At 38.0% G+C, this 126,203-nt stretch overlaps 33 protein-coding genes across 44 annotated transcripts; 12 read left to right on the top strand and 21 right to left on the bottom strand.

The window, feature by feature from the left end:
• Window positions 1-5,715: 5,715 nt before the first annotated feature.
• LOC18994396 (probable voltage-gated potassium channel subunit beta) lies at window positions 5,716-8,005 on the top strand. The gene is made up of 5 exons (XM_006418038.2): window positions 5,716-6,190; window positions 6,731-6,926; window positions 7,045-7,188; window positions 7,294-7,458; window positions 7,578-8,005. Exons 1-5 carry the CDS (start codon window positions 5,823-5,825, stop codon window positions 7,689-7,691), a joined length of 987 nt encoding a protein of 328 aa, XP_006418101.1. The 5' UTR covers window positions 5,716-5,822; the 3' UTR covers window positions 7,692-8,005.
• Window positions 8,006-9,329: 1,324 nt separating this feature from the next.
• Window positions 9,330-13,420, top strand: LOC18994395. The gene is made up of 8 exons (XM_006418037.2): window positions 9,330-11,328; window positions 11,409-11,729; window positions 11,827-12,066; window positions 12,167-12,330; window positions 12,411-12,558; window positions 12,637-12,759; window positions 12,845-12,932; window positions 13,053-13,420. The coding sequence occupies exons 1-8, from the start codon at window positions 9,448-9,450 to the stop codon at window positions 13,226-13,228; spliced, it is 3,141 nt and encodes a 1,046-aa protein (XP_006418100.1). The 5' UTR covers window positions 9,330-9,447; the 3' UTR covers window positions 13,229-13,420.
• Window positions 13,421-14,658: 1,238 nt separating this feature from the next.
• Window positions 14,659-17,636, bottom strand: LOC18994394 (nucleolar GTP-binding protein 1). The gene is made up of 3 exons (XM_024152048.1): window positions 17,509-17,636; window positions 15,043-17,087; window positions 14,659-14,859 (listed from the first exon to the last, which is right to left on the bottom strand). The coding sequence occupies exon 2, from the start codon at window positions 17,070-17,072 to the stop codon at window positions 15,057-15,059; it is 2,016 nt and encodes a 671-aa protein (XP_024007816.1). The 5' UTR covers window positions 17,073-17,087; window positions 17,509-17,636; the 3' UTR covers window positions 14,659-14,859; window positions 15,043-15,056.
• Window positions 17,637-17,843: 207 nt separating this feature from the next.
• On the top strand, window positions 17,844-20,747 carry LOC112084070 (3-ketoacyl-CoA thiolase 1, peroxisomal). The gene is made up of 14 exons (XM_024152594.1): window positions 17,844-17,975; window positions 18,244-18,320; window positions 18,442-18,526; window positions 18,619-18,745; window positions 18,829-18,927; window positions 19,008-19,075; window positions 19,165-19,272; window positions 19,359-19,436; window positions 19,534-19,666; window positions 19,749-19,845; window positions 19,915-20,038; window positions 20,136-20,244; window positions 20,310-20,393; window positions 20,485-20,747. The coding sequence occupies exons 1-14, from the start codon at window positions 17,886-17,888 to the stop codon at window positions 20,568-20,570; spliced, it is 1,365 nt and encodes a 454-aa protein (XP_024008362.1). The 5' UTR covers window positions 17,844-17,885; the 3' UTR covers window positions 20,571-20,747.
• Window positions 20,748-20,764: 17 nt separating this feature from the next.
• Window positions 20,765-27,352, bottom strand: LOC18994393 (chromosome transmission fidelity protein 18 homolog). Its single transcript, XM_006418035.2, has 23 exons — window positions 26,953-27,352; window positions 26,738-26,871; window positions 26,324-26,385; window positions 25,980-26,117; window positions 25,588-25,860; window positions 25,401-25,487; window positions 25,040-25,141; window positions 24,869-24,934; window positions 24,419-24,579; window positions 24,182-24,226; window positions 23,800-23,873; window positions 23,575-23,642; window positions 23,151-23,219; window positions 22,968-23,065; window positions 22,789-22,870; window positions 22,608-22,686; window positions 22,447-22,534; window positions 22,213-22,366; window positions 21,912-22,103; window positions 21,763-21,822; window positions 21,410-21,654; window positions 21,186-21,285; window positions 20,765-21,018 (listed from the first exon to the last, which is right to left on the bottom strand). The coding sequence occupies exons 1-23, from the start codon at window positions 27,345-27,347 to the stop codon at window positions 20,965-20,967; spliced, it is 2,826 nt and encodes a 941-aa protein (XP_006418098.1). The 5' UTR covers window positions 27,348-27,352; the 3' UTR covers window positions 20,765-20,964.
• Window positions 27,353-27,831: 479 nt separating this feature from the next.
• LOC18994392 (vesicle-associated membrane protein 721) lies at window positions 27,832-29,918 on the bottom strand. Its single transcript, XM_006418034.2, has 5 exons — window positions 29,604-29,918; window positions 28,890-29,031; window positions 28,684-28,804; window positions 28,420-28,482; window positions 27,832-28,259 (listed from the first exon to the last, which is right to left on the bottom strand). Exons 1-5 carry the CDS (start codon window positions 29,791-29,793, stop codon window positions 28,116-28,118), a joined length of 660 nt encoding a protein of 219 aa, XP_006418097.1. The 5' UTR covers window positions 29,794-29,918; the 3' UTR covers window positions 27,832-28,115.
• A 1,284-nt stretch (window positions 29,919-31,202) lies between these two features.
• LOC18994391 (putative vesicle-associated membrane protein 726) lies at window positions 31,203-32,857 on the top strand. Of its 3 annotated transcripts, none has more exons than XM_024152849.1 (5): window positions 31,203-31,391; window positions 31,950-32,091; window positions 32,183-32,303; window positions 32,419-32,481; window positions 32,586-32,857. In XM_024152849.1, the coding sequence occupies exons 1-5, from the start codon at window positions 31,316-31,318 to the stop codon at window positions 32,730-32,732; spliced, it is 549 nt and encodes a 182-aa protein (XP_024008617.1). In that variant the 5' UTR covers window positions 31,203-31,315; the 3' UTR covers window positions 32,733-32,857. The 3 variants fall into 3 exon arrangements, with proteins under 3 accessions (XP_024008617.1, XP_006418096.1, XP_024008616.1); XM_006418033.2 differs by having other exon boundaries at window positions 31,203-31,505; XM_024152848.1 differs by having other exon boundaries at window positions 31,203-31,550.
• Window positions 32,858-33,002: 145 nt separating this feature from the next.
• Window positions 33,003-34,545, bottom strand: LOC18994390 (protein SULFUR DEFICIENCY-INDUCED 2). The gene is made up of 4 exons (XM_024152896.1): window positions 34,291-34,545; window positions 33,955-34,167; window positions 33,706-33,861; window positions 33,003-33,601 (listed from the first exon to the last, which is right to left on the bottom strand). The coding sequence occupies exons 1-4, from the start codon at window positions 34,399-34,401 to the stop codon at window positions 33,173-33,175; spliced, it is 909 nt and encodes a 302-aa protein (XP_024008664.1). The 5' UTR covers window positions 34,402-34,545; the 3' UTR covers window positions 33,003-33,172.
• Window positions 34,546-36,599: 2,054 nt separating this feature from the next.
• Window positions 36,600-37,553, top strand: LOC112084091. Its single transcript, XM_024152897.1, has 2 exons — window positions 36,600-37,168; window positions 37,402-37,553. The coding sequence occupies exon 1, from the start codon at window positions 36,943-36,945 to the stop codon at window positions 37,111-37,113; it is 171 nt and encodes a 56-aa protein (XP_024008665.1). The 5' UTR covers window positions 36,600-36,942; the 3' UTR covers window positions 37,114-37,168; window positions 37,402-37,553.
• Window positions 37,554-37,878: 325 nt separating this feature from the next.
• Window positions 37,879-40,978, bottom strand: LOC18994389 (ankyrin repeat domain-containing protein 13C). The gene is made up of 2 exons (XM_006418031.2): window positions 38,622-40,978; window positions 37,879-38,538 (listed from the first exon to the last, which is right to left on the bottom strand). Exons 1-2 carry the CDS (start codon window positions 40,233-40,235, stop codon window positions 38,170-38,172), a joined length of 1,983 nt encoding a protein of 660 aa, XP_006418094.1. The 5' UTR covers window positions 40,236-40,978; the 3' UTR covers window positions 37,879-38,169.
• Window positions 40,979-42,225: 1,247 nt separating this feature from the next.
• On the top strand, window positions 42,226-45,593 carry LOC18994388. Of its 3 annotated transcripts, none has more exons than XM_006418030.2 (9): window positions 42,226-42,316; window positions 42,777-43,523; window positions 43,635-44,082; window positions 44,172-44,270; window positions 44,454-44,654; window positions 44,744-44,832; window positions 44,908-45,007; window positions 45,117-45,215; window positions 45,320-45,593. In XM_006418030.2, the coding sequence occupies exons 1-9, from the start codon at window positions 42,252-42,254 to the stop codon at window positions 45,380-45,382; spliced, it is 1,911 nt and encodes a 636-aa protein (XP_006418093.2). In that variant the 5' UTR covers window positions 42,226-42,251; the 3' UTR covers window positions 45,383-45,593. The 3 variants fall into 3 exon arrangements, 2 of the variants coding, with proteins under 2 accessions (XP_006418093.2, XP_024008193.1); XM_024152425.1 differs by having other exon boundaries at window positions 42,312-42,385; XR_002897993.1 differs by lacking the exon at window positions 45,320-45,593 and having other exon boundaries at window positions 44,744-44,837.
• LOC112084056 (glycine-rich protein 23) lies at window positions 45,563-46,360 on the bottom strand. Its single transcript, XM_024152426.1, has one exon. It carries the CDS (start codon window positions 46,327-46,329, stop codon window positions 45,802-45,804), a length of 528 nt encoding a protein of 175 aa, XP_024008194.1. The 5' UTR covers window positions 46,330-46,360; the 3' UTR covers window positions 45,563-45,801.
• A 1,463-nt stretch (window positions 46,361-47,823) lies between these two features.
• Window positions 47,824-52,932, top strand: LOC18994387 (26S proteasome non-ATPase regulatory subunit 1 homolog B). The gene is made up of 13 exons (XM_006418029.2): window positions 47,824-48,067; window positions 48,399-48,468; window positions 48,656-48,761; window positions 49,045-49,153; window positions 49,234-49,402; window positions 49,615-50,075; window positions 50,182-50,317; window positions 50,412-50,660; window positions 50,767-50,987; window positions 51,086-51,344; window positions 51,476-51,708; window positions 51,785-52,289; window positions 52,453-52,932. The coding sequence occupies exons 1-13, from the start codon at window positions 47,922-47,924 to the stop codon at window positions 52,807-52,809; spliced, it is 3,021 nt and encodes a 1,006-aa protein (XP_006418092.1). The 5' UTR covers window positions 47,824-47,921; the 3' UTR covers window positions 52,810-52,932.
• A 2,043-nt stretch (window positions 52,933-54,975) lies between these two features.
• On the bottom strand, window positions 54,976-57,735 carry LOC18994386 (TBC domain-containing protein C1952.17c). Its single transcript, XM_006418028.2, has 9 exons — window positions 57,276-57,735; window positions 57,064-57,156; window positions 56,858-56,962; window positions 56,605-56,757; window positions 56,429-56,527; window positions 56,215-56,343; window positions 55,698-55,877; window positions 55,426-55,542; window positions 54,976-55,283 (listed from the first exon to the last, which is right to left on the bottom strand). Exons 1-9 carry the CDS (start codon window positions 57,588-57,590, stop codon window positions 55,119-55,121), a joined length of 1,356 nt encoding a protein of 451 aa, XP_006418091.1. The 5' UTR covers window positions 57,591-57,735; the 3' UTR covers window positions 54,976-55,118.
• A 574-nt stretch (window positions 57,736-58,309) lies between these two features.
• On the bottom strand, window positions 58,310-60,503 carry LOC18994385 (pentatricopeptide repeat-containing protein At1g04840). The gene is made up of 2 exons (XM_006418027.2): window positions 59,339-60,503; window positions 58,310-59,248 (listed from the first exon to the last, which is right to left on the bottom strand). The coding sequence occupies exons 1-2, from the start codon at window positions 60,501-60,503 to the stop codon at window positions 58,416-58,418; spliced, it is 1,998 nt and encodes a 665-aa protein (XP_006418090.1). The 3' UTR covers window positions 58,310-58,415.
• Window positions 60,504-60,650: 147 nt separating this feature from the next.
• Window positions 60,651-64,274, bottom strand: LOC18994384 (eukaryotic translation initiation factor 5B). Its single transcript, XM_006418026.2, has 12 exons — window positions 63,972-64,274; window positions 63,471-63,621; window positions 63,295-63,390; window positions 62,798-62,874; window positions 62,470-62,549; window positions 62,166-62,226; window positions 61,869-61,936; window positions 61,691-61,772; window positions 61,515-61,598; window positions 61,329-61,406; window positions 61,096-61,215; window positions 60,651-60,968 (listed from the first exon to the last, which is right to left on the bottom strand). Exons 1-12 carry the CDS (start codon window positions 64,137-64,139, stop codon window positions 60,792-60,794), a joined length of 1,242 nt encoding a protein of 413 aa, XP_006418089.1. The 5' UTR covers window positions 64,140-64,274; the 3' UTR covers window positions 60,651-60,791.
• Window positions 64,275-64,490: 216 nt separating this feature from the next.
• LOC18994383 (ubiquitin carboxyl-terminal hydrolase 2) lies at window positions 64,491-68,345 on the bottom strand. Its single transcript, XM_006418025.2, has 3 exons — window positions 68,143-68,345; window positions 65,010-67,612; window positions 64,491-64,907 (listed from the first exon to the last, which is right to left on the bottom strand). The coding sequence occupies exons 2-3, from the start codon at window positions 67,604-67,606 to the stop codon at window positions 64,670-64,672; spliced, it is 2,835 nt and encodes a 944-aa protein (XP_006418088.1). The 5' UTR covers window positions 67,607-67,612; window positions 68,143-68,345; the 3' UTR covers window positions 64,491-64,669.
• Window positions 68,346-68,598: 253 nt separating this feature from the next.
• On the top strand, window positions 68,599-69,460 carry LOC18994382. Its single transcript, XM_006418024.2, has 3 exons — window positions 68,599-68,617; window positions 68,743-68,952; window positions 69,102-69,460. The coding sequence occupies exons 1-3, from the start codon at window positions 68,599-68,601 to the stop codon at window positions 69,458-69,460; spliced, it is 588 nt and encodes a 195-aa protein (XP_006418087.2).
• A 603-nt stretch (window positions 69,461-70,063) lies between these two features.
• On the bottom strand, window positions 70,064-72,948 carry LOC18994381 (high mobility group B protein 15). Its single transcript, XM_006418023.2, has 7 exons — window positions 72,892-72,948; window positions 71,865-72,018; window positions 71,644-71,722; window positions 71,351-71,507; window positions 71,153-71,275; window positions 70,635-71,038; window positions 70,064-70,531 (listed from the first exon to the last, which is right to left on the bottom strand). The coding sequence occupies exons 1-7, from the start codon at window positions 72,902-72,904 to the stop codon at window positions 70,106-70,108; spliced, it is 1,356 nt and encodes a 451-aa protein (XP_006418086.2). The 5' UTR covers window positions 72,905-72,948; the 3' UTR covers window positions 70,064-70,105.
• A 2,052-nt stretch (window positions 72,949-75,000) lies between these two features.
• Window positions 75,001-76,456, bottom strand: LOC18994380 (myosin-binding protein 2). Its single transcript, XM_024151938.1, has 3 exons — window positions 76,333-76,456; window positions 75,153-76,126; window positions 75,001-75,063 (listed from the first exon to the last, which is right to left on the bottom strand). Exons 1-3 carry the CDS (start codon window positions 76,454-76,456, stop codon window positions 75,001-75,003), a joined length of 1,161 nt encoding a protein of 386 aa, XP_024007706.1.
• Window positions 76,457-77,828: 1,372 nt separating this feature from the next.
• LOC18994379 lies at window positions 77,829-81,556 on the top strand. Its single transcript, XM_006418021.2, has 13 exons — window positions 77,829-77,989; window positions 78,340-78,451; window positions 78,702-78,784; window positions 78,880-78,945; window positions 79,261-79,361; window positions 79,509-79,627; window positions 79,932-79,972; window positions 80,073-80,161; window positions 80,239-80,398; window positions 80,470-80,586; window positions 80,838-80,882; window positions 80,987-81,118; window positions 81,236-81,556. The coding sequence occupies exons 1-13, from the start codon at window positions 77,846-77,848 to the stop codon at window positions 81,368-81,370; spliced, it is 1,344 nt and encodes a 447-aa protein (XP_006418084.1). The 5' UTR covers window positions 77,829-77,845; the 3' UTR covers window positions 81,371-81,556.
• Window positions 81,557-82,062: 506 nt separating this feature from the next.
• LOC18994378 (40S ribosomal protein S27-2) lies at window positions 82,063-83,601 on the bottom strand. The gene is made up of 4 exons (XM_006418020.2): window positions 83,470-83,601; window positions 82,933-83,034; window positions 82,462-82,490; window positions 82,063-82,374 (listed from the first exon to the last, which is right to left on the bottom strand). The coding sequence occupies exons 1-4, from the start codon at window positions 83,470-83,472 to the stop codon at window positions 82,254-82,256; spliced, it is 255 nt and encodes an 84-aa protein (XP_006418083.1). The 5' UTR covers window positions 83,473-83,601; the 3' UTR covers window positions 82,063-82,253.
• Window positions 83,602-83,887: 286 nt separating this feature from the next.
• On the bottom strand, window positions 83,888-87,146 carry LOC18994377 (O-fucosyltransferase 1). The gene is made up of 9 exons (XM_006418019.2): window positions 87,028-87,146; window positions 86,718-86,877; window positions 86,389-86,467; window positions 86,206-86,276; window positions 85,907-85,995; window positions 85,512-85,635; window positions 85,136-85,419; window positions 84,846-84,975; window positions 83,888-84,696 (listed from the first exon to the last, which is right to left on the bottom strand). Exons 1-9 carry the CDS (start codon window positions 87,033-87,035, stop codon window positions 84,082-84,084), a joined length of 1,560 nt encoding a protein of 519 aa, XP_006418082.1. The 5' UTR covers window positions 87,036-87,146; the 3' UTR covers window positions 83,888-84,081.
• Window positions 87,147-87,474: 328 nt separating this feature from the next.
• LOC18994376 (probable sucrose-phosphate synthase 3) lies at window positions 87,475-91,902 on the bottom strand. Its single transcript, XM_006418018.2, has 11 exons — window positions 91,406-91,902; window positions 91,086-91,318; window positions 90,942-91,005; window positions 90,171-90,872; window positions 89,953-90,087; window positions 89,734-89,865; window positions 89,399-89,629; window positions 89,233-89,295; window positions 88,208-89,146; window positions 88,003-88,130; window positions 87,475-87,924 (listed from the first exon to the last, which is right to left on the bottom strand). Exons 1-11 carry the CDS (start codon window positions 91,700-91,702, stop codon window positions 87,648-87,650), a joined length of 3,201 nt encoding a protein of 1,066 aa, XP_006418081.1. The 5' UTR covers window positions 91,703-91,902; the 3' UTR covers window positions 87,475-87,647.
• A 371-nt stretch (window positions 91,903-92,273) lies between these two features.
• Window positions 92,274-94,880, bottom strand: LOC18994375 (lysine-rich arabinogalactan protein 19). Of its 2 annotated transcripts, none has more exons than XM_006418017.2 (7): window positions 94,282-94,880; window positions 93,699-93,751; window positions 93,541-93,583; window positions 93,349-93,426; window positions 92,997-93,107; window positions 92,790-92,869; window positions 92,274-92,605 (listed from the first exon to the last, which is right to left on the bottom strand). In XM_006418017.2, the coding sequence occupies exons 1-7, from the start codon at window positions 94,834-94,836 to the stop codon at window positions 92,509-92,511; spliced, it is 1,017 nt and encodes a 338-aa protein (XP_006418080.2). In that variant the 5' UTR covers window positions 94,837-94,880; the 3' UTR covers window positions 92,274-92,508. The 2 variants fall into 2 exon arrangements, with proteins under 2 accessions (XP_006418080.2, XP_024008577.1); XM_024152809.1 differs by having other exon boundaries at window positions 93,541-93,580.
• Window positions 94,881-95,046: 166 nt separating this feature from the next.
• On the top strand, window positions 95,047-96,963 carry LOC112084067 (protein TIC 20-I, chloroplastic). The gene is made up of 3 exons (XM_024152546.1): window positions 95,047-95,178; window positions 95,806-96,012; window positions 96,197-96,963. Exons 2-3 carry the CDS (start codon window positions 95,823-95,825, stop codon window positions 96,832-96,834), a joined length of 828 nt encoding a protein of 275 aa, XP_024008314.1. The 5' UTR covers window positions 95,047-95,178; window positions 95,806-95,822; the 3' UTR covers window positions 96,835-96,963.
• Window positions 96,964-97,202: 239 nt separating this feature from the next.
• LOC18994373 (box C/D snoRNA protein 1) lies at window positions 97,203-99,215 on the top strand. Of its 3 annotated transcripts, none has more exons than XM_024152545.1 (6): window positions 97,203-97,442; window positions 97,649-97,880; window positions 98,020-98,088; window positions 98,198-98,330; window positions 98,431-98,887; window positions 98,996-99,215. In XM_024152545.1, exons 1-6 carry the CDS (start codon window positions 97,256-97,258, stop codon window positions 99,013-99,015), a joined length of 1,098 nt encoding a protein of 365 aa, XP_024008313.1. In that variant the 5' UTR covers window positions 97,203-97,255; the 3' UTR covers window positions 99,016-99,215. The 3 variants fall into 3 exon arrangements, with proteins under 3 accessions (XP_024008313.1, XP_024008312.1, XP_024008311.1); XM_024152544.1 differs by having other exon boundaries at window positions 98,966-99,215; XM_024152543.1 differs by having other exon boundaries at window positions 98,431-99,215.
• Window positions 99,216-99,475: 260 nt separating this feature from the next.
• LOC18994372 (transcription initiation factor TFIID subunit 6) lies at window positions 99,476-103,863 on the bottom strand. The gene is made up of 13 exons (XM_006418014.2): window positions 103,650-103,863; window positions 103,263-103,430; window positions 103,018-103,104; window positions 102,698-102,799; window positions 102,495-102,603; window positions 102,118-102,218; window positions 101,905-102,042; window positions 101,718-101,813; window positions 101,263-101,387; window positions 100,812-100,944; window positions 100,340-100,465; window positions 100,103-100,214; window positions 99,476-100,006 (listed from the first exon to the last, which is right to left on the bottom strand). Exons 2-13 carry the CDS (start codon window positions 103,386-103,388, stop codon window positions 99,624-99,626), a joined length of 1,638 nt encoding a protein of 545 aa, XP_006418077.1. The 5' UTR covers window positions 103,389-103,430; window positions 103,650-103,863; the 3' UTR covers window positions 99,476-99,623.
• A 527-nt stretch (window positions 103,864-104,390) lies between these two features.
• On the bottom strand, window positions 104,391-107,732 carry LOC18994371. 2 transcript variants are annotated; one of them, XM_006418013.2, is made up of 11 exons: window positions 107,556-107,732; window positions 106,990-107,123; window positions 106,796-106,877; window positions 106,619-106,686; window positions 106,370-106,471; window positions 106,191-106,280; window positions 105,667-105,741; window positions 105,472-105,504; window positions 105,285-105,362; window positions 105,131-105,187; window positions 104,391-104,834 (listed from the first exon to the last, which is right to left on the bottom strand). In XM_006418013.2, the coding sequence occupies exons 1-11, from the start codon at window positions 107,608-107,610 to the stop codon at window positions 104,643-104,645; spliced, it is 966 nt and encodes a 321-aa protein (XP_006418076.1). In that variant the 5' UTR covers window positions 107,611-107,732; the 3' UTR covers window positions 104,391-104,642. The 2 variants fall into 2 exon arrangements, with proteins under 2 accessions (XP_006418076.1, XP_024009005.1); XM_024153237.1 differs by lacking the exon at window positions 104,391-104,834 and adding an exon at window positions 104,857-105,043.
• Window positions 107,733-107,967: 235 nt separating this feature from the next.
• On the top strand, window positions 107,968-110,572 carry LOC18994370 (putative BPI/LBP family protein At1g04970). Of its 2 annotated transcripts, none has more exons than XM_006418012.2 (6): window positions 107,968-108,465; window positions 108,836-108,975; window positions 109,080-109,431; window positions 109,677-109,925; window positions 110,011-110,136; window positions 110,222-110,572. In XM_006418012.2, the coding sequence occupies exons 1-6, from the start codon at window positions 108,061-108,063 to the stop codon at window positions 110,453-110,455; spliced, it is 1,506 nt and encodes a 501-aa protein (XP_006418075.1). In that variant the 5' UTR covers window positions 107,968-108,060; the 3' UTR covers window positions 110,456-110,572. The 2 variants fall into 2 exon arrangements, with proteins under 2 accessions (XP_006418075.1, XP_024008742.1); XM_024152974.1 differs by having other exon boundaries at window positions 108,111-108,465; window positions 108,798-108,975.
• Window positions 110,573-113,686: 3,114 nt separating this feature from the next.
• LOC18994369 (protein disulfide-isomerase like 2-2) lies at window positions 113,687-116,633 on the bottom strand. Its single transcript, XM_006418011.2, has 9 exons — window positions 116,473-116,633; window positions 116,040-116,198; window positions 115,836-115,949; window positions 115,557-115,732; window positions 115,358-115,457; window positions 114,939-115,115; window positions 114,694-114,839; window positions 114,149-114,295; window positions 113,687-114,032 (listed from the first exon to the last, which is right to left on the bottom strand). Exons 1-9 carry the CDS (start codon window positions 116,602-116,604, stop codon window positions 113,879-113,881), a joined length of 1,305 nt encoding a protein of 434 aa, XP_006418074.1. The 5' UTR covers window positions 116,605-116,633; the 3' UTR covers window positions 113,687-113,878.
• Window positions 116,634-117,118: 485 nt separating this feature from the next.
• On the bottom strand, window positions 117,119-119,190 carry LOC18994368. 2 transcript variants are annotated; one of them, XR_002897952.1, is made up of 6 exons: window positions 118,889-119,190; window positions 118,656-118,728; window positions 118,091-118,155; window positions 117,726-117,835; window positions 117,259-117,635; window positions 117,119-117,219 (listed from the first exon to the last, which is right to left on the bottom strand). XR_002897952.1 is itself a non-coding variant. In XM_006418010.2 (5 exons), the coding sequence occupies exons 1-5, from the start codon at window positions 119,003-119,005 to the stop codon at window positions 117,413-117,415; spliced, it is 588 nt and encodes a 195-aa protein (XP_006418073.1). In that variant the 5' UTR covers window positions 119,006-119,190; the 3' UTR covers window positions 117,119-117,412. The 2 variants fall into 2 exon arrangements, 1 of the variants encoding a protein (XP_006418073.1); XM_006418010.2 differs by having other exon boundaries at window positions 117,119-117,635.
• A 208-nt stretch (window positions 119,191-119,398) lies between these two features.
• Window positions 119,399-122,320, bottom strand: LOC18994367 (zinc finger CCCH domain-containing protein 3). 2 transcript variants are annotated; one of them, XM_006418009.2, is made up of 8 exons: window positions 122,041-122,320; window positions 121,876-121,932; window positions 121,431-121,594; window positions 121,270-121,326; window positions 120,851-120,967; window positions 120,495-120,764; window positions 120,164-120,409; window positions 119,638-119,991 (listed from the first exon to the last, which is right to left on the bottom strand). In XM_006418009.2, exons 3-8 carry the CDS (start codon window positions 121,578-121,580, stop codon window positions 119,680-119,682), a joined length of 1,152 nt encoding a protein of 383 aa, XP_006418072.1. In that variant the 5' UTR covers window positions 121,581-121,594; window positions 121,876-121,932; window positions 122,041-122,320; the 3' UTR covers window positions 119,638-119,679. The 2 variants fall into 2 exon arrangements, with proteins under 2 accessions (XP_024009087.1, XP_006418072.1); XM_024153319.1 differs by having other exon boundaries at window positions 119,399-119,991; window positions 121,876-122,320.
• Window positions 122,321-126,203: the final 3,883 nt, after the last annotated feature.

Raw genomic sequence — 126,203 nt, 5'->3', positions numbered from 1 at the left:
TGTCATAGTTTCCTGCTGAATTAGCGGGTATTGGAGTAAATACGACATATAGTCATATACTACTATTATATATAGTATTTAAATCGAATTTATTTTTTCCGTGAAAGTATCCATTGATTTTCGGAGGCGTTAATCACGGCTTAGAAAAGAAAGAAAAAAAACAACTCACGAAGTAGAACTTAAAGAATACGCGTTGAGTCGTTGACTATCCAAAGAAGAATTTTTCAAACTGTTCTCACTATTAGTTGTAAATTGGGTATGCCCAATAAATTTGGTCAAATCGATTAAAGCAGAACGGAAATTGCATTGCGAAAACGAAGTAATAGCAAACTGAAAAACAAACCGAGTAAATCATATTCGAAACCAGACCAAACCGAGAAAATAAACATGATACTAAAATTTTTAATGATCGATAAGATTAATTTTAGAAAATTTGATGTATTAAGTAGAGTGAAATAGTGATAGTTAACCATTAGTTCGATTAAAAAAATTCAAAAAAAGCATTTCATCGAGTGTAAATAGTTATATACGCTATAGTTTTAAAAAGGCTTAAACATTAACTTATATTCCCTCCGTTTTACAACGAGTGTCGTTCTGACATTTTTCATACAACTTAAGAAATAAGATAAAATGTCTCTTATACCCTTAATTTGCAGAAAATGATTTTTTGAATCATAATTATAATTAATTTTCTGAATTTATTGAGTTTAAAAATGGTATTTTATGTTAAAAATTACATTGGAATTCTAAAACGACATTCTTTTTGAAAAAAAAAAAAGTGTCAGAACGGCACTCTTTGTGAAACGGAGGGAGTAATGATTTTGCTCGTGATATTAAGTTTTCTTAGTTGGGTTATAAATTTAAATAAATCTCAATATTTACCTTTAGAGAGCACAAATATAATGTTCCCATGCAACAACCCATACTACTCTCATCATAATGTCAAGGTTTTGTTTTTCACGCTTTTCCTAAATACATTTGTACTAATTTACCCTCGATCCCAACCTTACTAACGTAGACTAACCGGACGTATTAATCCCAATCCTATTTTAGCCAAAAACTATGAAGAGTATTGTAAGTAACGTTACAAACTGCGACTGCCCTCATCATCCATGGACATGGGTCCACGTCTTCCAGCTCACTCTAACAGTCTAATTCCATGCGTTCCATTTTTCTTCGATGGTAAAATTATTTACTTCTTATTAAGAATACAATTTGTTGACATGATAAATATTATAAATAGCCAAGGAATATAGACTCAACAAATGTTATACTAGTAACAACTTTTTGACTACATAAAATTAAGAAACTTTGTTTTCCAATACATTTTAACAATATCGCGTGACTTTGTTAAACCGGTACGTTCGTTTTCTATGAGTGAATACCATGATAGATGAATAAGTCGTTATATACATAACTTTCGAAATGACAATAGTAACGTCCTTCTGTTTCTTTTATATCAAATTTGTATAATTTTCATTTTCTTATGTATATTTCTATATTTCTATATCAGATATATATATATATATATATATATATATGATGTGTACCATGTGTGTTCATCATGGGAGAGGTTGGATTGGTGGTAACTGGTAATTATTGAAACTTTTTTTGTTACACTTTTATTGATCAAATTACTTTTTCAAAAGTGCAAAAAGCTATAATAAAGAGAAGATCTTGTTGGTGCGAAATGTTTGGTTACGCCAAAATTCGCGGGTCAAATTGGTTCCCAATCACTTCTATTTTACTTATCGTTTTTCTCTCTTTTTCTTTAATCTATTTTATTTTATTTTTCCTTTTCTTCACATAAGTGAAAAACAGCAGGAAAATCATTATTCGGAAATGTAATTATTTCTGTAATTAAACATTCTTTTTTTTTTTTCTTATAAGTTGCCAAATCAACGTTGGAACAAAATCGAAAGTTCATAAATAAAAAATAATAATAATCCAATTCCAACGCAATGCTATACTACATGGTTGATTTTATATCTATCCGATATCGTGAAAAATATTATGTAATTCTTTTCGTGTTCCGAAAAATACTTAAGTAATCTACTAAAACAGTAAAACATCACTTGTCATTAACCATTAGCGGCAAATTTCTATCATATATTGTTTCTATCTTTACTCTGCCGAAATCTATAAAGTCAATAAACCAATGGAAGAAGTTAAACCGGTCGGTTAAACAAAAAAGGTCGGTTAAACAAAAAAGGTCGATAACCAATGTCTCTTTCTTTGAAGTGGACGATTAGTGCTCATGCATATATAGTTTTTCACTTTTTATTTTCGAATGCTGAGGATGGTTTGTCCACATTACAACTGTATCATTATAAATTGCATTAAAATTGGTCGATGCGTCACCACCTGGTCCACCCATAGTTAAACTTACATTATACTTGTATGTTAACAAAAAAAGTAATATATCCGTGTTTGATTTTTGTCATTAACCATTTAGTCGGCTAAACGAAGTTTAATTTGTATTCAAGAAAGTCAGGGAAGATTTTTTTTTTATAAAAAAAAGAAAGTCAGGGAAGATGTCTTAAATTTAGAGCAAATTAATAACTATTGCTAAAAAAAAATGAAAATGTACGAACGATAATGTAGAAAATAATTGTCTAAACGAATAACCGTCGTTACCATTAACTCATTTCCGACATCTGTATTGCATGTAAATGTTTCAGTTAATTGACTTGATTCAAAACACCGAGACGTCATCTTCATGATTCAATACCATAATTGTATATAACTGTAGTAAATTTATATATACATTTCGGGTACCCATACAAATAGATATAATGGATAATTCGAATTGTTTGTTGCTAACTTACTATATTAGCCGGAGCACCGACACTCTCAAACGTTACAAAATTATCGAATAATTGGAACTTGGATCCTTCCACTCGACACTATACGTCGTCGTTTTGTGCTATGAAGAGACGTCGATTTTTTGTTTTCCTTCTTCTGTGATCTTATGTTTTTGTTTTGTTATAGAGTAAATGACAAAATTTGTATACAATATAAAGAAAACAAAGATTTATATCCCTCTCGATCGGACGTACTCCGGAAAGGCTTTTCCGTGATCGTCATATATATAAAATATCTAACGTACGTGTCATTGCAACGTTAAGTGTGATAGAGACGTATCAAATTATTTAAATTGTTCTAACTCTGCGGTGTCATTATATTACGAAGCGAAAAAAAAAAATTGCATGTGTTTAGCTAAGAGTTTAAGACAATGTAATTGACTAGAGAGACTATATCATCTTATGGAGCTCATCATCTTTTTTGGTTCTAATATTACATATATATGGATTTTGCAGTGATTAGAAATCAGCATCATGGTCTACTAATTAAGTATTTGCTCGGTTATGGCTCATCTCAAGCGCTAATATATCTGCATGTAAATCCATCGGTATTTGCTAGCTGTCCTCTGTAAAATTTAGTCGAAGACAAGTACACTATTTCATCAGTACGTTTTTTTATATAAAAAAAACTGCGAAAAATATTAATACAAAATGTTAGAGAAGACAAAGAATCACATGAACGTTCACTGTGCCTCTCTAATCAAATGAAAGCTGGAGAGTTTCATTCAACCCCCACAAATTTGTTGAGAAAATATAATTAGGCAATTAGACAAACATATTGCGTTGATGGGGTAGACATGTCAATTGGAGATGCAACAATCAGATGCGGCGTAGGTGTACGTGTTCCCTATTCAAGTGGGAATGGGATCCATCTCTAATCCCACATCCTCACCGTTGCAAACTTGTTAAAACAACTTCTTAATGCACATTTAATGCTTAATAGGTCACAAATCAACCCTTTGTTTTTTACTTTCAATTTTAGCCTTACAAAATAATGTATGCAAACAGGAATAAACTTGATTATTTTAGACACATGCACATTCTATAATTTCTCTAACTTTCTTTGTCAACTTTTATACGCCGACGTACGTCCATGGCATGACAAAAAAAGAAACCACACGAGACATTGGAACTATTCACGAGTATCACATTTTTTCACAATAATTTAATTGCGTTAGATAATAGACGAAGAATATGTTTCAAGTCTTAGTTAGATATAAATTACATTTATATATAGAAAAATAAGCATAAGCATACAAAGGACTAACTTATCCAAATACATGCTAAAACAACGTTGAACAAAATGGAAAGCAATACTAATATATAGACTATACTACATCTACATGGTTATACCTGTCTATATATCGTGGCGAATATAATGAAATCTTTTGATTGTGTTCCGCAAAGTATCAAATCCATCTATCTTAAACAGTAAAACATCATTTGTAATAAGATAATCTCAAAATATCAAATAATAATGTTATATTACCACACAAATGATTAGTGTTGGGGTACATGGAAAAAAGGGTCACAAAAGCTAAAATTAAGACTTGATAACGTACGAAGAAAAGAATATAGAGAAAATCAAGGGAAAATGTCAAACCTTGTTTTGGGAGATTTTGGCGAATTCGTTAATCTTTGTCTTCTTTTTTTTTTTTCTTGGTGATGATGACCAATAGAACTAGATTTTTTGTTTAGATGGTAACGAAGCAAAACCCCACACCCACATGCCATCAAATGCAATATGTTTCCCCAACCCCATTCATTACCAAATAAAACTAATTTCATAAGCTCTACCTAATATCTACTCATAACTACAAATTTGATTCTCATTCATTAATATTAAATCTTGTATTTTGTTGTTGTAACATTCCCTAAAGTTACTAATACAAGTGGATCTCTTTCATGTTGATTGTAATAGCTATATATACTACTTTGGTAACATAGTAAAATAGCGATATAATAAACCTCTATAAAATAATTTTGTAGAATACAAGAAGTGCAATTGGTGAGTACTATATTCTTTCTACTTTTTTTAAAAAAAGTTATAGAATTTTTTAAAAGTCAAAATTGTGATTAAAATGTCGTTCAATAATTTAACTAACTGGTGATAAATGTATATAACCAAAACATCATTTCAAGATTTGACGGTTCTCAGCCCAAATCATGAAATTTTGAAATAAGATGTTCATAATATACAGAGTGTCATCACGTGAATGACGACGAGTACCTCAAAATCAGATAATAACAGGCCTTAAAAAGGCCTATATAGAAACAAAGCCCAAGCATAAAACTTGTAAAACAAAAAAGCATTTTTTTTCTTTCGGTGTGAACGTGAAGTAGCGAAATAATATTCCCAAGTGGAGTGACGGAGCATTCCACGTGACAGTGACTTGCTTTTATTCTATACGGCAAAGCTCTCCCAATACGGCACAACTTCTCCAGCTAATGAGCCACTTTTTTCAAAGAAAAGGACACGTATTTGCATTTGATTGGTGGACATATGGAGATTAGACTAAAGTCACTCACATGGGATTCTTTTGGCCCCATTACTAATCTTCTCATTTTTGACCTTTTTTAAAATCCCGTTTTCATTAAAAAGTACGAGATCACAACTACCTTTAATTTGTTCTTGTCTGCAGTACGATTTCAAGCACATACAAATTGAGACTAAACCGGGGCAGCCTTAGACCGGAAACAACCATTCCGATACATTCGATTTGGTACAAGCCCTATATCTGCTTCGAATTTTGGTATTTGAAACATATTGGAAATCTTGAGAACCGGAAAAATTATACCGAACCGGTAGCTTATCTTATTTTGTTTACTGATAAAGAGAGTACTCAATGATCTGATCTTCGCTGATTGCAACATCTCAGACATATACCTTTTGCAAGAGAGAGAGAGAGAGAGAGAGAGAGAAGTAGATCAAGAGGTCTTGTCTGGATTTCGAACAAAATGCAGTACAAGAATTTGGGGAAATCGGGATTGAAGGTGAGTACGCTCTCATTCGGAGCGTGGGTTACGTTTGGGAACCAGCTCGATGTGAAAGAAGCCAAGTCGATTCTTCAGTGTTGTCGCGATCACGGAGTCAATTTCTTCGACAACGCCGAGGTTTACGCAAATGGTCGAGCCGAGGAGATCATGGGTCAAGCTATTCGTGAGCTCGGTTGGCGCCGATCCGACATCGTCGTCTCCACCAAGATCTTCTGGGGTGGTCCTGGTCCCAACGATAAAGGTTTGTCGAGGAAGCATATCGTTGAAGGAACCAAATCTTCTCTCAAACGTCTCGATATGGACTACGTTGATGTCCTCTATTGCCACAGGTGAAAGTATTTTTTTTTTTTTAATGATTCTTCTTCGAAGATCTAGGATTTTAATTCGCTATGATTTGACTCTGTTAGGTTCTCTGAAAAATGAATAAAGGTTTTTTTTTTTTGTATATCTGAAATTTGTTCTGTACTATGTTGTCTGCTCATTTAATTTTCGAGATTTCAAGTGATGTGTTTAGTTGAATTTTCAAGCATGTGCTTTTGTTTTTAGTACGGAAATACGGATCCAGGGTTAGATTTTTTATGTTTCAGTTTAAGTTTCTTACAAATTGGAAAACGGTTTGCTGTTTGAGAGGTTATTATCTTGGAAACTCCAAGTTGGAATCAACTTTGGCTTTCATTTGATCTCTCGACTCGTTGGTGCTGATTATCCGGATCTACATTTTGCTATCTTTGTGATAGAAGTTTGATGATCTTGACGGGAACAAAATTTTCCGAAAGTGGGCATCTTTGCATTGATCTTAATGCCACTAGCTTCTTTTGAAGTATATGAAAATTGTTTTCCTTTGTGTGTTTGGTCATTGTCTGTCCCAGGCCGGATTCTTCAACTCCTATCGAGGAAACAGTCAGGGCGATGAACTATGTGATTGATAAGGGCTGGGCATTCTACTGGGGAACAAGTGAATGGTCAGCTCAACAAATCACTGAGGCATGGGGAGCTGCAGATAGGTTGGATTTGGTCGGTCCAATCGTTGAACAGCCTGAATACAACATGTTCGCTAGGCACAAGGTTTGTAAATCTAACACTCTTTCGTATTCAGTTTACTTTCATCTTTGTGTCTCGTCTTTTTTAAGTTGTTATCTCATGTTATGTAGTTTACTTTAACTTAAGCTATTACGTTCTGTAGGTTGAGTCAGAGTTTCTTCCTCTCTACACCAACCATGGCATAGGTCTCACTACTTGGAGCCCACTTGCATCGGGTGTGCTTACTGGTAAATACAACAAAGGAGCTATTCCCTCGGACAGCCGATTTGCATTGGAGAACTACAAAGTATTCCTTTTTCCTCCTTTTCTTTTTGTGTCCTTGGTCATACAAAGTTATGTCCTCTCTTCTGCTTCTGCATCTAATATGCTACTGGTTTAAATTCTCTTGCAGAACCTTGCCAATAGATCACTTGTGGATGACGTGCTGAGGAAAGTTAGCGGTCTCAAACCGATTGCAGATGAGCTAGGTGTAACCTTGGCTCAGCTTGCAATTGCATGGTGTGCTTCAAATCCTAATGTGTCATCTGTTATCACCGGTGCCACGAGGGAGTCACAGGTTAGTCACATTCTCTTATAAGCCTCAGCGGTTCTCGATAGGAACTTTGGGAATATCAGTCTAAATTTTCAATCCAAGATTTGAAGTAAGAAATATTTTTTTTGGGGGTACCTACACAGATTCAAGAAAACATGAAGGCTGTTGATGTTATCCCATTGTTAACACCACATGTTCTGGACAAGATCGAGCAAGTGATACAGAGCAAACCTAAACGTCCTGAGTCATACCGGTAAAACCAAATCCCTTGATCCCTCTTCCCTAAAAGATTGTTGCAAGAAAGAATAAATCATTTGGAGGAGCTCTGTGATGTTTGTTCTTGGATGTTGTATTGTGTTGGCTTTGTTTTGTTCTCACGCATATTAAGACTCGAGGCAGAGAGAGTAATGTGTTTTTTAGTTTTGTTGTTTCATCTTTTAAAACGGTCTTATTGTTGTTAGTGAAACTTATAATTTGGTTCTTGTAGTTGCAATGTCATGAGGTCAGTAGTATGTTGAAAAGCTCATCAAACGGTTGGTTAAGATTAAAGCTTAAGTGGTAGTTATTTTTATTGTTAGTTGTATAATTTTTTTGATTATTTTGGCCTATTTCTTCCAAAATTAGAATCGGAGTTAATAATTATGGAACGTATAGAGTAAAATGTTGTTATTTATCTATTTAAATAAAGTCCAAGGGGGATGGATGACATGTTACAATATATTTGTACAAGTTTTATTTAACAAAAACAGAGGAAATGACGAGATAATTAAAAGATTTGATGAAAGTATTTAATGTTGAACGTGCACATCATAACGTCTGCACCATGTTTTAATGTTTAATCAACTTTTTGGCACTTGTTTATTTTTAACATGCACATAATTTCCCACATAGAGATCGTATACAGTTTTCATTTTCTTTTTGGATACGATTCTCTTACTTTAGATTTCAAAAACTTATTTTGGATTTTTCTGTTTTATTTAGTTACAAAACTAAGAGAGATCAGTAAAAAAAGTTTTCTAGAAATGTCTAAAAAAAGTAAGAAATAGAAAAAAACGTTCCCCCAAAAGCTTCACATGCAATTTATGAATTTACTATTTGAAAAAACTAAAATAAATCCGGATTTATAATTATTAATAGATAGATGGATTGATTTGAGAGTACAAGTGAAACGAATAAAATCAAAACCAATTTGTTTTAAAGTTTATTATAATCTTACAAATAAAGAATAAAAGAGAGATCTTCGAGACAGAGAGTTAGTTTTTGGAGTTTGTCCCACCCGCGTTTATTTTGAGAGCGCTTCTCTGCGTCTCTCTCTCTCTCTCGCAAATCAAAAACCTCAACTTTCGAAAAACTCCAATCCTCTTTCCTCCTTTTTTTGTTCTCAATCCAGGAACATTCTTCTCTTTTACCCAAAATCTCATCTTTGATTGTTAGCGTTCTCCTCCATTGTTACTCTCATTCTCTTTCGTTCGTCTTTGGCCATTTCCCCAGGTAATTAAATTCATCTCAAGCTTCAATTTTTGCAATTTGTTTTCAACACATTTGTTCTTATCTATGATCTGGATGATAATTACGTATATACTAAGTCTACTGTGTATATGATTGATTTGTGTGACCAACATTTGCAGAGAATAAAAAAAAATTAATTATAATGAAGAAATCTTAGCTTCTAATTGTTGTTGTTGTTTTGCAGGGGGGATCTCATTTTTTTTAACGTTCGAATGAGGATGATTCTCTAATCTCTGTTTGATTCGATATGATCTTGTAGCAATATTACCCTGAAGGTGTTCATTGGAGGTTTGATGATGGGAAAATTGGTTGTGGGTATGAATCTCCATAACCTGTTCGCTATAATCCTTCAAAGAGCGTAAAAGAATAAGAAATATAACGGGGAGGAAGAAGAATACGACTTAGTATCTTTGAACAAGAGATTGTGCAGAAGAAAGACTAAGCCTTTTGGTCTTTATTCTCTCTTTTCTGTTTTTTTTTTTTTTTTTTTGTGTTCTTGAGGACATGAGAATGGAGTTTCCTGGCCGCTCCAGTCAGCATTTAGGTAGGGATAGGTTCAATGGGGAAACCGGTTGTGGTAATAACACGCGTGAAGACAATATCTGTGTTCAGACAGGAGAGGAATTTTCAAATGAATTCTTGAGGGATTTTGGTGCTCAACGAAGAGCACAGGTTGTTAATAGAAATGTTGAGGCTAATCCTAATAATCGACATCTTGTTTATGAGGATTTCAACAGAATTCTTGGGCTTCAAAGAGTTGATTCCAACATCTCAGAAGGTTTTAATCCCTCGAATGGAGGAGGATACTTAGCTGAAGCAAATATTGCAGACTCACCTCGGATGGCTGCAACATCAGATGTTTATTTGCCGGAAGTATTGAAGCTTCTTTGTAGTTTCGGGGGAAGGATCTTACAGCGACCTGGTGATGGGAAGCTTAGGTACATTGGAGGGGAGACTCGGATTATCTCAATACGAAAACATGTTCGGTTAAACGAACTGATGCAAAAGACTTATGCTTTGTGCAACCATCCGCACACAATCAAGTATCAGTTACCAGGAGAAGATCTTGATGCACTAATATCTGTTTGCTCAGATGAGGATCTTCTTCATATGATTGAGGAGTATCAAGAAGCTGAAACAAAGGCTGGATCTCAGAGGATAAGGGTCTTTCTTGTATCTTCAACAGAGTCATCAGAGAGTCCTAAAATTTTCAATGAAAGGAATATGAACATAAACCGAAACACAAACACACACCAGCAGACGGATATCGATCATTATCATTATGTTTCAGCTCTTAATGGTGTTGTGGATGTGAGTCCTCACAAGAGTTCCAGCGGGCAAAGCGGGACAAGTCAGACAACACAGTTTGGGAATGCTTCAGAGTTCAGCCCTACATTTCATTTTCGAGACTCGCCTACTTCTGTTCATACATGGGAAAACAAAGACTGCAACAGTCCAACCTTCATGAATCCATATGTGAACGCTAATGCTGTTCATTTTATGCCCAAAATGCAGATGACGACTAACTCATTTGGTCAACAGTCTCCTCCATCATCTCCTTTTTCAGTTCACAAGAGAGCAAATACCGACATTCCCTACTTGGTTGATCAAAATGGTTTCTTTGACAACAACAATCGCCCTTACTTGGTTACTCCAAACTTCTCACCGCAAGATAGGTTCCTGTTTGAGACTAATACACAAATGCAGAAGCATCCAGAGATGAATCTTCATGACCGGAGGCCAAGTGGAGATATTTACCGCCATGGTCAAGCTTATAACGGGCCAGAGAAAGTGACGCTTAAGAAAAACGCTCTTTCTGATCCACAGCTGCATGATGAGAGCCAAATCAACAATGGGTTAGAAGCATTCACCAGACAACCATGGAAAATATTGAGAAATAAGTTGCATGTTGTGGCTATGTCAAAGTGGGAAGATACTGACGATATCTATTTCAAGAATCCAGAAGGCAGGAGGAGTAAGGAGCTTGAGCTCAACACAGAAGTTGGTAATAAGTGGATGGATGGTGATCATAGTCCCGGTTCTTTTGATCAGGCATCAAAGAAACATGATGTTAGTAACAATACTAGTTATTACAGTCCTAATTATCAACCGGTTGCTCAGGTTACTTCAACTGATTCACAAGATTCAGGAAGCTCAGTGTTCTCTTTATCAGTCAATACTAACGAAAATCATCTTGATGGGTCGAGGGAAAAATTGAATGGTTTCCAGCAAGACATGTCACTAGATATTCTCATCAGAAGCCATACTTCAGCTAAAGGTCAACTGTGTAATACAACCAAGTCAAGCGATCAAGAAGATTACTCCTCACCCAACCAAAATTTCCCAGTGGACTTTATGAGACAGGAGCCTATGATTCCGAGATGTGTAAGCATGGTTTACCTTATTCCTTGTGTAAAGCTTGCATTTATTATAATTTTATCTAATTTTCCATAAACTATGTGCAGGATCTGGAGACAAATAATGATGATACAGAAATTCAGAAGCCTCTTCCTAAAGAAGAGAGTTTTCACTATTGCGGATTGCCACTTAGGAAGGTGGGAAGTAGAGATGCTGCTTTTATGCACACACAGGAATCGGATGATTTCTTTAGAAACAATCTGCTTGCTCCACAGTTGATAGTTGAGGATGTGACGAACGAAGTAACCTTAGATGCTCTCTTATCAGCTACTATTGTCCCTCATGTACATAATGAGTCAGATGATGATCACAAATCTTACACAAGGGAGGACAAGATTACAAAAGCTGGTCCTGAATCAGCAATGGAGGTACGCAATCTATTTTTCCTATTAGATTGGAAGTTCTGGCTTTTCCTGGTGTGTGTCAGTTTAAGGTTTATCTCTCTGGTCTGTTTTTATATTGCAGGAAAAGTACAAGAAGAGCAGAAACACCGATGAATCATTCAGCGAAGCTGCGATGGTTGAGATTGAAGCTGGAATCTATGGCTTACAGATAATTAAGAACACGGATCTTGAAGACTTGCACGAGCTAGGATCAGGTACATTTGGAACGGTTTACTATGGGAAGTGGAGAGGAACTGATGTTGCTATCAAGAGGATAAAGAATAGCTGTTTCTCTGGTGGATCATCAGAGCAAGCAAGACAGGTTTAGCTCTTCTGTGGAAGTCTTTATATTTCTAATCCAAAACCACAATTGCTTTAACGAAAATGTCTTAATGAAATGCTTTTTTTCTTTTTTGAAACAGACTAAAGATTTCTGGAGAGAAGCTCGGATATTGGCGAACCTTCACCATCCAAATGTGGTGGCCTTTTATGGAGTTGTACCAGATGGACCTGGTGGAACAATGGCAACAGTTACTGAGTATATGGTGAACGGATCTTTGAGACATGTATTGCAGAGGAAAGACAGGTACATTATCTGTCAAATATATGTAAGACCTATCCGATTTATGACATCATTAGTCTACTGATGCAAATTTATTTGCACAGATCGCTTGACAGGCGCAAGAAGCTGATGATAACTCTAGATGCTGCATTTGGGATGGAGTATTTACATATGAAGAATATAGTTCATTTTGATCTTAAATGCGATAACTTGCTTGTAAACTTGAGGGATCCACAACGACCCATTTGCAAGGTAAACCTTTTCCCCAAAATCGGGTCATTCCAAGCCATATTGTAGTTTGTTTTCATCTTGACACTGTTTTATATACAGGTTGGTGATTTTGGATTGTCGAGAATAAAACGAAACACGCTTGTGTCTGGTGGGGTAAGAGGAACCCTTCCATGGATGGCACCAGAGCTGCTAAATGGGAGCAGCAACCGCGTCTCAGAGAAAGTACGTCGTTGAGTCCAAAACCAAAACTCGAGTCTTCATCACTGTAACTTCAGAACAAAGCTTTAACCTTCACATGTTTTTGCAGGTGGATGTTTTCTCATTTGGTATCACGATGTGGGAGATTTTGACAGGCGAAGAACCCTATGCAAATCTGCATTGCGGTGCCATCATTGGTATGTGTCTAATTAACAGAAACAATTCTACAGTATTTGAACAAAAAAAGATAGAACTTGGATTGCGTTCAGGCTTGGTTTTGATATATATAATTTTGATATGTTTTGTTTGATAAAAAGGTGGAATTGTGAACAATACGTTGAGACCTCCGATACCGGAACGGTGTGAAGCAGAGTGGAGAAAGTTGATGGAGCAATGCTGGTCGTTCCATCCCGGAGTACGACCATCGTTTACGGAGATTGCTGATCGGCTTCGGTCAATGACTGTTGCCTTGCAACCCAAGCGACGAACCTGAAAGCTACTCTCTCCAATGAACTTGAAAGTCTTGATTTTTTTTTTTTTTGGCGGTTGAGTTTTAAAATTATAAAAAAGAAAAGAGAACAATATAGATTTATGACGGTGCGGAGTTTGTAAAATTAGTATTGAGGTATTTACCGGTCAGGTAAAGTTGTATACAAGAAAAGTTAAAAGTCTATTGTGTAAATTAAACACAATTTTTTTCAATCTATTCTATTAAAAAAGAAGCACATTTAGTACTCGCATCCAAACACTCTCAAAGTTTATTTTATAATATTATATTATATTTTTATATTTAATTTCCGAAAATTAGTTATTAATTTAAATATTTTTAGTTTTTCTAAAATCTAGGTCATCTTTAATTTAAATTTCAAATTATTAAAAATTCAATTAAATTTAGTTACAAAAATTTGCATTCAATTTAATTTAAATTCAAAAAATTCAAAAAGATTATAACTAAATTTTATTACAAAAATTTAGATAATAATTTTAATACTTTAGAATTTCTTAAATACAGAAAAAATTAATTTTAAATTTTAAATTTAAATAATATTTTTATAAAAATGCATAGTAAATAAATATTTTATCGTATTTTATCATAAACAATCTGTCTAAAATATCAAATATTTGAGATTAATAAATATTTATATTATACAATAATATGATCAAGCTGATTAGAGTTATATGTATATATATTTAAGGTCCATGAGTTAATTTATTAAAACATGTAAGATATTAAGATGATTTGAGATAATTAAATTAACAGGTTAACCCGTTTATATATATATACATTTTTTTAATAGCACAAATAGTAAATAAATATCTTATTATATTTTTTCATAATCAATTGGTCCAAATATTTCATATTAGTAAATATTTATAGAGTTATACAATTATAATTATAAAGGTTAGTTTGTCAAAACATGTAAAATATTAAAAATGATTTAAAACAACTAAACGGATGGATTAGCAAATTCATAGATATATAGATAGTTTATGTGTAAATCTAAATTCACATAATAACAAGTTTATAATTAACATTAGATCAATGTATACTTAATTAACGTATACTCTTATTCTATTAATATACAAATTTTACTGTTTAAAATTAAAATATAATAACAATTTTTTGATTTAAAAAAATAAATAACAAAAATAAATTATATTTAAATAAAAAAGATAAATACAACTTATATTAGAAATAAAAAATAAAAATTTTCGTGCGTCGTTAAAATCTAGTGGTAAGTAAAATTGAAGCATGACGACAAAAAAAAAAAATTGAAGCTTGGATAACAAGGTAAACAGAATTTGGACTCGAGACAGAATAACAGATCATTCACTGTGTTTACCAAAGACCAAATAAAAAAAACTGACGTTTTGGTTTTCAACTACCTACCATCCTCGGAAACAATCAAAAGAATCCAAAAATTAATCAAAATGAATCCACTAAAACGTTTGCTTAAACGATTCTTAGTCCTCGAAATACAGTCGCAGAAGAAGCTACAACTTTTCATATAATGTCTGAAGGAAAAACACAAAAGATGCATAACATAATAATAGTAAACAAAAAGTAACGCAAAGTTCCAAAACTTGAGAAATATTCTTCAATCGATCCATCATCTATTTTCCCTGTTATAAGAAAACAAAAAAAAATATTAATGTCGAGGTTGCAGACAAATGTCAATCTCAACACAGTTGCCATTCTAACGTATTTTCATTTCAAGACGATAAAATTTCATATTCGTAACAGAACAAAACAAGTAAACGATTGTTGTGCAAAAGGGACAGAGATAATGGAATTTGTTAAGTTACCTTGTTTGGTTTCATCAACGCCTATCCGTCTTTCCTTTCCCTCTCTTCCCAGAGAACAAGTGTTTCGGTCTCAGAGTCGGTATAACTCTATCAGCTTCACCTTTACGTGCATTCTTGTCTCTCTTTTTGTGAGACTTATTGCTAATCTTAATGGCTGATTTCTTCTGAGTAGAGTCTTTAAATCCTTCACCAGGCACAACTTCATGTGCAGGTGGCCTTGACATTGATCTTGATATCGACATAGATCTCGATCTTGATCTCCCACGCAGCTTCTTGTTCGCCTGTTGCTCATCATCCACATCCATTGCATCACTACCAGCACCTTCTGATCGATCCCTCTTTCTCCCTCTGGACTTGCTTCTTGCACGGTCCACTGCAGAAGACGGATCAAGCCCCAGAGCTGATAGTTCCCTACCCATTCTTTTAGTTGTATACTTCTTGTCCTTGTCAAACTTCCTTGGAACGGTTGATCTGTTTTGTGCAACAGTCTTCTTGAGCCTATGCTCTCGGATCAGCACAGCTTTCCTCTTTCTAATGGCAGCAAGATGCTGCTTCTGCTCCTCTGAAAGTTCTTCACCATCAATCTCGAAATCACTTTCTTCAACGTCAGCCTGCCTTAATTCTTCTTCACGTTCCAACTCCTCAAGCCTCAACAAAATGTCTGGATCAATGAAATCAGCAACATTATGACCATCAAGAATCTCAGGCATAATGTCCTCCTTCCATTCATCATCATGCAAGATGTAGTGCTTCTTTAAACTAGCAGAATAAACTCCAGCTCCACCATTTTCTTCTTCCAAATCTTTCTCGGTCTTTCGCTTCTCCATCTCAGCAGCTTCCTTAGCTCTAGCCTCCAGAACCACCTGAGGTATGCAAGGGGGCCTTTCTATGTTATCTCGAGGCTTCGGCATCGCCACATGGAACCTGTTCAAGTGGTCGTTGATCTTTTTGGATTTCATCTTTGCCTCAACCCTCTGATCTAACAGCCTCTCACAGGCAGCATTCTTCACAGCCATCACACCCTCTTCCGTCAGAGTACTCATCTTCAAAAGCACTGCTTCTTCACTTGCTCCCATGGCAGTCTTCATAGCTTCAGCTTTCATCTCTTCAACCAGTTTCCGATCTTCTTCAGATATGTTTTCCATGGGCATCAAATCGGTCTTGTTGCAGACAATCACCAAAGGTTTGTTCATAAACAGGGACTTTATGCTGTGGAAAAGAGCAGCCTGCTGAGCAATAGTGTAACCACAAGAACCTGAAATGTCCAGAAAGAAGAGAACAGCAGCTCGAAGGTGGGCCAATGCTGTGATACTGCACATTTCAATGATGTTACGGTCTTCAAATGGCCTGTCCAAAATCCCCGGGGTGTCAATGACTTGATACCTCAAATACTTGTAATCGGTATGACCAACAAAGAGCGACTTTGTGGTGAAAGCATAAGGCTGGACATCAACATCAGCTCTGGTAACTTTGTTCATGAAAGAACTCTTGCCCACATTAGGGTATCCACAAATCAAGACAGTGCGAGTGTTTGGATCAATGGAAGGAAGCCTCGCCATGTGCTGCCGGATCTGCTCCAGATAAGCCAAACTAGGAGTGATTCTCTTCAAAACAGTGCACATACGACCAAGAGCAGCCACTTTCAGACACTTGCACCGGTACAAGGAATCACCATACTTGAGTAGCTTCACATAATCTTTAGCGATTTTGCTGATCAAGTTCCTCGCGGTATTCACTTGGCCTAGAGCGAGCTTGTAATGATCCTTATTGTATAGCACGTGAAGAAGATCACCATAGAAAGGATGGATCTGATCAAGGCGAGGAAACTCTTCGATGATTGTAGAGAGCTTTTCATGGAAGTTTGTCTGCGTGTACTTAACCTTCCTCATGTAGAACTGACGCAGACGGTTAATCTTGTAACCCTTGTGGACAACAGTTGGTGTCTGACGCTGAGTCCGTGAAAGGATGATGTCAACAAACTCCTTCCCATTGGGAACAACAGTTATCTTCTTGAAATTATATTGCACCATTTTTGCTAAATAAATCTGCACAAACCATACAAAATCCCGATGAAAATAGTATCATAATACAACAACTCTTACGTTAAGGAGAGATTAAGAAGCAAACAAAAGAATATGAATTTCAGTAAACCTCTCACCAGCTTAATCATAAAGCAGTAAAAGCTACAAGCTTTGATTAGATTATGAGACACTAATCAATCTCTCATGTCTCTTTCTTTGTATTTATATCAAAGAAATCCCATCGAAGGAAAACAAACTAACGAAGCAGCAATTCAAAAATTTCAAAAACGTTTTGATCGAAAGCAAATACCCATCGATAGAAACAGCAATCTAATGAAGATTGAAACCAAAAACCCAAAAGAAACAACAACAAAAAGGTAGGGTATACAAAAGCAGAGACTTAATTCTACAACCTTAAGGGGCCGAAGAATATTTAGAGACTTACGTCGGAAAGGAAACGAATCGATGAACGGAGTTGGAGAGTAGAAAGGCTTCCTATAAGACGGCGTCTGTGTCGGTTGAGCAGAAAATCGAGCCGTCGAAGAAATGACGGTCGACTGTGTTTTCTGTAAGAGACCTAGAAGGAGAATCTAAATATACAGCAGATATCCTAAAACCCTAAGCACAAACGACGCTGTTTTGAGCATGAGAAAACCAGATGGTTTTACTCCAGATGATCCTTAACCGGACTAAACCGGTCTACAATTTTAACAACTTTATTTTCTTGGCATTTTTCTCTCATTTGCATATAACAGTTTTTGCCAGATTCTTTAAATCTCGTTTTCAACAAATTTTTGTTTGACTTGTAATAATTAGCGAACAATGGAAAAAGCGATGGAGAGACAAAGGGTACTGCTTCACCATCTTCAACCTTGTTCGTCTTCTTCCTCCTCCCACTCCAACACTCTCTCTGTGAGCTCCTCTGATCCCTCTTCATCTCTTTGGTTTTGCCTCTTTCCGATCGCTCATTGCTCTGCATCCTTGCTTGGGATTTTGAACTTTTTTTCATTGAAATCATAACTCTGAATCGATGCGCATTGCTTGTAAGCTGATTTTTAGGATCGATCAAGTATTTTTTTATGATTTTGTTTGCTTCTTCTTCGATTCTATTAGTGTAGGAAGTGTGTTTGATTACAAACAATCGTAGCTCTTAATGTGTTGTGTTTCCTTTTTCACAAAGGCCTCAGCTTGCTTGGCGGGAGACAGTGCTGCATATCAGAGGAACTCTCAATATGGGGATGATGTTGTCATTGTCGCGTTAAGTTTCTTCTCTTTTATGCTTTTTGTTCTCTCATTATTTCCCTTTTGTTCAGTGCCTTGTGAAAAACTTGCTTTTTGAACTTTAAGATTCTTGTGATAATGATAAAACTACTCACAGGGCAAAAAGGACTGCACTTTGCAAGGCAAAACGTGGCAGCTTCAAGGATACATATCCAGACGAGTTGCTTGCACCTGTTTTGAGAGTATGTCAGACTATTTCTTCGATTATGTTTGCTGGTGTTTACTCCCCCTTTCTCCAATTTTGTACTTATATGTTGTAGCTTCTTCTTTGCAGGCATTGATAGAGGAAACAAATGTAAACCCAAGTGAAGTTGGTGACATTGTAGTGGGTACTGTTCTAGGCCAAGGATCTCAGAGAGCCAGTGAATGCAGGATGGCTGCATTCTATGCTGGTTTCCCCGGTAAGCTTTCATGTTTCGTATGGTAACCTTCTAATCCAGAATCTTTTCTATATGCTGATTATGCTCTTATGTCTGTTTGGAAGAAACTGTTCCGATCAGAACCGTGAACAGACAGTGTGCATCCGGGCTTCAGGCTGTTGCTGACGTTGCTGCTGCCATAAAAGCAGGATTTTATGACATCGGTAAGAGAGTAACCGTCTTTGGTTACATGAATTCTCTTTTGTTGGTATGAAAAATTGAGCTGGCAATACGTTTGATACAGGTATTGGGGCAGGGCTGGAGTCTATGACAACCAGTCCAAGGGGATGGAAAGGATCAGTCAACCCAAAGGTACCGTGCCTTATTGTCTCTCTCACTCCTTTTTGGGAGGTGAATTTAATGTCTCTGTTGAATTTTAAGCCATCATATTGTTGTTGTAGGTGAAGAAGTTTGAACAAGCACAAAGTTGCCTTCTTCCAATGGGCATTACTTCAGAGAATGTAGCACACCGGTTTGGTGTCTCAAGGGAGGAGCAGGATCAAGCTGCTGTAACTCGAATAAACTTTCTCAGTATTAGTGCATGTACTTGATGTTACCTGTCAGCCTTAGTTTATTTATGGAGTCAAATGTGTAGGTTGATTCTCACAGAAAGGCCACTTCTGCTACTGCTTCCGGTAGATTTAAGGATGAGATAATCTCTATAAACACCAAGGTAGATACTGTTTTTTCAACCTAGAGCATTCTAGATTTTTCAGGATGCGTCAAGTGTTCTTTCCCCAAGTTAATGACTTTTGGTTCTTATATTTCAGACTGTTGACCCAAAGACAGGTGATGAGAGACCCATAACAGTGTCTGTGGATGATGGGATTCGACCTAGCACAACTCTCTCCGGCCTTGCGAAGCTGAAACCCGTGTTTAAGAAAGACGGAACCACAACTGCTGGTACTTAACTCACATTCCAGGGAAATTTGTTTGTTTGATCCATCTTTTCTTGCGAATTCAATGCTTCGCTTGTGTCGAACAGGAAACTCGAGCCAAGTAAGTGATGGAGCAGGAGCAGTTCTCCTCATGAGGAGGAGTGTCGCAATGCAGAAAGGCCTTGCCATTCTTGGTGTATTCAGGTAAGTTTGATACTTTATATTGACCTTTCTTTGATTCATTAAGTAAAGCACGCTTGGACCACATTGCAGGACATTTGCTGCAGTTGGTGTGGACCCAGCGATTATGGGCGTTGGGCCAGCTGTTGCGATTCCTGCTGCAGTCAAGACGGCTGGTTTAGAACTCGACGACATCGACTTGTTTGAGATTAACGAGGTTAAAGATAGATAATAAAACACACAACTCTTCTTATTTCTATACAATTTTTGCTCTGTAGTCCTTGTATATAAAAACCTACTGCGTGTGTGTTTAGGCATTTGCATCTCAGTTTGTTTATTGTCGGAACAAGCTGGGGCTAGACCCGGAGAAGATCAATGTCAATGGAGGAGCCATAGCCATTGGACATCCCTTGGGTGCAACAGGTATGCTTCATGTTCCTCCCCATATGGTAAATGAGTTCCTCTGATCTAACGTGACTCTTACTCAGGCGCCAGATGCGTTGCAACGCTACTGCACGAGATGAAACGTCGCGGTAAAGACTGCCGTTTTGGAGTAGTGTCAATGTGCATAGGTATGTTCACTCTCACTCTCACTCGCAATCCCAATCTCACTCAGTCACTGAGGTATGGTTTTGGGATGGTTGATTTTGGGAAACCGCGCAGGGTCGGGAATGGGAGCAGCGGGGGTGTTTGAGAGAGGAGACGGTGTGGATGAGCTCCGCAACGTCCGGAAAGTGGAAGAACAGTAAGGCCTTTCACCAAGGAACCTTGCTAGATACCAACTACATCTCATTAGCTAATAGCTACTACATATATTTGCGTTTTTAATATTTATAATAAATGAAATCTATGAGAAAACCATACTTGCAAATAAGATCTTGGTGTGTGTAATAGATGTACTTAAAAAGAAAATATCCAAAAAAAAAAATGTATTTAGTTTGGTCACACATGTTACTGTACATAATCCTAGAATCAATTTTTAAATTACTCTGTCCGGCAAAATACGAAATGGTAGCAGCCATCTTTTGCTGGCAGCCCTTAGCGAAACATTTGGACTAATACACTGTTATGATACTCCAAACAAAATGGCGCCAGTTGGCTTACGCGTAGGTCTCATAGCTCTTGAGAGGGAGTGATGGAGACTCACAGTAGAAACTCTCGCATCCTAACCGGTCTCTTCACAGCATTTGTGAAACCCTGCAAGTATAATATATAATAATTATATACATCAATGGAAATAATACACAAGTTTGATCTAGGCCTAAAGTCTGGAGATTTCATGGGGTTATCTTAGAATCATCCTTTTATGGAGTTTTTTGTTTTGTTTTTGGTTTGGTTACAAAATAGCTGGGGTTGTGACATACCTCGTTAAACTTGAAGAGAAGAGGGCGTGAATCTCTTTTTGCGGTTGCTCGCTTTTGTACATCCTCTGGATCTTCATAATCTTTCCTCGACTTCCTAAACCTGTTCTTACACGACCACCATGCAAATAGTATAAAATTATCATGATACCAAAGTGATACTGATACAGCATGAAATATAAAGAAGTTCCAATGGGAAAATTGATAGAATAATATCCTCCAAGTACCTGTCGAAGAAATTAAGGGCGGTGCGAGATGCCTTTTTCACATCACTAGATTTGGCTTCTGAAGTTGTGGCGTTCTTCTCAACTGGGACAGATGGGGATTTCGAGGTCACTGGATTTCTGTGACACTCATTTGATGCAGCAATAGTTTTCCTGGCTAACTCTTGATTTGTTTTCTTTACTTCTTCAGGGTTGTTCAAGATCCCGGACCTTCCTCCACTTGCTTGCAATATCTTCTGCATCTCTACCTGAGTTTTAAACATTTTTATTTTATTTTAAAACTAGACAATCAAGAACTTCATGCACCTAAAGGCACAATATTTAACAATTTCCAGCGAACAAGATGCGTGACTTACTTCATGTACCAACACTTGTTTCATTGCTAAGGTGAGTATGTGATGTTTTAACTGGCGACCCTGCCAAATGATGGACAGACGATGACTATTATCCCCAAAGGCAAATTTAGTGCTCAGATGCTACGAAAAAAAAGAAGCAGAAACAAAACCTTGAAACTAATGAAATCGAATAGATGTGGATCTAAAGCAAGAACTGTAGCCTCTGAAGCAGCATCCTCCCTGAGGTCACTCAGAGCAGGATTAGGTTTCGCATTCTTATAAGTCACCGAATATGAACACATAAGCATGACCAAACCGGCCAGTTGATCCTTTTGCCTCTCTGATAGTAAATGCGATGCCACCTGAGAAGCATAACAAGATGTTATCCTAAGAAGAGTAGTCGGACATATGAAACTAGAGATGTTAGAATAAACCGGGAAAGTATCAGCGAGTAAACAAATGAAGACATACTGGTCTAAGAGTTGGGGGAGAAAGAATATGCAATAGCGGGGACGCAGAGTCTTCTACGAAAGACTTGATCGACAAATGCCTCCCAATATAGGGAGGTATCTTGTGGTACCAAGACCGCAGGGACTCCTGCTTTTCCACCATAAGTGTTCGACATCTGGTAGATTTCATATTGAGAAGTACTGGTAAGACGCTTGAAATGCTTTCTTAATCAATATAAGATGACACCAAAATCACCTGTGGTAAGACTTAGGCCACTCAATAGTTGGTCTTTGTATCTGGGCCACTCGACGGTGTATAGGTATCACCAGACTAGAAAAATAAACTGCATCACAAGGTAAAAAACAAGCAGTGTTATATACAGGACTTAATAATCATCTGAGCTTTAAAGGCTTTACCGTAGAGTGGCATTTGTTGGGTGCGCATAATGTATCGATGTAGCAAATCGGAAGCTCCAAGACAGTCTAGGCAGCTAACCTTCAAATCAAAAGGATGTCACAGCAATACTTCAGAACATAACCGCAAAAACATACAGAACAAAATAGTCACAGCTCACTGGAAATTATTAATTAGCCTTACTGTCTTGTCCATCATCGGATCATGGTAGTGAAGCCGCAAAATGTTTTCATGTATACCATCGAAAATCAAATCATAATCACCCCTGCACATTCAGTTAACTACTTAAGCATAAAGAAATAAAGGATGCATGCAAAAGAAGTAATGACATTTGAAAGAGAAAATTAGTGTCTTGTACTTACCGACTAGATACAAGAGTGTGTAAGAAATCAAATTTTTTGGCTTCACTGCCAGAAGCGTCATTAGATCGTTCTCGTTTCATTTTTCTCTTGTTGAATATCTAAAAAGAAGAAGCAAGCTTGGATATAATATGAAGTGGATCTGCAAGTAAAGCAAGCTACGATACTTAATTGTGCTTTCATTACCTCTTTCCAAATATCAAACAAACTTTTTGACATGTCTTTCCGCCCAACTACTTGAGAACCAATGTCGATCTATAAGAGAAAGAACAAGGCGATTGCTTAGCTTATTAGAAGGCTCAATCTCCAAGAATGGAAAACCAAATAGAAAGCTAACTGCCTAAAAACAAAAGTGTTGAAAAACTGCTAGAATTAACAGATTATAAAACTGGTTTCAACTACTAAAGAGCGCTCATAGGTCCAGCAAATACATTTTAGATTTCAGTTGGCAGGGCACCAATCAGGTTTTCCTGCTCACGTGTATAGTCAAGTAAACACAGATTTTTCAGTGAGTCAAAGCTTTCCGCAAGGTACGAAGTTCTGGAGTTTTGTTAAAATAAATTGAAAGTGGTTAAACGCTCAGCCGACAAGTAGCGCATCAAAGACTAACCACATTAAGGGTTTCATTCTTCTTGTTGAGAAATTGCAGAGTGTTCAAGCAAGAGCGTATGTCGCATTCTGTAACCGCCAAAGAAAAGGCAAAAGATAGCATAATCACTAAAGCTGTCTTCTCTAACTAGTTAAAATAAGATTAGATCAAACTCGTTGGCAATATATCAGATTAAGAACCAAATTAAAGTGAACACAGTGAGCATATGGAAAGAAAGAAAGATACCAGTGTACTCCGCAAGTGCACTAAGACCGACTGATCTTGTTTTCATCCCCTCCATATTACAAATATATTTAAGCCTGTCATTTGCTTATTTCAGCCTAGTAAGACAATTGCTAGATAAAAAAAGCCGGGGAGAAAAATATTGAATTTAATTTGTATATAGTTCACTGATTTTTATTCAACATACAAAACCTTAAGGTACTATTTTGGCATATTTCTTGCGGAATGATAAATTTTCAGACATTCAAGTCAGAGAGGAAACTAGTCTTACAGGTGACTGACAGTTGGACTAACAGTTACCAACGACTGTACCCTTACCAAAATGAAACAAGAAAAAAAATTAAAAGAATTCTTCTGTCGCGCAATAAAGAAAGAATATAGTTACCTGTTCACCACACGACTCACTGTTGGTTGAACAAATATATGAACCCTGCAAGAGGAGCACATGAGGTTATCATCATACTAAGAGGCGAAGGTTTATCTAAAATGAGCATTTTATAGGCCGACATGCTCAAGACGTGTAGAAACATTTTGAAAGCAGTACGCTTTACGTAAAATAGTGGTAGCTTCGCAAAACAAACAGGAAAAGAGACCCTCAAAGTGAACAGAAAGTGAAACTTACTTTGCTATTTGTCGCAGAGGTCTAAGAGCTGGTGCATATAGGTCATTACATATACAAATGACGGGTCTTGATAGTGGTGCTGTTCGCCGCTCCTTCTTCGAGGAAGTCTTCCCATTATTTATATTTTCCTTGCCTGTAGCATGCTTCCTTTCTGCCAACACCTATGCAGCGAAGATACAATTAAATATTAATAAATGCTATCACATAATTATTCCGAATTGGTCTTCAAGACTTTAAGAAAATGTAAAAGGAAATATGAAAATTCAAGAAAAGACAAAGAGAATCAAAGGAGGTCTAGACTCTAGAGCTAGCAAAGTAAGATAGGAGTAACTAAAAAACTGCTTGCAGTAAATCTTTCTTATAGAGGTAAACTGAGCAAAGAGTTTATAGTCAGTATTTGCCAAACTTAACCTAAATCACAGAGCTCAGTACAAGCATGCACATACATACCATCTTTAGAATAACATCTACTGCTCCTTTTCCATCACCAAGAGCTCCATCTATCTCATCAATTACCTACATAAATAATCGTCAGTGTCTACTTCAGGCAACTCTGAGTAATCAAATTTGATACGATGAAAAAAAAGGGTCCCCAGCGAACATAGAGTAAGCCGAGCATACCAAACATTTAGGTCTAGAATCAGCTGTAACAGAGTTCATCTGAACTACATCAAGAATTTTAGTTTCAATGGCTGCTGCTGATCGCTCGTCACTAGCATTGATCTGCAAAATAAGAGACGTTGAGTTAAACCTAACATAAAGGACAGAAGAATGAGAAACATGCACATACAGAACTTGCTGCAACGCAGTTAATGAAAAATCCTTTCGTTAATGAATGATAACATGGACATTAACCAGTGTCCTGCATGCAAAACCATAAGAAATTAAGAAGCAAGATGCCCCCGCTTTATCCTAACAGTTACGAAGTTAACTAGCGAAATTATATATTTAGCTTGTGAAAGTAAAGGGTATACAAGAATACCTCAACAACACGATATCCACAATGCTTAGCTGCAACATGAGCAAGTGTAGTCTTACCAAGCCCTGGGGCACCACAAAGCAGAAGGATCTACAATAGCAGTGAAAATTAAAGTTTTACGACCGATTCATACTAATGGTTTTAGTAGAAGACAACGACAAACAGCTTCTTGATAAAAAGTTAATCACACCTTCTGCTCTGGGGAACCAGTAAGTTTTGACTTTTTATTCCACATGTCATGATTATCTGTAGGGTTGCTATTGCTCACGTCTGAATTTTTAGGATATGTAGAACTTCCCTTACTCCATCTACTAAACTGATTTTTCCTTGTGAAAGCTGAATCTGATTTTTGACGATGACTTGTTGTAGAATGTCGTTTCAGAGCTGACAATACTTCATCTGTCGTGCTCCTAATTTCAGATCCAAAAACAGAAGCATCCCACTGCTTAAGCCATAACAGAACCTGCAAATAAAGTTTAGAACAACAACTACTAGTTCAAATCAGACGCTCCTCTAAAATCATTCTACTGTTTCTTGATTCATCTGATATACCCAGGGTCTTTATCAAGATATGCAAAATACCTCTCGGTTGGTCTGCTCATCGCTGAGAAGCTCAGTAAATGAGCTCGGAGAATATTTGTCTACCCAGAGTTTTTCATGCATTACAGGTGTTTCTGCAGTAATGGTTTCATTCTGATCTTCGGAACTAGTTTGCAAGGCCTTGAATGTCAAAAGAATACACATTCTGGTTAGGAGAGGACATAACTATCGTCCACAACTGCTGAATATTATGCACATGCAAGCTATGATTCACATAAAGACAAATAATGATTGCTTTACAACAATTGAAAACGGACGACACAAGAAAGAAAAAAAAGCCCGAAACTGACACCGGTTTTCTTCAATAAAAATCTGACAAAATTCACCTTGTTAAATGCCTCTTTCTCTGATTGTTGCAGAAGAACACTGATGGGATCTTTGATAAGACCTACAAAAGATTAATGAATGCTAAATTCCTAACTTCCGAGAAAAGTTCTTGCCAGAAGATTGTATGCCCCATATAGAAATCAATGGAGACAGAAACCTTGTCTACAGTGAAGTTCTCGCATAAGAGCCAAGACTACCAAATAACATATTCTAAAGCTAAACTGATCTTTAACCTATGTCCCTACGCTTTATTCAACCCCCAACTGAAGTATGCCAAGAAAAAAAAATCGATACTATACAGAATTCATTCAATTAAGTTATAGTAGGGGGAAAAAAAAACTTAGAATAAACGGGCAGAGGTTGATGTCAAAGACAATTTCGGAACAAATCAAACTTAATTGAAATCTTCGTACCATTAGACTTGGCTTTCACATCCAATTTCTTCACCTCTTCATCTCCCAAAGCTCGGCAGAATTTCGCATAAACCCTCTCTCCTCCGTCCGGTGCCGTGATCGGAAAGCACTCCCCGTCAATCTCAGAAGCGTATCTAAAAACTCCAATAAAGAGATTACGAAAAAAAAAATTTCAAAAAAATTCCGAGTCGATATGTCTGGTGAGCAGTAGTAACCTGGAAAAAATAGTCTCCGGAGGAATGACCTCTTCTTCTTCCTCCACAGCATGGACGACTTCCTTAACCGGCGAGGGTCGTAACCAATCCTCGTCTTCCATTTCTACCCGATTATCGCCAATTTTGCTTCTCTTCTCAGAAGCTGGAGAGACTTCATCGAGATTGACAATCGGATCGGACATTAGACTCCTGGGTCGTTTAATACCGTTGATCTCAGGAGAATCCGGTTGTTGGACATGAAGCTCCTTCTGCGCGACGCGCTCTTCTTCTTCTTTTTCTTCATCGTAAGGATACGGCGCCTCCTCGAAGTTTAGGTAGTCATCTTCTTCTTCAGGATAGTAAGAGTTGGCTTCGAGAAGCTCAAGCTCCTCCGGCAATGGGATATCGAATTCCATTTTCTGATATGAACCGGCGGATCGGAATTTTGTGGGGTCAGTGTGCGGAAAAACAGAAGTGGCAAATCAGAATCTGGTGGTGAGCTTGAGCGGGAATGAAAAAGTGTTTTTAGCGGGAAAGCTGTGGCAGCTGAATCTCAAAGTAGGTTTTCGGCCCATTACGGCCCATTACATTTTCGGCCCATTACGTTTTCGGCCCATTTCATTAAAAGAGATCGATTTGTCAAACTCTTACACTTAAAATTTGCATAAAGTTTTCGTGTTAATTTCATTGTTGTACGCATGAATGGAATAAAAATAGGAGATACTGAGAAATCTACGTACGATTGTCTTTATATAAACTCGTTCGTATATAATTGAATGTTTGAATTTAAATATTAGCGAATCATTCATGTACACGAGATAACTTCTTATTGTAAAGTTGGTAAGTGTAATTAGTTCAAGAAATGTCTCAGAGCAAAAGTTACAAGTCACCACGAAAATATATCATATTTAAATATTCTATTTATAACATATGATTATCCTAGCACAGCTAAGACAGTCATCAATCGGCAAAATCATTTAATAGTTTTCGATCTCTTGGCAAATACTGGTTCGCAAGGGATCAAAATGTCATCAGGTGCAAGCAATATAGGAAATGTGTAGCATACATATATGTCTATCTATACAAAACCAATTCAAGCAGAAACATTAGAATGATGGTAGAACAATAAAAGAAAAGGCAGTACCGAATGAGAAAGATCTCAGGGGATTTTGAATTTTCTGGGCTTAGCACTTGAAACCATGACAAACTGAGAGCACGATTATGAGAATGAGTGCGACAATGATGGCCAGAACAATGAGTTTTATCTTCATGTTCTGAAGCCACATCTTTCTTCTCATCTGCGTCCCCGTTGTTCTGAAATCTTGTGCCTGTAGCAATTTGTTTAATCAAATACGAGATAAGACAATATGGTGAACAAGCTTTATATTTGTATTTATGTGTGAGTGTGTCGACATTTATACCATTATATGTATGCACGATGCAGGGACATTAAAATGTATGCAAGAGATAGCTGCATGAGAGACTAACCTGAGAGCGAAGGTTTTCGGTTTTGTCCACTAAAAGCTCAATTTTCTCACCACGGTCAAGAACCTGCAAATGAATTATAAGTTTCTAATATGATTTTACAGGAAAACATGTGTTACATTGGTAAAAACGGACATTTTCCAAGATGTGATGCATTCAATAGATACCAAATCAAGAGACTTCAGTAATTTAGTATTACTACGTTTCGCAAAAGGGGCATGGGTTAATCATATATATATTGACAGAGAGAAAGGCATGGAAACCAACCTTCTCGATGTTTTCCATCATAACTCCCTTAACTTCTGACACTTGCGCCTTCACCTTAGCAAGCTTGCTAATCTCATCTGGATGATCCATACAATACTGCATGTGCTCTTTCAGCTTAGAGCTTCAAAGTAACAAAAAAGAGTCAGTCCAAGAGTATTATGGAAGAGAAAATCGACAGAGGAAAAGAAGAGAGACAAAGAATGTACCCAAACTCTTTATTCAAGCTGTTTGCTTGAGCAGTTGCAGCCTTTCCACCACCATATCTCTTGTTAAAATCCTCTTTTACTCTTTCCAGAAAGGCCATCGGAATCTGCCGCCCAGCAGAATCAACCGCAACAACACAATAGGCTGCACAACAAAGAACAAAATTAAATCTCATATAGCGGATACAGCACAAGACTTTCCCTTCCGGGATAATCAGGTGGCACTGATATAATATGGCTACAACGAAAGGATTTGTCACAGAAAGATTACAGTCCGACCCCTAGATTCATTGAGAATAAAGCCAGTCAAAACCCATGACTTAAGAAACAATAAGCAAATAAGTTATGCAAATCAAGCAACCAGTAAAAACCGTATCCAGATCGATGTTGGTGTTCTTCCAACCTACAATACCACGGATCCATCGAAAACTGAGCAAAAACTATAAGTAAAAGTGAAGATAGCTATTGCAATTGACAGATACAGATCTAACCCTAAAAGCTTGGTACAAGCGGCTACTGAGAGAAATCAGAATACTCAAAAATGCACAAATCAACACGAGCCGATAGATAACGTAAGGCAAATACGCAGTGAACAGACAAAACACAGACAACCCGAAGAAACCTAGACGCAAATCGAGGCAGCAAGCACCGAGTGGTGTAAAACGTAAAAGAATACATTCAAAACCTGTGTAATAGATCAAAACGATAATGACTTACTGAATCCATCTTCGACGAGGTAGTTGAACGTGTGACCATCGCAGTTGTAGGTGAACTTGTTGTTCGAAGAAGGGAGCTTCTGGAGACACTGAGCAGCGATGGAGGTAAAATTACCTTTGAAATCAGTGAACTCGACGAGGATCACCGTGCCGCGAGCGACGAAACTGTAGATCAACGATTGCTGCGCCATTTTCCTTACCCTAAATCCTCGATTCGATTCGACCTGATCTACCGTCTAACCAGAGAATTTTATGGGCTGTCGCGAAGAACTACAGATCTAGAGGACTTAACAACAACGAAACGAGGACTAAAGTGGGAAAGGGAGGAGAATAAAGTAGAAAATGAGTTAAGGGTAAAGTAGTCATTCCACGCTATCAAAATGGGGTAATAGGAGATATTATTAAACCTTATGATCGAAGTAATAGAGAAATTTTGGACCCATTTTGTTGCCCGGATCCGGCCAAGAAGCTCGTGGACCCTGCGGATGGTGAAATCGTAATTACCAATCACAGAACAAGTTCAGGTCCTATTGTCGAAGAGAAACACAGAGTTTGTCTTTTTCAAAAATTCTTCTTTTTTTTTTCCCAAATCCAGCATTGATCACAGTCTTAGTTCAGTCACAAATTCGAACAACAGGTTTTAACAGGGAAACAAATGAAATTGTAAATTGTAGTAGATTGAGAAAAAAGGGTAAAGCAAAACCAAGGAGGTTTCAAATTCAAATATTTACAATGAAAGTTTCTTATAATAATAGAAAAAAATCTCTTAACGGTTAAAACTCATCAAAACTACTAATCAGCATTCACACATTTTCATTCTTTTTTTACTCTCTTTATTTAAAAATAAAATAAATGGGTTCAGTTTTCTTGCTGAGGAAACAAAGAGCCATAAGAGCAATTAGGTTTTTCTTTGTAATGAATTCAAGCCCAATACAAATTCCTGTGCCATATAATTTACAAGGTTTTGATTTACTTCAATCGTATTCGTATCCGATGTGGGATATCTGCATATCCACATTCGAATTCCTCTGCATTTGTCGGGGGCATTTTTTGCTAACAGCTAAACTTTGTACTCACGTGCTCCTCAATGATTTATCAACGATCAAACTCAACATCAGATAATGTAAACTTTTGTAGTTTGGTAAGAAAACATAAAGTTAGGTTGCGGTTAGAACTAAGAAGGATCGGTTGGTGAATTGGAGTGCAATTAAAGGTCATATTGTTGCAACAAAATTGTCAATTAAACACTCTTTAAGTAACATACATTTAATTGTTTAAATTTAAAATTTGCATATGTAAACTAACGAGTCAGATTATAAAAATTATAATAACTCAACATCGCTTGAAATGTTTCCAGTATACATACATTTTTATCATTGAATAAAGTTTTAAGGTTTATCGAATCCATGTTAAAAAAAATTATACGGTCAAAGGTTGGGGATTTGAATTGAAATCGAAACACTGTAGCGTAGAGAGTTAAATTTCCTTTTAACTTTTATTTTTTTCTAAATAAATAAAAAATTTGAACGAAAACACTGTTTCTCGCGCAAATCCAGCGTTCTCATTTTGTTTCTCTTCTCCGATCTCTTCGTCTTCCTCTCTCCGTCTCTACCCCTCGTTACTTGTTTTTTTTTTTTACATCGTTTACTAATTTCTCTGAGCGGATTGTGGTGTTCATAGAGTTTTATTTTTTCAACTGGAAAAAAAGGAAAAATGGGACAACAATCGTTGATATATAGCTTCGTGGCTCGCGGCACGGTGATCCTCGCCGAGTATACAGAGTTCAAGGGCAATTTCACCTCCGTCGCCGCTCAGTGCCTCCACAAGCTTCCGTCGTCAAACAACAAGTTTACCTACAATTGCGACGGCCACACTTTCAACTATCTCGCTGACAATGGCTTCAGTAAGTCTCTCATTCCGATCTCAACAACGTCCTCATGTGGGATTTGTGCCGTGTTTTTCTTTTTATCCCTCGATGATTTCCTTTTATGAATGCTTAGTTTCGATCTATATGTCCATATTGATTGCACTCGATATATATTCTTGTGGAATTGTTTACACATTATGTAAATACTTATTCTCCGATTCATATTTAGAAAATTTCTGGCAAAATACATCAACATTTTCATTTGTCTAGAAGCATTGGGTTCTATATCCATTGTCTATAAGCATTTTTTATGGACACCTTGTTTAAAGCCCAGAGCTTGTTTGTTTTTGGTTTACGGCGAAGAATTAGTGTAAAGTCTGTGTTTTTGGAAATTCTGTCTGAGGAAACCAATGAATCTATTTGCTTTAGATGGAACCAATGTGACATAAAGATTTTCATTGTCTCTGTGTTGCTATGCAGCCTATTGTGTCGTCGTTGTTGAATCTGCTGGGAGGCAGATACCAATGGCTTTCTTGGAGCGAGTCAAGGAGGATTTCAGCAAGAGATATGGTGGTGGCAAAGCTGCCACTGCTAAAGCTAACAGCTTGAACAAAGAATTCGGGTACGTTTTGGCATGAAAAACCAGCGTTTTAAACGAACAAACAGTTAAAAATATCCAATTCCATCTCTGTGGTGGCTTTGTTGCATTGAAGGTCTAAACTGAAGCAGCACATGCAATATTGCGTGGATCATCCTGAGGAGATTAGCAAACTTGCCAAGGTGAAGGCTCAGGTGACTGAAGTGAAAGGTGTTATGATGGAGAACATTGAGAAGGTTTGAAATGATTACACGCACATGATTAGTCCACAAGTGTGTTTGATAGACATCCCTTATGACCAAAGCAATCCGCTTCTGTAAGCTGAAATTCTGCAATTCATTCCTGTGGCAGGTCCTTGACCGTGGAGAGAAAATCGAGCTATTAGTAGACAAAACTGAAAACCTTCGCTCACAGGTTAATAACTACTTCCCTAATACCCACTTGCATATACATACATGGCCTGGATATAGTGGTAACATGGCTGGTTCATGCTCTTGTGTTTCTGAATATCTTAAAAGGCGCAAGCTTTTAGAACACAAGGAACAAAGATGAGAAGAAAAATGTGGCTAGACAACATGAAGATAAAGCTCGTAGTTTTTGGCATCATAGTCGCTTTGATTCTCATCATCTTCTTGTCGGTTTGCCATGGCTTCAAGTGTACTTAAACTCGATCCCGAGCAATTTATCAGACCCACATTTGCTTCTAAGCTCATTAGGTGTAGTTATCCCCTTTTTCTCTTTTCTCTTTTCTCTTTTCTTGTTTTCTCTTTTCTAATAGGCAGAGAAATTTACTCGGTACCTCACTGATCCTTGGGAGATCAAATCTTTGGAAGATAGATTAAAGCCTTCTAGTTTGTGCTTATTTTAGGTTAGGCCTTATGTTGTTGTTATCTAAAATTCTATGATCGATATATGATTACTCCAATCTTTCAGTCTAACAAAATTGACCCTTTATTTGTTAGTATTTCTATATCAATGAAAACCATCAAATATTTGATATAAGATACACCAAAAAAAACAGCTTACAAGAAGTAAACTACATTTGTTCTACACCAAAAAGTTCCTATTCAGTATGAAAAGCATCGATCCAAACACAAGAGAATCATCAACAAGCCAATTGATCTCTCAGTGGTAAGATCTCTTCGAAAATCGGAAGTCTTCTCGTCCTATAAGGCCTCCTCCATTCCTTGACAAATTCATCAAGCCCTTCGACAACAGCGATCTCATCCATACCAACTTCACATTCCACAGACACAGAAGCGAAAACAGCTGCTTCTTCTTCACGTGAATCTAGCTCACTCAACAGCTCTTGAACTCGAACCTTCAACCTCGAATCAACAAACCCTTGTTTGTTCTCCTGTAACACATCTCGAAGGAGAATCGATCTCGCCTCATTGTGCTTGCCTTGCTTGATGAGACATGTGCATAAGTTACAAGCCTTGTTTGCATCTGGCTCTATCACCTGAGCTTTACGGTACACGGTTTCAGCCGCTGTATAGTCTCTTAGCTGCATGTAAGCCCATCCCAAGTTTCCCTATTGACACAAATATCATTCATTCCCATCAGCTCATTTGATCAAGTAAACCTCAGAAATCTATAATCAAAACTAAAGACTACTGAGATAAATCGTGTACGTACCAAGATCCTAGAGGTTTCCTTCTCGACCGTGACCTGGAATTTCTTCCCATGAGATCTCGCTGTCTTTGTTGGCTTGCCATTGAATGCTTCTCCTTGATATATCATCCAAAGCTTTTGCTTCAACAGCTCAACTTGCTCTTCTATTCTCCCACATTTCTGCTCAAAGTTGGGATCCCAATTTTGTTTAAATTTACAATCTTAAGAACAATAGCCAGACAGGAGAATGATGTCGGTGAGAGGTTTTTATACCTTGAAGAGATCGATGAGGACATTGTCGAGTGATTCTTGAGCTTGTCTAGAACAAAGATCTCTGAAAGACTGAATAGCTTCAATAGCTTCCTCTGCCCTGTTCTGTTGTTTCATTAGCAACGCCATGTCTTTAAGAGCACTGTCCACTCTGTCTCTCGCTTTAATCGCTTTCCAAAACAACTCTATCGCTGCTTCCGCATCTTTCTCCACAAGCTGACCAAAACATTTCCAATTTCAATCTCAAAAATTTAGAATCAATCAAATGAAAAGTTTCCATCTTTCTCAAACCATATCTCTACAGTAAAAATATGTTCGATCCCGTTTCACAAAAGTTACCTGAACATGCTTCGCTCGGACATAAGGACTGTCACCGTGAGGCAGCTTATGAACAACGTTGTACGGCGCCGGCGAGTCTTGTCTCTCTCCTCCTCTTCTCAGACTCATCATCCCCGAAACTCTCTTTGTTTCTCTCTCTCTCTCTCTATCCAAACTTCTAAATAAAGAAACCAACTTTCTCTCTCCTAAAAGCGGTAACAAACACCGTTCTCTATCTCTCTTTAGGTGGTGTGTGAGGAAATAAGATTATATTGTGGAAGAAGAAGAAGGAATCCAGACGGGTACTCGTCTTGATTCATTATCGTCAACTGGATCTAAAATACCGCGGGCTGGTCGTCTTTTAAACCTATGGAATGTGGCCACGTGTTTTGGCCGTCCCTATTATTCTCACACGACTTCGACTTGGCCAATATTTTTTTTTATTTTTATTTTTGTTTCTTCAGTTGGGTCGTATTGTTTTGATTTTTGTGAATAATTTCAATTTTTAGTCCATAGTTGTTGTTATCCTCATTTACTAACTGCCCTAACCATATTTGCCATATTGGCATATTGCTGAAGGTATGAAATATTTAATAACGATACACCTTGTCCTTAGTATACAAACTAGGAGTTTCTTGGTTTCTTGTAAAAAGGAATAAGATGGTTTGCCCACTGTTTTGTAGAATGAGGCGATTCTAGCTAGTGGAGATTTTCGGATTTTTTTTTTAAAGAAATTTTGAGATTTCTAGAAAATTGAAATGCAAAAGAAAAAAAAAAAGTGTTCAATGGTTTAGCCCACCATCTGATTTTTTTGGGGATAACATTATGCTGTTTATGCTTAAGATGCGGCTTTATATGAAAAAATGATTCTGATATTAAAATGTGGCTTAGTAGGCATTAAAATATATTCCCTATATTTTAATGATTATGAAAAATTGTCTATTCGACCAAAGAAAAAAAAAATTGTCTAGAATTTCAACTCAACGGTTATGAATTTCTAATCTTTGAAACGTATCAAACTAATGTACCAGACTAGATCGAATCCTAGTACTTAAGATTTTTTTTTTTTTACGAAGGTTATATATTACAAACGTGAAACGACTATCGTTCATCTGTTTTGTTTTTGGAAGGATGTAACACAAATATCTTTTCATCTGTAAAATGTGCATCTTTCGAAGCAAAGAGATGGGCCTACGTGTCAGTCAGGTGGCCATACGTGTCGCGCTTACTTTTCTCCCCCAACGGCTTGACTTTATTCGACATAATATTAGGTCCCATAGTCTCTGAATTATTCAGTTTCGCCCCTCTATTTTTGTTACCTGGTGTCAAAAAAAATTGCGGGTTTGTTAATTTTATATTTTACTTTTGTAACTCAAATTTGTATAATTGTACATAAACTATCAATTATATCGTGTGTTGTGTGCCATTTCTTATCATTGTATCTCCAACCGCAACTTTTTTTCTTCTTCTTTATTTTTGTTTTAATCAATTGCTCTAGCTTATTTTATGAATCCGGCAGTATCAAGCTTTACCAATGGATCGAATTTGAATCGAAAACAACTACAGGTGAAACGAGTTTTTTTTTTTTATTATTCTTTGGAAAAAGGTGGTAATTTACAGAGTGGAGAAAAAATAAAGTGATATATAGGCTATAATGGGAACATCATAATGATGATTCATTCCAAAGCCACGCCTCAACTTTCGTTGTTAGCTGTAACTATTACCAATTATGGCCCAATGCATAACATAGTGTATATTTATTTTGTAATATACTAAATATAGTAAATCCTGATCGCAGTATTAATTACTTGAGTATACATAATACTAGTACACTACACTATATACATGTGTTGATAAGTGTAAAGAATCGAAAGTTTTCTCGGTGTAGAGCTAGAAATTGATATGTTGATGCAGTTGCAGCTAACTAATTACACATTTTGTTCGTGATGATTGAATGTTCAATCCATATGGTTTCTTAAAAACTATAAGAATCGATAATAAAGGAATAGCCAGTGAACGTTACTCTCAAGATATATAGGTTATTTGGAAATCAATTTGCTGTTACTAGCCAATAATTGAATTGTTTGTATATAGTGTTAGAGTAAATGATTTCGAACTAGTGCTTTCTGATATACGATATATATTATTTATATAGGACGCTCAACTGGACCAGCTTCTCAATTGTTTTGTTTAAAGATCCAATACGAACTCAATTTATTTTTTCTTTTTCCTTTTTTTGAATGTAAGCCTAAACTTGAAAACGTTACAAGAAAACCCCACAAAAGCCTTCATATGCCAAAAAGAAGCATCATTGCCTAAACCCACAAGCATTCACCATCAACACTAATTACTCTCCTTCTTCTTTATCATGTTTTTCTTCTTATTACCATCTCTCTATTATATACTCTTCCAGGTCGAATCTTGATCACACAAACCCCAAAAGACAAGTTTTTGTCTTTTTTCATTTGTTAAAAGAGGTTATTTGTCTAGTTTGTGTTTAAGTCTTCGATTGAGTACTCGGGGTAGGGTTGGATCGGAATCGGATCATTGATTTGGACCACCTGGCGACATTAACAAGAGAAAAGTGTTCGGCTTTGGCACGGTCTTGCTACGTACCGTCAACCACTACTTGTTCTGACGACATTATTGGTAAATCGAACACGAAAGTCGAAGATGGTCTTGGCTTCCGAGGAGGAGCAGGAAGACGACGGTGGCGGAAGCATCAGCCGTCTAAAAGACACGGCGGCAGAAGCTGCACTGCCGTATCCAGCGAGCCTTGCCGTCTCAAAAGCAACCTCAAGATCAAGACGGAAGTCGATAAAGGATTGGAACAGAGGAAAGTAAGCTGGCCAGATGCTCATGGCCAAGATATTGCTCATGTTCAAGAGTTTGAGCTTAGGTAATCTATACATACATTCATTTATATTTGTTGGTTTAGTTTTCCGTAACGGTCAGTCACAGATTTACCAGAAAAACAGAGAACTATCCAATTTGTTTATGTAAGAAAGATTATAATTTTTAGATTATAATTTTTGGAATCTGGATTCGTTTTTTACTCGGAAACCGTCAGTTACCGGTTTACCTTGATCCGGTACAAGGACACTAATCTGCGTTCGTGAAATTTAATTGCAGCGCGTCGGAGGATGGAGAGCATGCAGGACATTCTAAAAGGAAATATTGTGGTGCCTGTATAATCCAATGACATAGTTTTCTTTTTCTTCTTTTTCTTACCACTGTGTCTGAAATGAGTTGAATCTAGTAGCCAGTTTTTCGTAAATCCAGTAGCCAGTTTCTCGTTAATCCACCATTGAGTAACAACACTGAACGTAAAGTTAATCAAGATTCAAGACCTTTAACTCTGTTTGGACATAAACAAAATTCTATCGGATTTTCAAGAACCATTCTCCATCTTTCTGTTAAAAGTATTTCGTCTGTTCTGTAATAACATCACTCTAGTCTAATGAAGAATTAACAATGCCCAGAGTGAAAGACGAGAAAACAAAATCAAAAGTGATCTGAGAATTGCAAAGTTTGACGAAACAATGTTGACATCTCCAACAATTTCAGCTTATTATCAAGATGATGATGATGATGATACAGAGATATAAATTATCTCCAAGGATTAAACCATAAGACAGAAAGAATCATAAGCAAATATAAAGTCACAGCAACATAAACCCACAACATACCTTAAATTACCCCCACTATATTTAACTGAATTTCTTTTTCCCTGGTTTTGGTATTATAAACCCAGTTTATTAGTACAAGAACCAGGAAAAAGGTTCGTTTTTTTTTTTTAAACCAGTAATCATAATCTGCTAGATTTTCCTATTTCAGTATTTCATGTTTTCAGAGACATCGAAAGATTTTCTTCTTACTTGTGAATTGTTTTTGGTTTCTTCAGCTGTTCTGAGATGACTTGCCTTTCTTAGCTTTATTCTTCTCTTGGACCTTCTTTTTCTTCTCCTCAGATGTGATCCAATTGTATCCCCTTGGAATTGCAAATGGGTCTTGATCATTTTCGGCTTTACCAATAGCAAACCCTCCAGAACTCGAGCTTGTTGATGGACGTTGACTCGGTGTTTTGATCCATTGAAACCATGAGGAGGATGAGCTTGAGGAGGTCTGTGTTACCTCTCTAGGACTGTCCTTGACTGAAGAAGTAGGACTCGATGGCGGTGTAACGAACTCATCTTCTATAGCTTCTAGCTCTTCAAACTTCGTAAATGTAACCAGTACTCTAATCGTAGGGATCACCGGAATAGCAACCTGCGATACAAAGTCCAAATGAAATGAGTAAAATATTGTATAATATAATGATGTTGATGATGATCATTGAATGTTGAACAGACCTTGACTGGAAATGTTCCGGTTGGTAGTTTCGTGGTCATAAGCTCCCTTAAACGCCGAATTGCTTTGACTTTGTTTGCAAGGATATCGAGCAATGGAAGAAGTTCTTTTGTCTGTAATGGGAATCTCTCAGAAAGCCAAAGAATTGGTCTAAGACCTTTCTTGTACTCGTTCTCTCTGCTTCCTTCCTTTCGCTTACTACTTCCGCTGCCTTCTGATGTTGAAGCTTTTGATGAATCTCTCGTTCCCCGATTCTCGTCTCTCACAACAGTCTCAACCGTTGAGTGTCTTCCCGGTTTTATCTGTCTTCCACCACCAGATGGAGAATCATCGTCCCCAAGAAGATCGCTTACTTTCTCATCAACACAAAGCGAGTTTCTTGGAGGAACACTACTTCGTTTGTGTCCTTCCTCTCGTTTCCTCCACCCGCTAAACCATCCTTTCCTCTCCTGTTTGCAATATCCGTTTCCATCCGTTACTGGAATCTCCCGATCCTCCAAAGAATGCGGCTGAGAAATTCTAGAGCTCTCGCTGTTAGAAGATTCCTCCGGTGAATCCAGCTTGAGTGCTAACTCTAGCTGCCTCTTTTCATCTTCCGTCAAGATATCTCCAAGATCCTCGCTTTCAGTTTCGTTGTCTTGATTAGTGTTTGAGAAAAGCTCCTCATCGGTCATTGCTCCAGGGACTCTCCTTGATTTAATACTAACAACTACGTTGTGCATATCATACACTTTTGCTTTCCACTGCCCAACCATCTCCGTCTTCTCTTGACGCCTCCATGTCAATTGCGGGAAGAGAACAGCTTGAGTAACATCGATCCCTGGTCTGAAAATGCTCGTTTTGGACATCACAGCCACTTCTTGACGGACTTCTTCCTCTGAAGCCGGAGCACCAGCACCGTCCAAAGCATTCATAATCTCCTTATCCTTGTGTGAGATCATAAGGAGAGAACCGGAAGGAACTTTACCGTCCTCTGACCCATCTCCAAGAAAGAGTATAGTCTGATCCGATCTCTGAATCCTGAAACCGTCGAATCCAGCCAATGTCATATCCGCTCTAAGATTCGCACCCCGCTTCCAAATCTTATAAGTATCAGAAGGAGCCACTCTAGAAATGAAAGGTATAACCGAACTCTCGAAATGGAAAGTGATCTCCATGTAGAAATCTCTCATCCTATGCATCGTAGCCACAAGCCGAGGCAGTCTCCTGCACCATTTAGCCCAAGCCAGAGGCTGATAATGCCTCACGATAATCATCGCAATCCTCTCTTCTCTACCACAAATAGCTTCCTGTAGAGCGCTCCATCCATGCTCGTTCTGCAAGCTCCAGTCAGCTCCTGCAGCCATAAGCATCTCCGCGGAGGTCTCATCACCGAGCTTTACAGCTAAATGAAGAGCTGTGTCTCGGTTAACGACATCACGTCTGTCTATAACAGCTGCAATGGAATCAGCTTTTGTCTCTTCGGCTACAGAAGCTGCTTCGTTTTTAACCTCAGACGGGTCACGCATCCGCGGCAGAGCGGATAATAGTTTCTTGAGACCGGCGTAATCTCTGGTGACAACAGCTTGGTGAACAGGACTGTGACCATACTTGGTAACATCAATGATGCTTGCCATTTATCACGAGTGTAACTATTATATATGACAAACTTAAAGCTTTTAAGAAGACTCTCAATCTTTCACAAGGAGAAACCCAACTCAAGTCCCATCATCTTAAAACCTATGGAAACCCTCTCAACTGAGAATTAAAGTTTGCAAATTTAGGGAAACTAAACCTACTTGCAACTCTCCAATCTCAGTTTAGAGTAAGTAAATCTGCAAATTGGAGATAAAACCCAAAACCCAAGCAAAATCCCCCCAAATGCTAAAGTCGACAACTTTTAGCAGAGACTAGACACTAGGAAATCGAAATTTAAACCACTCAACACCCGAAAACAGATCGGAATTCGAGGTCACAGACAAAAGCTACGAAGTTGTTCCAAGCCCAGAGAAAAATTGCCAAAAAAGGAAAGTTTTTTTATATACCCAAATCAAGACGATTGAAGCTAATCAGCTAGACAGCTACACAGAAGAAAGGAAATTTTTTGTTCTTTTTTTCCCCTGTTGAAAGCTATTCTCGCCTTTCCCCGAATGGCAAAACAAAAGGAGCCTCGAGATTCGTTGCTTCCGAGGAATCAGATCCGACCCAGATCGGGGAAAACTCGCCCGAGAAGCTAGTTTTGTGGAAAGAAGAGATCTAGGGAAAGAGAGAAGGTGATGTGAAGTTGGAAGAAAGGAATAATTAGTGGCAGAGGAACCGAAGATGGACACGGTTCCTTTGGCTGTCTCCAATGGGAAGGTTCAAAGTCCGGTCGGGAAGCTTACATGGAATCTGGGAAGACCTATAAGATATGGTAATAACCGTTAAAAGCTCCTCGAGAGATTTTTAGGACACCCCCCAAAATTAATATTAAATTTTAATAATAATTATAAATATACTGTAGTAGATGGACAAATTCATATAATCAGATTTGGAAAATAATCATTAAATTAATGAATAAATATAAATTTATCTTAAATTATAGTAAATAGCATTATAAAAACAATAGATTGAACCAAAACAATTGTAATTGATAAATCTAGTGAATTATTATATAATATAATACAGATGTAGTAATCTTTCAAATTGGATGCAGAAGAGGCCAAATAGAAGGAAAAAAAAAGAGGAGGAGGATATTTCCTCGAATAATTCATTTAGGAAACTGCCAAAATAATTGGTTTTGAGGCAATTGGTGACTTGATTATCCCAATAAATGATTATTGTACTATGTTTTTCTTAGTTTTGCTATTAAACAAATCCCAAAGAAGTACATTATCACATAGTACTTGTCAAAGTTATTTGATGAGTGTGTAGACTGCGTGAAAACTTTATTGAGTGATGATTATTATTGGAAAATATAGCAAATTAATTAAAAATAATAATTTGACTTGAAAACATTTATTTATCGTTGAAAGAGTAAACGTGTTAGGAATCTCAACGTACAATTCAAATCGAGCTGAAATTGAAATTGAAATATATCAAAAATAAAATCGAACTTGACTTTTAAGATTTGGAAGCATGAAATGGAGTAAGTGGGTAGCTGAAGCCACCGACTTGTGCAATATCTACTACCAAACTTTAGATAAAAACTTGTGCCATTTTTTTTTTATCGAACATTATATTTGTGCCATTCTTTCTATCATGTGTACAAGACCGCCTTAATTTTGTATTAATTTTATCGAGCCACAAAATCAAATTCGTTGACACATAACCAAATTATATCATATGGAATAGTTGGTTGTGTACCATCAAATTGATTTTGTGGCTCGATAAAATGTAATGATTACACCTCTAAATATTTGCTCTTCGCGTAAACACTAAAGTTCGATTACGATCCAAAAAAAAAAATTAAACACATATAATATTCAATTTTTAAAAAATCAAACAAATAATAAAAAACTATCCAAGTCCACTTCAATTGTCTAAGTACAATTTGATCGGACCTTAGCCCACTTGAATTGTCTAAGTCCAAAACCCGACCCAGTAATACCTTACCCGACCCGGAATGATCTGAGGTCCAATCGTTGTTGCAGGAAAATGAGATAGATTCATCGATGCTTTTGGTTCTAATCGAACAATTAGGGTTTCGATTCGCAACTTGGAACCATATTCCGATCGGGTGATTACTTCTTTCCTTTTGTATTTGTAGATTCCTGAGATTTTTTGTTATTTACGATAATTTTACATGGTGAGAACAAATTCGTTGCATCGTTTTGTTGTTGTCTAAAATCCCTTTGAATTTTCTGTAGTCTGTTTGTTTCGTATCTAAATTCCGATGATAGTATCCTCAAGGAATTTTAATTTTTTTTTTAATTTCGTCTATGATTCGCGTGAAATACTTCTCTTTTGTCTAATGAGTCGCCCTTTTTCGACCTGTGTTCGTTTTTGTTGCTTTTGTGATCTTAATCTTAGTGAGGACGTAGTGTTTGCTATTGTTAAAATCTGGGGTTTATGTTTCAACAAAGTCTTAAACACACAAATTCACATATCTCTAATCAGAGAAATCCGTTGCTAAATGTGCAATATCATGTGAGCATTGCTTCAGTTTCTTACTTGTTTATCTGGTTAAGCTGTTTCAGGATGGAGAACACAGACATTGACATGGTTATCACCATACCTGATACTCCAGATCGAGCAGTGCGACGTAATTCTATAAGCAGAGAGGTTAAGAGAAGACCACATTCTCCAGAAGCACCTGCTAGATATCACAGAGATGGTTTCCGTAATTATCTTGACGGTAGAGCAACACCAGTCCCTGAATCTGGGGACATACGAACTGAGAATCTGCGTCGCACTCGTGCTACTGGAAACAATGCTTTGTTTAGGAGAACAGCGGTCGAGAAGGATAAAGGAAAATCCATCTGCACTGATCCTGGCTCTGCTCCGCCGGTTGCAAATCTGAATCAACGTAATGGACATGCTGCATCGAGATGCTTACCATCTGGAGATATAAGAGAAATGCGCACGAGTAGTTATTGTTCTCCTTTACGAGGTGATCATAACTCTTTTAAGCTGCCTGAGAATAGTAATAAGGGTAAAGAAAAAGTAGACTGTGGCTCTGTTTCTAACAGAGAAACAGTTGACCTTTCCAGTGACAAAAAACCGAATAGAGGCACTAAAAGACTGGTAAGACATGGCTGCATATCTCCACATGCTATAGCAGCTAGAGCTAGACAAGCTGCTGATACCAATTCCAAGGATGCAGTTATTGTGGAACCAGAAGTAGCTCCTGAAACTGCATCTTCGATTGGCATAACTGAGATTGTTTCTGAAAATCATATTCGCGGAAGAGCTAGAAGAAAAAGACCAGACATTTCCCCAAGCAGGTAATATTTATTCCTTTTATTTCATTACATATTTGAATGAGTTTCAATTGGATGCTTCTTTTTTTTTTTTGGTGCTAAAAGAGTTTGTAATGTTTGTATCAATGCAAATAGGGTCGCGATTAGAGATGCCTCGATGGAGGGATGGGTTAGTACGCGGAACCGGAGGGATGAGAGTGACACACGTGGAATTTGTAGTTCCGTTTCCAGACTTGATGTACAGGAAACAAGTGTAGTTGACAGAGAAGCTAGACAACAGCGGCGTCGGAAAAATGGATTTAGTACTTTGAGAGCTTCGAATGAGCCAGAAATTTCTGTTATTGGATCTTCTGGGGAACCATCTAGTTCAAGGCCACAGAGTATTCATAATCATCATCAAAGACAAGGCGCACAAGTGTTGGAAATTGATGATTCATCTCCTGAAGTACGGGTCTTCCGGGGTCCTAGACGTGTTGAAAACGATGAATCTGACGTGAACATAAGTCAAATTGAAGCAGATGAGATACTGGCCCGTGAATTGCAAGAACAGCTGTACCAAGAAGCAGTGATTAGAAACGAGCAGGTACTTTTCCAGGTCGTCCATTTTTTTTTGGATATCCTCTATATGTTCCATCCTTAATGGACTTATCTCGACTTCGTACGGTGTAACAGATCGACGAAAACATAGCCAGGTTGCTGGAACAAGAAGAGAATTCTGTCCGTGCTTCATCTAGTCATACTTCTACTCGTAATACCAGAAGCTCTAGTACCGTAAGCAACGAACTCTTAATTTTACCTGTGTTAGTGCTTCCTTCACCGGGTTCTATCGCTTTTAATGTGTTAAGATGCGAGCTGTCAAACATGGATGTGTTTTTTCTCAAACTTTCCACTTAAAAAAAAAAGATCATCTTGAAGATCTTAACCGTTGCTTATGCTAATGGATATAAATTACAGATTGAGGCTAATCCAAGGGGGAGAAGTCGGCTGGTAGCACGACTGCAACAAAATTCTCCAAGGAGGCGTTTAAATCCTCCACAGGCTCGTGCGCCTGTTAGAGCACCAGCACGGGGTAGAGGTCAGCGTTTAGGCCGTGCACCTGCTTCACTACACAGAGCTCTGAACCTCAGTTTTCCAAATGATATGGGCTTAGATTCGGTACTCTTTTTGATGAACTCTGTTTATATCTCGAATGTCGCGTGAAACTAAAAAATTAATTCTTTATTTTTGTTTTTTAATTGTAACAGAGACTGGATTTTCTGGAGGAACTAGAGAATGTTATTGGACACTCCATCAACAATAGTAATCTTCTTCATATGGATCGTGACTTTACTGAGTATGGTATCTTTTTATCATTTACCTTATGATCCTTTGATATATGGATTTTGATCTTTGGAAATTTTCAATGTAGAGATGATTACGAAATGCTGCTAGCTCTTGATGAAAACAACCATCGACATGGCGGCGCTTCTGCTAATCGCATTAACAACTTGCCAGAGTCCACAGTTCAAGTAAGTCAACGTTCACTTGTAAAATCCATTTTTTGTTGTTTTCTTTGTTCATATCGATGTTTTGGTATTGTTAAAGGTTTCCCTTTGGTGTTTGATGTGTAATTTACAGACCGCTAATTTTCAAGAAACTTGTGTGATTTGTCTGGAAACACCAACGGTTGGGGACACTATTCGTCATCTTCCTTGTTTTCACAAATTCCACAAAGATGTAAGACTGATTCAAATCAAAAACCCTTTTCGGATTATGAATTTGAAGAATTAACCATTGTTTTATGCGGTGTAAAAGATCTGTGTTTAATATGTATTGTGCAGTGCATCGATCCATGGCTAGGACGGAGTAAAGCATGCCCGGTTTGTAAATCATCCGTCACTTAAAACAAGGTTTGCTGATATTCTTTCTCCGTCGAGTTTGATGACTCATGAAAAAACGGGGTTTTACTTCCGTTTACGCTCGAGAAAGCGCTTTTGTCGTCATTTGTGATTATTCTCTTGGGTTTTTATACTATTATTACTAGAATCCTAGCTAAGAACTGTTCTGTAGACTGGATTTTCATAATATTAATTTTGGTTCCTTTTATTCATTTTATTTACTCGAGGTAGCAAATAGCAGGATACAATCATTTCAAAGAGGAAAACGGCATACAGTTTAGTCAACCTAACGAGAAACGACAGACATAACCTTTACCATATGATACTTCAAATTTTAATGCATAAAGTTATTCTTAGATGAAAATATACATGCATGGGATTATAGCTCCTCGTCAATGCACATAACAATTTAACGTCCAACCCCCTCAGTGACCTCCGGCGCCAATTCCTCCACCGGCACTGTCGCCAACTCCGGCTCCCCCGCCAATTCCACCGGCTCCACCGCCAACGCCTACACCGCTAACTCCACCGCCGGCAGCTCCTCCACCGGTACCACCGCCAACTCCTCCTTCGGCACCTCCTCCCTTACCGGCAAATCCTCCTTCGGCACCTCCTCCCTTACCGGCGAATCCTCCTCCCCCTCCAGCTCCGCCACCAACACCACCAAATCCACCGCTTATTCCTCCACTAAAGCCTCCAACTCCACCTCCAATCCAACCGCTACCACCTCCCGCTCCAAAGCCGCCTCCGCCACCTAGACCTCCACCACCGCCTAAACCGCCGAAGCCTTTCTTGAAGCCCTTCTTGTGAATGCCACCTTTGTGGAGGAATGGTCGAGGGTGAGGAAACAAGTGCTTCTCATCACCAAACTCTGTTTCTCCTCCCATTGTAAAATCTGTGACCAAAACACACACCAAAACAAAGGCACATGCCTTACGGGAGAATAAACCCATAATTATTGCAATTTTTTCCTTAAAAAGTAGAAGATATGTTTTCTTATGAGATAGCTTGTCGCATGGTAGTATATATAGAGGCTTAGAGAGGGATCGTGAATCGTGAGAGCACTAATTAATTGTCAGTGTGCATGGTGCACAGGGCACTGTACGTGGTCGTAATGAACCGGGTCACTTGGTTTACTTCTTGTTAGAACCAGCTCCATTTTTTGTTTATTCTTTCTTTTTCGTGTAACCAAGGCGTTTAATAAAATGGTCAATTATGATGTATGCGATTTTTACAAATACATATATGCACAGGATACACGTATACAACAGTAGTTCAACACATCTCTCACTCTTTATCTATATATCTGAATTCAGACATTTACTTAGTTCAGCATTAGTTCAACATATATTTGCATGTATTTTGTTTGGTATTTAATCGCGAGGAAATGGCAAAGAAGCCGGTATGGACTAAACCATGATCGGCCCGGTTCAACCTGTAAAAAAGCTAGGATATATTTGCTTTTGAGTAATAATAAATGATGTTTCACCGCTCATTGGACAAGTTTTCTTTCTTCTTCTTTTTGCACAAGTTTTTTTATGTTTTGTCTGCCCAACTGCCCTATTGATCTCATCCAACACAAAGAGAACAAAATGATGTAAATATAGTTGAAGAACTGGGAAATCTATGACACCAATAATTATATATGATTCATTCATTTATGTTGATCATATATTCATATCATAGTTATATTAAAATTTGATTCGAATGTTGTAGAAGTTCTTAAGACCACTAATAAGACATTGTTGTTTTGGCCAAAACAAGAAGCCGACTTTGAGATCTTGTGTGTGCGAGTTCTTATGTTGCATATCTAGAGAGCAAAGTCTATGGTCTGATTAAGAGAAAACAATCTTTACTAGAAAATAACTCAACTTGATACAAGATGTGGCCAACTTTTTCCGCTTTTTCTTCGGAGGACAGGCTATGTCAATTTATGGAATATTGAAATTGAACTAGTTAAACCCTGAAATGTGATTTCATTTATTTGTGAGCTACTAGCCTTTTAGGTGTCATCAATCAATGATGCAAACCAGAAACTAATATGGTTTCTATTTGACTTATTTCCGAAAGAACAAAGAGTTTTCTCTTCTTCCGAATTTTTAAAAGTAAAAAGAGACCTGAATATATGTATAGCTCATGTGGACACATTTTGACCTTTTAGTATACCGGTTGTTTACAAACCAGAAGTTGAGAGGAACGTACCGATTTGATTTGTTGGTTTAGTGATGGTTTTACAATTACCCGTTAGTTTCCTCCTATCCCGGGTCCTCAACTTCGGATCTTGTTGGATCCTTAATTCCATATCATGTTAGGGTGGGAATAAAAAAGTTTAGTAAGTATTAGGGGCATTGCGTAATTACTTGACTTGCTGGGTAAGTATCTTAATATTTGATAAGTCCGGAATTTCGATTTTCGTCTTCTGTGAACTCTTTTCTCAAATCCTCGAATTGCTCGAGACGAGCTTTCTCCGAAGTTTGGTTCTTCTTCCTCCGTCTGATCAACTCTTCTTTCTGACCGCTAGGGTTCCGATCAGGGCTCTTCAATAATGGCCGCCGCGATGGTTAGTTCGGCCGGTGGGTTACTAGCAATGCTCAATGAACCCCATCCTTCCTTGAAACTTCACGCCCTCTCATATCTCAACAGATTGGTTGACCAATTTTGGCCAGAGATCTCCACTAGTGTCCCAATCATGTATGTATTCTCTCTAAGCTCTTTTCTTCTTGAGTTTTTTTTTTTTTTTTAACTTAATCTGTTTGCTTGCTGGCAATTTCCAGGAAAGGTCGTGAAATTTGATAACTCTTGCTTCTTCTTGACTAGATTAGGTTACAAGTGATAATGTTAGCAAATTGCTCCAGTAAATTTGGTAGATTCGCAATGACCATTGTTACCATCTAAGTTAAGGATGCCCCCTTATGGAAATGATGTGGACATTTTGTTCCTTTGAAGTTGTAGAGGCTGTGCTTTTAGCTCCAGATCTTTATAGTGTATAGCTTGACTCATGAGACATTTTTCTTTTCTGTAGAGAGAGCTTATACGAAGATGAAGAGTTCGATCAGCATCAAAGACAGCTTGCTGCGTTGTTGGTCTCCAAGGTATAGTTTAGATTGTTTAATTTACATAATGACTGGTTGTGTATAATACTGAGTGCATGTTACAGGAGTACGTTATGATTGTTTCCCTTGAATGCTGGCAGATAGCGTTCTTATAATCAAGTTATGAGATTGTATTATACGATTTTTTTTTTCCTCATGATGATTGTTAAATCTTGTTTCATCTCAGGTTTTTTATTACTTGGGCGAGCTTAACGATTCATTATCCTATGCCCTTGGAGCTGGATCCTTATTTGATGTATCAGAGGATTCTGATTTTGTCCACACTCTTCTATGTAAGGATTTTGAAGCTTGTTGTTGTGAACTCTTTTTTCTTCACAGATCTGAGACAAAAGACAGTAGCTCAAATATCTACTGACTATAATCTTATAAAGTCAAGAATATACCGACCTGATTAAATGCAAGAATAAGCAAAAAGCTTGCACCACATATTGTCTATCCAATACGACTTGCACATCCATCTTTCTTTTAAGAAATTATGCAGAGACATGATACGATAGTTATCTGACTGTTCGATGTTGAATGTTTACTCATTAAACGCTTCTGTTTTGTTTTCAGCCAAAGCAATAGATGAATATGCAATTCTCAGATCCAAGGCAGTCGAGTCAAATGAGGTGGTGGACATTGACCCAAGATTGGAGGCTGTTGTTGAACGAATGCTAGACAAGTATGGACGCCTAAATTTGTTTGTCTTGATTTTTTTTTTTCCTGATCTTAACTTTCGTGACACGATTTTCTGTTTTGCAGATGTATCACTGACGGCAAGTATCAACAAGCCATGGGCATTGCTATAGAATGCCGGAGATTGGATAAGTTGGAGGAAGCTATCACAAAGAGCGAAAATGTGCAGGGAACCTTATCTTACTGCATCAATGTTTCCCACTCTTTTGTTAACCACAGAGAGTATAGACATGAGGTGAGTCTGGTGGCCACAGAACTGAATTTGCATAGATGTAGTATGCTTCTGATACTATGAGTTGATTAGAAAACATCTTGATTTGTCTTTACTTGCAAATATTAAGGTCATGTGGCTTTAACTCATTGCATCTGTTCGAAATTCTTTTTAGTTGATTTTATGCACTCTTGATTTGGGCATGATAACATCCTTATTTCATCTGATTCTTGCAGGTCCTTCGGTTGCTTGTTAATGTCTACCAGAAGCTGGACTCTCCTGATTATTTGAGCATCTGTCAGTGCCTTATGTTCTTGGATCAACCACAAGGTGTTGCAAGCATATTAGAGAATCTTCTTCGTTCGGAGAGCAAGGATGATGCTTTGTTGGCATTGCAAATTGCTTTTGATCTTGTAGAAAACGAGCACCAGGCATTTCTCATGCATGTAAGAGACCGCCTTCCAGCACCCAAGACCCGACCTGTAGAAGCAGTTCAAGGCGTAGAAACCTTTACTGCTCAAAATGAGAACACTGCAGGGGATGTTCAGATGACGGATGAGACTCCATCTCAGACAATTGAGCATGAAACAGATCCTGTTGATGCTGTGTACGCTGAGAGGTTAACAAAGGTTAAGGGAATTTTATCTGGAGAGACATCAATACAGCTGACCCTCCAGTTTCTTTACAGCCATAACAAGTGAGGCAGTTAATTTTCTCTTAAATTTGTTATATATATATATATATTTGTTTGTTTCTTATGTCGTTTCTTCCAGATAGTAACATGTTTCATTGTTTGTCTATAGATCGGACCTGCTGATCCTGAAGACAATCAAACAGTCCGTTGAGATGCGGAACAGTGTATGTCACAGTGCTACAATATATGCTAATGCTATAATGCATGCTGGGACGACAGTTGACACATTTCTCAGGGAGAATTTGGTAAACTTTTACTATCACTGTCGCTTGTTTTACTTGTTTCAAAGATCACTCTGTGGCATAATATATAATCTTGTTTAATTTTCCATTCATACAGGATTGGCTAAGCAGGGCCACCAATTGGGCTAAGTTTAGTGCTACAGCGGGATTAGGTGTTATTCATAGGGGTCACTTAAAGCAGGGTCGGTCATTGATGGCTCCATACTTGCCTCAGGGAGGAGCGGGTGGTGGTGGGAGTCCTTATTCTGAAGGTGGTGCTTTATATGCCCTCGGTCTTATCCATGCCAACCATGGCGAAGGAATCAAGCAATTTCTCCGTGATAGCCTACGCAGCACTAGTGTTGAGGTGACTTGTTTCTGTCTTTCTTCTGGATAGTCTTCTGTTATATCACCAGAGAAAATAGTCTTCTGTTTAGAGTAGTTGGTTTTTATTTGAAAAAATATGGGTGCAGGTTATTCAACATGGAGCTTGTTTAGGTCTTGGTTTGGCAGCTCTTGGGACAGCTGATGAAGACATATATGATGATATCAAAAGCGTGCTTTACACTGACAGTGCTGTTGCTGGGGAAGCTGCCGGCATCAGCATGGGTCTATTATTGGTTGGAACTGCAACTGAGAAGGCAAGTGAGATGCTCGCTTATGCTCATGAGACACAGCATGAGAAGATAATAAGGTAAATTAGAGTCTGGAGGATACTCTTGGTTAAATGAGTGGGTGGATGGTAATTTCTTTTAGTGTTTCAATAACCAATATCCGGTATTATGTTTTTAGGGGACTGGCTCTAGGAATAGCTCTCACAGTTTATGGCAGAGAAGAGGGAGCAGATACATTGATTGAGCAGATGACTAGAGATCAAGATCCTATTATCCGTTATGGTGGAATGTATGCACTCGGATTGGCTTACAGTGGAACCGCAAACAACAAAGCCATCCGCCAACTTCTGCACTTTGCTGTGTCTGACGTTAGTGATGATGTCAGGAGGACTGCTGTTCTTGCACTTGGATTTGTCTTATACTCTGATCCAGAGCAGGTCAGTCCATATTCTTTTTTTTTTGTGTCTCAATAACTTTTTGACACAATATTCCATTTCTTTAGTGCCTCTAGCGCGCTTGTGCTTGCTTACACTCATTAACGGGTTGCACTGAATAATTTTAACTGTAGACTCCCCGTATTGTATCCCTTCTTTCTGAGTCGTACAATCCGCATGTTCGCTATGGCGCGGCTCTTGCAGTCGGCATCTCCTGTGCTGGCACTGGCCTGAGTGAGGCGATATCGCTGTTGGAGCCATTGACATCAGATGTGGTTGACTTTGTTCGTCAAGGTGCTCTGATTGCCATGGCCATGGTTATGGTCCAAATAAGTGAAGCAAGCGATTCTCGCGTTGGAGCATTTAGGTTAGTGAAGCCTAATCATTGGGAGGCAGAGAAAAGTTTTTCTTTTCTAGACTGAAATCTTTGTGTGTTTTTGCAGGCGCCAACTTGAGAAGATAATACTCGACAAGCATGAAGATACAATGAGCAAGATGGGAGCAATTTTGGCTACAGGTATTCTTGATGCTGGTGGAAGGAATGTGACGATAAGACTGCTCTCAAAGACAAAACATGACAAAGTCACTGCGGTCATTGGCCTTGCTGTCTTCAGCCAGTTTTGGTATTGGTACCCGTTGATTTACTTCATCAGCCTGGCATTCTCACCAACCGCGTTCATCGGTTTGAACTACGATCTCAAAGTCCCAAAGTTTGAATTCATGTCGCACGCAAAGCCATCTTTGTTTGAGTATCCAAAACCAACCACGGTAGCTACTGCCAACACCGCCGTCAAATTACCAACTGCTGTGCTCTCAATCTCGGCCAAAGCCAAAGCTAGAGCTAAGAAAGAGGCAGAGCAGAAAGGTAACGTCGAAAAGCCTGGTATTGAAAGTGGAGCCGGAAAAGGAAAAGCAATGTCAGATGAGAAGGAAGCAGACTCTATGCAGGTAAAGTGCAATCATATTCTTAACATCGTCGTAGAAAATGTCAATTCAGTGAATATCAAATCTCTGCTTTACCATTTGTCAATGCTGCTCTTTTGAACATAGACAATATCATGTGTCTTGATCGTATGTTTGGATCATTAAGTAAAGATTCTCTCTGTTTTAGGTGGATAGCACAGCAGATACAACGGTGGAGAAGAAAGCGGAGGCAGAAGCAACGTATGAGATTCTAGTGAATCCAGCGCGCGTAGTCCCTTCGCAGGAGAAATACATAAAATTGATGGAGGAAAGCAGATATGTACCGGTGAAGCTAGCTCCATCAGGGTTCGTCCTTCTCAGAGACTTGCGTCCGCATGAGCCTGAGGTTCTGTCTCTGACTGATGCACCAACTTCAACAGCATCTCCTGCTGGTGGTGGTGCAGCAGCTACAGGCCAAAGCCAGCAAGCAACTACGCCCTCGGCTATGGCCGTTGATGATGATGAGCCACAACCTCCACAAGCCTTTGAACACGCTTCTCCATGATTTTTTTTTTTTTTTTTTCTTTCTTGAATTAGTGCGTAGTTTGTTTTATCTGTCGAGTAAACAAAGATTAGTATTTTTTTTGGGGACTTGGAAGACTAGTAATTCGTATCTGTCTTGGAGACCCACTTCTCTCTATCTCTCGAGATCGATCTTTTTCAGAAAATTCAAAATTCGGATTGACTTCTCAATCTGCGATGAAGATGAATATCAACAAAACCTGCGATACTGAAATCAATTTCTGCTTTTCTTCTTGAACGATTTCGCTTCTACTAGTTTTCTCTTTCACGAGAATATTACACAGAGTAACATTTAGTCATTTACTCGATTTGAGAAATAGACAGCGATTTCCCACACTTAAATTGTTTTTTTTTAAGGGTTCTTTTTGCTGAGTTTCCTCCGCTCTTTTGACGGCATAAAATTTGTTTTCTGCTCTGTTACTTTCTCTTTGTCATATCTCTCTTGCTAAAAGAGTTATCTGAAACTTTCTACACAAAAGGACACACGAAAATGAGATTAATATGAATTTAGATGTGATATATATATATATATATATAACTGATACACAAAAATAAATGACCAAAAAACCTTCTCTTGTGTAAAATAAAACGCTCCCACATAACTCAATGTTACAGCTATTGTACCAAAATGATCTTCCAAACGGAAGCCTGTACTCCCAATTGCATCTTTAAGCTCAGTCTCAGAAAAATAATGAGCTTAGCTATGGTGAAACTCCGCATATTAAGGAACAAAATTAACTTGACAGTTGTTATAATCTGTAGAAAATGCAATCAGATGGACTTGAATAAAAAACAGTTTTCAGAAGACTTGATAAGTCAAAACGAAATACACATTCCCATAATCTGATGTCAAAATACCATCAACATCTCGAGTTGTATCATCCGAATTCAAACGATCTTTCACGACACCAAATCGCAATAATTGAAAGCTTTCGAGATTATCTATCCTTATTTGTAGGGATGGAGGAAGAAAGTGACGAAGCGAGCCGAAGCAATTCAGTGATGAAGCGAGCCGGAGCAATTCAGAATAGCCGGCGTTCTCTTCACCAGCAAACCAGAGAAGCATCTCGGTCGATGACCAATTTCTCTGTAAAACGAAACGGCAACTGATAGCAAGCAAAACGCATATAATATCAAATGATGTTAATACTGTTTATGTATCACTAGATTTAATTTGACGGGCTGTGAAATATAGGAGACATGCTCCTAAATGCTTAAAATTGTTCAAAATAAGCACCAAAACGACAATCCAATATAAAGTAAAACGCAGTCTACTCGCTCACTTTTAAATTTTGGCCCAAATGGAGCAAAATGACCCACGAATTAGGCCTAACGCGCGCAACGCGCACCTGCTGCGAGTGGGAATGAGATATGGCTGTTTATGCGCTCTCTGACTTTTTGACTGAGAATTTTTTTTCTTCTTCTGTTAAAATAAACAACGTGTATTTTATATAGTAAACGACATCAATATTGCATGTTATGCCGTTTTTAGGCAAACTAAAACGACGAGTATTTTTAAGTTTAATCAAAATCTCTGAGCTTACTATAATTGAAAAAAATTATAGTGTGTCAAAATCTCTGAGCTTCAGATTTTGCTCGTAGAGAAGAGCAGCAGAGAGAGACGAAATGAGGTCCGTTTTTGCGCAATGGCGACCGCGATTCCTTTCTTCGCCGCTTTTAAGTACGCCGATAGTCTCACCGTCGTCGGAATTGGAATTCACTCTTGAGATTGATGCTCGAGGGCTGGGCTAGAGTATATGAGTCTCAAAAGAAGATCATTTTTGATAAAATCGTGGTAAAGAACCTGACTTGATTGTTCATGATTGACCTTGATATCAAATTTCTTGTCGAGTTTTTTGATCCGGAGAACTTGGCAAAGAGAAACGAAATCCGTGATTTTCTCACTGGGATATCGAGTGTAACACGAGAATATTACACAAAGAAACATTTAACTCCATTTGAGAATACACAGAGATTCCCACAGTTAAGCATGGGAAATGAGTTTTAGAGATCTGTAACCGGAGACGAGTTTTAAAAGATCTGTAACTGGAAACGTTTTTGGATCTACTGAGAACCACGTTATCCAATATAATCGATTAGGTGTTGAAGACAAAGTGCGAGGAGTCTAATTTGTATTCCTTTTCACGTTTATAACTTAAAATGGACACCGTATTAAACAAAAAAACATGTTGCCGTTTAACCGAATGGGCCGTGTAAACTAAAAACAAACAAACAAAGCTTTGTATATTGTAATGGGTATAAACTAAAAAGTTGGTTAAGAAAGAAAAAGACTTAAACTAACATTTTGGAACGAAGTTTATTAGCTACATACAAGAGATGGCTTATGTTTGTAGTTGGATAGTGTTGTAGTAATTTCATATTCGATGTGAAGTCTCCAGCGATTAGTCTCCTCCTTACCAGCACCAGCATCGCACAACATATCCCAAGTAAGCTTTCCTGCAACAATATAAGATATATTTGAGTTCTATCACTGAAGAAAACATTTGTGAAACGATGATGAAACAGAGAATTAATGAGTCTTGTGCATCTATAAACTTGTTGACTTCAGGTCAATTCCAGAAGATATTGTAGTTCTTACCAAAGGACCTTCCGGGTCGCTTAAGAGTGCATCCCATATGTGAAGACAGTCGAAGAAACTAAACTCTTGTGTCAGGAGGAGAGTGATCCACCTAAATGCATAGAACTGTGGGTTTACCTGTAGATCCATATAATCTTATGTCAACAATCTCAGAGCGTATAATGCATTTCTATTATATAGTAGATGAGAGAACAAGATTACCATATTAAGCTTGTTGACAATGGTCAGCTAAAACTACAAAAGAGAGAGAGAGAGAGAGAACAATGTCTTACTTTCGTGGTGATCTCTAGATGACGCCAAAGTTCCTCATCATGCTTCTTAACAAGTTGAGAGAGCCTTGTTATTGCGGACCGGATTCCAACCACACTATTATCAAGTTGTTGACAGTAGAAGTCACGAAATCCACTCAGCAGCTCAACAAAGCAGAAGAATGCATCAGCTTCAGCATGGGACTGTACAATTTGAAGAGAGCTAACATGAAATTGACTGAAGCTCATGAGATAAGAGTAAACACAAGGTTGAATAAGATAGATCACACATGAACAGTTTTCTCGAAGAAAAAAAGGCAAAAAAATTTCAGATTCATATTAATTAAATACCAGTTTACTCATTTATATGTAATTATATGAAACAGCATATAGTAGAAATAGTTCTAGATATTTTTTTTACTAAAGAAGAACAGAGATCTTGAAAATATTGAGGGTCCAGACTCGAACAGTTATCTTGATATTGTATATCCTATCATGGTGAAAGTAGTTTAAAAAGGTAGCAAAGAAAGAGTCTACTTACTGAACTATCTTCATCAGGGTCGTTACGGAATACATAAAAGATAGGTGCCAAAATTTCGTTCATCCCTTGGACATATCTGATGCCTTGATTTAACTTGGCAAAGACAAGCAATATATTCTTCATCGATTCCTAGACATGCAAATGGAAACGACACTGAGCTTTAATTAATCAACAATAAGTGAGAAATTTGCTAAAGAGAACACAAAAAGGTTACCTGATTAGAATGCGCAAACGATGATTCAGCGGAGAAAAAGGGTATGTCTGGATGTGTACGCTTGACATCTCTGTCTATTTGGTCTATGGTCTCCGTATCCTGTATTGATAAAAACATTTGATGTTTAAACTGGTGAAGAAATTGAATACCATAGCCAAGGATGCAAGATGTAGTACCTGGAAATATGTATTCCAGATGCTCGCCTTCCCTAGGCTTAAAGGATGGTCCTCGTCAGTTATTCTGGATCGAGAAAGCATGCATCGGCTTTCACTCTTCAACTCATAATTGTCAAATCCCTTTGACCTCACCAATCTCCATGTGATTTCTGACTAACTAACACAGAATCATTTAGAGGTACACACACATTTCAAGAAAAGATAGTTGTGTAAAGGAACTTTCTGGGTGAGAGAAATGACAAGGATCACTTACAGGACTCGTCAGAAGCTCATCCTTGTAGTGCTTATATTGGGATCTCTTTTGTTTCAGTTCAGTTGACCAAAGTGAACGTTCAGGTGGCAAGTAGCCCAGCAAAAGCTGCAAAGAGAATCATATTTCAGTGGCATAGTAAGGTTTTTCATGCAAATGACAGTCTCACTTCTATGAAATGTTGCATTACCAAGAAATAGTATACACACCTTCCAGACTGTAGAACGGATCCCAGGAGAGTCCGGCAAACTTTGTAAAGCTAGACTCCTCAATTCCTTCATATTGATCACCTTCTTCGATAACTAACAAAACCGAACAAGAAGAAGCAAAAATCTAATCAGAATAGAAGAATCTGAGATAAATTTTGCAATAGGGGAAGGAAAGTTGCATTGATAGTTAAAAAAAGGAAGGTTGCATTGACCTCAGCTGTGAGATGAGCCTGGCGGGAAAAGTCTTCGGAGGAAGGACCAACGGAGTTTCCATATCCGCCACTACCGCCAGAAATACTGCTACCGTTCCGCGGTCTAGGCGACGGTGATGGAACCGAAGAAGCGGTGGACGGCGGAGGAGCAGAATTAAGCCTGGAAGCAACGGAAATCGATTCTGCCTCCTCCTTCATCGAAGAAATTTTAGTGACGGGGGAATGACGGAGGAGACCATCGTCGTCGGTAGACGGCGGAGGAGGAGTAGACCACATGGTGCTATTCAGCCATTCCGGTACCTTTTTCCTCACCATCTCTAGGGTTTGATGGATCGATTAATCAATTGAAAGTCGCGAGGTTCAATTTCCGAAGTGTCGAGAAGATCCAATCCGAAAGAGAAAGAGAGAAAAATGGTTCTGCGAGTCGGTGATTATGGAAATCGAAGTTTGTAAATGTTTCTTCTCTTCTCCGAGAGAGAGAAGGACCTTACGGTAAACGAAGAGGTCATTAATTATAACCTCAATATTATTGATTCTTTACATATATATCCCTGTCTTTTCTTTTCTTCAATTTTTCCCCATTTGTTTGATCGGTAATATGTATTTGCACTAGTATATTAGATATTTAATGATCTAGGAAAAGATTTCTTTAAAAACTGGTATATATGGCCACTATACTAAAGAAAAAATGTGGATTCTAGTAATATTAAGGTATTCTATTCTGTTGTCAACAAAATATCTAACTATGAATTATGGTATTACCATATAAATTGATCTACGAACACAACTACACAACATTAAAAATCAAAAGTGATGGACCCAATAACCTTGGCGCGTGGTATTTGTTCTCATGTGATGGCTCAGCTTCACATACAACTGCCATGTGTTGCGTTGTCTTCAATAATACACATGACAACTACATATATTAACATCTCTATAATCATAATTTATCTTACAAAAAGATCAGCTTAGCAAACTTATTCTATTATATTTGTACTGGTCATTCATGGTCACTACTGGTCATTACTTTCAGGCTATGGAGTTTCAGAACAGTAAATGGTTTGACATGAATGTTACAGAACATCACATTTTTCTTTGGTGGTTGAGAACCTGAAAACAACATACTGTTGATCAATTAAATCACCAATAATCACCACATGAACAACTTCCCTCTTTGAAATGATGAAACTGTCTTGCATCTCTCAGCAGAAGATCTCTTTGGCTGATCTTACTAACATATTTCATCAAAGAATGACAATCTCCGCAGATTCTAAGGTTCTTAATGATCCTTATTGCGGTTCCAGGAGCAGTTCTAAGAATCCCAAGTGCCAGAGCCAATTTCTCACTATGGATTCCCGTTACATTTTCCTTCTCTTCTTCTTCAATGTCATGAATCGACCAATCAGCTCCTGTAATGTATCCTCTCTCAATAGCAAGCGATATGATCTCCTCAAGCTTCAAACGTATCTCTTGTGCTTGCTTATGAGAGTTATCACCTGCTGCAAATTTGTTCAGTTGACCGTCCAACTCGATATAACTCCATCCCTTGCATCTTTCTTTGACTATCTTCTGCAATGGTAATCTTTTTTTCTCTACATCTTGATACTTCCCTTTAGCTTCATATGTCTTGCCTAAGAAAATATAACTACCACGAAGCTCTGGATCAAGCTCCAAAAGATTTTGCGACACCATTTCACCCTTTCTATTACTCTTGTGCGCCTTGCAAGCACGATAGAGTGCAGCCCATGTTGTAAGATCAGGATTTATCGGCATATTTTCTATAAGCTCATGTGCTTGGTTCAACTTCCCTGCTCTACCTAACATATCAACGACTAACACGTAATGTTTCAGCGTGGGCTCAATCGCATAGTCAAGCCTCATGCTATCGAAAAAATTAATTCCCAAGTCTACTTCGCCTGCGTTCAAACATGCAGTTAGAACCGCAAGAAACACAACCTCGTCTGGCTTCTCTCCTGTATGTATGCCACATATTTGAGCAATTTAAATTCAATGAATTAAGGGACAGAGAAAAGAAAAAAAAGAAGCCTTGACAACTCTTTTACCTGAAAACAACATTTGTCTGAAACAAAGGATAGACTCTTGGAATCTTCCATGAAGTGCCCAACCTTGTATCATAGCAGTCCAAGAAAGAATATCCTTATGCCTCATATTACTAAACACAGTAGCCGCACAGTCAACTTCCCCACATTTTGCATACATGTCTATGAGAGCTGTCCCTATAGCTCTATCCAAATTAATCCCATTGTCCAAAATATAACCATGAATTCTTATTCCTGATCCAAGAGCACCAGATTTTGAACATGCAGAGAGCACAGCAGCAACCGTGTACTCATTAGGCTTCATGCCCTCCTCCAGCATCTCAAAATAAGTTGAAATCGCAGATTCATAGTCGCCATTTTGAGAAAACCCATTAATTAATGTCGTCCAAGAAACCACACTTTTCTCTGGCATTACTTCAAAAAGCTGCCTTGCTCTGTTCAAATCGCCGTTATCCACATAACCCTTGATCAAAGTACTCCAAGATCCTGAATTTCTCTCTGGCATGGATCCAAAAAGCGTTGTAGCCATTTGCATATCCTTGGCTCGACAGTACCCATTAATCAAAACATTCCACAACAAAATCCTCTCCATCTTGATCCAATCGGGACTTTCATCGAACACTTGGAACGCATACTTTAATCCTCCGGTCTTGGCATACATATCAACCAAAGATACCCTGACAAAGGAATCGCAGTCGACGGAATCCTTCAAAGCCGCGGCATGAAGAGCCCTACCCAACCATCTAAATCCTAATTTAGAATTAGACTTGAGCACAAACGGAAAAGTTAGCCGATCAGGTCTCACACCAAGCCTCAACATGAGAATGAAATGACGAACAGAACACTTGAAACGAGCACTCTCCGCCAGACCACGGATCAAAGCATTGAAAACAAACAGATTCTTCTCTTTTAAATATCTAAATATCGAGAGGCTATAATCCGGGGACTTGAGAAGAGAAGAGCTAGAAACCAGCTGAGCAGCGACGCGGCTACTGAGGACGCCGCGACGGAGGATATAGGCGTGAACACGGCGGAGACATACGGTGTCTTTGCAGGCGTGAATCAGAGATATGATGTGAGACTCGTCCGGCGATGCTCGATGATCGGCCGGAAAAGATAATTTGGCGGGAGAAGACTTGCGTTTAAAAAGAACATAAAGAGATTTCATCGTACCCCAAAGGCACTCACGATGCCAAGGTCGATGTCGATGATATGTACTTATATTGGCACTTATCTAAACCGAATTAAACCGTAACACTTTATAATCGTTAACCGTTTCAAACAGGAGTGTAATAATTGAAGAACAAGAGCAAAATTTTTGGATGGTCACCAGATTCTCATTTATTAGGACAATAAAACGAATGTCACTTGCCAGTTAATGTTCATAGTGACAAATTCTCTTTGTTATAGTTTTGATACAATACCGAAGAGAAAGAAGAAGAGAGAATGAAGCGATTTAAAGAACTCCAAAGAAAGGGTTGTTGATGGCAGAATTGAGCTCTGCTCCAGCTGAGTTGATAACGGCTGAATCGATCTTGTCTCTTGGTAAGAACAAAAACTCTCCTCCTTCCATTTTCTCAAACCCGCATAGCTCCATGAACTCTATGCCTCCTCTCAGTGAACCAACCCTCTCCTGTTTACATATTTCCATCCCAAGAACCATATGATTTGTAAGAAACTATAGACTATACTTGTATACATCCTTCAAAATCAAATTTGTTTTACGAATCCAATTAGAAAAACATTTGCAGGTTGTCTACCTGAAATGTTTGGTTGGTGAGTCTAATTTTCCGGAACTTCTCTTCATCTGGATTCTTAGCGACATTTCCCATGTAAGTCAGCAGAGTCTGAAACGCTCTCTTCACTTTAGTATCGTCCTCCTGAATCAACAAGTAGTTACTGTTTTAGTCCAAGTTTTAGATGACACACTTTCGCAGGACACAGGTTTCCGCGGGAGTTGTAGCTCGGAATGTGTGGATTGATATGTCTTTACCTTGTGGGTTTGCTTAAGGGACCTCAAGCATTCTCTCATCTGTTCAGTCTTTGTGGCGGGTCTAATAGGCAATGAACTCTGCAAAAACAAAAAATAAATAAAAACAAATGTCTTTGTAAGAAAAGCACATAACACTATAACAGGAGATGATAAATATAACTTGCTTTTGAATTTTTTTTGGTTTACCTTCTTCTCCTCCACAACTGGCACTGAAGGCTTTGCAGCTGAAGGATCTTCCGGAGGCAATCCGAGTTTCCGTCTTCTTTCAGCCTGTTCAAATGTAAATATGAGTCTTCAAGGTTCTCTTACTGAGAAATAATAATGTAAAAGGTATGTAAAATCTGCTGCATTAAAGAAGATACCTTGTCTTCTTCAACTTTTTGACGGATCTTTTCCCTAGCCCGTCTTTCTTCTTCTTTCTCGGCTTTACGCAAAGCGATTATACTGAAATACACAGCCGATACGTATTCACTTGAATAAACGAATACACAAATAAGAATAGAGCTGACAAGCCTGACATTATAAACAGAAGAAACAAACCGTTTTCTTTCGTTATCCTCTTCCATCCGCTTTGCCTCGAGAAGTTCCTTGCCAATCCTAATCCGCTCCTGAACCAATTACTAACATGTTAAAAGATAACAAAAAAGTGCTTATAGTTTCAGCCATGGCACAATCAGCAGTATCTAAAGCTTCAGTCAGTAAATGCCAATTTGCAGGCAATAATAGATTCAAGAGTTAAGAGCAAAATCTTAACAGAAAATAATAATTCTGGCTGTATCATTTTAAGACTAAGTAACAGTAGATAACACATTTTAAGAAAAAAGATCAACATCGAACCTTCTCTCTTTCACGTTCCATCCGTTTTTCTTCCTCTTCTTTCTTCTTCCGTGCACGTTCCCTAAGATGTGGAACAACAGAAAAATGAGGGAAGTATTATCCGACCCTAAAAATAATCACCTTCCAGGATTATCGTAGTAGTTTACAGTTGGCCGATATAAATCGAAGTGTTGATATTTGTCAAGATACTAGGTGAAGAAAGAAGAAAGAAGAGTCAAGGTTATGCATGATAAAACTGTAATGTCATTGGTGCACGCTACAAAAGAATATGAACATGGACAGAAAAAGAGAATACTCATAGCACCTTAGTTCTTGTGCTTTTATCTTCACTTCTTCTGGCGTAAGAGCAGGTTTAGGAGGCCCAGCGTTAGAGTTGGCAGGGACCTAGACAAACAATCAACAATATAGACATTACTGTAAGTGATCAATGAAGTAATCTTAAGACCACATACATGCCTAAGCAACATTATATAATCAGAAAAAAATTGACCTAAAAATTGTCACATCCAGCAAAAACAAACACTTTTCAGGTTGAGACAAGAACTAAACACCGAGATTTGGAGTGTGATCACCACTTAAAACAGTTCAGAACAGGCATTCTGCTGAAAATAAACTATTGACAAGAAACTCACCTTCGGCAGTTCATCTACGTCAGGATCATTCTCATGCTCCACCACCCAATTAACAGCAGCCTCGAGACTGGCATTACCTGAAGGAAGGACATACAAATTATGTTACAGAAGCAGATTATCACAATGTATAGAAGAATTTCAAGATTCAGATGGACTACCATACTTCATTGTACAATCTGACATTCAGAACAAGGATTGAGATAGAGAAAAGGAGAAAAGAAGAAGCATATCTGAGTTCATATGACAAACCACAACATGGAATAAAAGACAGAACTTCAAAATTTCACGTTTAAAATTAACAAGCTTCAGTGAGATAGATAACAGTTCATATCTTAAAACAAAGTTCAATAATAAATGAATGTTCAAGAGCTCAGCACAGCTGCACACGGAGAAGGTAAAAAGAGCCATTCAAAAAGCATAACACTCGATCAAAAAGCTAATCTCTATTGTGATCAGTGGCCATAAAAAGAGAAGAACATGACATGCTCGATTTTTACCAGAGTAGTGTAGTGCTCGGGTAGCACGAGCTTTTGGGAATCCCATTGCTTCAAGTTCCTCGAGAATTTTATTGTCAACGTCTGGGACAACCATCTCTGCAGGAAAGAGATAGAGACCATAAGAAATAACGTCAAAGACACTGATGCAATACATATGCGACAACATGGCACTGTACCTTCAGCAGCCTCTCCACTACCACTAGAACCATCGGGTTTGTCGATCTCCATAGCAGCCTTGGGAGCTTCCAAGCTGATGGGTTTTACCGTCTCCATTGTCTTGTCCTCAAACTCAGCATGCCCTGTTCTTTTTGTATGCAAATCGCTTTCCTTCACATTGTATAAGAACGATAAAAGAAATCACAATCAACTTCAAACCAAGTCAGCGGGAAGCACTTAAAAAGACTCGATTTCATTCAAAACTCAAGTCAAAAACCATCAACTCCAAACCACAGTAAAGGTTGTAAAAGTCGCATCAAATCGAGATCGCAGAGTCCAAAACCGTTAAAAGAATGATGAAAGATCGGAAATACATCAATTAAAAACTCGAAACCCGAAAAAGAAAACCCAAGGTGAGAGATCTGTGAGTGACTTGTAACCACCACCGACAACAACAAAAGTGGACTCAAATTTATCAAGAAAGAGAAAGATACGGAGCGAGGGAAATCGAGGATCCGTACAGTTTTAGAGCGACAAGGCTTTTTGCAAGCAGTGCAAACGAGATTGAGCACCGCCTCAGTGGACTCGGCGAAATTGGAGTGAGAGGTGAGCTCAGCGTGCTCCTGAGCCTCCTCCACGGACTTGAGCAGCGCACCACAATCGCCACACTTGAGCGATACTCCTGCCATGGCTACAATCTCTCCGACTTGGATTCAGAGAAACCGATGTCTTTCCTTTTTAATAGGGGAGGTTGGTCCGTTGCTTGGAAGAGAGGAAGACGTAGTGCCGGTTCAATCGTTTCCACTTCCGGTTTAGTTGTTTTCGGTTCCAACATCGGAACAAAAATTGATTTTATCGGTTAAGCTCCTTAATAAATAATGCTTCCCATGCGATGCGATCGCACCAGTCTAAATCGGACGGTCCATATTGCTCAACCCGATTTCCTTAGAAAACTACCCGCCAGGCCATATTGCTCAACCCGGAAGACCTCTCTCTTTTGATAAAAAGTAACACCGTTGAGAGGCTCATATATTTTTCAGACACGTTTCTGATAATACATATATTGTAACTCTAAAATATAGTAATAAACAACAAAATTAATGGTATTTGATCCAATGTGATCATCAAAAAAGCAAAAAAGCTGTAGAGAGAAGAAGATCAAAACTGTTTTTCTTCTTAAACTTTTTCAGTATAATGGAAGGAAATTAACAAAAATAATTTAGTCTTGCGAGAAGATCCGTTCGTAGAACAAGATATACGCTTCAGAATGCAGAACCTTTTCCAGTGAAACCTGACGAACATGTGAATCGCTTACGTGATACCACACACTGGAGGAATCAGTGTCTTTAGCTTTCTGGCCTCCTCTTACGTACGCCACATAATGACCTCCTCTCATCGTCCCTGAATGCTCCACCAATCCAGCCAGCCTGTAAATGGGCGGGTCTTCTCCGTTACACCTGAAAAAAGAACCAGAATAACAAAGAAAGGGTCTTTATGTGATGGATAATAAGTTAAAAGACGGATCAAAATGTAGTAATGTAGAAGAGCGGAGCTGATACCTTGAGTCCATATAATGTCGAAGATCGATGAATTCTTTGAAAGCAACATGACCATTTAACTTACTTAGCCTACCACGCAAATCCTGGCTGAATCGCTTTAGGTGAATGGTTAACACAGGTGGGGCTTTGTTCAAAAGTACTCTTTTAGTAGCATCTCTCTTTACAGTCACCAGTTTCTCAGAATCATCTACAGCTTCTTCATCTCCAGATTCACTGTCATTTGCTGAGTTAGTACCCATAGCTTCATTATCACTTGGATCTTGCTTCATAGCTTGAACAACGGTTTCTTCAGAGAAACCATCTTCATTTTCACTCACCCATCCGTTGTTGGTGTTGCTTGATCTCGATTCATCTTTTTTGGATTTTTGCTTTTCTCTCAACCGTTGGAGTTTCAGGTTCTTTGAACAGTTCTCGCAATTCCAGGCATTGTCATCCGACAAAATCTCAGGCTTTGTGAAATGAGCCAAACACCTCTCAACAGACACAGGTGAGTCCGAATCATCGATTTCTTCAGGATCAGACTCGCTGCTGAATGCCATAAAACCAACTCCCGAAGCTTCAGCCTTTGAAGGAGGTCCAAAAACAGGTCCTTCTGTCTCGGGCTCATCAAATAATCCGCCAAAATCAACAAAATCATTGTTTTGTGGTTCAGGATCACCAGTAACGAATGACGATGAAGCCTCACCCTCACCTTCCACAACTGTTTTATCATCATAGGATATGTTTTCTTTGTACGGCATGTACAGAACTTGCGAATCTGCAACCACCAAAGGAAGCTCTTCCTCATCCCAAGGATTCACTGAAGATGAACTTTCCCCTAAACCAGGATCACCACCGATGCAACCAGCTTGATTGATTTCAGCAGAAATACCGCTTGTAGCTGTGCATTCATCAGACTGCGTAGCTTGTACATCTTTTTCTTCCAAGCTTGCTTCTGCCTTTGCAGATTCGTCGTTATCTTGGATCAGCATCTCTGCGTTATCTTCCACAGTCTGCTCACCCAATGAAACTGAGGTACTGGCAGGAATATTTGGACAGGAGACATTTTGATTAGCCTCAGTTGTTGGGATGTTATCACCAACATAATCTACCATATCCAAATTCGTCTCATCTCCAGAGGTTTCTGGTCCAATAATATCCAACCAGAAGCTATCAAAAACAGTATCACTTTCTGTTGCTTTTTCTGAGGCCTGCTTATTGTCAAGGGTTATAACCGAAGGAGTCTCTGAAACTGCACCATTATCAATGGGTGCAAAACTGGAACAGGATGTGTCCGAATCAGCTGTGACAACCACAGCTTTCCCCAGAGAATTCAATTCCGACAGCGCCTTAGTTGGGAGGACTTTTGAAACTTTACTTACCTTTGACATATTCTTAGGGGCTCTTTTAGGTGGAAGCTTAGCTTTCTTTGCTCGAGAAACTGTTTGCTGCTTTTTAGGAGGGGTTTTCTTGAATGGTACAGGTAGAGAGAGATCCAAAAACGGTTCAAAGACTTTTGAGGAATGCCCGCACTCCATACAAGAAACAATGCTTGAAGTTTCCCCTCCAAATACAGAATCTATGAGAGTTAATTTCTCATCATTACCACGCTTCTTTCTCAAGGCCGATTCTTCGGTGCTCAACGAATCTAGCAAACAGCGTAGCAACTCGTGGCTGTCATGCTGGTCATATCCCCTAAACTGGGGTGCCTTGGTACAGAAAGACCCAAAAAATGCTCTAGGATTAATCACACTCTTCAAGCCTGCCTCTGGTTTTGTTTCAGCAAATAATTTCTTCAGGGAAGAAGCAAGAGGGCCACCGACACCAGTGACATCCTCCTTGAAGAAATGAACACGTAACTGATCCAAAGAAAGAAGATTCTGCATTATCGAATTAAAGAAACATGTGTTCCCAAGGTTAACTAAACCTCGCACAACATAACCATCTCTTGCTTCAATACCACTAGTCACAGCGCCCTCTAATTTGATACCACTAGTGATACTGCCACTTCCTGAGCTATGTTCCTCGGTATCAGATGGAGGTAAATTGTTCAAAGATCGTCCTTTGATCAATTTTACAACCTCTGACAACACATCTTTCTTCTCACCGTTGTCTTCTTTTTCGACAGGGAGAAGTGAATGGCACGGGAAACACCATCTTAACAGAGGATTTTCCCATTGAATCACCAAACGATGACGAGTCAACCTGATATGCCTTATAACATGGCTCTGAGCTCCAGTTGGCAAACCAACACCTCCACAAACAAAACAGCCACATTCCAAACAAACCCAAATAGCTTTCTTGTCAGATTTTGGGTCAGAAGAAGAAAATGCATGTTTCCCCTTATTACCCTTGGCTTTAGCTCCTCTCTTATCGTGCACCCCTTCCTTGCATTCTTGACACTTAATCTGCCGGGAAGACTTAATCTTGTCCAACACTTTATCCAAATTAAGACCCTTATCGAAATGCACACAAGCTTGTTTCTCTTTCACTGCTTTAGCAACCCCCTCAGCTACTTCCTCGGCTTCACAAGGCTGGTCAGAGACATCCTTGGAGAGTGTCGTGGTCAGATTCTCCTTTGTTGGAGTTCGGGCCTTCTTCTTCGCTTTCTTCCCCATTAGTTCCTATCCAGAATACAATGAAATACAAAGCCAAGGAAAAGAAGAGTGAGTGATTAAAGATGTTCCTTCATCTACATAACCAAAAAACAACAAAGAAGCAATGAAGTGGATACTAAACAACACAGAAAAAAAAAACAACAAACAGTAAAGGATAACTGAAATAAGGTAGTATAAGATTCAAAATCAATATCAAGCTTCAGTTTTCGGGAATAATAGTGCGACAATCGAATCTGCCAACTCAATTCTATAATTCTCGGAAAAGTGAAAGAATTTTGAGGAACTTAGAAGTACCCATTAAAATTTCCCGGATTCTAAGGATTATCCCAAAAGAAATTACCAGACTTCTTAATGACTAGCAATCAAAGATCCCGGATTCAAAGAAGTAGAACTTACAAGGCATCGAAACAACTAAGATTAAAATTCATCATATATAATTACTACTCTCAGCTTGGCCGCTATCGGAATAGGGAACAAAGAGAACAAGTAGCTCAAAACAATCGCAATAAGGCAAAAGGAGAATCCAGAGATTTTACCCACAAAACACAGAAGGAGAAGAATCAAAGGGTTGCTTAGGAGAACATTCACATGAAAAGAATTGAAGGAGAATCGACACTCGAATACTTGGGATCTAGCCCAATCACACAGGGCGAGAGAGAGAGAGAGAGAGAGGGGGCAAGAGATGTTATCACTGCTTCGTTGTTACTGCCGCCGTCAAAAGGAGACGGAGAGTCGACGAAAGTATGTGAAAGAAATTCGCTCCGACAGAGGGGCATACCAAACCAAACCAAAAAAAAAAAAAAAGTAAGAAGGATCGATTGGTTTTTCCTTACCGGTCCGGAATTAGATGGTTAGGCGGGCCAACGATTTTCAGACCAAATTTGTTTTATATTGAAAAGAAAAAAATCGTAAAAAACAAAAGTGGAGACAGCTTTAAAGGATTTCAAATCTTCTAATCTCTCTAGCCCTAATTTACAGAGTCTCTTGGCGCCATGTCTGGAGAAACCGCCGGTAAGATTTCTCGGTCCCTTGCTGTCGTAATTTGTTTATTTATGGATCGATCTGTCATAGTTAAATTAATGGATTCGTCATATGTAATCAATTGTTTGTCCGTTTGGCAAAATAAAATCTCGCAGCTGAGGCTAAGAAGAAGACATGCGTATTCTGGGACGTAGATGATTGCCCAGTCCCTGAGGGTCTCGATCCTAACTCGATTTATAAGAATATCAAATCTGCTCTTGCGAATGAGGGTTATGTTGGTGATTTGGAACTCATGGCTTATTGTGCGGACGAAACGGTCGCCGATGGATATATGCTCGATGCCGGAATGACCTTGGTACACAAAGGTGATTTCTTGAATGAACACTCTTTTCTCATCATATTTCTTACTAAGTTATTGTTAGATATATATATATATATATATATATATATATATATATATGTCTGTAATCAATCTATTCGATCCTTTTTGTTGCTACCCATGTGTTTTTCCCAGTCAACAAACATCTCACACCGATGTTATTCGACATTTGTGAATGGGCACTAGACAATCCTAAAGGATCAAATCTGCTGCTAATCTCAAAATTCAACCCTGAAGAGAAAAAGTTGGTCTCTGTTGCTGTAAATTTGGATCGCAGAGGTTACAATGTTCTCTTAGCAACGCCTGGTGAAGTCAATTTAGGATGGGTGTATTTTACTCCAAGCTCAGTATGGCTTTGGACGAGCATTTCAAAGGGAGGAACCTCTATTAACGCAAAGGAGAAGAAGCGCAAGTTCAGTGCAGATACTGATACCAATTCTGAGATCATTGCGGATACTGATACCGATTCTGAGAACAGAGATGAAAGTAGCTGATGCAGGGGAGTCGACAATAATAATATTTTTATACATTATCATTTTTTTTCTTTTCAGAATGTAATATGTTTTTATCTTCTTATGCTAACTTTAAATTTATTAGATTATCTTGTGACTTATTGTATTTACTAATTTTTTATGATTCACTGAACTGTTTTTAGTGGGCAAATATCTCTGGTTTCTACCTTACGTAATAACTTCAGCTATTTTTTTTTTTTAATGTGTTGATTTTTCAATGTCTTTCACCCAGTCATGCCTTTGTTTTATTGTTTCAGCAGTTCACGATTACAAAGGCAATAACAGAATAAATTAGTCTGTATCTCTCTCTTTTTTTTCCATGAGATAAAAATTAAATATCAATGAAATTGAAATTGAAAATAACGAAATCCTTCAAAATCTCCAAAACAAGACTTGACATTCAAAAAGACCAATAAACTGTTATAACGGTTCACTCCTAAATCTGCCTTGTTGCCAAAGAAATCTAAAAAACAAAAAAAAAACAGCAAAATAAGAGTACTAAGCTCAACAGAAATTGTCTCGTGCCACAAGTAACCGATCTCAAATCTGATCATCTCTCTAACCTCCTTACCTGTGGCTGTAGAATACGAGATATGGCAACTGCAAAATGAAACAAGAGAAGAATCTTCAGTTCTGCTCAGCAGCCACCACCACCACAGTCGGCTCTTCAGTTTTCTTCATTGGAGATGTTTCCATCACAACATCGCCTGTTTTCTCCTTAGGAGCCACCACTATCTCAGTCGGATTAGGGTTTAGGTTAAGACCTGAAGGATTCGGAGATGGTTCTTCCAGTTCAGGATCAGACTCGCCGTTCTGATCATCATGTGGCTCGCTTTCGCCTGAAAGGCCACTTGAATCACCTTCTTCGTCTTCCTCATCTTCGGCTTCTTCAATTGGAAGATCAGCTTCAGCCATGTCTACGTTTTGCTCTGGAAGCCTCTGTTGCAGTGGAACAGCGTTACTTATGAGCAGTCCTGTCCTAAGCTTCTCTCTGTAGTCTTCCATTTCAGTTCGATATCGCTCTTTGTCCTCCATTGCCTTCCCTTGGTAAACCTAGAATCCAGAGAAAATCAGACAGAGCCACGAGAGAGACTCAGAGAGTTTGTGGGAAAAAAAAAAAAAACAGAGACTAGAGTGTGTGAAAATGTATATATACCGATTTTTCCTCTTCATTGAGCTTGTTCCAGAGTTCGCCGATCATCCTGCTAATCTCTCTATCCTTACCGGGATGAAGCGGTTTAAGCCTCGCGTGCTGCTCCGCGAAAAAGAAGTTATAACCGCTTCTGTTAGGTTTTGGATGAGCAGGATCACGTCTTTTGATCTCTGACTTCTTTCTTCTCCTGCGGCGTTTTGTTACTCCTCCAGTAATCCCCTGAGGATTGGAATTGTTGGGGAAAACACCATGACTCTGTTGCGGAGTCTGATGAGCAGCTGTGTTCTGTGGAAGAAGCTGATACAGAACTCCTTTAAGCTGCTCTGATCCCATTGTTACAGTTACAAGATAACCGTTTTCGAATTTCCCATCGATCACTCCAATCACATTTGAACCAGTTAAAGATCCTGAAGCAATAACAACAGAAGAGAAAAAGAATTTTTTTTTGGCTCAGATTTGTCAATTCACAATTTCTCATTTAGACCATTGATAGAAAGAAAGAGAGAGAAAAGTTGAGAGACCCCCGGGGAATTCTCCATAATCGGTCTTTGGTTGTGGCGTAAAGGTTAAAGCTTGAAGTTCTTGTGAAGGTCTTATGGTTCCCTGCATAAGTCCGGGTCTAGCGGATGGGGTCTGCAAAGAGTCTACAGAAGAAATCATTGTTAGCCAAAAAGACAAGTAACTAGAAAGAAACTGAATTTAGTGTATGGGAGCAAAACCTGGAGGAATCTGGCCATTAGCTTTGAAGTAATAGATCTGCTCGTAATTGTTAAGCAGCGAGAAGTAATATTTGCGCAGGACATATGATGCATTTGTTGCTGTTGGAGGAAAGACAAACGTAGCAGTGACTTCTTTCCATCTCCTTTCATGAAGTATCTACAATTCAAAGAAGGAAAATGATCCAAGGACAAATGTCAATGTCTATTTCAATATCTTAGGACAAAGGCGAATAAATGAGAGATCAAAAAAAAGGGAGATCATATGATATAAAATATCATTGGAGGGGACATACCTTATTGATACCACCACGAGAAGTTACCTCAACGAAAAGCTTGTGCAAGTCCAAATCTCTCCCTCCTATAATCGGAACCCTACAATCACAATGCAAGATGTAAAATGGTGAAATCTCAAAGATGGAAACTTCCTGAACACAAATTTCTGTCAGAGCCAACGGACAACCACTGAACCTACTCTCACAGGTAAGAACGGATAAAGGAAAAAGAAGAAACTTACATGAATTTAGTACCCAAGAGAGAGTGTAGCCTTTCCAAGGAACCCATGAAAAGCTTAGGGTCTGCAACCACAGCCTCATACGTTGCTTCAGGGGTAATGCAAATATTGTTCATTGGCACTGTCCCTTGCTTAAGACAAGAGGTTGATGCCATTCCTTACCCAACCAAAAGACAAAAAAAAAGAAAGATAGGTAAGTACTTTAAGATCATTTACCCTCTTTAACAACCACTAAATCTTCTTCAGCATTTACATTCCTTCTTATTAATGAAACAACAGTCAGAGACTTTAAGGCTCTGCACATCTAAGTGTATTTAGCCGTCTTCCAGAAAACAGAAACTCAACGATACACAAGAGTTCAGTTATAGCGTATTATCCACAGAGATGCAATGAAGAAAAACTCAAGGAACAAATTTATGATGTAATGACAACCAGTAAAGAAGCAGAAAGAGATTGCAAAGTCGATGAAAAGAAACAATAAAGGCTTTAAGGAAAAAGCTGTTGAAAAGGCCCCTTCATGAATTCTTCTCCTCCTTCTGTTTCTTCTATGCAAAACAAAAACTGAATAGACAGATTGCCATTAAATGTAAAGCGACTTGTGCTAGATAAGCAACCACACTTTAAGGATTCATAACAAAGACACATCTATCGCCCAATCTCTCTCTATCTGACAAAAAGGGGAATTTTTGCGCCGGCAACGTATTTTGCTTGAGATTTTTAGGAACACAAACCGAGAAATCCTTCAAACAGGCATATTAACAAATACATTACATGCATCTACTAAAAAGTTAATGCCCAACAACAACTTTTCTCCAAAGGAAGCCATTAATTCTCTGTTTATATGACCAAACAACGAATAGATTTTCGACAGATGCAACAGCGAAAATGAATTTTAAAAAAGAGGAACCCTTTTATGGGGTTTCCCGCGAGGCAACAACAACAAGCAGCAAAACCCCAGACGACAAAAAAGATAATTATTAAATAGTAGTAGTAGAGAAGATTTAAAAATGATGGTTAAAAAAAATCTCACCTTTGCTAACCATTTACCCTTGGATATTCATAAAAATCAAAGCTTTGGTATCCCTTTAATGGTGAAGCAGGGCATAGAGAATATAATGAAGGGACGCGTACGTTGATGCGTATGTATGAATGTGTAAATAAGGAACCCAGATGAGGAAAATAACAGATGGGGGAGGCTATAAAATAGGTCAAAATTATATATATTTACCAAAGGGTGAGAGAGAATTGAGCTATGAGAAATAATGCACGATATAAGGAAAATAAGAAAGAGAAAATCATGATATCGAATTAAAGGAAGAAAACAATTTTCTATTTTAATTTAGATCTTCAAGTTTGGCCACAAATTTATTGAAAGAAAAATTAAATTTTGTATTTAATAGTTAATTATGATAAATATAGTTCAATGAATTTTATTCAAACCAAATTTTTTCTATTTTTATATAAAGACGATAATAATTTTTTTATTGATATTTCTTTCGAATCGTTATTTTTGTGTGGTGTGAAAAAAAATAAACTATAAATTGAATAAAAGATTTATCAAATAAATTAAAAAAACATATAAGAAAACATATACAATTTTAATAAATGTTTTATTTTTTAATATAATGTCCTTATAAATTAGTAATATATATGGACAAGAATGAATAATGATGAACTTAATTTCTTTTCTGGATAATGAAACTAATATTAAAGACATATTCAATTTGCTAACCATGCATAGCCTAAACGTATTTGTGGTCCAATTAACAGTAGATGACAAAGACAACTAGCGCTTATGGGTAGTGTTGACTAATTATGTAAAAAAAATTAGAGAACTCTTTAGGAAGCCAGAATCAAATATATTTATGTTTTTAAAACGAATTTAAGAAGAAGAAAGGAGTGAGATACGAAGTGCCGTAACGTATGAACGACATTTTCTTTCTTTCACTATTGACCGTCCGATAGGATATATTAAATACACGTTCATGTGAATTTCATTTTCACTTTATGGAAATTAATAAATAATTATATACACTAAACATGTGTAACCGTTTAATTTCAAAAAGAGTGAGTCTAATATATTGAGATATATTAAATTTGTTATCTTTTGGTCAGATAGATATCAAGTTTGTTTATGATGTCACAAAATACTTATTCTAGATATTCATACCTTGACTTGGCACATTTCGTTAAATTGTTAACTAGTTGAACAAATTCAACCATATATGTAATAATGGTTAAAAGATATAACAAAACAATAAACTATTATCTATACCTTTTAATATATATATCTTAGTAGTATGGAGGATATCATCTTAAATATGACGATTCAAACCGAGAAGATTACTATCTCAACAATCTATAAAATATCATACCAGATCTTACAAACATTCAAAAAAAAAAAATTAATGCATAGAATACTAGAATAACAATTATTATTTTGTGGATATGAATATATCTGACAACTTAAAAACATTAACTTAACAAAAGACGTTAATATTGTCAGATAGATCATAGATGCTAGGCACTAATATTTAACATTATGGTTTCTAATCTATTTTCATCAAGAGATATTAAAAAAAAAAAACTAATCGATTTATCTCGATGTTCTTGTATGACGGTTTCAACGAATTTAAATAACGGAATAAAAAAAGTATATGATTTTTTAAAAAAATTCGAAAAAAATATTAACCTAATAATCCGAATAAATTGCTAGTACAAAGTTGAGTTTCAAAACCCGATCGAAGATATCAACAAAAAATGCACACGTTTTCTGATTTCTCTATGCTTATGGATACAGTATATCGGTTTATGTATACATTTCCATATTTTTTTAATGTCAAACAAGTTTTAACAACCTAAGAAAAAGAAGAAGAAAACATATAACCAAATTTACAAAGAATTACTGTTGATATATAAATCGATTAATCGAACAAAAAGAAAGAAGCACAGATGTGCAAATACTGTATGTGTAGATTTCAAAAACCATTTGACTTGTGACTCACGCTTCATCCACCACGAACACAGTAAAATTCCGTTACTGGTAACTCAACCTTGTATGTTGTATCCTATAAATACAGACCATGTATCTATATGTGTAAGTATTAATACAACGTATATATCTCAACAAACTAAAGCTTCAAGAAGAGTGAAGGTCCATGGAAGATCTTCTCCAAGCTCGCTTCTCTGACGTAACCCTAACCTAGAAGACACGGCAAAACAATATAAGTCTCAGATAAGCCATAACATATGATATATATCCCTAACACCAAAGAGTTTTGGAAAATTAACCTTTGATGACAAAGAAGGCAAAGATGCTCGTCTGGTAAGCTCCTCTCTTTCCTCTTGAACAGCTTTTAATCTTTCTCTCAACAATTCCACTTCATTCTCAATCTTTAACCTCTCATAATCAACCGCAGACATCGATTTTCTCCTTGAACCCGAAGAGCTTAGCGACTTCCTGCGTGGACGACATAATGGAGGAAGCTTTCGAGCAATCCCTGAGACAATGGTACTATTTTCCTGTAATGATTCTTCAGGTTTGCTAAAGGAAAAACCTTCTAGATTCTTCTTCTTCTTCTTCTTACCAAAGTTCTCTGTTTCGTCCTTCACCATATGAACATCACGCACATGCGAGTACGCAACTTCTGAATCCGATTTATACAGATCTCTGTTTCCTTCTTCTCTATAAGGCATATCAAGAACCGTTCCATCAACTTCTTGTACAAGCAAAGCTCTTCTCTCTTGAGAATCTTGATTTTGCTTACCTCCCGGTTTCACCTTCTTTTCGGTACTCTCAGGAAGATTCTGCTCTCTTGTTAAAGAACATTCCAATTCGTCTGTCTCGAAGAGTAGCTGTCTATAAGCTTCAACTTCTTTCTCCAAGAAATGCTTTTCCCTCTCACGCCGTATCAAAATGTCTTTGAGTATGACCATCTCTTCAGCATCAAATGTCGATTTCTCTTCAACCACTCTCTGGAACTGCATCGCTTCCATTTCTATCGCCGCCTTCTCATCTTGCAGCCTATGTATCATCGCCATGGCTTCATCCGCTGCTGATGCTGCTGCGCTTCTCTCTTTATCGAGCTCAACACAAATCGCTGCTCGAGCAGCTCTCTCTTCTTTCAGTGATTCCTCTAAATCCTTGACAGAGTTTTCCTCTGCATTTCTGACAAAAGACAGTTCTGCGGATGAATTGGAGAACACATTTTTTTCAAGTTCTGGCCAATGAGACAGATTAACCCTCTCTCCTGTCCTTACACCATCTGCAAATTAAAGCCGAATCAACACAAAATCATCCGAGGATCCATATCAGCATATATAAACGGAACAATGTTATAATCTTGAAAGGTCAAAAAGGATGGCCAGATCAACATACATTCAAGAAGAGCAAGGCCTAGCATCGAATGTAGAAGCAAAATCTCTATAAAAAAATGGACGATATCGATCAGTTTAAGATAAGAAAGAATACCTTTTACGGTCTCATCGAAAGCTTGTGATGAAGAAATTGATTCAAGGCCTCTCCTACGGTTCTTAAGACCGTTTCTTGATCTTCGGGTAGCAAAACGCTTTCCCTTCATTCCCTGAACGGTCATCAGATTATTGTTGATCGCATTCTGTTCTTCTCTTGACACATCATCCTCTGTTTCATCTTTACCTCTAGCGTTACTTATATCACCACCGTTCTTTCTCACCAGCTTCAGTTGGACAAACCGGTTCGAATCATCATCATCACTAGTAATCGAACCAAAGGGGATTTTTGTTTTTATAGATCGGTCAACGACCGAAATTCTCTCCGATGCACAATTCACTAGGTCTCCTCGAAGACATTTCTTCATGTTTGCATCACCGAAACGTCCACTGTGAAATCTTGGAAGAGTAAAACCTAGAAACCCTAGAAACTTCAACACGACATGTATAAAGAGAGCTGTACAGAGAAGGAAATAAGATATGGCGAGATTCAGAAATGCGCCTATGAGACCAGTGAGATCCCAGTTGTGTGTATCTAAACACGGCATTTTTTTGTAAATAGATAAATGGTTTCTATAGCCTTAAGAGTCTCTGCATATATGTTTTCTTTCAGACAGTCACTTGCGAAGAAATTTGATGTGGAAAATACAGAAACATTGATCATCTGCTCCAACTTTGATAGACCTGTTTCAGATTTCACGTCTCAAATTCTAAACCTAACATGTAAATCCGAGAATTTTTATTTATTTTTGATCCGAAATGAATAATCAATTAAAGAAAACGGATGTGAACCACATGTCTCAAATAGGTAGAAAAGTAGCTATTTTTTAACATATACATTTGAGCAATCAAATAAAAAAAATTTGGGATTTACCCGAAGCTGAGGTCTAGCATTAGCCAAGTGGGGAATTAGAAGTTGTTTACCAAGGGAGGAGAGAGAGAGGTAACGTAAAGCGCAAGAAAATATGCTCCTCCCCCTCGGCCATGAGATACCGGTTTATATATATATATACATGGTTTCGGGCATTTCCTTCGAATTCCCTCTGACTCCATTGACATTTGGTCTGAAAACGAGTAGCATTAAACTGATACTTTTTCACTTTTGTTCCCAAACTACCCCTCTAAGTTCAATGAAATATGTTCTTGGAAATATGTGGATAATTATGAGATTATTTTGTCCGGTTTTTATGGTTTCTGGCACTTATCAAAAAATCATTTCACCAGTGCGATTTTCATCTAATTCATTTTTAGTGACTCGTCCAGTTTATGAGCCGGTACACATAAAAAAAAAAGGGAACCGGGAAGATGTGGTAAGGAAAATTGGGCAGATACGGTTCGATTCTGGTTTTCAGAATTTCGACAACATTTAGTCATTTACCAGGGATTATGGAATTAGCGTACCGAACCGGATCTAAACCCTAAACCTCTGCGTCGCCTGAACCGGTTAAATCCTCCAGACTTTCCTTCCACCTCTCCAGCATCTCGGACCAATATCGATCGACTGAGCCGAGTTCATGGCCCTCGTTCGATTCATCTCTTCTCGGAAGCTTTCACAACCTTTTTGCAGTAGAAATGTTCATCAATTCGCGCTGCCACGCTTTCTATCTCTTCGAGCTCTCTTCTCGACTCATAAGCTCATAGGTGATGAACCAGTTCTTGTGAGTTTCTTCTTTATCTCTCCCTCGTTTTCGTCTCCCAGAGTGGCCTTGATAAGTTGAATTAGTGATAACTTTGATCAACTTTATTATGCGGCTGTTGAATCTCGGAAATCTGTACATGATAATCAAATCTAATGCACAAATCATTTTGAATTTCCTAGAAAATTTTCTGCTCTATGAATTTTGTCTCCGTTAATTTTTTTTCATAGAATTTTATGTTTACAGTCTCATATTCATAGATTTTACAGTTATCATATAGATCCGATTCTTGATGTTTTTATTTTCAGATTTCATTTTCATTTGGCGATTTCTGAAATGTGGGGACTAACTGTTTGGTTAAACCGAAACAGGTTCGAGATTTCATACACACAGCATTGTATGATCCAAAACACGGCTACTTCTCTCAACGATCACGATCTGTTGGTGTTTTGGAGAGAAGCATTAATTTCAACCAGCTTGAAGGTAAGCTAAAAGTTCAAGTTTCACTTGCCCTAAGTGTTTGGATTCTTCAGTTTTATACACGCCCTATAACTTCCCACTGCTTGAAAGAAATTAGATCTAATTCTACAGGATACGCTCTTTATTGGAGCACCGTTGACTAGTTTTCTGTTGTTTCTATGGGCTATAATTATCCTATCACCAGAAAAAAGTTATATTGCTTGTGATGTTATCTCTTCATACCTGTAAGTCGACTCTTTTTTCCCTGTCCTAGGGAGGAAGGCGTACATTAAATTATTGGAAAATGTTTACAAGCAGAGTGACATTTCTTGGTTTACTCCAGTAGAGCTCTTCAAGGTGAAATGTCGTGGATAAGTTGTTTGATGTTTTCTTGGAATAGCCTTCTTTTTTCTGTAATTTTCTTATTTGATGATGTCAATCATCTCTTGTAGCCTTGGTATGCTCATGGAATTGCAGAAGCCATACTGCGAACCACTAATCTCTCAGTTCCATTAAAGGTTTGCGTTTTGTGATCTTTCTGTGTTTTATCTATTTTCAGCACAAAACAAAACATGCGATTATATCTCTGATTTCTGTAGTTATATGGGAAGCCTTGAATCTAGTACGTCCTGAGCTATCTTTACCTATCAGCCTACACTAGAACTAGGTAGTAATAGCCTAGGCCTTTAACCTGTTCAGTTGTTCATGCCTCGAAAACTTGATATACAGAAACAATGGTTTACCTATAAAGGTTTATTATCCCGGTTGTGAGTTAAAGATTACATTTGCACTGATTCTTCTGTTAATCGATAACTCTTGAAACGTGTGCTTAGATTTATGAAATTGGTGGTGGATCGGGCACCTGTGCGAAGGGTGTATTGGACTACATAATGTTGAATGCTCCTGAGAGAATCTACAATAACATGAGCTACACGTACGTATGCCCAAAATTTCCGCTCTATTTTAAATTCAGCTAGCATTAATGATACACAATCATCGTTGGCTTGAACCTCAGCATAGTAACCCTGTTATGAAACATGTTACAATATTATTAACTGCATGCTATTTTACTGTATATCAGTTCTATAGAAATCAGTTCTTCACTGGCTGAGATTCAAAAGGAAACTGTTGCACAAGTTGGAAGTCATCTATCAAAGTTCCGAGTTGAGTGTCGTGATGCATCTGACCTATCTGGATGGAGTGAGGTTCTTTCTGTTCAGCATGAGGCAGATCTTTTTTTTTTCCTGTGGCTATGCTAGAGTTAGTTATTTGGTTAAAAATGACAAACTTAGAGAGTTGTTCACCGAATTCCGTAATATAACATTGTTAGAAGATTGAGCTAGTCAGAGAAACCGTTAGTCACATTAGATTATGCTGAAATTTTTCTTGACACTACTTATTGGTCAAGATTTTTATAAATTAGGGCACACGTTTTATCGAACAATTTTCAGTTTAGTGACGATGAAGTTATCTATCCGTGCTTATATAGTAATTTTTCAAACAGGGAATGTGGAGCAACAACCTTGCTGGGTGATTATGCTCGAGGTACGCAATTAAGTAAAAGTTCTATTTGATTGGTATTCTGTATTTGAAGAAGAATCTATGTCTAATATTTGTATCAACTTATGCGGTTATGACATTGCAGGTGCTAGATAATCTCCCACACGATCTTGTCTATTCTAAAAGTCAAGTTTCCCCATGGATGGAAGTCTTGGTGGAAAATAAACCAGAGAGGTGCATAGAATACCGGTTTGATTGAAATGAGGTTTTACATTTCTGCTTTATTGATTACGATCTCTTATAAATTGCAGCGAAGCACTCTCTGAGCTATACAAGCCTTTAGAAGATCCACTGATTAAGCGCTGCATTGACATTTTAGAACATGAAGATGATCCGGTTTCAAAACCAAAAGAAATTTGGTCCAAACTATTTCCCAAACCTAGACGTAGTTGGCTTCCGACAGGTTGTTTGGTAAGAAAAGATGGTGTGAACATATCTAAAAAAGATATTGTGTTGCTCTTTTCTAATTTTGGAAATTCCAGAAATTGCTGGAGGTTTTACATGAAAAGTTGCCAAAGATGTCCCTAATCGCTTCGGACTTTAGCTTCTTGCCGGATGTGAAAGTTCCTGGTGAAAGAGCACCATTGGTTTCAACAAAGGTCTGTTCTTTTCTTTTCCTTGTAACTGTGCATCGACACCTTTCTCAGTATGTGTGAACTGTTTTAAACACTGAACCATAGAGCAATGGCCAAAATTAAGTCTAGACGTCATTGTTTGAATCAACAAGAACTTGGTTTCGATATACAGTAAGAGAGTGTCTTTCTCCAATGCGTATATCAAACGTTGGTTCAAGAATACACTACATCCGTGAAGTTATTTATGATCTGATAAACAATGTTTGTATTTGCAGAAAGATGGATGTAGCTCAGATTACAGTAGCTATCTAAATGCAAAGGTGAAAACTATCTTCTTTGACTAATTGTATATGTTTTTCCTCCATTGCAAATTGAGCAGTCCCATTAAAAAAAAATTCACAAGAAAACTTGATTGATCTTGCAGGGTGATGCTGATATATTTTTCCCAACCGATTTTTGGCTTTTGGAACGAATGGACCATTATTGTTCCGGATGGAGGAAGATGGAAAAAGACGGGACACCATCGAAAAAAGGAAGGAAAAGGCGAACTCTCACTGTAAAACATTTTTCTCCTTAAATCATTACAACAAGAGAGAGGATGTTTCTTCTGAAAGTTTTCAGTAACAGTCTTTCTTCGTCTTCTTATCTTTTTTTTTTTTTGTTTCGCTTGTAGCTCGATACATCAGCGTTCATGGACGAGTTTGGTTTACCTACAAAGACGAGAACAAAGGACGGATACAACCCATTACTAGATGACTTCAAGAACACTAAGTTCTATCTTAGTGTCCCAACTCATAACACTAAGTAAGCACAAGGTATCGTCAGCTCCTATAGCTGGCTTTTGGTAAGATTCAGACATTACAAAATGAAAGAAACATCCCTCTTTAATTTCTGTTTTTGTAATAAATTTCAATCAAAATTCCCATTGGTGCCTTAAAAAAAAGCACGAACATGAAATGAAATGTGAAAGAGCTCGATTGAGAGAAACTCTGAAAACTAGTGATCCGGTTAACCGAAAATTTATCATAATATTACCAACCGAATAGTGATTGTTGTTGAATTGAATCAATTATCTCATCTTATACTTTTCTATTTGACGGTTCCGCTATATAAAAAAAAAACATGATACACTAAAAGTGAAAACAAATGCGTATCTGTGATGGCCCTCCATGGTTGCAGAATCGTGTGTTACAAGAGATCGCAGCTATGCAACTTACATTGCTAAAGCTGGCCCTCCATGGTTTCAGAATCGTATTGCAGCTGATGTAGCAAACGGCTAATCGACCAGCCCTTGTTCCCCGGTTCTTACTTATCGTTATTGTGGTCCATGGATCTCTTTGCCCTTTTGTCTTGTACTGGAACTGTTAAGAACTCTTTTCTTCTACAGGAACTGCTAAGAGCTTCGTTTTAACATTCTCTTCAGTTAGTTTATTAGCTTGTCTGTAATTCAGTGTTTCTAGATTAAAGAGTATTTTAATGTAATATAAGTAGTAGGAATAATCTCCAAGCCAACGAACCAACTTTTGCATAAAGAAGTTGAAAAGCCGTACTAATTTAAGATTCAGACGTCAAAATAGTAACAACCTTAACATCCAAACATCAACATAGGTTTATTCTAACATCCAGCGACCAAAAAAAGAAGAAAGAAAGCAGCCTTGATTTGATATTATGATAAGCTTCAAATCATTCTCTCACTTTTTCCTGAAAGAGCATCCTTCGGTGAGCCTAGCCTTTCCTCCAGTAGGCTGGCACAGAATTGTCTGGCAGTTTCCGCATACCACAACGGTCTGCGAGTGGCTGAACACGGTAGTACTGCATTTCCAAACACAATGCCCATAAGTTTATGTTTCTTCATCTAAGTAAATAAGTCATAAGGGAATAATTGTTTAGAGATCTTACATGTTGAAGCAGCCTTGGCACTTGACATCCTTCAATAAGGTTAACAAACATCAAGAAACAATAATCAGAGTCCACAAAGAGTAGATAAACCTCATGCATTAAGTTAGACTAAATGAGAGAATCAGATTTACAATTCTAAACTGAGAGATTATGCTTTTTTAGTAGGAAGAGGGTACTAAATCATTATACCATTATCGATGGTTGATAAACAACAAACATTGATCAAACACTAGATAAAATCCAAAGGTTGATGAGAAAACCAAATTCAAAAACACAAAACTTCCAATCTAAACAGAGATATGGTGTCTAGAAGTAGTAAAATGATTCAAGTGGTTTAACAGCAAAAACTCAATACTAAATTGAACCTTAAACACTAAGTCAGGGATCGTGAGAAAATCAAACTCGCAAAATGCAAATTAACAACTCAAAAAACGGTTTCAGAAGAAAGCAAAAAAGGTTTAAAATCAGTACCATGAAGAAGGAATTAGGCGACTGAACAAGACGCTTGAGCTTGTGCTTCCTCTTCTCAAGCTCTGCTGGTGGGTTAAGAAGATCGATATCGTTTTGAAGAACCTGTTTCATTTCATGAAGTTAGCTTCCAGAAAAATGACGAACAAGCTTAGCTTAGATCAATCAAAACACGATTCAAAAACATAGATTCCCGAGAGACACTAAAATTCACAAACGGATCCATAAAGCCTGTTCAAAAGAACATTCCCCCCAAAAGCTCAATTTTCAAAGACAACGGAACATTGCAGTCAGGTTTTGATCATCTGGATTCGAAACCCAACAAAATACAACATACGGGCAATCTAGAGAGACCATTTTATCCTAAGATACTTTGAATATCCATATCTATGTAAAACTGAGAAGTCAGTGAATGCACGAGAAACGGAATAAAAACACAAGACTGAGAGTATCTATATCTATGTAAAACTGAGAAGTCACTGAATCCACGGAATAAAAAGACAAGACTGAGAGTAGAGAGGAAGAGAAATTAGGACGAACCATGTTTGCAGGTGTTCCGGAGCTGACGACTTCTGATTCTTCTACGGCGGCACAATACGGTTCCCTCTACGCTTATATATAAAAAGGAAATAACTAAAACCCTAGAGTAGTTCCCGTAAATAATTATTGGGCCTATTTACTTAGCACATGCCCATTTATTTATATCCTGAATTGAACCAAGGGCCTGGTAATTTTTTTTTTGGGTAAAAAGGGCCTGCTAAATTTATTTGTTAGATTTTTTTTTTTTTTCCATAGTTCAATTAAAGGCATGAGAAATCCTCATGTAGTTCGGTAACAACAATACATCTCGGAACGAAAGAAAACAAATAATGTACGTATCTGTAGAATTTCATCATATACTTTTTCTATTTAACGGTTCCGGTATGAAAAAGCATACACTAAAAAAGAAAACAAATACTCTGTGAAATCTCATCACATTACTCTTCGGTTTTTGTTACAAATTTGAAAAGGAGATTCAAATCTATGCTTCATATAGAAAAACAGAGCCATCTGAACTGTATGAACAATAAAGCTCTCTCTTCTTCTGCTCTTCTTTTCTTTTTAACAAGTTTTGGCATAAAATGTTTCAAAGGCTCTGACAAGTTAAGATCCTCACCCTTGTAATCCAGTGACCGTGGAATTTGACTGAGAAGATGAATCTGGATCACCAACACTCTCTAACCGGCTGTCAAGAATCTCCAAAACATTATCCGGCGGGCATTTGTCACTCGGCTTCTTCGGATTCATCTGACAGAAACATTCAGGCCATGAGTTTGTGTAAAACGATTCAGGAGATACACGTTTGTGAGGCCCTCCAAAGTTTGTTTTCAGCATTACTCGTCTCACGGATTCTTCGAATCCCGCGGTTTTTCCTTTCTCTCTAGCTATGAAGATTGGAGCTAAAGCTTTTCTGTCCGGTCTGATTGTGGTACGGAAACCGTAGTAAAGACGATGACCCAAGAGATTGTTGGCGAAATTGCTCGGTCCATCATATGTTGGCATAAAAATGTCGGACAGGAGACAAACCATGTAATCCACAGCTGATCCTATTAAGCCTTGCGAGTTTGCTGACAGTTCCTCAGACGGGTCCACCGAGCTATGGTTGTCAAGCCTTGGGAATAACGTTCGAAACGGCTTCATGAACCGTTCCCCGCCGAAAAGTTCACCAGCTGCTAGGTATATCCTTGTGGAGTTGTCGAATCTCATCGCTCGTAATATAAGACCTACCTGCACCACAAGGATCAACCAAAATGTCATGTTGCATTTCTAAAGCCTACAACAATGTCATAGTAGCTGTAATCATGATCCCTCTATTGCTGTCTAGCTCAATCAGTTCTTTTATCTGTGAATATATGAAAACCAAGTAGAGGACGTACCTCCTCAGGGGTCAGTGGACACTTCCCAATAGCCCGTCTTTCGTTGTAAATAAGCCTTTTATCTGCGAAATTTTCTTTACGGTACTTCCTAAGTATCTTCTGTTCCTCAGAGTTAAATATGTCGAAGCACCTGCAAAAAAATAGACAATGACCCATTTTTCCCACGTGTATGTAAGATCATAAAAGGGCAACCAACTTCTTTGTAAAACACTTTCACCAAGAACCAACTTTGATATATAAAATGAAACAAAAGTTGATGGTTAAAGAGAGATTTTTGCACAAGAGCATACCCTGCAAATGCCAACATATCCATTTCGAAACGAAGATGGATCGACATGAAGTGGCCCTGTGACCGGAGTTTGTCAACAATCGATTCACTCAACTTCATGATGTGTGGCTTGAATCTCAAAGCATGGTAGTTCACTCTGCACCTTAACCGTTGATATTCAGGATTGTCAATTTCCTCCGCCAACCGATGTGAAAAAGGTGTAAGATAGATAGCACTATGTTCCTTCATTGCCTTTAGAGCAGTTGTCAGGTACCAGTCAATAGGAGCATCTCTAGGAGGACGAATCTGATTCAAAGAAAAAAACGAACACACATGTGTATAACCTTTACTTTCAAACTCTAAGCTTATATGAAAAAAAAAATTCCATAAGCCTGTACCTGAAAAGCTTTTATCTTCTTTGCTTTCCCATTTTTGTGAACATCGGGGATCTTTCCAACAATCTTAACATCATACTTCAGTGTCTCAATAAAATGTTCAACATCATATATACCTTGGAAACCACTGCGAATAAAACAATCATATATTAGAGAATACAAACATATACTCAAACATGCTTATGTAATGGCATTTGCTCTTCTCCGCACAACAACACCTATCCATAACCATTAGGCAAAGAAATCCACCAAGAACTTATATCTCATGATACTTAGAAAGGCATACAGATTGCATTACCTTTACATTTGTAACCAATAAAAAATCAACTTTTTATTTTACAGAAAGTATCTTATTTTCTAGAATTATCTTTGCAACAGATCTGAAGGAAGCAACATACCTGTCATCATGCCAAAACGAGTTTGCATCTAATTCCGGCAACACAAGTGTAGCATTCATGATGCGGGCAGCAAGTACTGCATTACATATCTGCAACATCCAGATGTCAATATTTGTCAAACCGAAGATCAAAACAACCCGATTTATAGTGGACGGTTGAAGCTAGCTCAACTCCACTAGATTTCAAGATTAGAAAAACCTCTCGTAAAGTGACCCAAACAGGACATCAACAGTATTGGAGTGTAAAAGGACAGAAGAAAGATGTAACTAACGACCTTGATAATGTAATAGAACACCTACCGCACTACGTTGCTGATTCAAACCACCATTACATCGAACACGAAGATAACCATTTGTCTCCTTGGTGGGAGCTGCAAAAGGAATAAGAAGGTTCGTATCATCATTTCAAGCTTGGAACGCCCTAAGACTTTGAGATTAGCATCGAGTTAAATCTTTACAGCTCAAAACACGAGATGAACATACGAGGCCAGTCAGATCGTGGCGCAGAAGATGGTCGCCAACCGCCAGACTCAGCACTCTCCCATAGCTCTTCCACGTTTATCTACTCAGAAATATCGTATAGAATCCATCACAAAGGGCTTAGATCAACAAAGACTGACTAAAACTATCATCCATATAGAAGCAGGTGACAGAATTTGGATCTTTGGCTCCTTCAATTATTTAGTTTAGAAAAGTCGAAACAAAATACTTCCATCTTCATTTCACTTTACGCATTTCATCGCCAATCAAACAGAAGACCCGATCTTCAGCTATAAATCGATGCTCCAAATACATAGCAAAAGTGAAGTAACCTTAGATGGACGGGTAGGCTCGCGATTAGCACCGATGTTAGCCGAGAAAAGCAGCGAGAGCGTACAGATCAGTAGAACAATGACTCCAATAGACAGCTTCGCCACCATCCCCTTTGTTCCAACTCCTCCCGTCTTCCCGTGAGGCCGGTGGTGCCCTAACCTGCAACATCACTCAAAGTCAACACCGATCCAACCGATATTATCTCTATTGATACGAAGGTTGCATCTTAGAAACCAGAAATTTCTCGAGAAGCCAAAACAATTTGCCCAGAGAAATGCAATGGAAGCAAGAGTTTTAGTAATAATCTACCTTCTCATCGCGTTTGAAATCAGGAAGGAAACGAGATCTTCTCCAGTGATTTGAGAATTGGCAATACTCTGTGTGTACTCTCTCCTTCGGAGTCTCTTTCTCACTGGCGAGATGTAGATTTTTCGTTAATCTTAAGTTAATTGATTACAGCTGATTCGGGTCACATTAGCAGGCGCGAGTCAGGCCCGCAACGAACCGACGTCGGTTCTAGGGATCAACCGGCCGGTCGACTATTTGAAACCAGGCTTACCTTTTTCTTTTTTTGCGAAAACCAGGCTACCTTTTTCAAATCAAAAATTTCCAATATATTTCCCATAAAACAACACAGAGCATTATTGATTGATTTATAGACAGCGATTAGTAAAATGAGGTTTCAGGATTTTTATATTTAGCGATTAGTAGAATGTTCATTATCAATCAAAGGCAATTTGTTTCTTGTTTCTCGGATTAGAATAATTGTTAACTCCTACGAATGACACTTCATAGTTTGTAACTTATTTATTTTACAAATTCCTATTAAATCATAATATCTGATCGACCAAAATACCAAAAAAGTAGTAAAAAAAAAAAATCAATTTACAAGGCCGAATCGGCGACTGGATGTTAGTTGAAATGTAGAATCAGGCGGGGGCTTTGGAGAGCTGCTTCAAAACGTCGGTTATCTCATTAACCGGTGAGCCAGCCTTGAGAAAACCGATAAAAGGGCTTTCTGATGGAACGATGTCGTCTCGAAGGTCAGTTGACCGCAGAAGAGCATCAGAGCCCAAAGTCACAAGCCCCTTGACGATCACCGTCTTGTGTGTGCCGGAGATCAGTTCCTCGTAGTCCGTATCGCCGCGTTCTCCGACCACCACGTACATGTTCGCCACGTTGAGCCTCCACCGCACGAACAAGTATCTGCCACCGCAAACATTAGTACAGAGAGACAGATTCACAGATATACAAATAATGGTGCGTTTTCACAAAAAGTAAAACCTAAGAGCTTGAGATCGAGAAGCAAGAAGAGGAACGATCTGCAATCTTGTTGAATTCCGACAGTACATCGGATGGCAACGAAGACCTCTTAGACGTAACTTCTGGCGCAAGTCATCAACTCTCATCACCTGTAGAAACCCTAATTAGATACCGTATTAACAATCAGTTTCAGCGGTAAGTAACGACACGGAAACAGAACTTTTACCTTGGAACGGTCTTTGATCAAATACGCAACGCAATGCGCATTGCTCGATGGCTGATCCTCCTGGATAAGACTCGGAGAGCCCTTGTTCCTAGCTTCTCCACCGACCGAGGTTGTGTTCATCAGTTTCCACACAGTGTTCTTAAGTCCTTCATTGCCCCACCGGTAATCGATGTGCGAGGCATAGTCAGGATCCGGAAGAAGCTTCCCGTCTTCCACTCCTGGATAATACACTTCGCTCCCGCTGCTGCATATCAACGTGTCGAACTCGCTCGCCTGAATCTTGGCAGACTTGAAGAAGCGAGTCAATTCATCAAGCGGCATCGAAGTGGATACTGCGAAACCAGAGTTCTTAGCCATCTGAGGATCCGATCGCACGGCTTTGATGATATTCTGAATCATCGGAACCATAGCCTTTTCATCTGGCTCTCCTTCGTCGTTGTAGCAATCAACCGCTAAAACTATCAGCCGTTCACGTCGCCTCAAAACCGGATACTTGCTTCCCAAGTTATCAACTTGCTTCTTCCCCTGTAATTCTGGTGGTTTAGTCTTTGTTTCTGGTTTCCTCATCCGGCTCATGATCTGCTTAACAGGATCAGCAGCATTTGGGTCAAGAGACCCGTTCCACGACGGTTTGTCTCCATCCACTGATAGCCGCAGAGACATGTCCTGAACGTCTTTAAGCGAGTCGTTTAGTGAAAACTCATCGTCTTGAGCCGCCACTTCGTCTGCATCCGTCTGCCACTGCGGATGTCTCATCCGGCACGCGGCTACACGTGTCAGGTAAGTCCGGCAATGCTCTGGCCATGAAAACAGGTGAATGTTCTTCCAACCGTTTATCCTGCACTCGTTCCATAGATTCTTCTCCGATACCAGCTTCAACAACGCGTTGGCTATGGCTTCTTGATCATGTGGATCCACAAGCAAACCGTTGTGCAATGCCTGAAATATTTATACATGAGAAAAAAAAGAAAAAAGTATTACCAATCTAATTAAAATGGATTCCAGTTTCAGGACACTTGGCTTACACGATGTATATCGACCGGTCCACCATTCTTTGTTGCCACAATTGGAAGTCCGTGAGCCGCAGCCTGCATTTTTCAGATTTTGGTTAATCCGGTTTGGTTTGTTTTCCTCTTTATTCCCCAAGGACTATATACATGTATATGCACACCAATGAGGGAGAATTGTAACCTCAATGAGTGTAAGGCCAAAAGGCTCAACCAAAGCTGGGTTTATGAAAACGCCCTTTGTATTTGCAGCAAGTCGGTATATGTCAGGAACATCAGACTGTTTATGATGCTTAGGATACGCAACAAACCCGTAAAGATCGTACTTGTCTATGAGTTTCAAGACGGTTGTAAGAACGCTTGCGTTTCCAGACGACATCTCATCTATATCATCTCTATTTCCCATAATCAAAGTCTAGCAAAAACAGAGCCAAAAAAAAACTTTAGAAACAGAGGATTCTTGTGTTTCTTGCCGTTAAATTTCTGCCTGAATCGAAAAAAAAATATATTAGTAGTTACGAGATTAGCTAGCTCCCGTAGAGGTCGACATTCTCCAAAGGCTTTCAAAAGAGTAGTTATATTCTTCTTTGGATCTGGTCTAGATAATGCCAAGATCATCGGTTTGTGAGGATTTGTGAAAAATCTCATAACCTGTCAAATTCACGCAATGAAACAACAAACACAATCCGGAAAGCAAAACTCGAAAGAAGATAGTGAAAGCTGCTTAGAAAAACTCACTTCAGACCATATAGTTGGAACCGCTTTAGGAGAAGATCCCTCGGTTCCTCCTACTAAGGAAGCTAAGTCTCCATCTCCCTCAGGTGTATCTTCTTGAACCACAACGTTTGTGAAATCCATTCCCGGAGGAATAACCTGCGCAAAAAAGACTCACTCACTCTAAACTTCATAGCCATAATTAGATGTTTCCAAGCCGGTTAGTTTTTGGAGTAACTTACCGCCATTCTTGGCATGTACCTTCCGTGACAATTAACACCGCGTCTAGCACGAGCTCTCAAGACTTTCTCGAGCTTAACATCGAACCCATCATAAAGTCCCCACTGCTCATCAATCTCCTGCCTCGTGCTCGTTATAACAAGCTCTGCAGCATCCAGAGAAAGCTCTTCAGCTTCAATCCTCCTCTTGATCTTATACGTGGAGTTTATATCCTCCTTTGATTGCCTCCCTTGTTTCAAAAGCTGCTCAAGCTTGTTCCTTCCCAGAGAATGACCCGTCAAGACCATTGGAACATTCAACGCACCAGAAAGCAGAGCGGCACTATCCCCTGCATCCGCGTAATGACCGTGAATCACATATGGCCACACGGGCTTCCCGTTCCCAATCTGTTCTCCCAAAACTTTTGACATGTTTAGGATGTGAGCTAAGGCTCCATCAACGAACTCTTGGATATAAGGCCAGAGAATCTCTTTTCTCAAGTACTTATCCCTTGGACCAAACGGTATCCTAATGATATAAGCTCCACTGCTTTCTCCGGTTTCATCGCCATCACAATCTTCAGCAGAAGCAGTGGTTAGCATCTCCGTTGGCTCTGCGTAGCTCCAATCAACTTCAGATGAGCATATCTGGCGAGTAAACAGATCTACTCTGTATACACCGGGCATTCTCGCTAAAGCTCGAGCTAGCTCCACAACATATTTCACCTGATAATTCAAAAGAGAGTTAAAACCCGAGATTCTGTAGCATTATTGAAAACTTGGGACACAATGTACCTGTCCACCGGTATCAGAATCGCTACCAAGCTCCATGTTTTCCCCACGAACCAGCCCGTGCAAACTGATAAAAAATTAACAGACTATCTTTATCTACGTACAAACCAATCAATGGGAAGCAGGAAGAGGAACAGAGAAGAGTACCTGATGAGGACAACGTAAAGGCGATTCTCCTTTTTATCATCAGACCAGACTTCGACATTGGATAAATTGCGTTGCAGGTGTCTTCTAGGTGTCTCCGGTTGAATAATATCTCCAACACCGTCTCCTTTCTCTCCTTCTGATAAATCCTCTGACAAATCCTCTGTCGCATCTCTTCTTCCTTGTTCCCTTTCCAATCTCCTGTTCGCTACTCGCTGCGAATCTTCCCATTCTAACTGTATATCATATTATATCATTGCATAACAACATCAACATAAAGTCGAGAAGCGAATTGATCTAAAAAAGAAATGGGGTACAAGAACCTGCTTCTTCTTGCGAGTGAGGTGCCAGATTCTCCAGCACATGTTCTCTAAGCGAGAGTTGCGTTCACGGGAATTGCGAGTGGCGACGACTTTGATCCAAGTCCGATGAAGATCGGTCTCATCGACTCCGGTCACGACTTCCTCCACAAAGTATTTAGTGGGGTTGAAATATTGTCCTTCTCCTCCGTCTCTCAGATTCAGAGCCGCTTGAGGTTTCTGCTGTTGTTCTTCAATCCCCTGAGCTTGGCTATCAAGAATCGCCTCCAAATACCCATTTATCCACTCGTTCCCCGCCATTCTTCTGACGGTTTCCTCTGATTCCTGAGAATTTCTTTTTATAATTCTTGAGGAAATTACAATCTGAGAGCTGAGCTGCGATCGGACTCTTCTTTCTTGGAGAGAGTGAGAAACTGAAAAAGTTGGGTTAGTGTGAAAGAAACAGAGTGCTGAAAGCGAAAAAGTGTAAACATTCGAGACAAAGAGTGAAAGGTGATGAGGGAAAAATAAGATTTTTTTTTTTGGGTAAAGCTGACAATTTTACAGAAATGGCGGATATAACGTGAAGAGATCGGCAAAAAGAAAAGAAAAGAAAAAAAAATTTTGGCGGTGGAGCGTGAAACGTATACGTGACGTGGCATTTGTAACTGAAACAGAGAGAAATTAGGACAGTTTGTTCTTTCTCTGTCCGCTTCCCCATGCGCCTCTGTCTCGTTCTATTAGTGACTTCCTCTACTTACTAATCTCAACTTTTATCGGGTAAATTAGGTAAATGACGATGCTTAGCTAAATCTTTGCTTATCTTAGTAGGATCTAAATTTGTTTGAGTACTTTGTTTGACATACCAAGTTCAAACCAAGATTATCTTAATAGCGTTCAAATTTGATCCGTGGGATTTACACACACACACAAAAAAAGAGAACAAATCAATTAGCAAATGCAAATAAAAAGATATCCAATCTAAAAACAAATGGAACACTCTAGTCCTACTAATCTATCGGGAGAGAAAGAAGAAGTAGAACACAGCTACACGTACGGTACGTGGTCTTATGCTAAGCTTAACAACAGTCATATAAAAGCTAAGTCCTAACAAAACTTTATCCCTTTCAATCGTTCTTCATGCATTGCTCTCCGGATTGTGGTAGAAGAAGAGCCAATCTTGCTTTGTACCTCGCAATCTTCCTCAACCGTTCTTCTCTTAATCTGTAACCAAATAAACCCAGTTTTCTTCGATTACCAAAATGTTCTGCTAGATTGCTTTGATTTATCAGAAAACAACCCCACAAATCTTGCAGGGAAGTTTTCCGCTCGGTGAATCTAGTTTAGATGCTATACAGGATTTGAGACGAGGAGAGTATAAAAGAGAGAGAACTATTGTGGAACTTACCGTGCACGGACCTTCTTAGCTCGTTCGATGTGTCTTTTCAAAAGATCCTTCTCTGATAATTGCTTCACGGATTCCTCGTCCTGAGTGAGATTACCCAAAGAAAAGAGTTGAGTCAAACATCACTTTATAACTGTTCAAGAGTTGAGAGACTAATGTGTTCCGTTCTGCTCAGAGAGAATCTATGGTTCTTGAAGAGAATACACAAACCTCTTTGTCTTCATCAGTTGGTTCCTCAGCTGCATCATTTGGCACACTTGCTTCCATAGTATCCACAGGTAATGGCTTTGGTAAAGGTTTCATTGTATCGCTCCTTTGCGACTGTCAACAGAGAAACCGCAAGTTAGATTAGTCCCACATTTGGTTACGCTGGAGAGATTGAAACTGCACTATTCCATTATAAAAACGGAATATGATATCTTAAAGTTTGCTTCTGGATCAAAACCCCAACAAAACAAGATCCCAAAACTACAACCCCTGAATCCTTACGTCAAGTGGTGACATTTAAGAAAGTGAGCTTCTCGCATTATACTAAAACAGAATAACATAAAGTGATGCGAACCTGGATTCCTTCATGAGCACCATTTCTCAACCACGATCGTCCAAGTGAATAAAGAGAAGCTCCATCAGTGATTCTAACCTGGACAAAAAATATGATAAGTATCACAATCTGAACTTAACCAATGTCTTTTCCACGTTGTCAATCTAGGCAGTTCAAAAGAAAACGAAAAACATAGATAAGGAGTAGGCTTACCTTTCTCCCTCTAACAAGGACAAGCGCCGAATCACGCCTTCTACTAACGTGGAAAAAATAACACAGCAAGGTAGGTAAGTTGCTCGAACAGGTTTCCTTATATACGCTTAGTGAAACAAAAACAAAGATATCATCGAGGTGGAAAATTTAATGTTCACCTGGCATTTTTATTCCTGCTAGTGTCTAGAATTGATGTTGGCGGAGGGGCAACCTGCGTACCAAAATTAACAAAAACTGAGAAAATGTGACAAGGGCAAGAGCAAAAACCAAAGTAATATGCTCAAGGCTGCATAATAAGATCCAAACAGCTTAACACTTGCTGAGATATAAAAGGAGTTGTAATGCTTCCTCATTCCATAAAAAGCGAAACTATGAGACGAAAGTAGAATCAAAATAATGATCACATAGCAGGACAAAGAATCTAAAATAGAAAGATAATTAGATCCACAACATATTAAAGAAATGTACCAATCTTTCATATCTTTAATCAAAAGGTAAAATTTTTGTGATATATACCAATTAAAGAATGCTGATAGAACGCAAAAGTAAATAAAAATACGTGCATTAGGTCGAACGAGAAGCAACTATGATTCTCCCTCGGAGTAAGAATCCAGTCAAGAAGACTTGGATCCAAAATTGCCAACCAAAATTGCCAAGAAAATCTATATCATCCTGGAATAAACTGAAACCAAATTTGAGTAATTAACGAACTGCACGAAACAAAGTTAACAGAAACCTCACCCGCGGTTGCAAAAAGTGAGGAATTCCTCTCATGGGACCCGACCCGACAGGAGAACCCGAAACGGGGTGAGGAAGCTGATGAATCTGAGGATTTCTAGCTCTCATGAACTGCATCATGGATTCCATTTGATTAGGCCCAAATTGTCGATGATTGTAAGGGCGAGGAGGGTATCCAATCTGATTAGCAGCCGCTACGGAAGGATCAGCAGAAAGCGGCGAACTCAACCTGACGGGTCGGGTCGAAAACCCTCGACTCGGAGGAGCAAACGGGTACAGAACAGTAGACGGGTCTTGATGATGAAGCTGGTGAGGCGTATGTGGGCGTCGGTTTGGGATTGGCTGTGCGTAGACGTTGTTTTGAGCTTGTGGAAACTGATTAGGATGGTGAAGCGGAGCTATGGCTCTATAAGGCGGTGGCGGTGGCGACGGAGCGGGAGGTGGCTGAGACGGCTGTGTTCTTACAATGTCTGCTGATGTTGCCGGAGTTTCCGATGTGGTGGTGAGAGATGGATTCACCGTCATAGTTGCGGAGGAGTTGGGATCCGGAGTCGACATTCCGACGGCGGAAGGAATTTGACGTTCAGATTAATTTCTGAGGGAAACAGTAAAAAAGAAAGAAAGTTTCAAATCTGGTCAAGGTTTAATATTCCCCGAACCCTCTAGCTCATTTGGAGGTTTTTGTGTTTTGGGCCGGTCTGGGCCTCAGGGTATTAATGTAATTATACTATAACGAAAGGCAAAGCTAGAAAATAAAATTTCCCGAGTGTTTTTTTTCTTTTTCTTTTGGGAGAGTGAAGGAGGATAGGATTCAGAGAGGATGAAGATTAGATGAATGCACTGTAAACCCTACTCTTCTTCTACCTCCAGCTTTGATTGTGATAACCTCGGTTTTTGAAGGTTCGTAACTTCTTCCCTATAAATGATTTCATGGGCTGCAGAATTTTTTTCCCGATTTTGTTTGCTTGTGTTTGCCTTTCTGAATTCTCATTCGTCCAAGAGCTGGGTATGTCCTAGCTTGTCTTGAGCAATCTATGGGGTAAAAATAGGAATGCGATTCTTTCTGGTGGTTGATTAAAATAATGAAATTTTCATTTTCGTTTTCTGTGTACTTTCGGAGATTCAGATTGTAAATGGCGATTGAGAAGCTTCAAAATATGTAAGAGAACTATATCAACTGTTACAGTATTATGAGGCGTTTATTGTTCTCGGTACAAGTCCGATTTCATTGCTAGGCCTGATAAAAGAAAAAGAAAAAGAAGGATTAAACTTTTCAGCTTCATTGCTGTTTTTTCTTTAGTGAGTGAAGATGAATAGAAGTGAACAAAGCTATATGAGTTTAGTTGTTAAGAAACGAGGAAAGTGCTGGAAAATCTGTTTTTGGGAATCGAATTAACTGGAATCCTTCGGCATTTTTTTTGTTCATTGGATGATATTTTGTTTGTCTTTACAGTCTTCTTCTGATTCCCATTTTTTATTTGGTGAAAATTAAAATTTTTTAATTTGTGTGACCTGATTTTCCTATAGGTAGTTAGTTTGTAAAAATGATGCTAAGTGGATGCAGCACGCCAAGTGCACATGTTCTAACGAGTTCTCGGGGATTCAAGTCATCATCATACAGAGCTGCATCAGGACGGACTCAACATTATCTTGCTCCAAGTCCATTGTCTCTCATTAAGAACTCTTTGCGATCACCTTTACCATTTAGTGAGCTTCAACTCAGAGTCCCAAGAGGCATGCAAATTTTCTTCTACTCATATGGCTCCAAACACTTGATATCATATATCTTTGTCATAAATTATTGCTCTAGATGATGATGTTCTTATCAAGTTTCTAAAACTAGGATAAGTGACTTTGGTGTTTCAAAGTTCCTGCTTTTGTTTATCTCGACTCAATCATCCATCCTTCCTAATTTCAGGTGTGCCTCTTTCATATCTCTCAGCCTCGTCTTCCCGGCTTCTGAATGGGGAACAAGGTAGTCTGTATGGTGCATTACCCGTGTTACCCGTCCGCAGAAAAGCCCTTGTGGTCCCAAGAGCATCAAAAGATGTACCGTCCAGTTTCCGATTTCCTCCAATGACGAAAAAGCCACAATGGTGGTGGAGAACTTTGGCATGCCTGCCTTACCTGATGCCACTGCACGAAACTTGGATGTACGCAGAAACCGCTTACCATCTCCACCCGTTTCTAGAGGATTTCGAGTTCTTAACCTACCCATTTCTAGGCGCCATCGGGAGGTTGCCGAGCTGGTTCCTAATGGCATACTTCTTTGTAGCGTATCTTGGGGTAGTACGGAGAAAAGAATGGCCTCACTTCTTCAGGTTCCATGTAGTGATGGGTATGCTGCTTGAAATCGCTCTACAGGTGATAGGAACCGTCAGCAAGTGGATGCCTCTTGGAGTCTATTGGGGTAAGTTTGGAATGCATTTCTGGACAGCTGTTGCGTTTGCGTATCTGTTTACCGTCCTTGAGAGCATAAGGTGTGCACTTGCGGGTATGTACGCAGACATCCCATTTGTCTGTGATGCTGCCTATATTCAGATTCCCTACGACTAATTACAAGCAAGGAATTGCAGCAGCATTAGATCGTTGTTAAAAATATATCTTTGTTAGTCCTTTTGTGTTGTAACAATGTCTATTTTTGAATGACAGTTTTCTGTTTCTAATATGTCATCATTTCATGAACTCAGCGGGCAAAGTTTCAAACTTTAGAACATGCATTTTGGCTATGACACCACAAATCTTCGAATCAATTATAAAAAATTATAAACCTGCGAATCAATTTAACTAAGAAAAAGTATGGGATGTATGTTGAAAGCAATTATAAGTAGGGGACTAAAATGTAAATTTGAAAACATACGAAATTTTTGTTTTTTTTTTGGTTCTTGTCAAAACGAAATTATTTAAACCCTAATAACGTCTCCCACCTCCAAAACCTTTACGAGGACCACGACGGCCAACGACGGCCAAAAAAAGAATGGAGAAATCGGTATGCGAGGAGTGCAAGCAGAATCCTTGGAAGTACAAATGTCCAGGCTGCTCAATTCGATCGTGTGGACTTGCTTGTGTGAAAGCCCACAAGCAGCGAACAGGTTGTACTGGCAAAAGGAAGGCCACCGATTTCGTTCCCCTCTCTCAGTTCGACGATAATCTCCTTCTCTCTGGTATACTTTTCTCTTGTATTGTTGAATTTTGTTTATTTGGATTTTCGATTGTTCAAAAAAAACTCTTAAATTTTCACACTTACAAAAAAAACAAGTTTTTGTTTGATTTGATTTTTTGATCTGCTGTATGTTTTTTAACAGTTCGTTTGGTTGACTTGATATGTTCTGTTTAAGTATTGATGAAAACTTTCTTTTTCTCAAATTAGACTACAATATGCTTGAGGAAACAAAAAGAGTGGCCGAGTCTGCTCAGAGAATGAGAAATCAGCTATGCGAGTACCCTTATTCTTTTAATTTACCCTTCTCTCTTCAGAGATCTCTTTTGAAGAGATCTCTTCAGAGACTTCGATTTGAAGCTCAGAACCGCAGAACAACGCTATGGTTTCTCCCTAGTGGAATGTTGAAGAGGGAAAATAATCGGACTCGATTTGATAATAGGTAATCGTTTTACTCTAGGATTGAGCATTACATTAGTCACTGTAATTGTTCTTGATCTTCTCTGTAAAGAAAGATGCTTTAACTGAACTGATTCTTTAGCCTTAGTATTGACCAACCTGTAACTTGGTTCTTGCTTCAGGAGAAAGTGCATCTCCTGGACAATTGAGTGGCGATTCCACTCTACAGATGTGGTTCTTGTTGACCATGGGTTAGTAGTAATCTTCTGGACTGACAATTGCTTATTTGTATTTTTATTGAGACACTTGGTCTTGTTCATTGGTCTGTCTCTCTATTAACACTCAATCCATCCATCCCAGAGTTGGAGAAGATACAAACCTTTGCTCTGTGATTAAGAATCATCTTAAGCCCGGCCCTTGGATTCACAAGCTCAAACCTTTTTGCGATGTGGATCTTGATTCTCTCAAACTTTTTATCCGCAAATACCCAAAGGTTTAGTTTTTGTTACCACTATCATTTTCGTCTCTGTTGGTTGCGCATTGTTCTGCTCGTCTATGCTTTACTCTAAATTACTTTTTGCTCATGGTCGCAGGGTGCTAAGGCTCCTTTCAAGGAGCTGGACATCAAAGCTCCTCTGAGGCAACAGCTTGCCAACGTAGCTATCTTAGAGTACCCGGTGATTCATGTATATCTACCTTCACAGAGCTATGACTTTAAAGTTATCAACCATGTAAACACCACACCTAATCCTAGTGGCTCCTTATACGATGATGGTCACGCAAGTACACAAGGTATAACCTTTCGAGAAGAGAAAGTAGGAGAAGAAGACGACATCGACTCCTTCGAGCCAGTGGTTCTTGATCTCATGAAACAAATGAACTACAACCCGTGTCAGCGAGCCAGCAAGGTTGAGGGCGCGGTTACCGACAGTTCACATCCTCAGGTTGATGATCCGACAGAACAAGGCGATGATGCCGGTAACATGGAGCTCGAGTTTGACCAAGGGTTGATAGACACATACGCTGATCTTTTCGCGGAGATGAACCCAGGTGATTATTTCAACTTTGAATGTGAATTTGCAAAAGGATTTGATTCAGATGATGATAACTGCCATCTCCAAAATCTAGCTACTGATTTCAACATTGATGAACTAGAAGAAGGGGAAATCGTAGAATGATGATGGGTCGTTTCGGCTCTCGATTAAACTCAAACCGAAACCACTACAGAGGCTTCTTATACTAAGCCCTGAGACATCTCAGGAGTTAGATATCCCTCAGTTTCATGAAGAAACACTATAAGAGCTGACCGGATAATGTATGTTATACAGTTTGATTCAGAACACAGATATTTACATGGGAAACACGATTCTTATTTCTATAATATGTTATAAATTTTTTGATATAGATATAATTAGATATACCTCTTTATTATATGATTTGAAAAGAATTTTAGTTTATTCAAAGCCGTGCACAACAAATAAAGCCACTCGAATACCGTTCACACCAAAAGAGCTCAAATAATATATGAAAAGACCCTTCCATGAGTAGCATCATCTATACCTTTATATTGGGACGTCACTAAAATTAATTCAAAAGAGATATCATAACAAAACAAAAGTAAAGAAAAATGAAGGATGTTTTGAATATGTTGAATTGGATTTTATGTCTAATAGTTTATCATTATAACTAAATCACAATTTGAAAATAAATCTAAAAAAAATTATATTCACAAAGCCCAAAGGCGAGTGTTTTCTTAACAAGGGCACGGCCCTGCAAGTCGTAATGGTTAGATGAATACTGACATCTCAGTGCAAGGGATAAAAGGAAGAACCCTTTCACCATAAAGTTGGTACAGTTTGAGCAAGAGTCGTCCGGAATCAAGATCATCTTTCCATATCTGATCAAGTATTGCTTTCTTCGTAATAGCCCGACGACCCTTGCCGCCTTCTTTCCCCCTTGCGTTTCTTCTTTCAGATTCGCTGGCATCAGATGTTTGTTCTGATGAGGATGGTTGAACAGAGTTTTGTGGCGGATTTTCATTTCCTGCCGGTTTATCTTCTTGCATCGGAGCTAGACCGCTGTCATGTTGCGATTGTAAACCATCTGTTGTTATCAATCTTTTCTGCGGTGACCGGTTTTCTGAAGAATCTACATTCAGCTTCCGCTTAACTGACATTGTTCATAAAGAAACGTTGGAAAAACAATTGTCCTATGCACCAACAACCATATTATGCAGAGAAAAGTAAATTGGTTGTTGCAACTTACGTGGCTCAGTTTTGATTATTCTTCCCTTCCCTTTATGGAGGAAACTTGGTGAAGGAGATGGTAAATTTGGGAAGATTTTAAGCCGGTCATGTACACACAGGCCTGCAGCACGCTGAAAGAAACAAGAAATCACAAGTCCCTTTAACGAGTGTTCCATATTTGAAAATTACTGAGATTTCGATTACGGTGAGATTATTCAAGGATGTATGCACTTGTTAATGAGGAACAAGCACTAACCAGCAACGCTCCATAAACACGCCAAGCTTCGTAGCTCTTTATCTGGTTCTTTTGCTTCTCAGCATCCAATTCTGGTTCGAGAAGACTTAGATACGGTTCGAGATTTGACAGAATAAGAAGGCGTACCTACACAATAAAATGACATTCAGCTAAGATCGGAGGAGTACTGTGCTTAAGTTTTTTTCTGGAACCAGCGATAATCTTGCTCATGGAGAAGTTGTTCCAAGACTATATAAATCCTAGTTTCCTATATGAAATGAAGAAAAGCAGGGAAAATGGTGAAGAAAAGCCAAGGACTTTAGATGCTTGAAGAGGCCCTAGATAGTAGGATGTTCTGGTTAACATTGTTCCGGGGAAACTAATAGAACTAATCAAAGCCTTGGAATTCGCCAAGTGATAGCAGTAAAACGAGGCATCAAGGCGCTAATAAATCAAGAAATTTAGCTTCAGAGAGAGTAAAGGAAGTACTTACGACATTATGCCCCAAAGCTGCCAGTCCTTGAATTGCACCATAGTGCTGAGTCAAAGCCTTCTTTGGGTCCAAAAGTGCATTGACTAGGGTTTTGGTAAGACGAGACTGAAGAGTAATGTAAGTGTTTCCAAACCTGGAACATTTTATTCATACCAAAGGATTTCAGATGTTAAAAAAAGATATAGGTTTGAGAAAAAATGACTAAAACCCTTCTAAACAGTGAAGAAAACTCTCCCAAGATGTCATTTAGCTCTTTAAATTCAGATATTCCAATTTGATTTTTCAGCTCAAGCCAGAATAATACCATTTGCTAATAGGCAATAGCAAAGAACCAGTTTCCATATAACGTTTCATTATCAGCACCAGTTAGAAATCATGTTCAGTGAAATGATCCCACAATTAGCCAAAAAATAAAAACAGAGTTACATGAAATGAAAGGGAAAGAATGAACCTTTTCAATATCAGTGCAACCAGATTCGCCGTAAAATCTCTAAGTTCCCAGTGGTTGTCGGAAAATCTATTTCCAAGCTTCCTCGATACAAGGCATGTTACAACAGATGGCATCAACTGGTGCAGCTGGAACCAAAAGGAAAAGTTTCACTTAGCTTCATGGTTATGAAACAACGCCCAAACAACAAACTTACAGTGAACACTATCCCAAGTCATGTGAAATTATCTCAAAACATATCCAAGGCATAATTTACTGTTATAAAAGGACCAAGGAGGGTAGTTGAACTTGCACATTGTTCTCGAATTCGGACTAATACTACCACTAACCATATAATATGCATAGTACGAAAATGCAACTTGAAGAAACACGCATCAAAAACCTAAGGAATCCGGAGCTACATGATTTTATAATCATTCTTAAGACAGTGGCAAAAGATAATCCAGAGAGCAACTTACATAAGGTTCTATGTGTATATGAGGATTCTGTAGAAGACTCCTAACAATGTGCATTAGATTAAACAGGAGTACGAAGTCATTTAAACCACGTGATACCTGCATCGTTGGAGAAAATAATATTGTAATATGCATCACGTAATTGGGTGCCTTATTTCTTTATAAGATTCCTCGTGGTGCATTATGTTACCTCATCAGCAATGAAATTTGTAAAATATGGAACTAGAGGATGAAGTCCTGAGTCTGAGGCCAGGCTCACTAATGCCTCTTTAAACAGAGCAGGATTTGACTTGCTCATTGCAAGTTCAGCAATCTTTTGGAAGTATAACTGTTCAGAGAGAACAACAGATAAGTCTTATGCATGTATGATATTTCCCTGTGGTATTTAGCCTACGCCATATACCTGAAGTTCTCTAGACAGTACATGCTTCACTGGTAGCCTAACGTCAATAAGAGGTCCGTCCTTTTGTTCATGGATTTTGTTTTCTGCAGGTGCTCTAATGACTACAAACACCATAAACAAGTGAAAATATAATCATGATCGGAACAATAAGGAGATTCTTCAAAATATCTTGCTCGTGATGATTCTCAAAGCATATAGACAGACGCATTTAAAATATCTACTTCGATCTCTCATAATTATCAGTAATTACACCACTTAACAAGGGTACAATCGTAGACAACAGTTAATTCACCTCTGAAACGTCACTGTACATGCTAATATTTGTTTTAATTTAGATAATGACTCTACAACTCTAATCCAAGGCATAAGAGACAAACCTTCTAAAGGAGCATTTTCTGGTATCGCTGGCTGCACTCCTTCAATAGCTAGCCAGTGACAGACAACCTCAGTATCAAGGGGAGCTTTTGGTAGTGGGGCTTCAATTACCTAGAATCATGACATTTCTTGAAAATATTAGAAAAAGAAAATGAAAGGTTTAACTGAATCGGAATAAATTAAGCCAGCTTTTCTAACATCTTACATCTTTGAAATCCACCTCTCTGTCATCAGTGTAGAACAAATCGCGATGCCCAATTGCTTTTCTAAAACGAAATGGTCCTCCAGAGGCAAAGCCATATATCGGCTACAATAAATATGCTCATTCTCAAATATTATATCGGCTACAATAAATATGCTCATTCTCAAATAGCTGCCTTTGATTCAACTAACGACTAACTCCACCAAAGAAATATCAACAAATTTTTCATATCATCCAAGGAAGCTATCAAACGTTCATTCTACTGACAGTGCACCAGAAAGACTCTAAATGATGGGAATTAAGAATCGTTCTCTAGTTTGTACCTCAAGGTTCCTTAAATTGAGAGCACCATCTACATCTGAAGCTGTTAAAGTAGTTCTCTTTGAGTGACGCATGCATTTGATAGCTTCCTGCAAAGACAATAAAAAAATGAGACAACATCTCTTCTTCACAACCTGATTCCTTCTTCCGGTTTTCTCAATTGGCAGTAAGAATCAATTGCTAAATACACTAAATCACACGACAAGAACATAAAGACATGACTAGAAAAAGAAAGAAAAAGGGTCACCTGCATGATCTCTCGAACACGATACTCAACATCGGGAGCAAGCATAAGAGCAGCCTCCGGTAACAAGTTGGTAATCCCAATACTTTGTGCTATAACCTCAATCGTTTCCTTAGGTACAATGCTCATCTTCTCTTCTCTTCTCTTTCCCAGACCCAACTATACTCGGCTCTATTGCAGCATACAAAATTGAAAAGAAACATCAACGTTCGTATAAAAAAAAAAAGCGTCATAGAGAATCTATGAAACTTCCCAATGAATCGCAATTCAACAACCAGAAACAAATGCATAATTGAATGCTCCGTACAGAGTAATTATCCCAAATTCGACAACAAAAGACTCCAAATTTTACGATATAACAAACACCCGAGCAGAAAAAATCAGACGCACCGATTCAATTGACCACGCGTCTTTGTCCACAACTATTCAGTATGGTTTCGACTCAGAAGATAGCACCAAAGATAATGGCGAACCACAGTGGGAACAAAATTCCTTCTGCCTTGTCCTCTTCGCGCCTTTACTTAGCGAGACTTACTCGAAAACGGAGCAAAAACAGAGAAAATTTTGGTTTGACGTCGAAGATCCAGACACTTGAGAGCAAAGAAGCTGCCTCCCAAGTCTGAATTATATAACCGATGCAAGCCGTCTCCGGTTAATAAAGAAGAAGCGAATCAGGATCCGGTCGGGTATTTTATTAATTGAGGGTTAAATTCACCCGATTTTCGGGTTCAATTATGTTTTGACTAACTCGAAATCCATATTGGGCCTTTATAGCCCAATAAATACAGAAATTTTCTTTCTCCCTAGCCCAAATCGAACGTCTTTAGTTTTTTTTTTTGGCACAATCGAACGTCATCTATTTTTAAAAAGAAAAAGGGATAAGAGCTTCCCCGATAGATTGCATTGCAGAGGTTAGATTTTGCGTCTAGTTGTAATGTAAAGCATCAATAATCACTGTTTTGCTTGTAACAGCAACATTTTATGGGAGTAATTGACTAAACTGTGATAATTCACGAGTTTATGATCTAAAAGAATATTAAAATATTAACGGTTGTTGTAATAGCCTATTCACAGCAAAAAAAAAAAAAAAAAGTTACCAAAAAACAAAATGTTCAAAATCATTAGGCCAAGAATCCACGCATCATTTTATTTTCATTCAACATACGTGAAAGCGTTTTTTACACTCTTTCTTTTACAAACATCCAGAGGAGACTATGATAAGGACAAAAAAAAATTTGCAGATGAATGCAATAACATGTGTTTACTTACTTCTCTTTGGAAATTTTCTCTTTTTTTTACGAGAAAAATAATAATTTCAGTCCCCAGTATCAGGAGTTGGGACGAATGAAGGCAAATTCTTTACAAAATAATCAAGTATATATATTACGAGAGTCTTGTAACGTCCCGTACCCAAGATATTCCACCCGGATAGGCTCGATGAACTCTGGTTCCTGCACCAGCGGCAACTTTTGTTTTTTCCTCCACCGGTTTCACCATCAACGGGCTTTCTTTCGCCAAAACCGGCTTGTGTATTACGTTTACACTCTCCTCGCCTTCCGTCAGAAACCGCAGACCCTGGAATTTCCGTAGTTTTTAAGCTTTAGAAAGCCAAAGAAATAAACAACTCGAGATAATGAAATAACAGCTACTAAAAACATTTTAAGTTCTATGTGCTTGGAATGAAGCTGAAGGACTTTTGTGCTTGGAATGAAGCTGAAGGACTTTTGTGCTTGATGAGTTGATGAGGGACTGTTTTCAGACTACGTAAATTCAAGAGCGATGATCTTGGTAAAAAAATTTCACTTAGTGACTACTAGAACAAAAATTCAAGTTTAGATGGTGAAAAAAGAATAGCTTCGTAGCACTATTACCGAGAGAGCATTGTCAGCTGATGGTTTTGTATCAAGTGGTAATCTCGCACCAACATCCTAAATCAAGAAGGCAGAAACAAGAGTTTTTCAATCAGGCCTTTTAATTAGGTAAGATAAAGACAACGTTGCTGTTTAATTTGTAAGTTACATTCACCTGAAAGACTTTGGTGCTTGTGCTGTCTTTAACGCCTGCAACTTGACATAGATGCCAAAGACCCGAGAGGGTCACATCCTGAGGGTTTAAACAGTAACAAAACGTGTGTTTCAGATAATTACGATTTACAAGAGCTGATTATATGAATTGGTTCGTAGTAAATACAGGATGGATGTAGATAGATTACTTGTTTGCTTTCAATACTTTCAATCTTCCCTTCCTGTAAAATTTGATGCAAGAGAGTGACAATTAAGAAACAAAAAATACTAATTTTCGTCCTTTTGAATTAATATTGAAGTTTAGTTAAATAGATATCATCATATCTATGAGAGGAAAAACTTGCCAGAATTTTACAAATAAGAGGGAAGAAGATGTGACTTACTAATCCAGATATCATATCATTAATTTGCTGAAAGTCAAACCCAATTTGCGAAATGCTTGATCTCATGTCGGTTACCTGCAATGAAACAAGATTCCATGTGAACAAATTAGCATATTAAATGTATATCAAAGAACGGGCATTGATGGAAGTAATTGCAGAGATGAGAATCACGGTGTTCTTTAGAAGAAACTAATCGTTCTTCTTTTGTGATTGATTTCACATGTGCATAAAGTAATATATATACAACTGAGCTACACAATGTCATAGTTGAAATTGATCTATCCAAACCTAAAACTGAAAAAAAAATCATAGCAAAACACAGCCAGGAATCTACAGTATATGTCATTTGGGGCCAACGAGATCGGAAGCTCGTAAATAGATACTCTAAAATATTTTGGAAATCCAAAAATGAGAATCTAGTCCTTATAGGATGCTATATGTACAAGTGTGTCAATCAAGTGCCAGAGAGATCGCTCGGACGAATGTACCATACAAGAAAGTGAGAAATAAGATGAGTGCCTTACATCACTTAAGATCATTTTAGACATCTCGGTCTGCTCTTCCACCTTCCAATCCAACTTCGCTAGCTCCTTACTAAGATGTTTCTTTGTTGACTGCGTCACAAATACTCCGAGTCACAACCCACAAGGAAATAAAATATATAATAAGCAAGGAACGATTCGAGAAAAATAAATAAATTCACCGCTAATGTTTCAGACAAGTCGTTTAGTTGCTTTGAAACAGATGCAACTGCATTCGCCATGTTTTTCTTTGTCACAAACATTGCATCGGAAAATGACCAACCCTGCAACATAGAAAGAAAGTAATAAGATGCGGGTAAACGTTATAATTCACTGATATATAATGCGTAAAATAAAACTACATGTTCCACAACTCTAACAATAGATACTTGGAATACACAAAAAATAGATTTAAATCAAAAGACGATCACCTTCCACCACATGTAACAGTATCCCATAGCTCCAACGGCGGCTGCGGGAACAAGGTAAGACGCATAGCCTGGATCAGCAAAAGCAAAGATAAGCTCATTAGAAACAGCAAGGACAGTGGAAGTATCCTTAAATTGTTAGAAGTTTTACATAAACACATATGACGATGCCTTACATACCATTGGAGTTTGAATCTCCATTAAATATGGTAACAGGATTAATCATACTTAGTTCTTTGATTTCATTTGCAAGCTGTCGAATCTGGTTATTAGGAAAAGAAAGGAAAACCATGTCATAAAACAGAGGAACCATAGATTGAAATTAGGTGATGAGAAGAAGATTAAGCAAACAGAGAAAAAGGCAACTACAATACCTGAGCAGCTAGGAGTGCAGTGTCATACTTGTATGGTGTGCTTTCAACTCCTTCGGCCCCCTGGAGTAACTCTTGAAGCTGCGCTATTAGCTCAGACAACCTCCCATGTCTCAATACGATCGAACCAGAGACACCTTGAACATGAAAGCAGAACCAAGTATCGAGTTTTACGAATCATAAGTATAAAATGAACAATCTTTGATGGAACATCCAAGTTAGAACCATATATCACAGATTTTCAGAGCATCAACATTAGATAGTTAGTTTCCTGCTTCGAATATTATATGCAAATCGACCGAACACGAATTCAATTCTAACAAGGAAGAAGAAATCCAAAGCTGTATTACCATCAGAACCACCACAATGATTGAAGCTTTAAAGCAACCAAAAAAGTTCAAAAGAAAAGCAGAAATTCTGAATCATTTTTGCATAGTGATCCAACAAATTGGCAGAATTCAAGATAAATTCCAACCTAAACCTTCATAAACTCTAGAAAATCCCTTCCTTATATTACAGTCAAAGCAATACGAACATAAGAAACCATCATTTCATAGTGAAGGAGAGACCTGCGCCGAGTAGGATGAGGACCTTAGAGGTCTGAACACCGGCTTGCATAGCCATGGATTCCGGTTAAAGCTCAGGAAATCGGCGGCCGACTCTTCTCGATTGTTCTGTTCCGTGACGCTCGGCCACCACAAGAGACTAATTACGACGACGATACACCCTTTTCCCTTTTAGACCTCAAATTTCGCTTTGATTGACTTATTTTTAAAATTTATGTTTTTTCTCGGAAAACTTCCAATTTCGATCAGATCGACCCCCACAAGTGATGGGGCAATGCAAATCAAATGATAAGGGTATTTTAGATATTTACTGATAATCCATATTATTACGCAAATCAAATGACAAGGGTATTATAGGTATTTAATAATAATTTATATCATTACGCAACTTGCTCGATACACACGACACGACACATCCTGTGTGTTAAACTTGTTCTTCGTTGAACAGCAATGCTTCTCTGTTTGGCGTGGAGATTAAAAAAAAACAAACAAACTTTGAATTTCCGCCATGGATGTTGGGTGGTGCTTTTTCTTTCTTCTTGTGCAAAGTCTCTTGTTCTTGCCTTCACATACGCAGAGCGATTCGTTCACATCGGTTCTCGTATCTCAAAACGGCCTCGATTTCGTCAAAAACCTGCTCGTTAACAAAGCTATAGCGTCGATTATACCTCTCCAGATTCCCAGAATCGAGAAATCTGTGAGGATCCCGTTCCTCGGAGGAATCGATGTTGTCGTGTCGAACCTCACGATATACGAGCTTGATGTTGCGTCGTCTTACGTTAAGCTTGGTGAGACAGGTGTTGTCATCGTCGCTTCGGGGACGACCTGCAATTTGAGTATGAATTGGCATTATTCTTACTCTACTTGGCTTGCTCCAATAGAAATCTCCGATCAGGGGATTGCATCTGTTCAGGTGATTTTCCAGGACTACATGTATGATCTAGATTCTAGACACAAGTCAAATTGAAGCGGAAACAAAGTCAACTCTATGTTCTATTGCCAATTTTTTTATCAATTACTTGGCAGATCATACAAACAGAAAAAAAAACCAATTTTGTGCTCATACTTCTTTTCTCCTCTGTGTGTGTTTGTGAATCGGTTGTGCGTTTTGGCCCTTATGTTTCGTGATTGTTACTTAGAACATAGTTGTATGTGGGAACATAGTTGCTCTCTGCTTTGCCATATCAATAAGTTGTGTTTTAGTCGGTGTGTTGCTCTGCTCATTTATATATCTGTTTTACAAAGGGAATCTGATGAGTGCTGATTCTCGCCTTCTCGGTAAGGTTGAAGGCATGGAAATCGGGCTGTCACTAGGCTTGCAAAGTGATGAAGGAGGCTTGAAACTCTCTCTTTCAGAATGTGGATGCCATGTGAATGACATATCTATTGAGTTGGAAGGAGGAGCATCATGGTTTTATCAGGGGTATGAAATTTACCAGTTATGGAACTTATTTGCTTACAGGTGGTTTCTGTAGCTGTGTTTTTTTTTTTAACCATTTTAGATTTATTTTCTTCTCTGCAATTCAGGATGGTTAATGCATTTAAAGACCAAATTGGAGCCAGTGTGGAGAGTACGATTGCCAAGAAACTCAGTGAAGGAGTATCAGACCTTGATTCATTCCTGCAAAGCCTTCCAAAGGAAATCCCAGTAGATGATAAAGCTGCACTTAACGTCACCTTCACTAGTGATCCTATATTGAAAGATTCATCCGTCACTTTCGAGATCGATGGCTTGTTCACCAAAAGAGAAACGAATCAAGACTTAAAGTCCTTCTTCAGAAATTCTGCATCTTCAGCTATCTGCCCTGGAAATTCTAAAATGCTCGGAATTTCAGTGGATGAAGCCGTCTTTAACTCTGCTGCGGCTTTGTACTACAATGTAAGTTCCTAATTGCTACTTGTAATGTTGGTATTCATCTCTTGAAAATTTCCGGCTGTAGCTTTCAAGCTCTGTGCAATACCCGTCGTTTGGGCCACACTACTGTTGATGTTAGTTACCTTGTGTATAATATAGTCAACTAGAAAGAACGCCCTTGAGAAAACTGGTATTTGATGCATCTCAAAGAATACTACTATACTCTATTCTTGTTTCTCATATGAGGATTTCTATCATTCCATATTCAGGCAGAATTTATGCAATGGATAGTGGATAAAATACCAGAGCAGACCCTTTTAAACACTGCTAGGTGGAGGTTCATCATTCCACAACTATACAAGAAGTACCCAAACCAGGATATGAACCTCAACATCAGTTTGTCTTCGCCTCCACTTGTAAAGATATCAGAGGAATATGTTGGAGCTAATGTTGACGCAGACCTAGTAATTGATGTTCTACAAGCAGACCAAGTGATACCAGTGGCATGCATCTCATTGGTAAGTCTTTAAATGACACAATGCTTGTTGTAATATTTTGTAATAGTTAACCAGTAGTAGATGATTCAGTGTTGCTTGGCTGCAGGTGATCCGAGGGTCAGGTGCTCTCAGAGTCATGGGTAATAACCTTGGAGGCAGCGTAAGATTAGAAGACTTCTCCATGTCTTTGAAATGGAGCAACATTGGAAATCTCCATCTCCATCTTCTTCAGGTATAACCACCATCTCAAGCATTCATATGTTTGAATCATAAAGATTTTATTCATTCTTTACATTTATCTTGTTCCCATCTTGTAGCCAATAGTGCGGACTGTAATACAAACGGTGTTTGTGCCATATGCAAACGACCATCTAGAAAAGGGATTCCCTTTGCCTATAATCCGAGGATTCACACTTGAGAATGCGGAAATCATCTGCTCAAACTCTGAAATCGCAGTTTGCAGCGATGTCGCCTACTTGGATTCATCCCAACAGCTTCGATCACGTTTGACCTTACCAAGATCTACGCCTTGGAAAAGCAAGTTGTTGTAGCTTACAGTTGTAAGTGTAGACTCAACTACCAAGACGAACTAAGCTTTGTATATTATCACTTTTGTATTATATGTTTGACTAAACTGTTTATGCTACTTTCTACTGTATAAGAAATTTAAAAAAAAAAAAACCGTTGTAATTACTATTGTCTAAAAGTCGGTAAGGTAATGCATTGGTCCTTTTTTAAGTAGAGCATAGGCTCCTTTCTTTGCGTTCAAGGCTACCATTGCTGGATAACCATATTCCTCCAACACCAACACGCTTCTCCAAATCAGGTTGCTTCCCAGCAGCAACCCACACAAAGCTGCAAACACAGTCAAAATCAGGAAAAGAAATCACGGAAGAAGAACAACCATGTTCAGCTGCTGTAGAAGCAAAAGTCTTGCCACTTGTATTACAATCTTAAACCATAAAAATCTGTCGACTAGAAAGATTCAAATTCAATGTGATTTACATCCCACAAGCGCAGGACATCACCTTCCATCTATCTCTAATTCCATATTCCAACAAATAATTCCCAAAATCTAGTTTATGTAGCACTATTCATCAACAGCATTTGGGATTTAGCCTTAAAACAGTAGAAAAAAAACTCAAACTTTTGTTCAGTTTCTCCATGCCGTTTGAATGCATCAAAAACAGAGAAACTGAGGGCTGGAACATTATGATAGTAACAAAAATAGAATAGATGGTGTTCATAGCTTTTACTTGTACGGGTCCCTCTTAAACTTCTCTGCAACTGATAATAACATCTTTAGATACTTGTTCCTTCCTTCAGCTTTTGAGTCCAGAATATCAGGTAAGAAAGAAATAAAGCAAATAGCAGCAGGACCACACTTCTCTTCCCTGACATCCATTCAATCAGCACACAACGAGTGTTCGAGACAAGTACCATCTGAAAGCAATATTTAGGGAAATAGTTACAGATGTGAACAGTACCGGGCCAGTTAGTTCAGTAACTTCAACAGGTCCAGAGCTAATGTTGACGCAGACCTAGTAATCAATGTTCTAGAAGCAGACCAAGTAATACCAGTGGCATGCATCTCATTGGTATGGTAAGTCTTGAAATGACACAATGCTTGCTGTAATATTCTGTACTAGTTAACCAGTAGTAGATGATTCTTGAATTGAATGTTTTGCTACTTGTATTAGTCAACGGGAGAAGACGTACGCTACGTGGTGTTTAGAGATTTTAAGAACCCTTTAGTGTACCAATAAAAGGATCTGCAATAAAGGTATGCCTACGTTTTCATCATATTCACAACAATTGTTTGCTAACAATGCCATAGCTATTGTTCCATGTTCAACTTAAACTAAAAAAAAAAAGGAAGGATTTTTATAATAGATTGCTACTCTGGGCTGCTTTTACCAATTGGGTAGTCTTCCTCAGAAGGCGAAAGCACCTAATAATTCCGTTGATTGGTGTCATTGTGTGCTTGATAACGGATTCTGGTTTCTTCTTCTTCTTGTGCTTTGCTGCAGCTCTTAGACAGCCTCGAAATCCAAGTCTGTCAAAATCTTCACGAGTAATTGGTCAAAACAGGCTGATGCTATCAAGGAATCACATTTCGGTTATTTACAATCCAGGTATATTGATCTTCAATCTTCTTTCTAAATTTTTGTTTTTTTGTGTAACATATCGTTTGGGGACATAGAAATGAAATAAGGAATTAACATCATTTTGACCACGACAAAAGAAAAAAATATCAGTTTGACCAAAAAAAAAACAAAGAAATTAATACCCACTCGCAGCAGGTGCGCGTTGCGCGCGTTAGTCCATCAATTTTGCTCTATTTTGGCCAAAATTTAAAAGTGAGCGAGTAGGTTGCGTTTTATTTTGTATGAGATTGTCGTTTTGATGTTTATTTTGAGCAAATAGTAGACATGTTGCTAGCTCCACTTATTAACATCGTTTTTTAATGCTTGCGTTTTGCTTGTTATCTGATGCCGTTTTGGTTTTTATTTTTTCCATTTATATGTATATATATTTTTTATAATGATGAAATAATCCGGCTCTTAAGATTTGGATTAAACAGAGGATGATTGCGTCTCGATTGTGAATGCAAGCGGCAAGCTCGAATATATCAGTGTAGAATTGAAACATAATCTCAATATTATTCTGTTCCATTGGATTCTGATAAGCTTCAAAGGTAGATTGTATGGAAAATTAGCGTCTCCTCCTTGTTTATATCTTTGGGAAATTTCAAGAAGACTGGTCATGTTAATGAACGTTTCTTTGCAGATTGGATGCTATTTCTTGGTGGTTTAGTTTCTATGAGTTTCGGTGATAGCTTAGATTAGGTCTCAGTGGCTCAGGTCAATCATTTTAACAATCCTAAGATGATTTGTTCATGTCTAAAGCCCTTATACTATAACATAAGTCTCTGTCTAAATCTGAAACTTATGCAGGGAAAAGCACGTTGCTTTGTAGAGACTTGTACAGCCTAGCAGAGGTAAAGCCACATTACGCCTCTTGATACAGAGCATAAAGTCTTCCAATTAAGAGACTTCAAGTAAATTCTAGTGGTGACGATAACAAGATGAAGGGGAAGCCTGCGTGTACCAACTTCACTAGAATTGATACAAATGGGTCTCATAGCCTCGTCTTGTGTGAACCAGTGTATTTTAGATACTTTGGCAAGAATCACCATCTCAAGCGTTTTCATGCATTCATATGTTTGAATCAGAAAGATTTCATTCATTCTTTTCATTTATCTTGTTCCCATCTTGTAGCCAATAGTGTGGACTGTAATACAAATGGTGTTTGTGCCATATGCAGACGACCATCTAGGAAAGGGATTCCTTTTGCCTATAATCCGAGGATTCACACTTCAGAATGCGGATATCATCTGCTCAAACGTAACTCTGAAATCGCAGTTTGCAGCGATGTAGCCTACTTGGATTCATCCCAACAGCTTCGATCACGTCACGTTTGAGTCTACCAAGATCTACGCCTTGGAAAAGCAAGTTGTTGTAGCTTTACAATTGTTAGTGTCAGTTCTGGTCTGGTATTCGGACCAGGGACTCAACTAGAACAAAGCTTTGTATATTACTTTTGTATTTTATGTTTTGACTAAACTGTGTATGCTACTTTCTATATGAACTAAGTAATCGTTGTAATTACTACTGTCTAGAAGTCGGTTAAAGTAGTTCATTGGTCCGCCATTTTTTCGGTTAAACGGCAGCTTGTTGGATAGACCTGCTATAAATCCAATCAATTGGCTAGATGTCTAATAAATCAGTAAAAGTTACGATATACTTGAGAGAGCTGAAACATTCACACAAAAGTTTTTGTATCTATATTATATCCAAAAGTGAATTTCTAACTCTGAAATCTTGTGTGGCATTTTAACAGTCCTTCAAGAAACCAAAACCATACTAGTTGTTCAAAACTCGTCTGTTGACTCAGTGGAGGCAGCAGTATCATCAATCATCTGCCATGAGTTCTTCAAGAGAGAACTCATCTGCATCAACCACCTCTCCGTCTTTACCATCCCAAGCTTCTGTCTTCACTATCTCCATTGTCCCGTCTATTGGCAAATTTCCTTTTCCTCCTCTCTTAGCTTCCTCCACGAATTCTCTGATAACACAAAAGAGAATAAGACCCGTTTTCAGCTCGCTACCAAAAAACGCATGGACTGTTGGTTTTGTACTTTATTTAAAAGCAAAAAAGATAAGAGAGAAAAACAAACTTACTTAAGGTGTTTAACCTCAAAACCGCTTTTAAGTGGAGCATAGGCTCCTTTCTTTGCGTTCAAGGCTACCATTGCTGGATAACCATATCCTCCAACACCAACACGCTTCTCCAAATCAGGCTGCTTCCCAGCAGCAACCCACACAAAGCTGCAAACACAGTCAAAATCAGGAAAAGAAATCACGGAAGAAGAATAACCATGTTCAGATGCTGTAGAAGCAAAAGTCCTGCCACTTCTATTCCAATCTTAAACCATGAAAATCTGTCGACTAGAAAGATTCAAATTCAAGGTGATTTACATCCCATGATCGCAGGACATCACCTTCCATCTATCTCTAATTCCATTTTCCAGGAGATAATTCCCCAGAACTAGTTTATGTAGCACTATTCATCAACATCATTTGGGATTTAGCCTTACAACAGTAGAAAAACTCAAACTTTTGTTCAGTTTCTCCATGCCGTTTGAATGCATCAAAAACAGCGAAACTGAGGGCTGGAACATTATGATAGTAACAAAAATAGAATAGATGGTGTTCATAGCTTTTACCTGTAAGGGTCCCTCTTAAACTTCTCTGCAACTGATAATAACATCTCTAGATACTTGTTCCTTCCTTCAGCTTTTGAGTCCAGAATATCAGGTAAGAAAGAAACAAAGCAAATAGCAGCAGGACCACACTTCTCTTCCATGACATCCTACTCAATCAGCACACAACGAGTGTCAATGGCTTGAGTTCGAGACAAGTACCATCTGAAGACAATATGTAGGGAAATTGTTACAGATGTGAACAGTACCGGGCCAGTTAGTTCAGTTACTTCAACAGGTCCAGCATTGGATTCTAGCTGTTCCAGAGCAAAAGATTCTATGGCTGATGCAGATCTAGCTCCCTCATAAGGTACTGGGCTGCTTTTGTCTGCACCAAAGACCAAGATAGTAGGAAATCCTTGCACTTTGAATCTGCTCTGTATCGACTGCAGTATGTAATACTTTGTCAGAACTTGTCGGGGACAAAATGAAGACAAGTATTTGGTTATAAGAAACAGATAATGTGCCAGCTTATGTGGATTCTGCTCTAAAGCAAATGGCTAACGTGCTATAGGAAAAATCAAGTAGCATGGCAACGATTAAGCTGATAGCCAGTACTTCAATCTAACTGCTTTTTTTGTCAGAGTAGTGAGAGATATATCAAATTTAACTTTTTTGTAGTGATTACCTTGTCAGCATCGCAATTGACATGACCTAGTTTGACCTTCCCCTTCAACTTGTTTGCAGCCTTTTTCCACTCAGGAGCTAGCTTTTTGCAATGTCCACACCTTGGAGAAGAATCAAAAGACGAAGGTTTTCAGCTCCAGATATCCCGAGGAAGATAAAAGGTATTGTGAAGAGTTCAAGAGTCAATATGCACTACTTACCAAGGAGCAAAAAACTCCACAATCCAAAGTTCTTTGCTTTCAATGACCAACTCGTCAAAATTGCTAGAGTTGAGTTCCACGGAGGCACTAGGCTCGGATTTCTTCTCACTGGATCCTCCTCCAGTTTTTGTGCCAGCTGTTTTACCATCCAAACGATCTTTTAACAGCCCCTTTATCTGTGAAGAAAAAAAAAGTAAGATATTTTTAAATATAATCAGATCATTTCCTTAGGAAGAAAATTACTCTGTAATCAAGAACGAGCAAGGATATGAGGCAAACCTGCTTGATAGCAAATTGAGAAATGGCTTTGGCGTCCCTTGCTCCTTGGTAATCAATTGGAGGCTTCCCGGGAACAAACACTTTAATGGTTGGGAAACCTCTGACACCATAATCCTATAAGAAAACATATTAATCACCAAGGATGCAGAAAAAAAAAAAAAAGAGAGAAATGAAGCATGGAGGGTGAGTTAAAACAAGACAAACCTGAGAGACGGACTTGTGGGCATCAGCATCAATGGCGGCGACAGTAGCAACACCTTTCAAAGTAGTAGCAACCTTCTCCCAAGTTGGAGTTAAGGATTGACAATGACCACACCATGGTGCAAAGAACTCTACCAAAACGACACCATTTGAATTGAGAACCTGCCAACCATTTGCAAGTAGATACCTTTTAGCTTAAAAAAAAATTTAAACACCTACGATATATCACTAAATGCTACAAACAGCAAAAATCAACTATCTGATCCTAAATTTGCCTTCCGAAAGGATACAACACAGACAGTGACATATACTAAATTAGAGATACCATGAGAAATGTATGTCAACAATGTTAAGCCGAATCTATACAGTAAGATACAATAAAGTGAAGGGGAAAAATAAAAGCAGAGAAGCAATGGTGGATTCGGCCATACTATACCTTAGACTTGAAATTAGAAGGGGTGAGCTGCAATACAGGTGAAGAAGATCCGTAGAGAGCATTGCCTATATCGAACAGCACAGACAGAATCGTTAGCAACGTTAACAGTGATTTGTACATTTTTCTTTCCATTACATAACACTTGTTCCTTTTGTTCCCACAACAACAACAACAAAAAAAAAAAGGAAAGGCTCTGCGAAATAGAAGAACTAAAAAACACGGCCTACGTGGAGTTACGTGTAAGCACCAATGATAATATTACACGTCAGCACGCTCTCCTCTCGTAATAAAAATCATTCCTGTTAATTTTACTATCCAAGTTTCTTGTATTATTAGCTTAGACCATGTTCAGCAACTCTAAAAAGGGTGCTTAAATATTATTTAATTATTAAATTTAAAATCATCTTTATTTTATAACATATGTCTGTTAGTATTTGTTAAGCATCGCTGCTTACAACTCTTATTTAAGTATCAATGCTCAAATTATTCTATTTTTATAATTTAATTTTTTTTTTAAATTATCTAAGCACTCTTCCTAAGCATCTGCATTGAACATGCTCTTATATTAAACAAGATACGTGTGTTGAACAAAAAAAAATACATGTTACAATTTTAATTTTTTATTAAAATAATGATTTTTTTGTCGACAAAATAATAATGATTATATATGATTAAAATACACATTATTTCTGGTTTAAAAATTGAAAATTACATATACAATCCTCACTAACAAGGAACAAAGACAGAGACGGCAAAAAAAAAAAAAAAACAAGGAACAAAGACAGAAGAGCCTTTGGCTTCATGACAACACCGATGTGTACACTTAGATCAATGTCAAGATTCGACAGAGAGTAAAAAAAATAATCAATCGAAACATGTTTCGATCAGCTATTGCTTTGAATTGTTACTCCACTGTGAACAAAACAGGTTTTCGAATCTTTCAACCCGCACTCTCTTCTGGTGTTTTCAAAGCACTTTCTGTTGTTTTGTTCTGCCTTGGGAATGGTCGTCTGAGGAACTTTGTCGTAGGCCAAGCTCTGTGTTGTTTGATTCTGCCTAACAACTTCCATTCTCTCGGTTTTAACTGCCCAGCCAATCTCATTTGTTCCCTTCTAAACTTCCTGTTTGCATACCATACCCCGCCTCGCCAACCCAATCCATACCTGAATACATATAACAGAGACGAACAAAAATGTCAATGAAAAAAACCCACATCTAGCTTTGATAACCTAACCGTCTTTGTGGAAACAAACCCGAGGATCAATGTGGTTCCAGCCGTGGCAATTGTTGAAGCGAACCTGGAACCCACTGGATCAACGAGCTTCTTTAGTTCTCCTCGTTCCAACTCATGTGTGTTTTTCATCTGCCGTGAGCAAAAGCAAAACTTTCAAGTGACAAACTGAGACACAATAACAGAGATGACTAGTGATCGTAAATGTACAACAGAAGAGCAGCTATATGACTCCAAATACGCAAGCACCTAGATCCAGTGCATCAACGTAATACAGAGATATTTATTATGTGCAATGTAACTTGGCCACTGAGGGACACTCCAAAAACGACTTCAAACATGCGATAAATAATAACTCTTGATAGTTTCTTGATCATAGACACTAACCGCATTCTCAATCGACTCCAGCCTCTGATTGATTCTGGTTTCATTGTAATGGCGTAATGAATAACCTGTACAATGATTCATCATCCAATGGGTGGCAACTCTCAGTCACAAAGTCAACTTGGTATAAACAGAAACAAAATATCAATAAGATACTTTTGCAACTCTCGCGAGTACACAAGAACTTCGGTTTCTAACTTATTTTACATCATGGCAGAAAAAAAAGAAGGGAGGACCCAGAAAATCATGTACAAAGTTCAAAGTCCTGAACTTCATGCAAATGAAAAGTTATTAGCAGATGAGCTATCATTATCACAGAATTGTAAACAAGATCTCCAAACACTTGGAAACTTTTAATATCAATCAGAGAAAATCGCCTCACAGATATCAGAGAATAGAATTCATGATTCACCCTAACAGATAAATTCCTCCCAATCACAATATTTCCGGCTAACACTCTACACAAGCGAATTAAGCGTTGAAACCAATCTAATCCAGGAACATAAACATCCAAATAGATTTAACGATTGCATATAGATTCTCTACAAATGCGAGGATTCGAGATTACCAATACAAGCCGTAGCAACTGATGCTATAGAGGTTCCAACTGTAAACACGACCCTGTGCCTCTCGAACAAGTCCTAAGAAATGATGACGAATCCCATCAAGCAGATGATACAGCATAGAAAAAGATTTAACGAAAACCCTGATGAACAATCAAATTCCCTAAACCCAATTCTTTAAAATTTGACAATTTTGTTCGATCAAAACAAAATCTTATATAGAAGAGAGATCGATCACCTTGGTGGAGAGATAGGAATCGTGGATAGCGACCAATGAATTTTGGGCTTTTTTCTTCAGCTGAGGCACAACTGCGTAACCCAGAATCGATGTCCCTCGGCCTCTCAGCCGATTCATGGTCCCTGATGGTGGTGAAGAGACTCGGAGTGAGTCGACTCAGCAGAGTAGATTGAGTAATCTGGTTTTGCGTCGGGGGCGATTCTCGTCACGCAAAGGACCAAGCTTCACCCAGATTTTTCTCCGGCCAAAAGCCTAAATTTCTCTAAAAACAAACCTTTTCAACTCTTTAATTCGAAATGTTCAAATGAAAATTATTAAGGGTTCCATAATTAAAATTAAAAAGTAAATTTTTTTATTCTGTTAATAAAGAAGTTTAATCAAATATCTGAAATTTTTCTAGTATTTTTTTTTAATGAGTAAAGGGTTTGTCAATTGTCATTTTCTTAATTAATAGCAGCAGTCTTCTATACTTAGAAGTTAGAATATCCTTGATGAAAAGCTCGAAGGGAGTGTCACAAATGCTCTGTTTTTAGTCCCATGTAAAATTTATTAACAGAGTCAAAAACAGAAAAGAGAGTTGTGACATCACTGGTTTCGTCCTATATAGTTTTCAGCCATGGCCATTGACCCATCTCCAAAAAAGACCCAAAAAACGAGTAACACTTGCACATCCCCTTCCCCTGCTTCATCAAAACTTCACAAAAAAAAGGCAGAGAGAGATCATTGAGATCTTTAGAAGCCTGAGTGGGGAGATTGCTAATGATTCTCGATGATGTGATCATAAATCAGGATCATGGCGATGACGAATGCTCAGACAAATCCTGAACTTCTGAGTTACTTAACTGTGCAGAACCATCGCCTGGTTTCTCAGCGTCTGAGCTTTCCTTCTTCATATCGGGTTTCTTATTAGACAGAGACTTTGAATTAGAGCGGCTTGGTGATGGTGAGATCTTCTGATGGGTTGACACACGTGAAGCATTAGGAGCAGGCAGAGAAGAAGGCATTGTCAAGCCCGGGTATGGCTGCATTGAGTGGTCGAATTTGCAGTTTGGCCCAAACTTGCAGAATCCATAAGACTTGAAGTTACCACAAGTTGGTTGTCCCTGGACAGCGAAAAGCAGAACAGTGGCTCATTGAATGGTTCAAAATTGTCATTTGTATACATATAGTATTATGTAGAAACCAAATCAAGACCGTATCTTTTTGCAAACCAAAGCTCTTCTTTCAGTTTACAAAAATCAGAACTTGAGCTACGAAAGAGAGCAAGAAACTTACAGGTCTCATTGGAAGAATAAAAGAGTTTATAAGATTTGGTGGTGGTGGTGAAATCCTTGCTCCGGGATGATTGTATTTGCAATCGTCTCCATATTTACATGTCCCGGTATTCATAAAAAACCGACATTCTGGTTGTTCAGATCTTTCAGGCAAACCACCATTCAATGTCACAGCCATGGGCATTGATGCACTAGAACCGGAGTAAAAAGGTTGGTTCTTCACATTATACATGGAGTTAGATGCAGCCTGCAAAATCACATGACATGTAAGGGAAGTCAAATTTGTTAAAAGCAGAACCTAGACATTATTGGTACCTTCTGTTTAGACTTACCATGTAAGTGGCCCAGCTTTGAGGAGGCAAAAGGCCTTGAGAGGGTGAAACCATGACGGGAACATAGGACTGAGGAACTTGCGGACGAGGCAAAGTTCCATATGTAGGCATCATTGTCAGTCCACCAGCATAATGTAAACCTGAAGAAGGAAAACTAGACATTCCGTATGCAGTAGAATGTCCATTATCAGGTTGAGGATGGTGGAATTTGCAAGCAACTCCGAATCTGCACGTTCCCGTTCGCAGGTAATATGGACACGGCTTCTCACCCTGGAGAAGAAACTCAAATAAATCTTCCACGTTCAATAAGAAAGAAAGTAAAAAGAAGAGGAATATAGTAACCGCGATGAGATTACCTGACGCATAGGTAAACTGAGAACATTGAACAACACAGGTTCTGCACCATTCCTGTCTTTTGGGTGGTGATATTTACAAGTTGAGCCATACTTACAAGCTCCTGTCTTCAGAAAATACTGCAACAAGAAGAGGAAGTTGTTTGGAAAACATTTTTCAAGAAAGTAAACAATACGGTTTCATCTATCAGACATGAGGAATATATATGTTCTGTGATTCATCGTAGAATCTTGTTACCTCTTAAAAAAAGTTACAAACTAGAATAAGTTCTGTTACATTTTGCTAAATGAACAAGCTTAACTCAAACGCATCACAATGAACAAAATATCGTTCTACTCTCTAGTCTCTATAGTGACACAACAGGAATCAATCGAATTAAGCAGATTTGAGATGATTAAAGAGAAAAAAAAGGGAAGTTCACCTCACAATCCGGCTGTCCAATTCTCTCCGGGAGCTCCTCATTGTAATACATAACACCCTATTAAGATGTTCAAAAGGAGTAAGCCATGAGCCAAATACTAAAGCAAGAGGAAGATTTTCCAATTTAGACTCAACCAAATAGATAATTATCATCTCTCTCACCTGTGGAAGATGAGTGGGATGATTGTAACGGCAACTGCTTCCATAGCCACACAGACCAGTTCTTAGATAGAACTGGCAATCTCTTTCACCGGGACGATCTGGATACAGAGTCGGATTCGATTGCGCCATTCCGTTTTCATTTACTTTCATCTTCTTAAAGGCATCTTAAGATCATACACAAAAACACAAACATAACATGATTATTTATAATGTCTAAACTCGGATCACTAGATATGAAAAACATCAGAAACGTAAACACGAAACTCGTATGAATCTTAAAGAAGATCAAATTCCGAAATGCTACAAAAATTTCAAACCGAGTGCAAATGGTAAAATCACAGTGAACGAATGATCAAAAGTAGAAAAAAAACCCAATAAGATATTCAAACGCATTACGGCAAAACCAAACCCGATCATGTGGATCTATCGAGATTTACAAACTTGCCTTCGATTTTACCAGAAGATCGAATCGACCCAGTAGAGCTCTGAACAAGCTGAGTGTCTGACATGGGTCGCATGTAAGAACAATGAAGACGATGATCAAACAGAAAGGTGGGAATCAAAGATAAAGAGTAATGACCATGTAAAAGAAACAGATTGCTATCCTCACTTTTTATTATCTCTGGGTGAGAAGAGAAAATGTCAATGAAGAACAGAGGTAGAAAGAAAGAAAGAAAAAAAATAAAAGCTTTAACAGTCTTCAATTTTAATTTTCCACTGAGATATTTCTCATCAGAACAGATCCAAATCTATGGTAAAATATTCCCGAGTGATTTGGATTTTCTTCCTTTTTTCTCTTCTTTTCCTTTGCCCAGAGAGTGTGAGAAAATTCAGAGGAAATTTTCGGATCTTCTTTTTTCTATTTGTTTTTGCCCTTTTCTCTCCTCCGATGTCTGTGTTATCAAATGTGAAAAGAGAGAAAAAAATTAAAGATTTTGAATGAATAAGTAAATATTAAAGAAAATTAATTAAGAGTGTCTTTTGCCCCCCTCGTGTACGGGTTAATAAATTCTGCATGTACTGTAAATGACAATCTTACCCCTAAACTGATATCTTCAACGTGACGGTTCGATGTGAGCCATCGTTCCGAGCTTACGTGGGACCTCGCTGCTTCTGTGCTGTTTGTAACCATCGGTTTTGTAATGACTCGATTTTTGCGTACTCATATGATTGCCATTTACATTTTTCCTTTATGTGCTTAATGAAAATCTTAAATTACAATTTTGTCTGACAATCTTAATACTATCATAATAATTTGAATCTACTTTTTAATGGCAATCAGACATTATCATTACTAGATATATTCAAAATTTTATTGTATATTTATTAATTTATATTACAAAATATCTTATACCTTATCATTTAATCAATGTCTTAATAAATAATCAGTGTATTTGAATTAAATTATTTAAATAGAAAATGGTTAAAAAAAATCCAAGTGGATGAAAATAATAATATAATAATAGTAGAAAAAGAAGAATAAAATTTGAAAGTGGGATTTTAGAATTAAATAGCAAACAAAATAATAAGATAAAGGTGTATGCTTCGGGGACCAACCAAGCCGTAGCCATCTAGCGAAAATGTCTTAAAAAGTCTCGTTCTTCATTTACAGAAACAAATAGGGGCAAAATAGTCAGAGTAAAGTAATTCTTCTGGCACAAGAAATCTTTTGCTTCGCAGTATATTAGAGTGGTTGGGGACCCACAGGTAGAAAAAGGAGTAATTAGAAAGTGTCAGAAAGAAGAAGGAGGAAGTTGCGATTCGGTGGTCAGTGGAGCAGCGTAAGAGCTGTGATCTTGAGACGTCAATATTCCGCCACGTTACCTTACGAGGTTGTAATCCTCTGCTGTGATGACCACCTGTTTACTATGTTGTTTTTCGTGAGTTTGACGCTTTTCTGTTCCACCGGTTTGACCGTTCCAAAGACTTTTTTACACGTCAGCATAAACAAAAAAGTAAATGATTCGGCTTTTTTTTTTGTTTTCCCTTACTCATCAAAAGAGCAAAAAAGGAAAAACAAAATATAAATATTTCTTTTGCTGACTCTCCTCTTTATGAGCTTCCTATGACTTCAAGTTTCCGCCTCATGCACTCTTTTGTTGCATGTAGTATAGATCTCGCTTGATTCGATTTCGAGTTTCGACACATTGAAAAGGTTTTTCATTCTGCCTTATGTGAAAATGGACTTTTCGAGTTTTACAGACATGTATTAGTGAAACTAGAGACTTTTGTATGTGTAATATCGAGTCAGCCGTAAGATATTGTGTATTATACGGAAAATTATGTACTAATAAACATTAAACGACATTCTCAAATTAAAAAATATTTTCTTGATGGCACAATGGAAGTAAACAACAAATGTTGATCTTGAATATAAAAAACAATGTTGAAAGTTTGTCCATATGAGAGAATTCAGTTGATGAGTAACCTTTTTGATCAAACTCCTTTTGCTCAGTTGGTCCAAGCCTCTAACAGTTGGGCCTCGGATAATGCCGGATCTGTTTTGTAAACTCATCACCTCTTCTGATATGGATGTTGACTTATTGCGTCTGAGGTCCAATAATTGGGCTTTCTAAACTAAAATGCCTTTTTTATTACTTTTCCATTTTTATGCCTTGATGTTCTAAAACTAAAACATGTTCTTTTTTCTTTGTCTTTTTCTTTTTCCTTTTTTTTGCAGATCGAACCATCAAAGACTCGACTTTGTTTAGTATTCTTATTTGCGAAGACTGCAAATGCTATGACATTTTTTATAAACCAACAAACAAAAGAATGCCAAGACATTTGAGTTACAAATCTTAAGTCGATTTAAACCAAAACCAAACTGAATAAAATTTGTGTTGTTAACGTATTTTCTTGTACGAAAGAAATTCTGTGTGCCGTTTTTTTTGGTGAGGAAATTCAAACATCTCTTTCGGTCAAATTTGGGCAACCTAAATGGCACAACTCATTCAATATGACAACAGTGACACACACGAGCATGTTCCAATACTTGAAAAATGAAATGTACAACTATATTTTTTTCGAAGATACTTAAGAAGATTAATTTTGTTATTAATGCTAGTACTGTCGTTGATATATTTCCTTTTTTTGGTATAATGTAAATGTCAATGATAAATTACCATCAAAATTTTTAAGTGAACTGTAGTGATTTAAACAATTAGTCCATAAATGTTCAAACGGCTACATATTCTGAACTAAAAATCAGACATATATAGAATGATCAGTGGACCAACAATAGGGATAGAAATGTGGGGCCAGAGACAAGAGAAGCAGTCACGATTTTTATCATGGATAAATGGATCATGCATGGAAAATTAACTTCTTTGATAAACGACAATAATTGATGAAATTTTACCAAAATCCATCGGAGACTTATAAGTTATAACATCTCCAATAATTTCAATTGAAGAGTGAGACAGAGTGCGTGAACGGTATTCTTGAATTGTTCTTTCTCAATCATCATTTTTGTATTTTAATACGCAACTTCGGAATCGGTATATTTTATCGAGAAACATGAATGCTTTTGAAATTGTGTATATGTATTTGTTGTTATTATCATAACCAAATAATTGAACTTTAAAAAAACGAGAATACAACTTTAGAGCATCTCCAACCCAAACGGTAAATTTAGTGTAAAAATAACACTAAATTTAATGTTATAGTGTTCTATTTTTTTTCCATCTCCAACCATAACACTATATTTCACCTTAAAAAAAATATTCTTTATTATTATATTATTATATTTAAGTTTTCTTTTTTTTTTAAAGTGTTGATCAATACTATAAAGATTTATAAGATTTCTTATAAAGGTTTATAAATTTTCTTATAAGATTTAAATCAAAACATGTTATATCAAATAAAACTACTAAAACATTCAGTACAACATATCCATAAAACCAAAAATTAAAACCAAAAATTAAAACTAACAAGTAAATATTTAAATTATGTAATCAAAATTATAATTTAATAAAAAATAAAATTAAGACAAAGAGACAGTATGGTATATTAAAGTTTTTCTTTAAAACTATTAAAACATTTAGTATAACATATACATAAAGCCAAAAATCAAAACTAACAAGTAAATATTTAAACTATATAATTAAAATTATATTTAAGAAAAATAAAGTTAACACAAAGAGATAGTGTGATATATTAAAGTTCTTCTATAAAGCCATTAAAATATTTAGTAGAACATATCCATAAAACCAAAAATCAAAACTAACAAGTAAATATTTGTGTATAATTTATAAATTTAGAAATAATGAATGTTCTTTGTAATTAATAATAAATAAAAATATATATTTAAAATATTCTTATTTGAGGGAAAAAATATTATGTTACAATTAAATTTTTGTATCACTAAAATGATTATACATAAATATTAATGTCATATTTATTTTTAGTTACAGATTTAATCAATGAATAAACAACAAGCTAATTATATTATATAATAGAACAACTAAAAATAATAATATTTTAATATTTAGTGTGATGAACAGTGTTACACCAAATATGGTGTGACACTGTTCATGAAACGGCAAAAACAAAAATATGCCGTCTCATATACTGTTTGGTTGGAGCAATTTTTACACCAAATTTGATGTTTTGTCGTTTGGTTGGAGTTGTTCTTAGAGTTGTACATCTATCCGTCTGGTTGGAGTTGTTCTTAAAATTGTACATCTACCCATTATAATATTATTATTTATATCATGAATCATGCTCTTAAAAGACTCATAGAGATCAGAGGCTCTTATCTCAATTGTAAAAAAA

This window comes from Eutrema salsugineum, unplaced genomic scaffold (assembly GCF_000478725.1).
Source record: "Eutrema salsugineum unplaced genomic scaffold, Eutsalg1_0 scaffold_5, whole genome shotgun sequence".
NCBI classification, from domain to species: Eukaryota; Viridiplantae; Streptophyta; class Magnoliopsida; order Brassicales; family Brassicaceae; genus Eutrema; species Eutrema salsugineum.
This window is presented reverse-complemented; position numbering and strand designations above follow the sequence as displayed.

Bases quoted from the DNA above. Each gene is read 5' to 3' on its own strand.
- LOC18994368 (XM_006418010.2), bottom strand. From the start codon at position 119,005: ATGAATCGGCTGAGAGGCCGAGGGACATCGATTCTGGGTTACGCAGTT. The intron at 118,729-118,888 runs GTGATCGATCTC...ATCATTTCTTAG, and splicing joins ATTCCTATCTCTCCACCAAG to GACTTGTTCGAGAGGCACAG. The intron at 118,156-118,655 runs GTAATCTCGAAT...ATCATTGTACAG, and splicing joins AGTTGCTACGGCTTGTATTG to GTTATTCATTACGCCATTAC.
- LOC18994389 (XM_006418031.2), bottom strand. From the start codon at position 40,235: ATGGCAAGCATCATTGATGTTACCAAGTATGGTCACAGTCCTGTTCAC. The intron at 38,539-38,621 runs GTCTGTTCAACA...TTTGTATCGCAG, and splicing joins CCGGAACATTTCCAGTCAAG to GTTGCTATTCCGGTGATCCC.
- LOC18994378 (XM_006418020.2), bottom strand. The intron at 82,491-82,932 runs GTACTGATTTTA...ACCTTATTGAAG, and splicing joins CGCCTAATTCCTTCTTCATG to GATGTCAAGTGCCAAGGCTG. The intron at 82,375-82,461 runs GTAAGATCTCTA...TTGGAAATGCAG, and splicing joins TGCCAAGGCTGCTTCAACAT to TACTACCGTGTTCAGCCACT.
- LOC18994367 (XM_024153319.1), bottom strand. From the start codon at position 121,948: ATGCGACCCATGTCAGACACTCAGCTTGTTCAGAGCTCTACTGGGTCG. The intron at 121,595-121,875 runs GCAAGTTTGTAA...TATGATCTTAAG, and splicing joins ATCTTCTGGTAAAATCGAAG to ATGCCTTTAAGAAGATGAAA. The intron at 120,968-121,269 runs GTGAACTTCCCT...TTCTTGTTGCAG, and splicing joins TTGGACAGCCGGATTGTGAG to TATTTTCTGAAGACAGGAGC.
- LOC18994391 (XM_024152848.1), top strand. From the start codon at position 31,316: ATGGGACAACAATCGTTGATATATAGCTTCGTGGCTCGCGGCACGGTG. The intron at 32,092-32,182 runs GTACGTTTTGGC...GTTGCATTGAAG, and splicing joins AGCTTGAACAAAGAATTCGG to GTCTAAACTGAAGCAGCACA. The intron at 32,482-32,585 runs GTTAATAACTAC...ATATCTTAAAAG, and splicing joins CTGAAAACCTTCGCTCACAG to GCGCAAGCTTTTAGAACACA.
- LOC18994396 (XM_006418038.2), top strand. From the start codon at position 5,823: ATGCAGTACAAGAATTTGGGGAAATCGGGATTGAAGGTGAGTACGCTC. The intron at 7,189-7,293 runs GTATTCCTTTTT...ATTCTCTTGCAG, and splicing joins TTGCATTGGAGAACTACAAA to AACCTTGCCAATAGATCACT. The intron at 7,459-7,577 runs GTTAGTCACATT...GTACCTACACAG, and splicing joins GTGCCACGAGGGAGTCACAG to ATTCAAGAAAACATGAAGGC.
- LOC18994375 (XM_006418017.2), bottom strand. From the start codon at position 94,836: ATGTCGACTCCGGATCCCAACTCCTCCGCAACTATGACGGTGAATCCA. The intron at 93,427-93,540 runs GTAAGCCTACTC...TTTTTTGTCCAG, and splicing joins TCCTTGTTAGAGGGAGAAAG to GTTAGAATCACTGATGGAGC. The intron at 92,870-92,996 runs GTTTGTGTATTC...AATCTCACTCAG, and splicing joins CAACTGATGAAGACAAAGAG to GACGAGGAATCCGTGAAGCA.
- LOC112084056 (XM_024152426.1), bottom strand. From the start codon at position 46,329: ATGGGTTTATTCTCCCGTAAGGCATGTGCCTTTGTTTTGGTGTGTGTT.
- LOC18994380 (XM_024151938.1), bottom strand. From the start codon at position 76,456: ATGACCGTTCAGGGAATGAAGGGAAAGCGTTTTGCTACCCGAAGATCA. The intron at 76,127-76,332 runs GTATTCTTTCTT...TTTAATTTGCAG, and splicing joins TTTCGATGAGACCGTAAAAG to ATGGTGTAAGGACAGGAGAG. The intron at 75,064-75,152 runs GTTAATTTTCCA...CGTGTCTTCTAG, and splicing joins TGCCTTCTTTGTCATCAAAG to GTTAGGGTTACGTCAGAGAA.
- LOC18994395 (XM_006418037.2), top strand. From the start codon at position 9,448: ATGAGAATGGAGTTTCCTGGCCGCTCCAGTCAGCATTTAGGTAGGGAT. The intron at 11,329-11,408 runs GTAAGCATGGTT...AACTATGTGCAG, and splicing joins AGCCTATGATTCCGAGATGT to GATCTGGAGACAAATAATGA. The intron at 12,933-13,052 runs GTATGTGTCTAA...TTTGATAAAAAG, and splicing joins GCATTGCGGTGCCATCATTG to GTGGAATTGTGAACAATACG.
- LOC18994392 (XM_006418034.2), bottom strand. From the start codon at position 29,793: ATGGCGCAGCAATCGTTGATCTACAGTTTCGTCGCTCGCGGCACGGTG. The intron at 28,805-28,889 runs GTACATTCTTTG...GTTACTTTGAAG, and splicing joins AGCTTGAATAAAGAGTTTGG to CTCTAAGCTGAAAGAGCACA. The intron at 28,483-28,683 runs GTTGGTTTCCAT...ATTCATTTGCAG, and splicing joins TGATGGAAAACATCGAGAAG to GTTCTTGACCGTGGTGAGAA.
- LOC18994383 (XM_006418025.2), bottom strand. From the start codon at position 67,606: ATGGGGAAGAAAGCGAAGAAGAAGGCCCGAACTCCAACAAAGGAGAAT. The intron at 64,908-65,009 runs GTATCAGCTCCG...TTCTTTTTTCAG, and splicing joins CGACATTATATGGACTCAAG to GTGTAACGGAGAAGACCCGC.
- LOC18994388 (XM_006418030.2), top strand. From the start codon at position 42,252: ATGCTTTTGGTTCTAATCGAACAATTAGGGTTTCGATTCGCAACTTGG. The intron at 44,833-44,907 runs GTATGGTATCTT...TTTTCAATGTAG, and splicing joins ATGGATCGTGACTTTACTGA to AGATGATTACGAAATGCTGC. The intron at 45,216-45,319 runs GTAAGACTGATT...TGTATTGTGCAG, and splicing joins TTCACAAATTCCACAAAGAT to TGCATCGATCCATGGCTAGG.
- LOC18994386 (XM_006418028.2), bottom strand. From the start codon at position 57,590: ATGGTGAGGAAAAAGGTACCGGAATGGCTGAATAGCACCATGTGGTCT. The intron at 55,543-55,697 runs GTAAGACATTGT...ATGGATCTACAG, and splicing joins ATCTAGAGATCACCACGAAA to GTAAACCCACAGTTCTATGC. The intron at 55,284-55,425 runs GTAAGAACTACA...ATATTGTTGCAG, and splicing joins GCGACCCGGAAGGTCCTTTG to GAAAGCTTACTTGGGATATG.
- LOC112084091 (XM_024152897.1), top strand. From the start codon at position 36,943: ATGGTCTTGGCTTCCGAGGAGGAGCAGGAAGACGACGGTGGCGGAAGC.
- LOC18994369 (XM_006418011.2), bottom strand. From the start codon at position 116,604: ATGGAAAGAAAAATGTACAAATCACTGTTAACGTTGCTAACGATTCTG. The intron at 116,199-116,472 runs GTATAGTATGGC...AATGGTTGGCAG, and splicing joins CTTCTAATTTCAAGTCTAAG to GTTCTCAATTCAAATGGTGT. The intron at 115,458-115,556 runs GTAAGTAGTGCA...TTCTTCTCCAAG, and splicing joins GTGGAGTTTTTTGCTCCTTG to GTGTGGACATTGCAAAAAGC.
- LOC18994377 (XM_006418019.2), bottom strand. The intron at 86,277-86,388 runs GTATGTTCATCT...TTCCTTTTGCAG, and splicing joins GCCACGATCTGACTGGCCTC to CTCCCACCAAGGAGACAAAT. The intron at 85,420-85,511 runs GTACAGGCTTAT...TCTTTGAATCAG, and splicing joins AGAAGATAAAAGCTTTTCAG to ATTCGTCCTCCTAGAGATGC.
- LOC18994385 (XM_006418027.2), bottom strand. From the start codon at position 60,503: ATGAAATCTCTTTATGTTCTTTTTAAACGCAAGTCTTCTCCCGCCAAA. The intron at 59,249-59,338 runs GTAAAAGAGTTG...GCATACATACAG, and splicing joins CAGACAAATGTTGTTTTCAG to GAGAGAAGCCAGACGAGGTT.
- LOC18994381 (XM_006418023.2), bottom strand. The intron at 71,276-71,350 runs GTTTTGCTCCCA...TTTCTTCTGTAG, and splicing joins TAATGGCCAGATTCCTCCAG to ACTCTTTGCAGACCCCATCC. The intron at 70,532-70,634 runs GTATATATACAT...TCTGGATTCTAG, and splicing joins TCAATGAAGAGGAAAAATCG to GTTTACCAAGGGAAGGCAAT.
- LOC18994393 (XM_006418035.2), bottom strand. From the start codon at position 27,347: ATGGAATTCGATATCCCATTGCCGGAGGAGCTTGAGCTTCTCGAAGCC. The intron at 23,066-23,150 runs GTAATGAAAGCA...TCTTCTTTTTAG, and splicing joins TGTTTGATATTTGGAAAGAG to ATATTCAACAAGAGAAAAAT. The intron at 21,823-21,911 runs GTTTTGTTTCTG...ATCATTTGGCAG, and splicing joins TCGATTTCATTAGTTTCAAG to GGTCGCCAGTTAAAACATCA.
- LOC18994372 (XM_006418014.2), bottom strand. From the start codon at position 103,388: ATGAGCATTGTACCTAAGGAAACGATTGAGGTTATAGCACAAAGTATT. The intron at 103,105-103,262 runs GTGACCCTTTTT...TTGTCTTTGCAG, and splicing joins GTGTTCGAGAGATCATGCAG to GAAGCTATCAAATGCATGCG. The intron at 101,814-101,904 runs GTAACATAATGC...CCAACGATGCAG, and splicing joins CAAATTTCATTGCTGATGAG to GTATCACGTGGTTTAAATGA.
- LOC18994382 (XM_006418024.2), top strand. The intron at 68,953-69,101 runs GTGATTTCTTGA...TGTTTTTCCCAG, and splicing joins AATGACCTTGGTACACAAAG to TCAACAAACATCTCACACCG.
- LOC18994376 (XM_006418018.2), bottom strand. From the start codon at position 91,702: ATGGCGGGGAACGAGTGGATAAATGGGTATTTGGAGGCGATTCTTGAT. The intron at 89,630-89,733 runs GTAACTACTAAT...TGTTTTTGCTAG, and splicing joins TACGGGAGCTAGCTAATCTC to ACTTTGATTATGGGAAATAG. The intron at 88,131-88,207 runs GTAAAAGTTCTG...GGGTTTCTACAG, and splicing joins TGATCAAAGACCGTTCCAAG to GTGATGAGAGTTGATGACTT.
- LOC18994373 (XM_024152543.1), top strand. From the start codon at position 97,256: ATGGAGAAATCGGTATGCGAGGAGTGCAAGCAGAATCCTTGGAAGTAC. The intron at 97,443-97,648 runs GTATACTTTTCT...TTCTCAAATTAG, and splicing joins CGATAATCTCCTTCTCTCTG to ACTACAATATGCTTGAGGAA. The intron at 98,089-98,197 runs GTTAGTAGTAAT...CATCCATCCCAG, and splicing joins GTGGTTCTTGTTGACCATGG to AGTTGGAGAAGATACAAACC.
- LOC112084070 (XM_024152594.1), top strand. From the start codon at position 17,886: ATGGAAAAAGCGATGGAGAGACAAAGGGTACTGCTTCACCATCTTCAA. The intron at 18,527-18,618 runs GTATGTCAGACT...TCTTCTTTGCAG, and splicing joins TGCTTGCACCTGTTTTGAGA to GCATTGATAGAGGAAACAAA. The intron at 18,746-18,828 runs GTAAGCTTTCAT...TCTGTTTGGAAG, and splicing joins ATTCTATGCTGGTTTCCCCG to AAACTGTTCCGATCAGAACC.
- LOC18994370 (XM_006418012.2), top strand. From the start codon at position 108,061: ATGGATGTTGGGTGGTGCTTTTTCTTTCTTCTTGTGCAAAGTCTCTTG. The intron at 108,466-108,835 runs GTGATTTTCCAG...CTTCTCGGTAAG, and splicing joins AGGGGATTGCATCTGTTCAG to GTTGAAGGCATGGAAATCGG. The intron at 109,926-110,010 runs GTAAGTCTTTAA...GCTTGGCTGCAG, and splicing joins CAGTGGCATGCATCTCATTG to GTGATCCGAGGGTCAGGTGC.
- LOC18994387 (XM_006418029.2), top strand. From the start codon at position 47,922: ATGGCCGCCGCGATGGTTAGTTCGGCCGGTGGGTTACTAGCAATGCTC. The intron at 49,403-49,614 runs GTGAGTCTGGTG...TGATTCTTGCAG, and splicing joins ACAGAGAGTATAGACATGAG to GTCCTTCGGTTGCTTGTTAA. The intron at 50,076-50,181 runs GTGAGGCAGTTA...GTTTGTCTATAG, and splicing joins TTTCTTTACAGCCATAACAA to ATCGGACCTGCTGATCCTGA.
- LOC112084067 (XM_024152546.1), top strand. From the start codon at position 95,823: ATGATGCTAAGTGGATGCAGCACGCCAAGTGCACATGTTCTAACGAGT. The intron at 96,013-96,196 runs GCATGCAAATTT...TCCTAATTTCAG, and splicing joins TCAACTCAGAGTCCCAAGAG to GTGTGCCTCTTTCATATCTC.
- LOC18994394 (XM_024152048.1), bottom strand. From the start codon at position 17,072: ATGGTGCAATATAATTTCAAGAAGATAACTGTTGTTCCCAATGGGAAG.
- LOC18994384 (XM_006418026.2), bottom strand. From the start codon at position 64,139: ATGGCAGGAGTATCGCTCAAGTGTGGCGATTGTGGTGCGCTGCTCAAG. The intron at 61,937-62,165 runs GTTCGATGTTGA...TAATTGGTTCAG, and splicing joins TGGAACGTGAAAGAGAGAAG to GAGCGGATTAGGATTGGCAA. The intron at 61,599-61,690 runs GTATCTTCTTTA...ACATTTGAACAG, and splicing joins AAAAAGTTGAAGAAGACAAG to GCTGAAAGAAGACGGAAACT.
- LOC18994379 (XM_006418021.2), top strand. From the start codon at position 77,846: ATGGCCCTCGTTCGATTCATCTCTTCTCGGAAGCTTTCACAACCTTTT. The intron at 78,946-79,260 runs GTTTGCGTTTTG...ACGTGTGCTTAG, and splicing joins ATCTCTCAGTTCCATTAAAG to ATTTATGAAATTGGTGGTGG. The intron at 80,883-80,986 runs GTGAAAACTATC...TTGATCTTGCAG, and splicing joins GTAGCTATCTAAATGCAAAG to GGTGATGCTGATATATTTTT.
- LOC18994390 (XM_024152896.1), bottom strand. From the start codon at position 34,401: ATGATGAGTCTGAGAAGAGGAGGAGAGAGACAAGACTCGCCGGCGCCG. The intron at 34,168-34,290 runs GTAACTTTTGTG...TGTTTTGGTCAG, and splicing joins TCCGAGCGAAGCATGTTCAG to CTTGTGGAGAAAGATGCGGA. The intron at 33,602-33,705 runs GTACGTACACGA...TTGTGTCAATAG, and splicing joins AGGAAACCTCTAGGATCTTG to GGAAACTTGGGATGGGCTTA.
- LOC18994371 (XM_006418013.2), bottom strand. From the start codon at position 107,610: ATGGCTATGCAAGCCGGTGTTCAGACCTCTAAGGTCCTCATCCTACTC. The intron at 106,878-106,989 runs GTATTGTAGTTG...CCTAATAACCAG, and splicing joins CTGCACTCCTAGCTGCTCAG to ATTCGACAGCTTGCAAATGA. The intron at 106,472-106,618 runs GTGATCGTCTTT...TCTATGTTGCAG, and splicing joins ACTGTTACATGTGGTGGAAG to GGTTGGTCATTTTCCGATGC.